The 143109-nt window shown below is 43.1% G+C and overlaps 6 protein-coding genes, 1 long non-coding RNA gene and 1 other non-coding gene across 12 annotated transcripts in view; 2 read left to right on the forward strand and 6 right to left on the reverse strand.

The window, feature by feature from the left end:
* Nucleotides 1-1817: 1817 nt before the first annotated feature.
* On the reverse strand, nt 1818-22656 carry LOC133053104 (craniofacial development protein 2). The gene is made up of 8 exons (XM_061137951.1): nt 22456-22656; nt 13778-13895; nt 12581-12800; nt 12174-12295; nt 9979-10953; nt 9344-9460; nt 5709-5828; nt 1818-2783 (listed from the first exon to the last, which is right to left on the reverse strand). Exons 1-8 carry the CDS (start codon nt 22514-22516, stop codon nt 2738-2740), a joined length of 1779 nt encoding a protein of 592 aa, XP_060993934.1. The 5' UTR covers nt 22517-22656; the 3' UTR covers nt 1818-2737.
* A 59-nt stretch (nt 22657-22715) lies between these two features.
* LOC133053110 (uncharacterized) lies at nt 22716-28858 on the forward strand. Its single transcript, XR_009692090.1, has 2 exons — nt 22716-22864; nt 26813-28858. It is a non-coding gene; the product is annotated as an uncharacterized LOC133053110 (long non-coding RNA).
* Nucleotides 28859-30233: 1375 nt separating this feature from the next.
* Nucleotides 30234-66474, reverse strand: LOC133053098 (craniofacial development protein 2-like). Of its 2 annotated transcripts, none has more exons than XM_061137936.1 (10): nt 66273-66474; nt 54173-54290; nt 52843-53062; nt 52408-52532; nt 45072-46040; nt 44441-44560; nt 41221-41340; nt 39325-39444; nt 32625-32702; nt 30234-30615 (listed from the first exon to the last, which is right to left on the reverse strand). In XM_061137936.1, the coding sequence occupies exons 1-9, from the start codon at nt 66334-66336 to the stop codon at nt 32657-32659; spliced, it is 1902 nt and encodes a 633-aa protein (XP_060993919.1). In that variant the 5' UTR covers nt 66337-66474; the 3' UTR covers nt 30234-30615; nt 32625-32656. The 2 variants fall into 2 exon arrangements, with proteins under 2 accessions (XP_060993919.1, XP_060993911.1); XM_061137928.1 differs by lacking the exon at nt 30234-30615 and adding an exon at nt 30724-31034.
* Nucleotides 66475-72370: 5896 nt separating this feature from the next.
* TMEM170A (transmembrane protein 170A) lies at nt 72371-86805 on the reverse strand. 2 transcript variants are annotated; one of them, XM_061137981.1, is made up of 3 exons: nt 86466-86805; nt 78040-78141; nt 72371-75538 (listed from the first exon to the last, which is right to left on the reverse strand). In XM_061137981.1, exons 1-3 carry the CDS (start codon nt 86596-86598, stop codon nt 75408-75410), a joined length of 366 nt encoding a protein of 121 aa, XP_060993964.1. In that variant the 5' UTR covers nt 86599-86805; the 3' UTR covers nt 72371-75407. The 2 variants fall into 2 exon arrangements, with proteins under 2 accessions (XP_060993964.1, XP_060993953.1); XM_061137970.1 differs by having other exon boundaries at nt 77971-78141.
* A 3828-nt stretch (nt 86806-90633) lies between these two features.
* Nucleotides 90634-109042, reverse strand: CHST6 (carbohydrate sulfotransferase 6). 2 transcript variants are annotated; one of them, XM_061137997.1, is made up of 5 exons: nt 108942-109042; nt 108548-108813; nt 99751-99940; nt 97644-97719; nt 90634-96846 (listed from the first exon to the last, which is right to left on the reverse strand). In XM_061137997.1, the coding sequence occupies exon 5, from the start codon at nt 96828-96830 to the stop codon at nt 95643-95645; it is 1188 nt and encodes a 395-aa protein (XP_060993980.1). In that variant the 5' UTR covers nt 96831-96846; nt 97644-97719; nt 99751-99940; nt 108548-108813; nt 108942-109042; the 3' UTR covers nt 90634-95642. The 2 variants fall into 2 exon arrangements, with proteins under 2 accessions (XP_060993980.1, XP_060993974.1); XM_061137991.1 differs by having other exon boundaries at nt 99751-100032.
* Nucleotides 107626-107698, reverse strand: TRNAT-UGU (transfer RNA threonine (anticodon UGU)). The gene has a single exon. It is a non-coding gene; the product is annotated as a tRNA-Thr (tRNA).
* A 1464-nt stretch (nt 109043-110506) lies between the features above and the next one.
* Nucleotides 110507-131253, reverse strand: TMEM231 (transmembrane protein 231). 2 transcript variants are annotated; one of them, XM_061138009.1, is made up of 8 exons: nt 131020-131253; nt 130746-130915; nt 124285-124362; nt 116789-116917; nt 116026-116169; nt 113899-113980; nt 112695-112800; nt 110507-112329 (listed from the first exon to the last, which is right to left on the reverse strand). In XM_061138009.1, the coding sequence occupies exons 1-8, from the start codon at nt 131156-131158 to the stop codon at nt 112149-112151; spliced, it is 1029 nt and encodes a 342-aa protein (XP_060993992.1). In that variant the 5' UTR covers nt 131159-131253; the 3' UTR covers nt 110507-112148. The 2 variants fall into 2 exon arrangements, with proteins under 2 accessions (XP_060993992.1, XP_060993998.1); XM_061138015.1 differs by lacking the exon at nt 124285-124362 and having other exon boundaries at nt 131020-131251.
* Nucleotides 131254-135492: 4239 nt separating this feature from the next.
* Nucleotides 135493-143109, forward strand: part of GABARAPL2 (GABA type A receptor associated protein like 2) — a 9563-nt gene continuing 1946 nt past the window's right edge. The window contains exons 1-3 of the mRNA XM_061138026.1: nt 135493-135648; nt 135974-136029; nt 137173-137345. Of these exons, the coding sequence (XP_060994009.1) occupies nt 135615-135648; nt 135974-136029; nt 137173-137345 (263 nt within the window). The 5' untranslated portion in view covers nt 135493-135614. The remainder of the gene's footprint in view (nt 135649-135973; nt 136030-137172; nt 137346-143109) is intronic.

The raw sequence follows: 143109 nt of genomic DNA on the forward strand, positions 1-143109 counted from the left end.
CTCAGTCTCGTTTTCCTTGGACAGCACAGATAAACCCAGCGATGACAAACTGGGATGTAGCCTTTTGCCCCATCCCTGGGATCTGAGTCTGGGGAAAAGGCTACCCCAGAGTTCTTCAGCAGTCTCTCTCCTCCATCACCCTGCTTCTCCCACCCTCCTCTTCACAGCTTAACAGCACCCCATACATTTGTTTAGATTCTGACCACTTTAAGGGTAACCAAGTCACTGTTTTCTCTCATGTTAAATTATTTAGTAAGGAGGTCTAAAGTTGGCTAGCAGGCCAAATCCAGCTTAAAGACATATACTTTTGGACTTGAAAAGCATTTTCCATGAATTAAAATAGGTCACCAGCTTTTATATTATGATTTTGAAGAAATATACATTTGGTCATTGAGATGACCAAAATTTCTCACATATACTTGGTCTTCATCCACAGTTCCTGGCTCGTATCTTTCAAAACCCTGGAATTTCAGAAATATTGAGTGATCAAGGTGTTTTGTGTTATATGAAGGTGACTTTTAGAAAAACCAAAGGATAGGTGCTGGTTGCCAGGAGAGCCAACCTTGTGATTACAAGATTGAACTTTCTAAGCCCCCTACAGCACTCCCCTGCCCCACCTCTGGGGAGGTGCAGTGTGTTGCAAGCTGAATCCCTCCCCAGTAGCCAATGATTTAATGAATCATGCATATGTAATGAAGTCTCCATAGAACCCAAAGGACAGGGTCGAGAGATTCCCAGTTGGTGACCATGTGAAAATTCAGGGAGAACTGTGCCCATGGAGAGATCATGGAAGCTCCACACTCCTTCCCAAGCATAGCCCTGTGCGTCTCTTCGATATGGCTGTTCCCTGAGTTACATCCTTATGATAAACCAGTGATCTAATAAGTAAAATGTCTGAGTTCTATGAGTCAGTCTAACAAATTAATAGAACTCAACTTACAGCCAATCAGTCAGAAGCATAGGTAACAACGGGGACTTGGAACTGTATTCTGGAGTGGGAGTTGGTCTCGTAGGACTAAGTCCTTAACAGGTAGAATCTGGTGCTATGTCTGGGTGGAGTCAGAATTGAGTTCAACTGCGGGGACACCATGCTGTTGTCCAAGAATTGCTTGTTGGTATGGGGAACACTCAATATACCAGCACTTAAAAACTGAGAGATTGCACATAATCTAGATTTCCAACTTCCTTTTAAAAAGTAGAGAATCTGCCAAGACTGGGCACATAATCCCACCAAGCAGAAATAGGCTGAAACTGAGGAATCCCTGTAGACAAAGGTCTCCAGTCTGCCACAATATAATCCCAATACCCTACAAGTTTCCTGGTTAATTATTACCGTGTTGTTTTGGCAATAATTTACGGGCTCCTTCCCGCTCTCATTCCCCAGAGTGTCTTCCTACTGTCCAATCTTGGGTTATCACATTTTGGAAACAGAAAAGATTCTCCTCTCTTGGGATACATCAGATATTGGAGGCTTCTAGCTGAGTTCTGCATCGCTCTGGGGTGCTAGAAACATTCTGTATCTTGATCTAACTGCTACCATTTCGTATAGTGTATAAATATACACAAGTCACACATTCAAGATTTGTGTACTACAGTGTATGTTATACCTAAACTAAAGCAAAGTATTAGAGAATGGATGGGTAGTTTCCTGCCAGACACTGAATGTCTGTCTGCAATGCCTAGAATTACAGCAGTTGTGTGTAACTGTGACCACGGGGTAAACTAACCAAACCGGACAATCTAATTTGCTAAAAACAGCAGAGTAGAAAATGATTTATGATGTCACAGAAAACCATGAAGTTCCTTTTCATGTGGACTCAGTGTTGAAATGATACATTTATTTCACAAACGGTATCAGCTTTCAGCAATCCCAGTGTATAATCATACAAAAGCTTCTGGATGCTAACATACAGCCTACAAAGCAGAATTAAATCACATCTTTGGACAAGAATTTTACCATAAACTAGTAAGTTGAACATAAAGGAAATACAGTTAAAGATATATGTTGAATTGTTGTTCGGCTGTTAAGTCATGTCAGACTCTGTGACCCCATGGACTGCAGCTCCCGAGGCTCCTTTGTGCTCCACTATGTCCTGGAGTTTGGTTAAATTTGTGTTCATTGAGTTGGTAATAGTAGCACACCATCTCGTCCTCTGCCGACCTCTTCTTTTGCCTTCAATCTTTCCCAATGTGAGTATTTTTCAATGAGTCAGCACTCTGCATCAGGTGGCCAAACTATTGGAGCTTAAGCAACAGTCCTACCATTGAATATTCAGAGTTGATTTCCTTTAGGACTAACTTTTTTGATCTCACTGCAGTCCAAGGGTCTCTCAAGAGTCTTTACTAAGTTTTAAAAAAAACAAAACAAGAGCTCAAGTTTTTCTATTAGTTAAAAAAAAAGTCCAGTTACTTTTTGTGATCCTTTGTACTTTTTTTCTGTGACCACCCCTGGAAAATTGGTTCTCCTGGCTAATTTTTAATCAGAAGCCAGAGTGCATATTGCTTTAAATCAAACAGCACTGCACATGAAGTCATGGGCAGTCAGCCTTACACTCACAATGAAAACTCTCCTTTAAAAATGTCAGATTTAATTGCCAAAATTACTTTCAAAACAGGTAACAGTAACAATTTTGTTTTGTTAACAAACAGAAAACAAAACAGAAAAAGATAACAAAAACAGGTTAACAACTATATTTTATACAAACCAGCTTAGGTGGTTAAGGAAAAAGTCAGATACTTAATTGTTGCAATCCTTTTTCTTTTCAAGGTCACATTTTTCAGGCCTTTAAATGAAAAAGAAAGTTAGGGATTAGAAGAAAAATTAAAAGAGCTAAAATTGGAATTTAAAAAGCTCTGATATTTAATTCTTTTTAAGGATATAAATTCTCTTGAAGGAAAATGTAAGGGGCACATTGGAAGCCATATCTGAAAACTAAATTTTCAAGAGCCTCAGTGGCCAATGGAGTCTCTAGCAAAAGGTGGGGTGGAGGGAGGAATAAGATATTTGGATATTTATTCCCCTGGCTTTTCCCTGGAAGGTATATCACTCTAAGTGAGGTTCAACTCCTAACATGAGGCCCTCTCTATCGCCACTGCCACAGACTGCTCCCTGCTGTGCCCCCTCAGGTCTAGGGGTGGTGATGGAGCCTCATTACTACTAGCTAGGGATACCGTCCTCTCCCTAGCCCTGTGATTTTTCATTACATTGTGAGTTATCAAACTCTCAAGATAGCATAATATGAAGATGCCACCTTTTTCTTGCTGGGTTTCCCTAAAACATAGCCGATTTCTTATTTCTGAGAAGCTATCAGCTCTAAGAAACAAAAGCATTAATATAGAATACAGTGAGATGATTTTCATGAGTGACTTAAACAAGGTGAGCTTGCCAAGCTATCACTTCTTCCTCTGCTTATCTTCAGAACTATGGTAATAGTCTTTTCTGAAACATGCTGTCTCCAAGTAGAATGTCTAAGCATCAACAGGGATTATTTTAAAAACACTCAAGGAAGCTAGAAGTAAAAATTATGCTAATTGAAACTATCTGTGCTAGAAACCTAAGGCAGAACAATCTCTGCAGAGATTCTTCTGCCTTTCAGTCCAATACTTAATCCAGAAGTAACTTTCATAGTAACACGTTCAATAAGTGCAACAGACACTGTTTAGTAATACCAGAAACAAGCCTTGGAAATCACAATTAAGCCCAAAGAATGCTAGTACTATATAGTCTAAAGCAGTATTTCTAAAATATAGGTTGTAACAGATTTTGCAATCAATTCAATGGGTCGTAACATTTTTTCAAATGACACATACTAAATAATTACACAGTAATGGACATAAGAGTTCATCATACAAACCTACATTTACGAGTACACGAAGTACTAATAACACATTCTTATTGTGAGTGGCAATCAATAAAGTTTGAAAGCCACTGGTCTGAAGAGAATCCTTTTCAAACAATGTAATGATTAGAAGGATAAAAGCATGTTATTTCAGCCAACAGTGTCCTCAGTCCTCACAAAACATACAGTTTATGCTGTTCCCCTGTACAAGCACATTAATAGTTGAAATAGGGAATTCCTTGGCAGCCCCATGGTTAGAACATGTTTCATTCTATTTCATTTCTCTTAAATGATGACTGCAAATGACAGCTTAAAAAGTACTGGCCTAGAGCATTAACAGTCAGTATGGAGAACTCTGCTCCTCTCACAGCCGCCTTCCTTGGGGTTTACCTCACTTCCACTGTGGTGGCAAGCACTCAAATCCTGCTCCTTCTTTTAGGTTCCTGTTTAACTACCGTATGACTTCCACCACCTGGTGCTCCAGTGGGAAAGAGATGTTTGGATGGAGAAGCAGATAAAAAGTATGGAGCAGGGACTTCCCTGGTGGTCCAGTGGTTAAAACTCAGGGCTCCCAATGCAGATCCCTGGTTGGGGAACTAGATCCTACGTGTCACAACTAAGACTCAGCACAGGGAAATAAGTAAATGTTGAAAAAAACAAAAAAGGTACGGAGCAGATGTGAACATACCTGCTCCTCACATCCCTGCACTCACCGCCATGACACCCTGAGAACAGCGTCACTGCAAACACCTCCAGCTCATGGCCTGAGTGCCATGGAAGCAGCTGAGTGAGTACAGAAGGGAGTTGGGAGGATCAGTATCCCAACCCTCTCACCCCTGCCAAGTGCCCCAACAGGACAGAGTAGCAGCCACCACCAGCAGAGGCTGGAAAACACACCTGGCACTGGCTACCTTCCCTCACTGTCTCACCTCCTGGCTCGGGCTTCCAAGAATCACCTCTCACACTAATGCCCTGCACTCAAACCTCCGTCTCAGGGTCTGCATTTGGATCAAAGCACACCAGTGTACACAGTGTTGTTTGGAGCCAGAACGGCAATGAAGAGGAAGGTCTGTCCCATAAAAACTGATAAACTGACAGGAAAGACAATGATTTTTTGTTTTTAATGTAAAAAACTCAAAACAACACTATACTGTTTTGGGGGTTAAGGGGGAGGATGAGGCAACAAACTAACTGAAGGGTCAGCGAAGCTGTTATAGGTGACTTGTTTTACCTCAAACACAAGAGCGCTCTACCCAGAGGTCAGAGGGTGATAAGGGCTGTGATGGGTGTGGTCCATATTCACTTCTCTGGTGGCTCCCTGACTCCCCATACTTAACTGTTTGCTTTACTTCTTAGATACAGGTTAAGAAGGAAAAAACTGTTTACTTCCTGCAAAGAAAAAATTCTACTATTCAGCTCAAAATAACTCATATACTATGGAAAATATGAAGGGAGAAAAACGATTATGTTCTTGATACTGTGTTAATTATTTGGAAGTTACCTTTAACCTTTTTCTGTTCCAATGAGATACTTAGGGGTCAAAGAAAGTACTCAACCCAAATTTTTATTACAGATTATGATGAATTTACTAATGTTTTCATTTAAAACTACATTTTAAACATTAAGTCTACTATATGTTGAGCTCTGCAGCCAACACTGTGAATCAGGACTTTTATCAGAATCAAAAAAGAAACCTATGGCTAATTGTTCTCTGCATCCTCCATTTTGACAAGTATTCCAAAGACAGAACAGCAGCAGAATTCCTTCTCTCAGGAAAGAAGTCATGAGAGCTACAGGTAAATGATGGCCTTGTACTGAAAACTTCTCCAACGTGGCAGGTACACCTGGACCTGAGCCTAGACTACTCACCCTGACCCAGCAGGAAGTGATGGCACCGCTGAAGGGACATTAGCTTGAGGTTTATCTTTCTCATCTTGCTTGAGCACAGATTTTGCTTCTTGAGATGTTTCACCAACTTCCTTAGTCACGCTGCACCAAGGAAGGAGACACCAAGTTTACAAGAGGTATAAAAAGAAATAAAATCTTTAAAAAGGGCCCAAATAACAAGGATAAACACCAGGCTTTCTGGAAATTCTGACTGCTGAATCTTATGATTAAAGTTTACTATAACACTTCTGGACAAACACATTTTTCCCTTATTAATTTAACAAATGAAACAACAGCAGATGGAAGTCTAAAGTCTTTATAAAATCCCCTCCATTGCTTCTGTCACTTGACAGTCACCACTGAATCACAGCCCTCATGTGTCACTGATGTGAGGACTGAAGGGCTCTCCCAGTGTACCTCACGTGCACATTAGTGCTCACGCGTAAGTCAAAGTGGGAACAGGGATGTGGAGTAATTGGAAGAAACACACTGGGATTATTTCAAGGAGAAAAACCCCAGCATAAACAATTGGGAGTACTCTCAAGGCTCCCATTCCATATCTAAAAAAAACCCAACGATGAAAACCAAATTCCTTAAAACTGGCTACACAGGCAGGGACTTAGAAGTGGAAGAAAGTTACACAATTTAGAATCTTGTCCAATTTCAAACAGGAAAGAAATGTTCTCAACAAAACTGACTCCTAAAACATCAAAAAAGATATGAATGGTGCCAGAAATTTCAGATAAAGAGGGGAATGCCTAATGTGTGGGTTTCCCAAGTCAATAAAAACATCTGAGAATTCCATTTAAATGTCAATCTGCATGTCGGAGGGTCCAAGATTATGATCACTGTGTTATCCTGAGTGATCAAAAAGGTCATTCAGAATTATGAGAAACAATCCTGTAAATTAGATTTCCAAGGAATAAAAGTTCTTATCTTTTCTCTTCTTCCCTCCAGGCATCTTGAGACAAGAACCAAATTTTCTTGTTGAGAAGTCTCTAACTCCTGCAGTCAGTACTGTCACCCACACAAGTGGCACAAAATAAGTAGTTCAAGTCTTACACTGAGAATCTTCACTGGCAGGGACTTCCCTGGTGGGAGAGTAGATGGGAATGTGCCTGCCAATGTAGGGAACATGAGCTGGATCCCTGGTTCAGAAGATTCCACAGGCCGCAGAGTAACGAAGCGCATGTGTCATAACTATTGAGCCCAAGAGCCACAACTACTGAAGCTCACACACCTAGAGCCTGTGCTCCAGGACAAGAGAAAAGTACCAGTCACTCACAAGAGAAGCTGCCACAATGAGAAACTCATGCACTACAATTACAGTCTAGCCGAAGTCCTCAACTAGAGAAAGCAGCAATAAAGACCCTGTGCACCAAAAATAAAATAAATAAATTGGAAAAAAAAACCACATGAATTTTCACTGTGAAAGGCTGCTTTAATCTTGAAATATGAGTTCAAGCAAAGAAACAATCTGCTACTCCTACTCAAGTTCTTCTGATGGCTCAGTGTTACTGAGAACATAATAAGTACAAACTTGGAAGAGTCTTCTCTAAGTTATATATACCAAAAAAACTTAAGTTGGAAAACTTTACTGGAAAATATTAACTGAGTAACTATTACATGACTTCCACCACCAAGCTGCTCCGGTGGGAGAGAGATGTTTGGAAGGAGAAGCAGATAAAAAGTACGGAGCAGATGTGAACATACCCGCTCCTCACATCCCTGCACTCACTGTCACGACACCCTGAGAACAGCGTCACTGCAAACACCTCCAGCTCATGGCCTGAGTGCCACTGAAGCAGCTGAGCGAGTACGCAAGGGAGTTGGAGGATCAGTATCCCAACCTTCTCACACCTGCCAAGTCTCCCAACCGGACAGAGTAGCAGCCACCAGCAGCAGAGGCTGGAAAACACACCTGGCACTGGCTACCTTCCCTCACCATCTCACCTCCCAGCTCGGGATTCCAGGAATCACCTCTCACACTAATGACCTGCACTCAAACCTCTCTCTCAGGGTTTCCATTTGGTACAATGAACACCAGTGTACAGTGTTGCTTGGAGTCAGGGGTGCAAAGATAAGGAGGGCCTGTGCTGAAAAAACTCATAACCTGACAGGAAAAGCCACTTATTTTTTTAAATGTAAAAACACAAAACTTCACTGCTTTGGGATGAAAGGATGAAGCAACAAACTGACTCTATCAGTGAAGCTCTATAGGTGCCTCGTTCCACCCCAACCACCACAAAGAGAGAGCTCTGCTCAGGAGTCAGAGGTGATCAGTGCAGTGATGGGAGTGGTCCATGTTCACCTCTCTCTAGGAGAGACCCCTGACTCCTCCTAATTAACTGTCAGCTTTGCTTCTTACATGTAGGTTAAGAAGAAAGTTAAGTTTTCCTTCCTCCAAAGAAAGAATTCTCATGTACTATGGAAAATACGAAGGGAGAAAAACTAATAAATTCTTGACTGTGTGTTAATAAAATTATTTCTAAGTCCGTTTGACCTTTTTCTGTTCCAATGAGATCCTTACAGGTGGAAGCAGGTACTAAAACCAAATCTTTATTATAATTAGGATAAACTGCTGACATTCTCATTCAAAACTTACTTTTTAAACGTGAAGTCTTCTGTATGTTCACTCTGTGTCAGCACTGTGAACCAGGAATTTTCTCAGAATCAAACAAGAAACCTATGCTTAATTTAATTCTGCACCTCCCTATTGGCAAGTATTTCAAGAAAGGCAGAACAGCAGCAGAACTCCTTCTCTCAGGGAAGGAGTCTCCTGGAGAAGGACATGGCAACCCACTCCAGTATTCTTCCTTGGAAACTCCATGGACAGAGGAGCCTAGCAGGCTACAATCCATGAGGTCACAAAGAGTTGGACACAACTTAGCAACTAAATATGAAATCTATTCATAGGTAAACCATATATTATGTCTTTCCAGTGCATTGTTTTCCCTATGGGGAAACGATTTTCTGGTGTTTTTATATTGGTTGTTGTTTTATATTGGTTGTCAAGTTGCTCGGATGTGTCCAACTCTGTGATTTCATGGTCTATTCATGGAATTCTCCAGGCAAGAATATTGGAGTGGGTAGCCATCCCTTCTCTAGGACATGTTCTCAAACCCAGGGATCGAACCTGGGTCTCCAGCACTGCAGGCAGATTCTTTACCGTCTGAGCCACCAGGCAAGTCACTCACCTCTATGTACTTAACAGTAATTCAAATCTAACCACTTCCTTCATTATATAAATCTCTTCAAAATTTTCAAGTACTTTGGTGTTTTGTTAAGAGTGGCTTCTTGCAGACTCCTGGATTCTTCTCTAACAATGTGGGTTCAGTGTTCCCTTGGCCTAGGTCTCCACTGCTGTAACCCTCAGGATGCCTTCAGGATTCCTGTCCAGTGTTGGATCTTCTGATTCCTAGACCCCATGTATGTATTTGTTTCAAAAAAGCACTTTTTTGGAAGAGGACATTCTCCAGTATTTTTCCAATAAAGAGCTTGGGAGATGGAAAAAAAAGAAAAAGAGTACTGACAGGTACAGGTAAAGGGCATCACTGTACTCAAGACATCTTCTCCAACATCTCAAGTATGCCTGGGCCTGAGAATAGAATACTCACCCTGACCCACCAGGAACTGAGGACACAGCTGAGGCGTTAGCCTCAGGTTTTTCTTTCTCATTCTGCTTTAAGACAGATTTTGCATCTTCATTTGTGGCATCCTCTTCATTAGTCACTCTGCACCAAGGAAGGAAACACCAAGTTTACAAGAGAATAAAAAAAATAAAATCTAAGAAAAGGGCATAGTAACAGGAAAAAACCACTGGGATTTCTGTAAATTCTAGCTGCTGAACTTCATGATTAAACTTCACTCGAACACTTCTAGAGAACAGTCCCTCTCTCTGCTAAGATCAAAGACAATGAATAGCAATGAAGACCCAGGGCAACCAAAAATAAAAATAATTTTTAAAAAGGATCTTCACTGGCTACCACTGCTTCAACCTCGAAGGATGATTTCAAACAAAGAAACAAAAAAACATTGTTACTCCCCTCCCCAAGTTCTTGAGATGGATCAGTATTACTCAGAGCGTAAAATACAAACTGTTGAACCTCATATTGAAGACCGCCCAAAATCTGGTTCTACTCTGTATCAGGCTTAATTTTTGTGCCCCTCTATCTACTCAAAAACTCTTAATCTCATGAATCTATATGTCACCTCCACTGTATAATCATAAGGTATTTGATTTAGGTCATACCTGAATGGCCGAGTGGTTTTTGGTATTATCTTCAACTTAAGCCTGAACTTTGCAATAAGGAGCTTATGATCTGAGCCACAGTCAGCGCCAGGTCTTGTTTTTGCTGACTGTACAGAGCTTCTCCATCTTTGGCGACAAATAATATAATCAATCTGATCTCGGTATCGACCATCTGGCGATGTCCATGTGTAGAGACGTCTACTAGGTTGTTGGAAAAGGGTGTTTGTTATGACCAGCCTGTTGTGGTGACAGAATTCTATTAGCCTTCGCCCTGCTTCATTTTGCATTCCAAGGCCAAACCTGCCTGTTATTCCAGGTATCTCTTGACTTCCCACTTTTGCATTCCAATCCCCTATGATGAAAAGGACATCTATTTTTGGTGTTATTTCCAGAAGGTGTTGCAGGTCTTCATAGAACCGGTAAACTTCACCTTCTTCAGCATAAGGAGTTGGGGCATAGACTTGGATTACTGTGAGGTTGAATGGCTTGCCTTGGAAACGAACTGAAATCATCCTGTCGTTTTTCAGATTGCACCCAATTATTGCATTTCGGACTCTTTTGTTGACTATAAGGGCTACTCCATTTCTTCTAAGGGATTGTTGCCCACAGTAATAGATATAATGGTCATCTGAATTCAATTCGCCCATTCCTGTCCATTTTAGTTCACTGATTCCTAAGATGTCGATGTTTATTCTTTCCATCTCCTGCTTCACCACATCCAATTTACCTGGATTCATAGATCTAACATTCCAGGTTCCTATGCAATATTCTTCTTTACAGCATCGGAGTTTACTTTCATCACCAGACACATCAACAGCTGAGTGTCCTTTCCACTTTGGCCCAGCCGCTTCATTCTTACTGGAGGTATTAGTATCGGCCCTCTGCTCTTCGCCAGTAGCATGTTGAACACCTTCGGACCTGCGGGGCTCATCTTCTGATGTCGTGCCAGACAGCCTTCCCTGTTGTGTAAGAAACCTGCATGTGGGTCAAGAAGAAATAGTTAGAATCGGATGGACATAGAACAACAGATGGGTTCAAAATTGGGAAAGGAGTTGCTGTTTAGTCACTAAATAGAGTCCAACTCTTGCAATCCCATCGGGCTTGCAGGAACTTCATCTGTTCTCTTCTAGCCCTATCTTACAGATTTATTTTCATATTATAATTTTAAATAAATGAAAAGGAGGAAACTCTAGGCATGTGGCTGTCATCCACAACAACCAAGAGTATTAAGCTTTACTGTTTTTCTAAACTAGTAAAAAAACCTATGAATCAACAAAAAAAACAACATTGAGATGAGAAAATAGTGTAAGAACCAAACTTTTCTCCTAGTACTTTTATTTGTGACCTGACTTCAAAGGTTTTATTGGGGCTTATACTTCTAAGTTAAAGGAAGTTATAAAGGGAGAAATAACCAAAGTCACAATGCACTGCAATAATTAAGTATTTAATGCTTAACTCTTACATTTTCTTGTTTCCATTTAGTCAACCACCTCATACTACCCCCAAACTATTACCATATGTGAAAGGATCATTCTCATGTACTCTGATAATTAAAGGAGCCACTATTTTCCTTGGGGCTTCCAAGGTGGAGCCAGCAGTAAAGAACCGGCCCTGCCAACGAGGGAAACATAAGTGACTTGAGCTCGATCCCTGGGTCAGCAAGATTCCCTGAAGGAGGACATGGCAGCCCACTCCAGTATTCTTGCCTGGAGAATCCCATGGACAGTGGAGCCTGGCGGGCTACAGTCCATAGGGTTGTAAAGACTGAAGCACTGTTTTCCTTAAGTTCAAGTGTAACTCTTCCAAAACATTAAGAGAGGCTGAAACAACAGGTATCTAACACCACTGAGAAAGATGTTTCTTTTTAGGTGGTCCAGTGGTTAAGAATCCTCTGTGCAATGCAGGTGATAGCGGTTTGAACCCTGGTCTAGGAAGATACCACATGCTGCAGAGCAGCTAAGCCCCTGCGCCACAACTACTAAGACTGCGCTCTAGAGCCAGAGCTCTGCCTCAGAGAAGCCACAACACCACACGAGAGAGAAGCCCCTGCTCACCCCAACAGAGAAAGCCCGAGTGCAGCAGGAAGACCCAGGGTAGCCAATGAATACATAAATTAATAATAAACAAAATATATACTAGAAACGAGAGATGCTTTTTAAGAGAACTAGTTTTGAAGCTTGTGACTGTCATGTTACCTGACTTCTTCACCAGCAAGAGGTGATTTGGTGAGTTTAACTTCTTCTGTTTTTTTAGATTTCTCTAGGTCTTCTGCTTTGACCAAATTACTTGAACTTGTCTCTTCAGTCTCCTCTCCTGTCTATGAAAAAGGAAGTGTAATAAGTTTCACATTAGGATGAAAACTGAACCCAAATATATTGTTCCCGGCTAGTCTTAACATGGGTTTCATCTTTAAGTACTCACTGAAAATTGATTTTCCCTCACAGGGAATGCTTTGCTTTTCACTTAGTAGAGTTACTATTAGAAGGCAGCTAGCTTGATTTTTGCTGAAGCCTCAAACCTCAGTTTGTAAATTGAGAAAATCTACCTGGGGAACTTTTGGCATTTCTGAGGAAGCATTCATCCCTTTCACCTATGAACTTACTTTAGTTTGTGTACTCGGAGGCACTTCTGATTTTGGTTCTACATCACTGACGGAGCTGGCCAATACTTCATCCTCCTTTTTCCTGGCATCCTCTGACTCAATGCCTTTTTCCTGCTCTGCAGCTGCATCTTCCTTCTCACTAATATTCCCTCCAGATTCCCTGTTGGCATCCTCCTCCTCCTCCTCTTGGTCTAGTGAGAGGCGACCTTGTTTTCTCTTCCTAATCACCAACAGTCACAAAGAAGAAAAGACAAACAGGCAAAATAATTTGTTATCCCTTCCTGAATTCCAAACATAATGCTGCAAACCTAAGATAACTCTTAAATTGGGGACTGGTGATTAACACGCATGATACAATGAGTGGGAGACAAAAGCTGCGATTTTGTCAAAGAAAAAAAAAGAACTGGATTCCTACTGTAAGCATTTTCCCAAAATACTTAGAATCAAATATACTGTTCTAAGTTAGGATCAGCTATTTTTAATAAGAAAACACCCAAAATCACCTCACAAAATCAACTGGTTCAAAAAGAGAGATCTAAGAACAAACAAATGTCAGCTATTTGTGACTTCTTAAAAGTCATTTCATTTGGAGAACAGAGACTGAAAAGAACCTTAGATTTATACACACTGCTTCTGCCTAGAGTTCTGAGGGAGTGAGGGATGGGGAAGACTTGTATCCTCTGTCTGTCTGAAGATAGGAAAAGATGGAACACCGAAAAACTCAAGGACAAAAGCACTGGGCTCAAGACTTAAAAAAGTAATTGCTTACTACTATTCTGGCTCCAAGGGATTCATGTAATATTCAAAATCTTTTTTTACAATCTACTTTTTGTTTCAATGCCCAGGAAGAGAGAAACATCAGTTAGAGAATAAAAGACAGACTTGATTTACAAGTGGACATGTGTACAAAGACACACACAAGCGGTGTAACCAAATAAAAAATTTTTTAATTGAAATTTCATTTTAAGTCAGGTGCTCTTATTAATTACACATCGAGTTTTTAAAAAATTAAAGCTCAAAAATTTTTAAAGCTTTCCAGAGAATAAGAATGTAATTCCAAAATACCACACAATGTTCCCCTCAATGAGAAAAAGGTTAGAAACACTGGCAGCAAGAAATATATCATCAGATCAACCCCATCAATCTCAATGGTTGTGACAACAGCCCCTGACTTCAGGGCCTTGAAGGCAGCATCACCTGGCCAGAACGCTCTCAGCCTTTCTTTTTGTCCCTTTGGTTTGCTGTGTCTCCTCTTCGCCATCCACTTCATCTCCCTTCACTAATTCATTTATATCATCTTCATGACACTCTCCACCTGAAATCACATAACAGTGTGGTCAGACAGACAGGAATAAAGGTTTTTCACGTTGAGATGACGTATTTTCTTTAAGGAAAAAAAAAAAAAGTCTAGTACTTTCCTTTGTTCTTCACCAGAGTAAAATATCATTTTCTGAGGGCTGTCCTCCTTGTTTCTAAAGACTAGGCTACACATTCCCCTATTCTAGGCCTCCAAGACAGTCCATATTTTTCTCCTTAACTCACTCCATTTATATTTAATGTTTGCAATTCCTGCTATGCTCCACACACTATGAGGACACAGTTGTACAAGTCTTTAGTAGTATATGCTGAATGAATAAACAGAAATTCCAAATCTACTACTGTACTTCTCAAAAAGAAACTGATGCTTCCACCTGGTCTTGGACATCTTTCAAACTAACCAAAAGGTATCTTTTCTATCAATAAAAGAGGTTTAGAAAAAGCCTTAAAGACTTCAAGTTAGACATAACAGAAAGAAACACATCTTCAGACACTGACATTCAAGGTTCACAACAAAAGTATTGCTTCTCCTGTCTTCAGACACTGACATTCAGGGTTCCCAACAAAAGTATTGCTTGGATGTCCAGTCTGACCACGTTCTGTGGGTAACAATCAACAGATCCTGGTATACACACAGATTCTACCAGACCACCAGATTTTGTTCTTACTTCACTTAAGCTTTTACAGAAAATACAATATACCAAAACTCACACAGTATAACGTAGAGAGCAATGAAATTATGCAAAGTGAACACACTTGTATAACTAGATCCAGTTGAAGAAACAGAACATGACCAGGACTGCAGAAGCCACTTGGGCCCTGCTGCAATCACTAGCCACCACCCACATCCCACAAGGAACCACTATTCTGAAGTCTAACATCAAGGATTAGTTTCATATGTTTTTGAGTCTTAAGCAAAAAGCCTACAATATGTACTCTTGCCTCCAGCTTCTTCCACTCAACATTCTAAGTCACCCTTCCTTACATGGAGCTGCAGCTCATTCACTGTCATCTCTAAATATACTATTTCATTGTATGACTATACCACAATTATCCATTCCTGCATTGATGGACATTTGGTTTGAGACCATTACAAAGAGTGATATTTTAAATATTTCTCCAGATCCATTTAGTTTTTAAATGTTTAACTCACGATGAACTAGGACCACCAAACACTCGAGAAAAGCCTTTAACATCAAAGGCAAGACTGAAAACAAACAGGAAGGAAATCAGAGGAAACAAATTCAGGGGGGGAAAAAAACACCCTATGTAATTAATCTCCTCAGAGGCATCCACAAAAAAAGGATGACTAAAAAAAATTAATAAAAAAAGAAAAATTAGAAAACTCTTAAAAACTACCAACATGACAGCAGTTTAGGGAAAAAAAAAAAAAAAAAAACAAAGATGATGAGAATGAGCCAGCCATAGGAAAATCTGTGAAATGAGCATTTGAGGTCAACAGAATAGTCAATACATGGATTCTAAAACTAAAGCAAGGTTGGTATCCTACACAGCAAATGGTTAAGTTAAAGCGTTTCATGTAGAGTCTGAATACACAAATTTAATTTTGCTTCCTCCTAAAACCTGAGCAAAATGATTACAGCAAAAAGACTTGTAAAAGACAAACCCACAGCAGTGGGTACCCAGCTGTTTTGCACATGGAACAACAGACTGGTTCTAAATAGGAAAAGGAGTACGTCAAGGCTGTATATTGTCACCCTGCTTCTTTAACTTCTATGCAGAGTACATCATGAGAAACGCTGGGCTGGATGAAGCACAAGCTGGAATCAAGACTGTTGGGAGAAATATCAATAACCTCAGATATGCAGATGACATCACCCTTATGGTAGAAAGGGAAGAAGAATTAAAGAGCCTCTTGATGAACGTGAAAAAGGAGAGTGAAAAAGTTGGCTTAAAGCTCAACATTCAGAAAACAAATATCATGGCATCCAGTCCCATCACTTCATGGTAAACAGATGGAGAAACAGTGGAAACAGTGGCAGGCTTTATTTTGGGGGGCTCCAAAATCACTGCAGATGGTAATTGCAGCCATGAAATTAAAAGACGCTTACTCCGTGGAAGAAAAGTTAGGACCAACCTAGGCAGCATATTAAAAAGCAGAGACATTACTTTGCCAGCAAAGGTCCGTCTAGTCAAGGCTATGGTTTTTCCAGTACTCATGTATGGGTATGGATGTGACAGTTGGACTATAAAGAAAACTGAGTGCAGAAGAATTGATGCTTTTGAACTGTGGAGGTGAAGAAGACTCTTGAGAGTCCCTTGGACTGCAAGGAGAGCCAACCAGTCCATCCTAAAGGAGATCAGTCCTGAATATTCACTGGAAGAACTGATGCTGAAGCTGAAACTCCAATACTTTGGCCACCTGATGCGAAGAACTGACTCATTTGAAAAGACCCTGATGCTGGGAAAGACTGAAGGCGAGAGGAGAAGGGGATGACAGAGGATGAGATGGTTGGATGGCATCACTGACTCAATAGACTTGAGTTTGAGAAAACTCCAGGAGTTGGTGATGGACAGGGAGGCCTGGCATGCTGCAGTCCATGGGGTCACAAAGAGTCAGACCGACTGAACTGAACGCAAATAGAGTATAAAAAGGCAAAACTACAAGGAAAAACAGAAAACTAAGGAAAATCACTATCGGTCAGGGTCAACAGAACACAGAACAGTGGGATAGGCAGGGACAGAAACAAGAGTTCTCTGTGTTTATCTCTGCAGATTTCAGAAAATCCCTTAAATTAAGCAAAGTTTAAATAAACAAACATAACCAAAATGATAACACAACACACTAAGAAAGGACTTTGGAGACTAACGTCTCCATGGACTTTACAGTATTTTGACTGCATACCCTTAGCAAAATGCATTCTAGAGACCAAAAAATGTTCTATTCCTATCAGTAACATCAGTGTTGGTATTTTGAAAGTATTTCTTTTACATTACAGGTAAAAGCAAGGAAGTTGTTCTGCTAATCATATTAGGAATATAGATCTTCAACATATGAGAAATGACACACAACTATAACGCTATGAAATCAAGTGAAAACAAAGGTAAAGCTGCCTCTGTAAGGTCAGCGTCTCCTAGCTCTGCTCACTGGAAGGGAAGAGACGTGGCATCGCTCTAGCTGTCCAGTCGCCAGGTCCTGTCCGACGCTCCGCAGCCCCACAGACTGCAGCGCCGCAGGCTTCTCTGTCTTTCATCATTTCTCGAGTGTGCCCAAGTTCATATCCACTGAATTGATGATGTCATCCAACCATCTCACCCTGTCGCCCTCTTCTCCTGCCTCAATCTTCCCAGCATCAGGGTCTTTTCCAATGAGTCAGCTGATTGCACCCGGTGGCCAAAGTATTGGGGGTTTAGCTTCAGCATCAGTACTTTCAATAAGTATTCAGGGTTGATTTCCTTTAGGATTGACTGGTTTGATCTCCTTGCAGTCCAAGGGACTCTCAAAAAGAGTCTTCCCCAGCACCACAGTTCGAAAGCACCAATTCTTTAGCACTCAGCCTTCTTTATTTCCCAACTCTCACAGAATTGAAACATTTATCTTTTTTCCCTCTACCTGGTTGATCCTACCAGTACCATAGGCTTGTCTCAAAGATTAGTCCATACATAAGCATGCATGGTCAGTACAATGAAACTACAAAGAGCTCACTGAATCAGTTACGGCTTCTTTGGTCATTTGATTACTGCAACTGGATTACAATTACACTAATCATTGTTTAAATTTGTTCTTTGTTTTCAAATGTGCTGTGTCTCCCTGCTGCACTGTGTCATTGTCAATGTTAACAGCTGTATTATTTATGTCCTATATAATTTATAAGAACACTGTCTCTTGTCATAATCAGTGTGTAATCAGGCCTCAAACAAAACTTCTATGGCTAAATATTTTGAGAAAATCACAGTTATAAACATAAAATAATTGTAATAGCATAATTCTAGGTATGGTAAGAAGCAACAGGGGAAAATGTCTCCTGGATTACAGACAGACAGAATCCAGAGAAATTTTAATTATTCATGGAGCCTGGTCCAAACTTAACACCTGGAGGGGCACATCAAGAATTTTTTCTAAACTGGGATGAGCCTCCCAGTGTTGTGGGACAAAAGCTGTTCACGGAAAGTCTCCCAAATATTGGTCAAATTCCTGATCAAGAGGGGAAGACCTGAGAAATGCAATCAGCAATTGCAGCCCTTCAATATGAGTAAATGAGCCCCGAGGAAGAGGAATACCTAAAACCTAGCAGGCATCAGACTGCCAAGACTCCTTTTGGTGAACCCTGAGGTAACTGGGAATACAGGATTACAGGCTCCCAGAGAGGTGATGGACCTACCAAGGAAATAATGAGCCCTGACTCTTGCATCTCCCCATACATAGAAAAGTGCTGAATTTCTTAACCCGAGATACTGTCTCTTGGATCTGAAGTTCAGTATCTCTAAGTGAACAAGTCTAAAGCAGACACTTTCCAAAGAGGAACAAAAAGAAGATAAATCTCAACATTTGGAACACTGGCGCCAAAGGTGGACACTCCCAGCAAGATCCATTGACAAGCAGAACGCTCGTCACCCTTTCTTTCCACAAGGCTGTGGAATGGACTCTGACAGTGGGGAACTGTTGCAGAGAAGAAGCCAATTTTAACTCCTTGATCTTGGAAACTGTTTCCTTGACTTCCTTTTTGTTATTTTTGTTATTACAATCATACCGTAACAGCCTACCTCAGAGGACTCCAGAATTGAACGTGACTGAGCGACTAACAATTGCACAGGACCCTGCCTGCCCCTCTGCCTAACTATTAAACTAAAAAGTTTTTGTTCGGCTCATAGAGACAATCTGACCCCACTCACCTGTGAATAGCTTGAAAAGAAGAGATGAATACACCCCTTCCAAAGGCTGGCCCTTCCCAAAGATGTTTTTCAAGACTGAAGACCCTTTTTACTTTACTTCCTCACTGCCTCTCCCTATTCTGTCCTTTGGGTTTAGTTCCTCATTGCTTCTCTCTGTCTCTCTGATTTTGTAAAACCTGGTATCCAGACCCCAACAAAACGGTTACTTTGACAAATTAAGAATACTGACTTTTAAAGTTGTATTCCTTGCCTCAACACCTCATCTCTTGGATTCATTGGCCTGTCCTTCGACAAGCAGAGCAAGCTTGTACTCATTTATCAGAGTCTTTACCACTGCACCACCTGGAAAGTCTTCTGGAATTCAAGTCCATCCCAGCTACTATTTAGGTGAATAACTTTAGGCGCCTCAGTTTCTTCATCTGTAAAATGGAGAGCATAAAGACATAGACCTGGTAATGTTATGTGATTAAGCTAGTAATGAAGTAGCAATGTAAAGTCCTTAAAACACACTAAAGGCATCTATGAAAAACCTACAGGAAACATACAATGAATGGTAAAACACTCGTGTTTTCTCCTTAAAATTGGGAACAAGGCAAGGATGTGAATGCTTACCACTCCTATTCAACACACACTGGAACTGTACCAAATAAAATAGGGCTCAAAAGAAATAAAAAGTATGCCTACTGGAAAAGAGGAAATAAAATGGTTTCTATACACACACAGTATGATCTATCTTCCGGGATAGTGAAGGGTAAGGGTGTTCTTGGAACTGTTAATTTTAGTGGTAGTCACATAAATGTAATAAGCATTTCTCAAAAACTCACAGAACACTGTAAGGGTAAATTTTACTGTACAAAAGTTAAAAGTAGAACTATTTAGAGCATCATTATTATTGACATTTATGAAGTGGATTTATTGAGAGAGATACACATTCCATAGACAGAATGCCAACCATCTCCAAAGGAGAAAGGGGCCCCAGGGAATGGGGCCATCTTCAAAAGCAAGAGTGGTCATGGGAGAAACCCTCAGAGTGTGGGCCATCTCAGAAGGCAAGAGGCCTGGAAGCATTATTAATATCTATAGGGCATTAAGACACTGCACTCATGAAACAAGAATATGATGCTATACACAAGTTTTCAAACAAAAAAATTTTCGAAATTAAAAATATCCAAGGGCCACATCTTGATGCCCACCCTGGTTATAAGGACAGCAAGAAGACAAAGCACATGCTCCCCAGTGGCTCCTGGAAGTTTCTGGTCTACAATGTGAAACAGCTGAAGGGTTGCTGACGTGCAACAAATCCTCTGTGCTGTGACTGCTCCCAACACCTCCTCTAAGAACCTCAAAGTCATTGTGGAAAAAGCAGCCCACCAAGCCATCCAAGTCACCAACTCCAATGCCAGGCTGCACAAAGAAGAAATTTATGGACAGCTTATGGAAGGAGGAAAAAAACTCAAAAGAAAGCAGAATGTTAAAATACTGAAATATTCTCATAAAGCAAAAAAAAAAAAGTTAGAAAACAGAGGATAAAAATAGAAAAAAACAAAGTACCAGTCCATAAGGTATAACATAAGAGTTAATATATAAATGATGATGATAACTGAAAAAAATGAAGACAACTGTCCCTCCCCACATTGAAAAAGTTACAGAAGGATGGATGTCACTGCGAAATATCAGAAACAAGGATAAGATTCTATCACCTTGCAGAAACAAACATGTTATATAAGTGAGTAAAAACTATCAACAAGAGACTTTTTTAATAAAAACACTGGAAACTTAGAAAATAATGGGACAAAAACCTTCAAAATTCACATTAAAAAATTATTATAGAACACAAAATTCCATACCAAACTATTAATCACGCATGAGGGTCACCTGGTTATTTTCAGATAGTGATGGTCTCCAAAAACAAAAAAAGATTCTATTATGCAATTTTGTTCAAGAAGCTATTTGATTATTTATTCTCATTTTGGTGGAACATGCCAATAAAGACGACGACACGGGACCCAAGAAACAGGGAATCCAAGAGAAAACGAAGATAAATGGAACATCCAGAGAGGTGGTCATGATGACAAATCTTAGGTTTAAAAATGATTTAAAAAAAAGCCAAATTGGAGGTCAGAAAAAAGAGGACTTCAAAAAAAAGGATGATTAATAAGTCTATATATGTTGGGAGGTAACTCAAACAATTTTGAGAGTTCAGAATCAAATCAGAAGTATACAGATGACTAAGCAACAACAAAATGAAAATTATTCACTACAGAGAAAACTAGTGCAGCAAAAACAGTAACTCTATATACCACTCAATGTTTACAAAGTCATTACAAAAAAAAAAAAGGAAATAATATTAATAGTCTAACCCAAACTGAGGTAGGTAGGAACATTGGCAGGGGAGGTGGGAAGGGTCTGAAGGTGAAAAAGTGTGTGTTGGCAGAGGGGAAAGACTCAAGGAGATGTTAAAAGAAGACCTAACATGAATAGGTTAAGTCAACAGACAATGGAAACACCAAATTTTACAAGAAGAAAACAGTTCCTTCTTGGGAGGACTGACAGGGATGAGAAGTGATGGAAGCGGTTCATTTTCAAAATAAGCCTTTCAGAAATATCTGACTATTTTTAAGCAGACTCATGGTTAACTTTGATTAAAATGAAAACTAGTTTTCAAATGATCACAATGGACGATATGGAAAAACCAATGTTGGTGCAGTGAATCTTAGTGATTATGGGCTCCCCCCAAGGCTCAGTGGGTAAAGAATCCACCTGCGACGTGGGAGAACACTGGAGACTCCGGTTGGATCCCTGGGTCAAGAAGATCCCTTGGAGGATGTAACAGCAACCCACCACCCTATTTCTGCCTGGGAAATACTACGGACAGAGAAGCATAGGCGGCCACAAACGATGAGGTCCCATTGAGTCGGACCCACTTAGCGACTAAGCACACACACACAAATAATAATGGTAGCTCGGTAAGAGCGGGACTGTTGAGGGAGTGATCAGAAATGAATCTTATTTGTAAGAATAATCTACAAATCTAACGACTGGCTGGAGCAAAAGAGTGAGAATAAGGACAACTCCCAAGGGTTTTTTTGTTTTGTTTTTATCCTGAGCAATTGGGCGGGCAGATATATCTAATGAGATGGGGAGCCTGGGGAAAGCGCAGGATGGCGAAGGGGTAGGAGTGGGTCAAATTTTGGCCGGGTTCTGTTTTAGAAGCATACACAAAAACAAAACAAAAAGGTCTGAAAGGAGAGCTATGAGTATAGAGGTTGCAAAGAAGTAAAGGACATCACTATGTGGACTTTTTAACCAGATCCCTTTTGAGGACAGAAAGTGAAGACATGTATCTGGGACGTGATGCTAGCTAGCAATTCCCTGGGGACGGAAGGTCTGGGGATAAGACTGCCTTTCAGAAGAGTTCAGGATTGCTAAGGGTACGCGATGCCAGACCACCGTCAGACTCCGAGGTAGGGTTCTCGCGCTCCGAATAGGGAGACGGCCGAAGCCAGGCCCCGAGAAGCAGCTGCGCAAAACGTCCCCGAGCACACAAGCCGGGCCCAGGGGGCCGCGCGGGGCGTGCAGGCGGAAGAGGACGCCGAGTCGCTCGAGAACCCGCCCGCCGGGCCAACGCACAATCGGTCAAGCGTGCCTCAAGCGAGGCGCTGGGCGGGGCAAGCCGCCGTTCGCCTCAGGTAAGAGTCTCTCACCCAACGGCACGCAGTCCTCGTCCTTCGAAGTGGAAATGTCTTTGGAGTCGAATTCCTCCATGTCGCTGTCGCGCGGAGCCCACAGGGACGCAGCAGGGGCGCCCAAAAGCAAAGCTCCAGGAGAAACCGTAGACTAGCAGCGTGGTCTATGGCGCCTGACTCCGCAACTTCCCCCCTCGCCCCGCAGGGTGTGCGCAGGCGCAGAGCGTGCCACGTGATCGAAAGGCAATGCTTCCGGGCCAAAGGCTCCGGCTTGACCCTGCTGGGGCGGTTGGAAGAACGCGGGCTCTGGCCTGAAGCGGTGCATGCTGGAACTTGTAGTCCTCAGAGCTCAGCTGTTTCGATCTGTGTACGCTAAAGGAAGATTTGTTTTGCCCTTGAGAATACAGATTACCTTCGCTATTCACAGGTTGGTATTTTTAAATTTGATTGTTATAACTTACTGTAACCCCTCCAAATCAATATTCGCGATGATTGCTAGGGTTATTCGAGGACATGCAGAGAGTGGAAATTTTGAGTGAAAATTTTAACCAGTAGTGGGTTGTACCGAGGATGGACCTCACAATCCGCTGTCTTGCTTCAGCTCTTCTAGTGTAAATAAATAGCTTCACAGCCTCTTCAGTACCGCGTTTTTTTCATTTTTCTACTTCCTGTCGGTGATTTCGCTGTTCAGAATGGCCGCCGAGCTTATTCTGTAACCGCAGGATGAGCACAGCCCTTAGCAAGCAGCCGTTGCTGTGCCTTCTTCCCTGGCACCTCGCTACTTAGGCAACAGGGCTTGGTCGGCCATGGTCAGCACCTCAGGGGGTGCCAAACACAAATGACCAACTGTCAATCAGGGATCTTTGGTTGTCCTGCCCTTTTATTGGTCAGCGCTGCAAGTTGGCCTCGCTCACAAGTAACTGTCAATGAGACCATTAGGAAAGCGATTCAGCCAAGCGTCACTGGTGTGGTCATCAGGTGGAGAGTGAGCTAAGTGGCGGGTTCAGGCCTTCTCCTGGCGGCTCTCTAGCTCCCCCCACCCGCCTTGGACCAAAGGGTGAGCCAGAGGGCCCGGGGAACAGACTGGGGAGTATGTCTAAAGTGCTCCAAAGCCCTCACTAAAGCCCTCTACTAGTCTTGGCCCAGCCCTTGAGGCAGCGTGAACTTCCTCCCCCAACCGACTTTGTTGTCTGCCTGGGTTGCAGTCTGAGACCTGGTCTCCCATTTGGATGGCCTTGAGAGACTTGAGGGCCAATTGGGTTGTGCGCAAGACCCTCAGGGATGACAGCTGCGCAGCGTGTGGGAACCTGGCCCTGAAGGTGATGCCTACTGAGACCTGCCTCCTTCTAGCCAGGACTGGGAACTAGCAGGGTGAAAGCTGTGCCTTGGGACCTTACCCTTTCTTGTTAAGGCAGAGAGTAACATTCGTTTGGTAGTCATTTATAGGGACATCCTTACCTGACCATGACCTGACCTAAAGACAAAGGATCTGACTCTAAGAAGTTTGCAGCAACTAACTTCACCCCTCCCTCACCTCGTTTTTAAACGATCTTGCTGACAGTTTTCCATAACTTTGGGCTTCTCAGGACATGAGCCGCCCATTTCCTTCTATGGACAATGTAAGAAACCTCTGTTCCAAGCTCTAATGTTGTAGCATCCATAGGCCTCCCTGCATCTGGCACATGGAATTGCAATTTGGTAACAGTGCTGTGATGCTGTCTTAATGTTCCTAAGAACAAGAAGGCTGTGGTGTGCTTTATGAAGAAAAATGTGTGTGTTAGATAAGCTTTGTTCAGGTATAAATTGTAGTGCTGTTGGCCCTGAGTTCAATGTTAATGAATCAAAAATTTGGTACATCAAGAAAATGGAAAGGGAAATTTGCCAATCCAGACGTGAGGCTGCTCCATAAAGTGCTAAAGTGACATCCAGAGTAAACGAGGAAGATATGGAAAAGCAGCTGTTTGTGGATTCACGAGATGACAACTGATTATAAAAGGTGTGGTGGAAAGCGTTGTGAGGCTGAAAGCAAAAGAAATTTACCGTCATGTTACCCAAGGTCAGAAAAATGTGAAGCCCTTCTCTGCTAGTGCTGGCTGACTTGCACATTTCAAAAGGTGACAAGATGTGAATAGTGTTAAGCTTGCAAGTGAGGCAAGTTCTGCAGATCAGGAGGCTGCAGAAGAATTTAAACAATACTTGCTAAGTGATATACAGGAAAAGGGTATGTGGAAGAGCAGGTTTTTAGTGCTGATCAAACTGGCTTATTTTACAAGGACATTTGCAAAAAGAACTTATGTAAGGCAAATGGGCTCCAAAGTCCCTGGCTTTATCATTCCAGAATTATGCAACCCTACTTTTGTGCACCAATGCCAAGAGCAACTTTTTTTTTTATTTTTTAAATTATGAAAGTATGAGAACACTTGGAAAATACAGAACAAACTTACATATATTTCCACTACTAATATATATTACAATTATTTTTAAGTAGATGAATTAAGAATTTAGTTGGAATTTCAATATCAAACTAAAAAATTAATAGAATGAATATATAGAGAAAGAGAAGGATATAGTAGACGTGAAAAGCACTATGAGCCTATTCAACATAATTAAGATTTATACAATTTTCACACAACATTAGGATACAAATTCTATTTAAGTTCCCATATACTATAAACTAGGAGACACTGGAACATATCCAAGGACATAAAACAAGGTGCAAAAATTTCATGGTCCAAAGGTACAGAAATCATACAGTCTATTCTCTTATCATTGTGGAATTATGTTAGAAATCAATATCAAAAGATATTTAAAACTAACCCACATATTTTCAAGTGCAATGTGGTATTTTTCAAGAGACATCTTTAACTTAAGTCATTGAAAGCTTCGCTAGAAGACTGAAGAAACACAGAGGGTGATTTTAGGGAAGCATTTAAATGAGAAATTAGTAGCAAAATTGGAAATTAGTATCAAGGATACTTTAAATATCCCATGTATTTTGAAATTAAATGTCCACTTTTAAATGATGGATGTATCTAAGATGGCATACAAGGAAAATTAGAAAATATTGATCATAGAATAAAAATGAAGAGAATACCAGAATTTGTTCCCTGCAGCTGAAGCTGCTCAATGCAATTAAATACAATGTGAAGTCTTTGTATGGAAATATGGTATGGAAAAAAATAATGGACAGTAGCATAAAATTTTGTGAAATTTGAAAACATGTACAAAATATCATAGCATGTTAATTTCCTGTTTAAAAAAAAAATACATACTGTTTCTTGTAAGTTTCAAGCCTCACTCAATTTTTTTTTAAATCACCAAGATAATAAACTTTCTAGACTGTCAGCAGTAATACTAGATGCCAAAATACATGGAACTATATCAAAGTTTTGACTGAATGTAAATTAGAAATCTAGCATTCTATTCATACTAAGAAAAACAAGTGGAATCAAAATGTGATAAACTTTTAGCTATGCAAAAATTCTTAAGTTTTCTAAAATATGTTGTACATACTATTTATATATGTATATAAAAGCTTTTCTACTATGCTTCATAAACTTTGAGAACAGCAACAAAAGAGATGGAGAAATTGGGAACCATAAACAAAATGAAATGGGTGCACCGAATATGAAATAGAAAATATGAAATAAACTAGATGAAAGTAAAATATCATATATAGTCCAGTTGTTTTTAAACATGTCTGCTCATTAGAAACACATCTGAAGCTTTGGAGACAAAAAGCAGTACCTGGGCATTTCTAGTTTTCAAAAAATTCCAATTCTGGATTTTAAAAAGTGATTTCACATTTCCCTGTCAAATGGTAGTTTCAGTGATAAAGAATTCTATTATTTTCTGTTGACCAATCACAATACAATGGTATGAAGCAAATTAGTTACATAATCACAATAGTAAAAGCTGTTTTTCAGTTTTCAAAATCAATAGCCATACAAAAAAGGATACTTAAGAATTGCAAGCCATAATGGAAACAACGCAACAATATAAAATAATTACATACAATTTGGGGGTTTTAGTAGAGTGATGTTAAGTGGAGGTTCACATGCACGTTTTCATACAACCATCCAGTCTCTATTTTTTGGTTAGTGTATTTAACCTATTTACATTTAAGATAACTACAATTTATATTTAAGGTTAAGTTCTGTAATCAAATCCAGGTCGCTTTCAAGTCAGATTCCCTGGGGATACCCAGTCCCTTGGCCAGATCCCCTCTCTGGGAAGCCTGCTGTGGGGCTCAGAACCTTCACAATAGTGGGAGAACATTTTTGGTATTACTGTTCTCCAGTTTCTGGGTCACTCACCTGGCGGGTGTGGAATCTGATTTTATCATGATTGCGTAACCCCTACTGTCTGGTTGCAGCTTCTTTGGACATGGAGTACAAGGGCAACTTCAAGTGCAAACCCCTACTGGTGTACAGAGCTTCAAGTTCACAAGCACTTAACCTTAACCAGAAAAGTGTGAACCATTTGCCAGTCCACTGGAGGTGGAACAAAGGTTGGAAGACACCTGATTGGTTTCCACAGCTGTTTCATACCAAAAGTTGAATACTATCTCTAGGGCAGAAACTTCGCCTTCAAGATTTTGTTAAATTTTGGATAATGCCCCAGTCCACTGCTGTGAAGAACTCAAAAATGCCGACCCCTATGTAGGAGTTCTTTTCACGCCCCCAAATACTAAGTCTCTCATCCAGCCCCTGGATCAGGGCATAATAAATGTCTTCAAGGCACAGTATACAAGGGAGCTTTAACAAGGCTTTCGAGGCTCTCAAAGTCAACAAGGAAACTACCACGATGGACGAATTATTGGAAGTCAGTCACTATACCCAATGTGTTTATGTTGGCACAGCCTGGGACATCAAGCAGAGCCTGTAACTGTTGGAAAAATGTTTGGCCAGGCTGTGTGGAAAATTTTGAAGGCTTTGAAGGTGCTGCAGAAATAAAGAACAGTGTCAAAAACATAATGCATGCTGCACAGCAAATAAGTGAAGGCTTTGGTGACATGAAGAAGGATGTGGAGGAAGTTTTGGCAGAGAAAGCAACAGACAGTGATGATAGTCAGCAGAAGAGTCCAGGAATTGTCCCTCTTACAGCAGCCAAAATAACAGAATGGAACTCTGCCTTGAAACAAATTTTCAGTGACATGGAAGGGTGTAACCCTATCCCTGATCGAAGCCTCAAATTTAAATCATTAACTTCTGGTGTGTCTGCCCCTTATGATGAGATGCTTAAAGATGTGAGGCAAACAGCCAGGCAGACAGGACCGGCCCAGTTTCCGGAGCTACTTCAGGAGGGGAAAGTGCCAACTACATCAACAAGTGGAGAGCCAAACCTCTGAGGTTGAACTAACAGATGTCAGCCTGTCAACCTCTTCCTCATCTGCAGAATCAGTTCCACCTACTGATGCAACATGCCAGGCTTCCCTGTCCTTGACTATCTCCTGGAGTTTGCTCACTCTCGTTCACTGTCAGTGATGCCATCCAACCATGTCTGTCGCCCCTGTCTCCTCCTGCTGTTAGCCTTTGCCCCGCTTCATTTGTACTCCAAGGCCAAACTTGCCTGTGTACTCCAGGTTCTCTCTCAACTTCCTACTTTTGCACTCCAATCCCCTATGATGAAAAGGATTTTTTGGTGTTAGTTCTAGAAGGTCTTGTAGGTCTTCATAGTCATTCAGCTTCTTCAGCATTAGTGGTTGGGGCGTAGACTTGGATTACTGTGAAGCTGATTGGTTTGCCTTGAAATAAACTGAGGTCATTCTGTTGTTTTTGAGATTTCACCCAAGTACTGCATTTCCGACTCTTGTTGATTATGAGGGCTACTCCATTTCCTCTAAGGGATATCTACCCATAGTAAACATAATGGTCATCTGAATTCTCCCATTTCTGTCCATTTTTGTTCACTAATTCCTAAAACTGTCAGTCTTTAACCTTGTCATAACCTGCTTGACCATGTCCAATTTACCTTGATTCAAGGATCTAACATTCAAGGTAAATATGCAATATTGTTCTTTATAGCATCACTTTACTTTTACCACCAGACACATCCACAACTGAGTGACGTTTCCGCTTTTGCCCACCTTCTTCTTTCTGGAGCTATTTCTCCACTCAATAAGTAGTGAGAACCAGACCTCTGAGGGTGAACTGATAGATGTAAACCTCCCACTCTCTCCATCATCTGCAGAATGAGTTCCACCAACCTCTCCCTTGGTTTTGGTGGAGTAAGCCAAGGTCGAAAGGTTTGCCCACACTGTGCGTTGTATCATCATGCAGCCTGCAGCTCCATCGACAGGAAAATGTTAGGTAATGCTTTGTGAAACGTTAAATGCTCAATCTTTCCCTTTCCAAGACTTTACCTGCATTGCTGTACAGACTATACTATGTCTCTATATAAATACTTATGTTTACAGTGAGTACTTTTATGTGTAGTGTATGTTTGTAGTTTGTGTGTGTAAAACTGAGGGAAAGAAAGTAGTAGTCTCAGTTGTACATTAACATTGCTGTCATTCAAACAACTGTTTCATTATACATATATAGCATGAGGCTTCCCAGGTGGCGCTAGTAGTGAAGAGGAGACACAAGAAACATGGGTTTGATTCCTGGGTTGGGAAGATCCTCATGGAGGAGGAAATGGCAACCCACTCCAGTATTCTTGCCTGGGAAATCCCATGGGCAGAAGATGCTGGCAGGCTACAGCCTACAGGGTCACAGAGTCGGACACAAATGAAGCGACTTAGAATGCATGCATATACTGCATATCATGATTTGTTACAAAGATCATTAAATACAATATCTTTGAACAGAAACACACATAAAACAAGATTATGTACTGATCAGTTGACAAATATATTAAGTCCAGAGTCCCACAGGTACCCAACCCTGTATTTCCACTAATTGAGTATGTGTGGCAGCCTTATAGACTGGAACTGGTTCCTACTGTTGTGTTGTGGGGAATACTTAATATATAAGCATTTAAAAGATGAGAGTTTTCCAATAATCTAGATTTCCAACTTCCTTTTAGAAATCAGAGACTCTGCCAACACAGGACACATAATCCCACCACGCAGAAATAGGCCCAAACTGAGGAATCCCTTTAGACAAATGTCTCCAGGTGGGAAAAATACAAATCCCAACCCCCTACAGGTTTCCTGGTTCACTATTACCCTGTTGTCTTGGCAACAATTTATGGAGCCCTTCCTACCAAACTCAACATCTTTACCATCTCATCCACCATACACCTGTCCAATCTTGGGTCATCACCTTTTTAGAAACAAAAAGATCCTGTTGGGAAACACGATATTGAGGCTTCTGGCTGAACTCTGCATCCTACTGGGGTGCTAGAGACATTCTGTATCTTGATCAAAGTGCTACCACTTCACATGAGTAAAATTTCATCAAGCTATACATTTAAGATTTGTGCACTTTACAGTACACCTAAAACAAGAAAAAAAAAAAAACAACAGAGAATCAAAGGGTAGTATCCTGCCAGACACTGTCTATCTGCATTGCCTGGAACTGAAAATGTTTCCTTGTAACCATGGGATAAGCAACCAAATTGAACCATCCAATTTGCTGAAAGTGGCAGAGCAGAAAAAGATTTATGATGTCACAGAATACTGAGCCAACCTTAGAGCCTCTCCTCATGTGGACCTACTACTGAAACAATACTTTTTCTTTCTTCACAAACTGTTACCAGTTTTCTGCTATCCCAGTGTGAAATACAAAAACTTTTGATGTTAACATATAGCCCTGAAAGCTGAATTAATAAGACTCAAGATGTAAGCAGTGTTTAATCAGATCTTTGGAAGAGAATTTTACTATAAACTAGTAAGTAGAACCTAAAGGAAATACAAAAACATTTTACAGCTTCTTGTGACCCCATGGACTGAAGCACACCAGGCTCCTCTGTCCTCCACTGTATCTCCTGATATTTGCTCAAATTCATGTGTACTGAGTTGATGATGCTATCTAACTATCTCATCCTCTGCCGGCACATTCTTCTATTGCCTTCAATTCTTCCCAGTATCTCAGTCTTTTCCAATGAGTCATCTTTTCAAAGTATTGGAGCTTCACTTCAGCAAAGGTCCTTCCAATGAATATTCACAGTTGATTTCCTTTTGGATTAACTGGTTTGATCTCCTTGCACTCCAAGCATTCTCAAGAGTCTTCTCTAAGTTATAGAAAAAATAAAATAAAAAGCTTAAAAAGTTAGAAGACCATATTACAAAAATTTAAATTCACTGGCCACTGAAAAAGAAAAAAACAGTTCTACTTCACAGAATTGAAAGTAATTCTTTATTGATAAACATTTATACCAGAATTAGAAACGTCAGTAGAAAAATAAAATTGAAATAATTTCCCATGGTACAAAGATTTTATCATTTTGACTATATCATTTAGTGAAATAAACTAACTGAAAAGTTAAGTGACAACCAGCCAAACAGACTACAGAAAAAAGAAACGCAGGTACACAGAACCTTCTGCATGTGGACAGCTAATGGCACCAGGACTTCACATCCCGGGAAATGGTCTCCTAGGAAAGGCTGGTATGCACTGCAGGTAATAAGAACTTCATTCAAACCAGAGGAGCTTTTGGAATCAAAAGAAACATACAATTTAAAAACTTAGGAAACATAAAGGCTTAAAGATAACTATTTACATGAAACTTTTCTCCCTACTTTATTTCCTAAGTAATGTTTTCCTGTTAAAAAACATTAATAATAGCATAATTAGACATTTTTATCTTGTAAGATTCATCACTCATTTGTATATGGATGAAGTTAACATGAAACACATTTACCCTAAAACTGCCATCTTAAAGAATCCAGAAATTAGCTTTTTATGGTTGGGGCTACTTCCTTCTAAGTCATAAAAAAAGGAAAAGTGGATATACAGCTGGGAAGAGGTGGCTGCATATCCTTCTAGAATAAAATCAGTGGTTGGCAAAACTCCCAGAAGCTATATGTGAAAAAATATTAAAAATAAATGCCAGTATTTTTTTCATCTGAGCAACCACCCCCATGTGGCCAATCAAAAAGCTCAGCAATAAAGGAATTTGCCTGTTATGCAGGAGAGTTGGGATCGATTCCGATAAATGGAAGATTCGCTAGAGGTGGAAATGGCAAACCACGCCAGTACTCTTGCCTGGAAAATCACATGGACGTAAGAGTCCATAGGGCCCCAAAGAGTCGGACACAACTGAGCATGCATGCAAAGCAGTAGCCTCAAATACCCTAAGAGGAAACAGACATTTCTTATCATTCAAATAATGGATCAAACATTCAATAATCTCATGATCCATTTTATATTTGAAGTTTTTGAAAACAGAAGATAATCAAACAAGAAACAGATTTAAAAAAAAAAGACAACTTTCCAAATGCACCACTTTTAGTATCTTGGCTTTAAAAGAAAAATAAACATTTAAGTCATGGATCAGTATGTTCAAAATTAGTATTTAGGAGTAGTGGTCCACTAAGTCAAGTTCAGTTTCTAACACTGTATCAAAAAAAAAAAATTTCAGGGGAGAATACTAAGAGACATCTTTCAACAGAGATGACTAAAATCATTTCACACAACAAATTTCTTAAACTGAAGGCTTAATTTTCAAATTCCAGCTCACCGAACTGAAAAATGGACTCTTAAACTAAAGACACAAAAATTTGTTCAAAAGAATGATTTGAGTATTTGAGTATTGGAGCGTAATCTTGTAGAATTTGTGAAGACATTTCCCTGTATCTATCACTATTATTTTGATAAGTAGTCTAATGGCCTAATAGTTCAAAGAAAATACCTACTTACTTTACAGTGATACTTTGTAGTTTTTCTCTGTGATTGGCAGTGGTGGTTTAGTTGCTAAGTCATGTCCAACTCTTAGGAACCCATGGACTGTAGCCTGTGAAGTTGCCCTGTCCATGGGATTCTCCATGCAAGAATACTGGAGTGGGTTGCCATTTCCTTACTTTGTAATTTTTCTCTGTGACTATCCCTGGTAAACTGATCCTCCTAGCTATTTTTAATCAGAAGCCAGAGTGCATATTGCTTTAAATCAAATACCACTGCACACGATCTCAAGGGCAGTTAGCTTTACACTCAAAACGAGAAGTTTCCTTTAAAGATGTCAGATTTAACGACCAGAAACTATTTTGAAAACATATAAAAACGACTGTATTTCATACAAACCAGTTCAGGTGGTTAAGGATAAAGTCAGATACTTAATTGCTGCAATCCTGGTTCTTTTGAAGGTCACAGTTTTCAGGCCTTAAAATGAAAAAGACAAGAATTAGAGGAAAAATTACAAGAGCTTAAATTGAGTTTGAAAAGACTGATTCTTTCTCACTAAGGATAAAAATTCTCTTGAAGTAAAACGTAAACGACCCAATGGAAGGCATATCTGAAAATTAAACTTTAGGCACTTTCTGGGAGTCATACCAAACACTGTAAAAGAAGGCTGAAGACCCATCACTAGGTAACCACATTAAGATTAGGAAACTAATAACTACTAACTCTAATTTACACTGCAAGACCTATGAGTAAACCAAAATCACTTAAAAAAATGCTAACAGAATGTTTAAAGTATCTTTTTGCATGTCTCAATGAAGCAACTAAAAACATGAAAATGAAAAAATATTTTACTGCATTAATTCTTTTCATAAATCAGATATTTCCTATAGATTCTCCCCCTGAAGACTTTCCATACCATTTGTGTGCAACCTGCACCTCATACAGATGTCTGCACTGATAAAATGTGTGCACTTACACACCTCAGATCAACTGAATTTCTCTTGACCCTGTTGTTTCCCAAGCAAAACTACAACTGTGTAGGTAAAACAAATGATTGGATTTATTGAGAAATTCAAAGTACATGTATCATAGTGCAATGTCTCCCCATTTTCATGTACAAACTGTGAAGACTTTTTGAATCAGGAAGACATTTCCTTGTCCTCTGTTAAGTTTCTCTGTAGTTTTCACAGAAGCTGATTTTCCTTGAATTTTACTTTACTCCTTCAAGGAGTGAGTTCATTAATCTACCAAAAGATACGTCACTGGCTGACCCACCCAGATTCCCTCTGTCAGTTTCCATGCTGCCCCAGATGCTGTCCTGTATAGACCACAGACTCTTCTTGATCCAACCTTAGTCAGGCTTCTTAACCAAGTCTCAGGCTTGGCCACCATCGCTGTTGGGCTTGTTTAGTTCAGTTTTAACAAGCATCCTGCTAAATCAGTTTAAACAGAATCGCCCACCCTTGATATGTGATCACTCTTGGTTTCTGAACAATTTCCTCATTTCTCACCTTTGATGTTAAATTGATACAGGCACTATGGAGGACACCTTCGAGATTCCGTAAAAAATGAAATATAGAACGACCACGTGACCCAGCTATCTCACTCCCGGAGACAGATCCAGAGAAAACCATAATTCAAAGGGACACATGTACCCCAACTGTTCACTGCAGCACTATTTACATAGTCAGGACATGTAAACAATATGTATGTCCATCAATAAAGGAATGGATAAACAAGATGGGGTATATCTATACAATGGAATATTACTCAGACATAAAAAATGAATGACAGAGTCACTTATAGAGATGTGAATTGAGTTAGAGAGTATCATACAGAGTGAAGTGAGACAGAGAAGGAAAAATTTGACATGTCCTATATGTTGAATCTGAAAAGAAATGATACAAACTTACAAGACAAACTTACAATCAGACTTCAAAAACAAGTTTATGTTGTGGGGGCTTGAGGGGGTGTGATGACTGAGGGGAAGGGATAGTTAGGGAGTTTGGCATGGACATATACACTGATATTCTAAAAATGGATAACCAACAAGGATCTGTCACAGCAAATGGAACAATGTTCAATGCTGGAGCAGCCTATATGGGAGGGGAATTTGGGGAACAACAGATACATGTATGTGTATGGCTGAACCCATTCTCTGTTCCTCTCATAACACTGTTATTTAATTCCTGTATCAACACAAAATAAAAAATATCAAAAGAAGAAAGGCTATTATTAGCTCTAAGAATGTCAGGCATGAAACACAGAATGCAGTAAGATTTTCATGAGCGACTCAGTGATTTAAACAAGGGGAACTTGCCAAAATGCCACTTCTCCTTCCTCTGGTTATCTTCAGAAGTATGCTAGCAGTATTTTCTAAAACACACTGTTTCCAAGTAGAATCTTTAAGCATCAAAACATTATTTTGCAAAACACTCAAAGAAGCAAAAAGTAAAAATTATGCTACATGAAACTATTTTCTTAGAGCAAAACACATACTGAATTCTTGATACAACAAAATGAAACTAATCTGAGGCTGAAGATTTTGGTGGAGGCCTGCTGCTATGCCATGAGTCACTCTCTAAGATGTAAAGGACACAATCGACCTACTGAATGAAGAACTTTCCCTGCTCTGGTTGTTCTTCAGATGCTCAGACGTATCCAGCTCTTTGCAAACCCATGACTGCAGCACACCAGGCTTCCCCGTCATTCATCATCTCCTAGAGTTTGCTCAAACTCACGTCCACTGAGTTGATGATACCATGCAACCATCTCATGCTCTACAGTCCCCTCCTCCAACCACCTTCGATCTTTCCCAGGATCAGTGTCTTTTCCAAGGAGACCTCTCTTCACATCACATGGCCAAAGTGCCAGAGCTTCAGCTTCAGTCCTACATGAATATTTAGGTTGATTTTCTTTAGGATTGAGTAGATTCATCTCCTTGCAGTTCAAGGGACTCTCCAGAGTCTGTCTTCTCCAGCACCATAGGTCAAAAGCATTAATTCCTTGGTATTCAGCGTTCTTTATGGTCCAGCTCTCACATCCGTACATGACTACTGGAAAAATCATAGCTTTGACTATGTGGACCTTTGTCAGCAAAGTGAGGTCTCTGCTTTTTAATATGATGTCTAAGTTTGTCATAGCTTTTCTTCCAAGTAGCATGCATTTTTTAATTTCATGGCTGCCGTCAAGTGATTTCACGTCTGCAGTGATTCTGGAGCCCAAGAAAATAAACTGTCCTGTTTCCATGTTTTCCCCATCTATTTGCCACAAACAGATGGGAACACCTGCCATAATCTTAAATTTTTTGAATGTTGAGCTTTAAGCCAGCTTTTCACTCCTCTTTCACCTTCATCAAAAGGTTCTTTACATCCTCTTTCCTTTCTGCAATTAGTGTGGTATCATATGCATATCTCAAGTTGTTAATATTTCTACCAGCAATCTTGATTCCAGCTTGTGAGTCAAACACCCCAGCATTTTGCATGATGCATTCTACATGAAACCAACTATACTAGAAACATAAGGCAGAAGATATTGCCTTTACTGCTATCTAGTACTTAATCCAGAGGTAACTTTCATAGTAACACTTTCAATAAATGCAAGACACACTGTTTAATAATACCACTTACAAGCCTGTTAACACAGATAAGCCTGCAGAAGGCTTATTTCTTAAGTGTCCTAGAGCACTATTTCTCACATACAGGTTGTAACAGATTGTGAAATCAATTCAATGAATCATAAAAGTTTTTCAAATGACACATACTACACATAATAATTACATAGTATGGACATAAAATAGAAGTCATACCTATATTAATGAGCAGACTAAATCCTAATGACATGTATTCCTTACTGTGAGTGGCAGTCAATAAAGTTTGAAAGCTACTCATCTGAAGAGAATCCCAGTCAAACAATATAATGATTAGAAGGCTAAAAATATGTTGCTTCACTCTATTTCATTTCTCTTAAATGATGACTGCAAACCACAGCTTAAAAAGTACCGGCATAATACTTAGGAGTATATCTACCTCAAGAAACAAAAGACCTATACATAGAAAACTATAAAACACTGATGAAAGAAATCAAAGAGGACACAAATAGATGGAGAAATATACCGTGTTCATGGATTGGAAGAATCAAAATTGTGAAAATGAGTATACTACCCAAAGCAATCTATAGATTCAATGCAATCCCTATCAAGCTACCAACGGTATTCTTCACAGAACGAGAACAAATAATTTCACAATTTGTATGGAAATACAAAAAACCTCAAATAGCCAAAGCAATCTTGAGAAAGACGAATGGAACTGGAGGAATCAACCTGCCTGACTTCAGTCTCTACTACAAAGCCACAGACATCAAGACAGTATGGTACTGGCACAAAGACAGAAATACAGATCAATGCAACAAAATAGAAAGCCCAGAGATAAATGCATGTACCTATGGACACCTTAACTTCGACAAAGGAGGCAAGAGTATACAATGGAAAAAAGACAACCTCTTTAACAAGTGGTGCTGGGAAAACTGGTCAACCACTTGTAAAAGAGTGAAACTAAAAAAAAAAAAAAAAAAAAAAGTGAAACTAGAACACTTTCTAACACCATACACAAAAATAAACTCAAAATGGATTAAAGATCTAAATGTAAGACCAGAAACTATAAAACTCCTAGAGGAGAACATAGGCAAAACACTCTCTGACATAAATCACAGCAAGATCCTCTAAGACCCACCTCCCAGAATATTGGAAATAAAAGCAAAAATAAACAAATGGGACCTAGTTAAAAGCTTTTGCACAACAAAGGCAACTATAAGCAAGGTGGAAAGACAGCCTTCAGAATGGGAGAAAATAATAGCAAATGAAGCAACAGACAAAGGATTAATCTCAAAAATATACAAGCAACTCCTGCAGTTCAATTCCAGAAAAATAAATGACCCAATCAAAGGATGGGCCAAAGATCTAAACAGACATTTCTCCAAAGAAGACATACAGATGGCTAACAACCACATGAAAAGATGCTCAACATCACTCATTATCAGAGAAATGCAAATCAAAACCACAATGAGGTACCATTACACGCCAGGCCAGACAGAATGGCTGCTATCCAAACGTCTACAAGCAATAAATGCTGGAGAGGGTGTGGAGAAAAGGGAACCCTCTTACACTGTTGGTGGGAATGCAAACTAGTACAGCCACTATGGAGAAAAGTGAGGAGATTCCTTAAAAAACTGGAAATAGAACTGCCATATGACCCAGCAATCCCACTCCTGGACATACACACCAAGGAAACCAGAACTGAAAGAGACACAGTGTACCCCAATGTTCATCACAGCACTGTTTATAATAGCCAGGACATGGAAGCAACCTAGATGCCCATCAGCAGACAAATGGATAAGAAAGCTATGGTACATATACACAATGGAGTATTACTCAGCCATTAAAAAGAATACATTAAAAAAAAAAAAAAGAATGCATTTGAATCAGTTCTAATGAGATGGATGAAACTGGAGCCCATTAGACAGAGTGAAGTAAGCCAGAAAGATAAAATACCAATACAGTATACTAATGCATATATATGGAATTTAGAAAGATGGTAACAATAACCCTATATGCAAGACAGAAAAAGAGACACAAATGTATAGAACAGACTTTTGGACTCTATGGGAGAAGGCGAGGGTGGGATGTGAGAGAATAGCATTGAAACATATGTATTATCAAGTGTGAAACAGATTGCCAGTCCAGGTTGGATGCATGAGACAAGTGCTCAGGGCTGGTGCACTGGGATGACCCAGAGGGATGGGATGGGGAGGGAGGTGGGAGGGGGGTTCAGGATGGGGAACACATGTAAATCCATGGCTGATTCATGTCAATGTATAGCAAAAATCACTACAATATTGTAAAGTAATTAGCCTCCAACTAATAAAAATAAATGAAAAAAGAAAAGTACTGGCCTAGAGCATTAACAGTCAGTCTTGAGAACTCTGCTCACATTACTCTGTTCCTCTGACAGCCGCCTTCCTTGATGTTTACCCCATTTCCAGTGCAGTAGCAAGCACTCAAATCCTTTTCCTTCTTAGATTCCTGTGTAACTTCTACATGACTTCCACCACCTAGTTGCTTCAGTGGGAGACAAATGTTTGGATGAAGAAGCAGATAACAAGTATGGAGCAGATATGAACATACCCCTTCCTCATGTCCCTGCAGTCACCACCATGACACCCTGAGAAGAACGTCCCTGCAAACACCTCTGGCTCATGGCCTGAGTGCCATGGAAGCAGCTGAGTGAGCATGGCAGGGAATTGGAGGATAACACTCCCCCAACCTCCTCACCCCTGCTAAGACCACCACCAAGACTGAGTAGCAGCCACCAGAAGCTGCAAAACACATCCTGCACTTGCTACCTTTCCCACACCGTTTCTCCTCCTGGCTCAGTTTCCAGGAATCACCTCTCACACTAATGACCCACACTCAAACCTCTGTCGCAGGGGTCAATGCACACCAGTGCACACAATGTCGTTTTAAGCCAGGGCTGCAAAGATCAGAAAAGCCTGTCCTCTAAAAACTGTTAACCTGACAGGAAAACCAACTTTCTTTTTTAACTAAAAACATAAGAAAAAGCTTCACAGATTTGCCGGGGAAGGATAAAGCAACAAACTGAATGAAAGGTTAGTGAAGCCACTATAGGTGACTTATTGTACCCCAAACACCTCAAGAAGAGACAGCTCTGATCAGGAGCCAGAGGTGATAAGTGCTGTGATGGGAATGAGTGGTCCATGTTCACCTCTCTCAAGGCGAGTGCCCTGACTCCTCCTACTTAACTGTCACCTTTACTTCTTACATGCAGTTTTAAGAAGAATGAAAATTTTCCTTCCTCCAAATAAAGAATTCTAGTTTTCATCTCTAGATAACTCATGTACTATGGAAAATATGAAGGGAGGAAAAACTATTAAGTTCTTGACAATGTGTTATTAAAATTAACTATAAGTCACCTTTGACCTTCTTTCTCCCCATGAGATCCTCAGGGGTGGAAAACAGTCACTGTCCCGAAAACATATTTTCCAATGTGGCAAGTACACCTGGACCTGCGACTAAATAACTCACCCTGACCCAGCAGGAAGTGATGGCACCGCTGCAGGGACACTGGACTGAGGTTCTTCTTTCTCATTTTGCTTGAAGACGGATTTCTCTTCTTGAGGTGTTTCACCCACTTCCTTAGACACCCTGCACCAATCAAGGAGACAACAAGTTTACAAGAGGAATAAAAAGAAACAAAATCTAAGAAAAAGCAAAAAATAACAGAAAACAGCTGGGCTTTCTGTAAATTCTTGCTGCTGAGTATTATGATCAAAGTCTCCTGTAACACTTCTAGACAAAGACATTTTCCCCTTGTTAATTTTATAAAGGAAACAACAGCAGATGGAAGTCTGACGTCTCTCAAACCCCCTCCATTACTTCTGTCACATGACCGTCACCCTGAATCACAGCCCACGTCAGATCACCAAAGTGAAGACTGAAATGGCTCTCCCACAGCACTTCATGTGCACATTAGTGCTCATGCTTAAGTCAAAGTGGGAATAGGGACGTCGAGTAATTGGGAGAAACACACTGGCATTATTTCAAGCAGAAAAGCAACAGTAATAACAATTTAGAATACCCTAAAGAAGACTCCTGTTCTACACCTAAAACAACCCAACGATCACACAAAATTCCTTATGGCACAAAGATTTGATCATTTTCAATGAAGCATTTAGTGAAAGAACCTAATACAAAGGTTAATCTGATTTCAGCCACAAGCAGCCTAACAGAGTCCACAAAACAGAAATGCAGGTACACAGAAGTTTCTGCATGTGGTGCCTAATGGCACCAGGATTTCACATCCCAAAAAATGGTCTCCTAAGGAAGGCTGGTATGCACTGAAGTTATAATAAGAATTTTATTAAAACCAGAGCAACTTTAACAATCAAGAGCTAACCACAATTTAAAAACTTGGAAAACATAAGGGCTTAATGATAACTATTTACATGATCTGCCTACCTTAGCTAGTAATGTTTCACTTAAAAAAACCACCGAGTAATAGCAAAACCAGACATCCTTATCTTGGAATATTTGTTGCTGATTTGTATATGGATTTATTTTTACATGAAATGCTTTTCCCTAAAAATCCCATCTCAAAGAATCCAGAAATTACTTTTTATGGTTGGGGCTCCTTCCTTCCTGCTCATTAAAAAAAAAAAGGAAAAGTCGACATGCAGCTTGGGAGGTGGGGCAGTGTGGACACATCTCTAGTCAAGTCATTTGCTGGCAAAACATCTGAGAAGCTGAGTGTGAAAAAATACAATGTTCAGGGACTTCCCTGGTTGTCCAGTGGCTAAGACTCCTCACTCCAATGCAGGAGGCCCAGGTTCCACCCCTGGTCAGGGAACTTGATCCCACATGCTGCAACTGAGAGTTCACATGCCCCAACTAAAGATTCTGTGTGCTGCAACTAAGACCCAACGCAGCCAAAAAAAAAAAAATACAATGTTCAACACAAATGCCAATATTTTTCCATGTAGGCAACCACTCACAAATAAAAACCTGAGATGAAATATTAAAAAAAAAGAATTATTTTCAAACAATATAATGATTAGAAACCTCAAAACATGGTGTTTCAGCCAAGAGCCTATTTTTTGTCTCAGCACTCACAAAAAATATAGTTATTCTATAACCCTGAACAAACCCAACAAGTGAAATGGGAAATTCCCTGGTGTCTACTACATGTTCTGCTCCGTGGCCAACAATGTAAACCAGGACTTTGTCAGAATTAAACAAAAAGCCGATGGCTAACTGCTCTCTGTATCCTCCATTTTGGCAAATATTTCAGCAAAGATATAACAGCAGCAGAATTCCTTTTCTTAGGAAAGGAGTCATGAGAGCTAGAGGGAAATGGTATCCTTGCAATGAAAATATCTTCTCCAACATAGCAGGTACACCTGGGCCTAAGACTAGACTACTCACCCTGACCCAGCAGGAAGTGATAGCACCGCTGAAGGGACACTGGACTGAGGTTCTTCTTTCTCATTTTGCTTGAAGACAGCTTTCCCTTCCTGAGATGTTTCACCCACTTCCTTAGACACCCTGCACCAAGGAAGGAGACAAGTATACAGGAGGAATACAAAGAAAGAAAATCTAAGAAAAAGGCATAAATAACATGGAAAAAAAAAAAATCAGTGTGCTTTCTTGCAGCTCTCCAACTAATAAAAAATTAAAAAATTAAAATAAAATGGATAAAAAAAAAAAATTCTGGAGGTGGGAGGGGGGATCGGGATTGGGAATACATGTAAATCCATGGCTGATTCATATCAATGTATGACAAAACCCACTGGGAAAAAAAAAATAATAATAATAAAAATTAAAAAAGAAAAAAAAAAAAAAAAATTCTTGCTGCTGAGCGTTATGATTAAAGTTTCCTATAACACTTCTAGATAAAGACATTAGCCCTTATTAATTTAACAATGAAACAACAGCAGATGGAAGTCTGATATCTCTCAAACCCCCTCCATTACTTCTGTCACAAGACCGTCACCCTGAATCACAGCCCAAGTGAGATCACCAAAGTGAAGACTGGAAGGGCTCTCCCACAGCACCTCACGTGCACATTAGTGCTCACGCTTAAGTCAAAGTGGGAACAGGGAGGTGGAGTAGTTGGGAGAAACACACTGATATTATTTCAAGCAGAAAAGCAACAGTATAAACAATTCCTATAAACAATATAAAAACAGTATATGCAATTCTCTAAAGAAGGGTCCTGTTCTATACCTTAAACAACCGGAAGATAAACAAGCAGTGATTTGGGAGTGGAAGAAAGCTACATGACTGAGAATCCTGTCTAATTTCAAACTGAAAAAAAATTCCCTCAAGGAAACTGAGTCCTAAAGGATCAAATAAAAGATATGAATGATGCCAGAAATTTCAGATGAAGAACGGAAATGTCTAATGCCTGCCTGAGTTACCAAGTCAATAAAAATATCTGAAAAATTTTGTTCAAACACCAATCTGTCGGAGGGTCCAAGATTACGGTCACTGTGTTACCTGGAGTGTTCAAACAGGTCATTCAGAATAATGACAGACAAATCCTATAAATCCCAGATTTGCAAGGAATAGAAGTCTCTCTCTTTTCTTTTGTTCCTTCTAGGGTTCTTGGGATGACAACTAAATTTTCTCATTAAGAACCATCACACTACCGCTTGCCCACACAATTGGCACAAAATAAAGAGTTTGAGAGTTTTACACTAACATTCTTCAGTGGCAGGGACTTCCTTGGTGGTACGGTAGATGGGAATTGGCCTGCCAATGCAGGGGACATGGGTTCGATCCTGGTCCAGGATGATTCTACATGCTGGAGCAACTAAGCCCAGGCACTGCAACTACTGAGCGCAGAACCCCAACGACTGAAGCCTATGCACCTATAGCTGGTGCTCCCCATGGCAGCGAGAACGCCATGGAGCACAACTACAGAGTAGCCTCCTGTCTCCACAACTACAGAGAGCCCGTGGGCAGCAATGGAGACCCAGCACAACCAAAAATAAAATTTAAAAAAAAAAAAAAAGAATCGTCACTGGAAACACTGAAGGATGAGTTCAAGCAAACATCCTGTTACTCTCCTACTCAATTCTTGGGATGGCTCAGTATTACTCAGAGAATCAAATAAAAACTCTCTAGAGCCTTCTTTACGTCATATATATAAAAATATGAAGTTTGAAAACTTTATTAGAAACAACTATACTCACTGGCCATTGAAAAAGAAAACCAGATCTAGCTCACAGAACTGGTAGTGATTTTTTCCTTAACATACATTTTGCTGAAGAATAGCTGACTCGCAATGTTTCAGGTGCACAGCAAGGTGATTCAGTTGTACATGTACACATATATTATTTTTGAAATAATTTTCCATTATAGTTTATTACAAGATATTGACTACAGTTCCTTGTGCTATACAACAAACCTTTCTTGCTTGTTGCGTATCTATTTTTTAAATTAGAAATCTAACATTATAATCATACTATGCGGATGACACCTTTAAAGCAGCTCTGAATGCAGAACTCCAAGGCACACCTATGGTCTCTCCTCATAATGCACTATGTGTGTGCTCAGTACTCTCTGACATTTTTAATCCCATGAACTAAAGTCCACCAGGCTTCTCTGTCCATGGGATTTCCCAGGCAAGAATACTGGAGTGGGTTGCCATTTTCTTCTCCAGAGGAAGTAATTCTTTATTGATAAACATTTATACCAGATTTAGGAATGTCAACAGAAAAATTAAATTTAAATAATTTTCTATGGTTCCAAGATTTGATCATTATGACTGCAGCATTTAGTGAAAGAATCTAATACAAAAGTTAAACTGATTTTAGCCACAAGCAGCCTAACAGAGCCCACACAACAGAAATAAAGGTGCCAGGAACCTTCTGCTTGTGGACTACCGATGGTACCAGGACCTCACATCCTCCAGAACTGCCTCCTATGGAAGGCTGCTATGCTCTGCAATTGTAAAAAGCAGCGGCAAACTGACTGAAATGTCAGTGAATTAACAATGGGTCACATGTAGCCCAAACACCTCAGAAGGCAGAGTTGATCAGGGCTGTGATGGGCGTGGTCCGTGTTCCCCTCTCTCGGTGAGGTGAGTGCCCTGACTACTCCTACCTGTCAGCTTTACTTCTTGCATGTAGGTTAAAAAGAAATTATTCCTTCCTCCAAAGAAAGAATTCTTGTCTTCTCAGGATAAATGATGTACTATGCAAAATATGAAGGGAGAAAAACTACTGAGTTCTTTTGATAATGTGCTAATAAAACCCTAAGTCAGCTTTGACCTTTTTCTATTCCTATGAGATCCTTATGGGTGGAAGCAAGTACTCCACTCAAAACTTACTAAAAGTTCTGATGAACTGCTGATACTTTCATACAAAAATTATTTTTTAAAATTAGGGCTACTACCTGTTCAACTCTGTGTCTAACAATGTAAATCAGGACTTTTTTCAGAATCAACCAAAAAAATTGTGGCTAATTTATCTCTACACCCTTCATTTTGGCAAGTACTTCAGCAAAGGCAGAACAGCAGCAGAAAGAATCCTTCTCTCAAGAAAGAGAGGCATGAAAACTATAGGCAAATAGCATCCCTGTACTGAAAACATCTTCTCCAATGTGACAGATACACCTAGTCCTGAGACATGGTACTCACCCTGACCCACCGGGAACAGATGACTCATTTGAAGGGACATTAGCCTGAGGTTTGTCCTTTTCAGTTTGCTTGAATGCAGATTTCGCTTCTTGAGAGGTCTCACCCACTTCATTAGTCCCCCTGCATCAAAGAAGAAGCCATCAAGTATATAAGAGGGTAAAAAAAAAAAAAAGAAACAAACAAACTCCATGAAAAGGGCAAAAATAACAAGGAAAAAAACACTGGGCTTTCTATAAATTCTAGCTGCTGAGCTTCATGTTTAAAGTGCACTATAATAGTTATAGAGTAGTTCCATTCTCAGCAAAGATCAAAGTCAATGAGCAGCATTGAAAACCCAGAGCAACCAAAACAAAAATAAAATAATCTTAAAAAAGTATCTTCACTGGCTATGACTGCTTTAACCTCGAAGGATGACTTCAAACAAAGAAACAAAAAAACATACTGTTACTCCCCTACCTAAGTTCTTGTGATGGATCAGTATTACTCAGAGTATAAAATACAAACTGCTGAACCCCACATTCAAGACCACCCAAAATCTGGTTTAATTTTTGTGCCCCTCTATTCTCTTAATCTCATGAATCTATATGTCACCTCCACTGTATAATCATAAGGTATTTGATTTAGGTCATACCTGAATGGCCGAGTGGTTTTTGGTATTATCTTCAACTTAAGCCTGAACTTTGCAATAAGGAGCTTATGATCTGAGCCACAGTCAGCGCCAGGTCTTGTTTTTGCTGACTGTACAGAGCTTCTCCATCTTTGGCGACAAATAATATAATCAATCTGATCTCGGTATCGACCATCTGGCGATGTCCATGTGTAGAGTCGTCTCTTGTGTTGTTGGAAAAGGGTGTTTGCTATGACCAGCCTGTTCTGGTAACAAAACTCTATTAGCCTTCGCCCTGCTTCATTCTGTACCCCGAGGCCAAATTTTCCTGTTATTCTGGGTATCTCCTGACTTCCCACTTTTGCATTCCAATCCCCTATGATGAAAAGGACATCTATTTTTGGTGTTATTTCCAGAAGGTGTTGTAGGTCTTCATAGAACCGGTAAACTTCAGGTTCTGGAGCATAGGGAGTTGGGGCATAGACTTGGATTACTGTGAGGTTGAATGGCTTGCCTTGGAAACGAACTGAAATCATCCTGTCATTTTTCAGATTGCACCCAATTACTGCATTTCGGACTCTTTTGTTAACTATGATAGCTACTCCATTTCTTCTAAGAGACTGTTGCCCACAGTAATAGATATAATGGTCATCTGAATTCAATTCGCCCATTCCCGTCCATTTTAGTTCACTAATTCCTAAGATGTCGATGTTTATTCTTTCCATCTCCTGCTTCACCACATCCAATTTACCTGGATTCATAGATCTAACATTCCAGGTTCCTATGCAATATTCTTCTTTACAGCATCGGAGTTTACTTTCTTCACCAGTCACGACCACATTTGAACGTCGTTTCCACTTTCGCTTAGTCGATTCATTCTTAGAAGTATTAGTAACTGACCTCTGCTCTTCCCCAGTGGCATGCTGGCCACCTTCTGATCTGGGGGGCTCATGTTCCGGGGACATACCAGGCCTTCCCTGTCTCCTGAGAAACCTGTATGAAGGTCAAGAAGAAACAGAACCTCACATGGAACAACTGACAGGTTAAAATTGGTAAAAGGAGTACAACAAGGCTGTATATTGTCATCCTGCTAATACAACTCATATGCATATCATGTGAAATGCTGGACTGGATAAATCACAAGCTGCAATCAAGACTGCCAGGAGAAATATCAACAACCTCAGATATGCATATACCAGTCTAATGGCAGAAAGTGAACAGGAACTAAAGAATCTCTTGATGAGGGTGAAAGAGGACATGAAATGGCTGACTTGAAACTCAACATTAAAACAACTAAATTATGGCATCCAGTCCTACCACTTCATGGCAAATAGAAGAAAAAAAAGTGAAAGCTATGATAGATTTTATTTTGTTTCAAAATCAATGTGGATGGTGACTGCAGCCATGAAATTTAAAGATACTTGCTTTCTGGAAGGGAAACCATAAGCCTAGAGAGCATATTAAAAAGCAGAAACATCCCTTTGCCAACAAAGGCCCATGTAGTCAAGCTATGGTATTTCCAGTAATCATGTAGAGATACTCGAGTTGGACCATAAGGAAGGCTGAGTGTCAAAGAATTGATGCTTTCGAATTGCAGTGCTGGAAAAGACTCTTAAGAGTACCTTGGACAGCAAGGTACAGCAAGGAGATCAAAGCTGTCAATCCTAAAGGAAATCAGTCCTGAATATTCATTGGAAGGATGATGCTGACGCTCTAAATTCTTTGGCTACCTGTTTCGAAGAGCTGACTCATTTGAAAAGACCCTGATGTTAGGAAAATGAAAGACACAAAAAAGGAGAAGGCAGGGGCGTCCAGCAGAAGAAGAGATGTTTAGATAGCATCACAGACTCTATGGACATGAATTTCAGCCAAGTCTGCAGAACAGTGGAGGACAGAGGAGCCTGGCATGGGACAGTACACTGGGCTGCAATGAGTCGAACAAGAACATGACTTGGCTACTGAACAACAAAACTATTCTAAGTAAACTTCTCAGTAAAGAGAGAAGAATTTGGGACCTTCCCTGGTGGCCCAGTGGGTTAGACTCTTGAGTTCCCAATGTAGGGGACCCAAGTTCGATCCCCACTCAGGGAACTAGATCCCACAAGGCACAAATAAGAGTTCTCACCCCACGACTAAGACCCAGCACAGCCAAATAAAAAAAGTTTAAAAAAAAAAAAGAGAGAGAGAGAAGAATTTTTTAAAAAAGGAGAATTTTTATGATTATAGAATACCATTCCCCAAATATTCACTTCTTTCTTTGTGTCCAAGAAGGTACTTCCCCACCCCACTGATGCTGAGCTTGGATATATGACTTACTTCAGTGGTCAATGACATTAACTGATGTGACAGGAAAAGAAGCTTTAAATGCATTTGCGCTGTTCCACCTGCCCTTGAATACCTCTCTCAGGGAGCTGCAGGTCCCAGATGGCTGACAGACACATGCTGCATGTCTCAACCCAACCAGCAGTTAGGAGACAAGCCTAGATTAGCTGAACCCTCAATACCCAGAAACAGGTGTAACAAATAAAATGCTTGATGGTATACCATACTGGTATACCAGTATGGTTTGGGATGGTCTGTAGCATTCCTATAGCAACAGCTAACACATTTACAACCCATGCATGAAAACACTAATTTCTAAGGGGCTAGGTTACTTTTTCTCATCTAGAGATGAAGTAGCACTGCTAGAGAGAATCCTTTAGTAAATTCTATTTCCCAAAGATAGTTGCCATAAATTTCCCAACTCCTATGCTCTTCCAGAACCTGACATTATTATCCCTATGAAATGAAGAGTACATGTCACCACAGAAGTCCTAGATTCAAAGTGCAGGGCTGATGACACAAGTTTCATTCTCAAAACAGACAAATTAAATGAAAATGTATCTACTCACTCTTCCTGCCACAGGAAGTCTAAAGTCTGTGCGTCTCCTATGTGTCTACATGGCTGAGTAGTAAGATAGAGTGTTACCCAACCTGTACCGGACTCCTCCGCACGAGTAAGAAATTAACATGTATTATGCTACTGACTTTCAGAGAACTTTCACCTGGCACAGTATATAACTCTGCAACGTGTGTGTTGAAAGTAATGAGAATATATTACTTTTGAATATAAAATATGTGAGTGTGTATATTTATGGAAAAAAAAGGATTTTTCCTCATTCATATTTGTTTCTTTGATAGACATGGGGCTGCCCTCTTCGGACAATGACAGAAACAGCAGGCTTTCCGGATACTCATGTGGTATGTAAAATCACCATGCATTTGCTTTTAAAAAATGAAATAGGGGGGAAAATTTTTTTAAAGAAAAAATAAAAAATTTGTGTCAACTATATTTATAAATATTAATAAATCCATTAAATCTCACTCGATCAGAAAATTTAATAATTTCTCATAACAATAGTTATTCACCAGCCTTTATTACTGTCAAGTCAATGGTAAAGTTATAATAAATCTTCCTTAGATATCCAATGAGATACAAGAGAAATAATACAAACCAAGAAAGATTTCCAGTATTTAAACTGTATTCCTAGTGGCATAGTAAATTCTTTCTGTGTATTTTTTTAGGACATTGAAAGCATTACAGGTTCACCATCAGTGTTCTACTACCCTCTGTTGGACAACTCAATAGTTCCCAGTGTGATTCCTGGCAGCAAAATACATTATTAATTCACATCAGTAAGATTTAATGGGTACCAAAAACGATTATACAGGAAAAGACTGTCTTTGTAATGCAGAATCCCGACAGATATCACCTAAGTGGTCTAACTCATCAGCACCAATGTCAGGTGGTGATGATGTGATGCGCTGAGGAGGACAAATCATCACCAACGTAGTATTGATGGTCCAAGTGATTAACATGAAGCTAACCATGAGGAACAACTCAACAACCGAAACTGAGACATTCTGCCACACAGATGGGCTCTTAACACCACATGCAAAGGGTAATCTCGGATTGGACGTTGGATTGGACATTGGGATTGGACAAGGCACACAGCTCTGAAGAACATTTTGGAATAATTGTGGAAAGATTTGAGTAGAACTGTATATAAAGCTAACAAAAACGTGAGCATGGAAAACTATCTGCTATTGTTCCAAGATAAGATGTATAAAAATTTTGAGTTAAAGAGTTAAAAACGTGCATAACAATTTGACAATGTCATAATATTCAGGACATGAATAATGAACTCATTGCATTAAACACAGCATAGACCAAATTCAGGTACTATCAAACCTGCAAGGTGCTTTAATGTGGTATTAGTGTATCATTCATGTGCAAGAAGACCACATTACAGTGTACATGAAAATTTAGGGTTGTTTTATCAATTTAAGCACAGAAATTTGATAAAATGTAAGCATTTCTCTGTATAAATTGTTATTTTTAACAATCATTTTATCTTTATATTTTTACTTTGTAACAATCAAGTGGAACTTTAAAAATTGACAATTCAGTAAGTAAACTAAGAACATAAAACTGGTGTTATTTTTAGTCCTAGTGGCAAAACAACCAAACCATACATTTCTGAAAAAAAAAAGAAAAAACCCTCATCTTTTCTGATGCAGCAGCAGTAGTAAACCATATGATGCTAATCAAAGTGACTCATTTCATTAATGAAGGACTGTTGAAGTCAAACTTGGTTTTAGTCTATGAGCCTTCATTCAGTGGGCTTGGTTTTTGATCATGCGGCACTAAACCCAGTGAGTTCTTTTCCAGTGACACCATGGCTTAAAAGTATTCAGGATCTGGGTTATGATAAAGAAACTATGACAAAGTTAGCGAAGTATTTCTTCAAAACAATTTGAAGAATGACAGTTTATTGTTGACAGGCAAGTTATTTTAGCATATGTGATTTAAACATGAGTATGATATAAATGAGTCTCTTATCCATTTCTTGCTGACAAACATGAACTGACAGTTATCTGTCAGTTAAAGTAAAAGTAGGATCACATAACATCAGATAAGATTTGAAGTCTAAGTGTTAGCAAGAATAAGTTCCAATGACACAGCTGCAGGACAGGGAAACAGTTTAGATTAAGGAGTTTGTGTTAGAACACAAATCAACACACTGCTTCCTTCACTGAAAAACATCTTACTACAAAAAAACAAAAACAAAAAACCCCATTATTCTTATCAAGGTAGTAAAACCTATGAATTATGTAAAGCTAATGCATTAAATTTAAAAGGCTATATTTGATAAACTGAAAGCTGATCATAAAAGTGGATGTTATATATGTTGAGGTACAATGGTTATGAAGAAAGTGCCGTAAGAATGATGAGATCCAGAATAAACATTTCTTCCAAAAGAGAAATGATAACCATATGGTGCCCAATTAAAGATCTCAATTACACAGTAAAACATGCTCATCTATATGCTTGGTTTGGAGCGGTTTTTGGGGTATTTTTCTTTTTTTGGCCAAGTTACCCAGCTTGCAGGGTTTCAGTTCCTGCAACCAGGAACTGAACACCCAGGTCCTCAGCAGTGAAAGCACGGAGTCCTAACATCTGGGCAACAAGCGCATTCCCAGTTTGGTATTCCTGATCATCTTAGTATTTTCACACATGGAACCGAGTCAACATATTTTTCAAAAGCAAACAAATTATAAGAGTAGGAGTGAAAGCTGAAAGCCTGAGGAACAGTTCCTGTAAGTTAACACGTTTCATACAATATTCTGAGTTGTAATTTCCATAAAAAAAAAAAAATCACATATAGGAAATTCCTTTTTCCCACTGAAATACAATGTAAATTTAATTATAACTTGATGGGATAAATGACTGGAACTGACTACCGATAAAGCATGGAAGATGACTTCTGAAAATACAGTTGTTACTAATCATTTCACGACAGACCTAAGTCAAATCACTATGCCAGCAGGAACTTCATCTGTTATCTAGCTGTATCTCACAGATCTGCTGTTTTCATATTATAATTTTAAATAAATGGGGAAGAAGAAATTCTAGGCATGTGGCTCTCTTCCAGAACAGCCAGAGTATTAAGACTATACTGCTTTTCTAAACTAGTAACAAAGCTATGAATCGCTTGAAAAAATATTGAGATAACAGAATCAAACTTCTCTAGAAATGTGGCACAGTGAGCTTTCATGAGCTGGGTAATTTCATCCGCTAACAAGTGGGAGGATTATTCCAACTATTCTGGGGAAGGGGTGGAGATGTCCAGGAGCTGGGCCGCCGCCCACTTTCTGGTCTTCTGATGGTGCCCTCGAACTGTCATGGCGCCTCTGGGTGTGTCACTCAGCTTGCTACCTGAGGATCAAGGTCCAGTAGAAGTTGACTTGTCTGCCATCTTGAACCCATCTGATTCTAATTGGCTTATGTGGTATCCTTAGTCTATGTCTCTTAGTACTTTTAATTGTCACCTGATTCAAAGGTTTGGGGGAGGATTATATATGAAAAAGTTGGGGACTTCCCTGATAGCTGAGTGGGTAAAGAATCCGCCTGCAATGCAGAAGACCCTGGTTCTATTCCTGGGTTGGGAAGATCTACTGGAGAAGGGATAGGCTACCTACTCTGGTATTCTTGGGCTTCCCTTGTGACTCAACTGATAAAGAATCCGCTGCAATGTGGGAGACCAGGGTTCTATCCCTGGGTTGGGAAGATCCCCTGGAGAAGGTAAAGGCTACCCACTCCAGTATTTTGGCCTGGAGAATTCAATGGGCTGTACAGTCCATGAGGTGGCAGAGAGTTGGACACAACTGAGCAACTTTCACTTTTCACATACACCAATTTTAAGGAAAGTAATAAAGGGAGAAACAGCCAAAGTCACAATGCATGGCAACAAGTAGGTGGAACCAATATATGATGCTCAACTCTTACATTTTCTTGTTTCTATTTAGTCATCCACTTCATACTTCATACCCCCAAACTACATTACCACATCTTAAAGGACCATTCTCATGTTCCCTTATAATTAATGAAGCCACTGTTGAGTTCTAATAGTAAAGAACCTTGAGTTCTAATAGAATTCTTCCAAACTATTTAGATGGGTTGGTACAAGGACAGATGTCTAACCCCATTTAGAGAGATGTTCCATTTAGGTGGTTAAGAATCTGCCTTGCAAAAAAAATAAAAAAGAACCCACCTTGCAATGCAGGGTTTGACTCCTGGTCTAGGGAGATCCCACATCCCACAGAGCAACTAAGCCTTATCTCCCAAACAAGAGAAGCCACCCCAATGAGGAGCCCATGCACCTCAACTAGAAAGGAGCTCCCGCTTGCCTCAACTAAAAGAAAGCTCAGGTGCAGCAATGAAGACCTAGTGCAGCCAATAAACAAGTAATAAATATTATTAAAAGAAAGATGTTTCTTTTTAAAAGAACCAGGTTGAAGTTTGTAAATGTCATCCTACCTGACTTTTTCACCAGCAATATCAAACACCTTGGTGACTTTAACTTCTTCTGGTTCTTTAGGTTTCTCTTGTTCTTCTGCTTTGACCACTTTACTTGAACTCATCTCTTTATTCTCCTCTCCTGTCTATGAAAAAGAAGTGTATTAAGTTTTAAACAAAATGAAAACTAAAAGTTCCACTCAAATGTGTTGTTCCTGGCAACTCTTAACATTTGTTTCATCTCTAAACACTTAAATTCTCACTGAAAACTGATTTGATTAGAAAATCTTGTGTTTCCTCCCATAGGGAATACTTTGCTTTTCACTTGGTAGGGTTAATACTAAAAGGCCGCTAGTCTGAGTTCTGTTGTTAAGCCCCAAATCTGAGTTTGCAAATTTAAAAAGTCTATCTGGGGAATTTCTGAAAAACATTCATCCCGTTCAACTATTAACTTACTTTAACTTGTGTACTCGGAGGCACTTCTGATTTTGGTTCTACATCACTGACGGAGCTGGCCAACATTTCCTCCTCCTCCTTTTCCCTGGCATCCTCTGACTCAACGCCTTTTTCCTGCTCTGCAGCTGCATCTTCCTTCTCACTACTACTTCCTCCAGATTCCCTGTTGGCATCCTCCTCGTCCTCGTGTTGTAGTGACAGGCCACTGTGTTTTCTCTTCCTAATCACCAACAATCGCAAGGAAAAGACAAAATAAATGGGCAAAATAATTTCAGGTATCCCTTCCTGAATTCCAAACATAATGTTGTAAACCTCAGAAAACTTTAAATCAGGGACTACTCATTAACACACAGGATACAGTGGGTGTGAGAGGTAAACTGAGATTCTGTGCAAGAAAAAAAGAACCCAGCTCCTACAGTTAGCATTTTCCCAAAACACTCAGAATCAAAATATATGCTGTTCTATTCTCACCAAGAAAACACCCAAGATCACTTTACAGAATCAGTTATATTCAAAAAGGGAGCTCTTAAGAACATACATACACCAGATATTTTTGACTTTTGAGACTGACTGATGAGAGAGACTGTCAGATTTATCCACACTGTCTCTTCCTAGGGCTCTCAGTGGGTGAGGGGTGGGAAGCCTTGTTTCTTGAATATTTTCTGAAGATAGCAAAAATGGAATACAGAAAAACTCAAGGATAAAAGCACTGAACCCAAGACTAAATTGCTTAATGCTATTCTGACTTCAAATGAATCACCTAATTATCAAATTTCTTTTTCTACAATCTACTTTTTAATGTCCAGGAAGACTTCTACTGAAAGATTCCCTTATCTGAGTTAAATAACTTGAGAAATTTCATAATTTCACAAAGCAACAAAGGCTAGGGATGGGGTACATATTTTTCTAGTAATTGAGTTTTTCTTTTCTTTTCCTATTTGGCACATCACACAGCGTCTAGGCTCTTAGTTCCCTAACCAGGGATTGAACCCAGGCCATGGCATTGGAAGCACAGAGTCCTAATCACTAGACAGCCAGAGAACTTCTAAGTTTTTCATTTTATTTTTTCCTTTTTTTTTTTTTTTAAGTTTTTCGTTTTAAATGAAGCATACTTATTACACACGAGTTTTTTTTTTTTTTAATTAAAGCTCAAAAATTTTTAAAGCTTTCCAGAGAATAAGAATTAAATCCTAAAATGTCACCAAATATTTCCCTCAATGAGAAAAGGTTAGAAATTCTAGCAGCAAGAAATCTGTCATCAGACCAATGCCTGCGATCTGGATGGTTGTGTCAACAGCCCCAGACTGCAGGGCCTTGAGGGCAGCATCACCTGGCCAGAATGCTCTCAGCCTTTCTTTTTGTCCCTTTGGTTTTCTGTGTTTCCTCTTCAGCACCTATTTCACCTTCTTTCACTAATTCATTTACAGCATCTTCATGACACTCTCCACCTGAAATCACATAAGAGGATGGTCAGACAGACAGGAATAAAAGTTTTTGACATCAAGATGACACATTTTCATTCAGAAAAAAGTCTAGTGCTTTCCTCTGTTCTTCACCAGAGTAAAGGATAATTTTCTGAGGGTTGTCCTCCCTGTTTCTGAAGACATGATAAATTCCCCTATTCCAGGCCTCCAGGACAGTCCCTAATTCCGTCCTTAACTTATCCCATTTATATTTAATGTTTGCAATTTCTGCTATGCTCCACATACCATGAGATCACAAATCTGCATATCTTTAGAAGTATATGCTGAATGAATGAACAGAAATTTCAAAACTACTGTAATTTTCAAAGAAGAAATTGATGTTTCTACCTCATCTTGGACATCTTTCAAACTAAACAAAACATACCTTGTCTTATCAATAAAAGAGGCTTAAAAAAGGCTTAAAGACTTCAAGCTAGACATAGCAGAAAAAGCAAATATATTGATTTCCCACCTTCGGACAGTGACATTCAGGGTCCCCAACAAAAGTGCTCCTTGGATGCCCAGTCTGACCACATTGTGTGGGTAGCTGTCAACAGATCCTGTACACACAGATTCAACCAGATTTATTCCTTTTTACTTCACATAAGCTTTAATTGCACGTATAACATACCAAAAAACACACAAGCTAAAGTACAGGTCAATGAAATTAAGCAAACTGAACACTCCTGTGTAACTAGACCCATCCAAAAAGCAGAATACGGGCAGCTTTGCTGAAGCCCCTGGTGCCCTATTGCAATCACTAGCACCAGCCACATCCCCCTGAGAACCGCTATCCTCAAGTCTAACATGACAGATTAGTTTTACTTGTTTTTAAGCTTTAGGAAGAAACTTATAATATGTACTGTTGCATACATCATCTTTCACTCAACACTCCATTTGTAAGTCACCCAGTTCCTTGCATAGAATTGTAGCATATTTATTCTCATCCCTAAATATTGTTTCACTGTAGACTATACCACAATTTATGTATTCATTTCTCTGTTGACAGCTATCTGGTTTGGGACCATTATAAACAGTGCTATTTTTAATAATCCTGGACTTCCAATTAGCTTTTAAATATTCACTCACAATGAACTAAGACCACTAAACACTTGAGGAAAGCCTCTACTATCAAAGGCAAGACTGAAAACAAAGGAATTTAGAGGAAACAAAACTAGGAAAAAGAAAAAAAAAAAAACCTTTATAATTAATCTCCTCAGAGAGGCATTCACAAAATAAAGATGACTAAAAATTTTTCAGAAAATGAAAAAAATAATGAGAAAATTCCTGGACTTCTCTGGTGGCACAGTGGATAAGAATCCACCTCCAATGCAGGAGACTTGAGTTCGATCCCTGATCTGAGGAGACTCCACATGTTATGGATTAATTAAGCCCTTGTATAACAACTACTGAACCTGAGCCCGAGAGCTGCAACTACTGAAGCTGGTGCACCCCAAGTAGACAGTAGCCTCTGCCTGCCAAAATTAGAGGAAGCCTGCACAAAAGCAGAGAAGACCCATTACAACCAAAAATAAACAAATTCACTACTGAAAAAAAAAGAAAGCAAAACTTTGATGAGAGTGAGCCAGCCATAAGAAAACCTGGCAAATAAGCATTTGAGGCCGACAGAATAGTCAACACAAGGGTTTTAAAACTGAAGAAAGTCATGTTTTAGACACCAAGTGTCAAGTGAAAGTCTCTTGAGGTATCTGAACACACAAATGTAATTTTGCTTCCTCCTAAAACCTGAGTAAAATGACTTAAAACAAACTGACAGTGGTGGGTACCTCACTGTACTGTGTTACCTTATACTCAATTCAGCTCAGTTCAGTCGCTCAGTTGCGTCCAACTCTTTGCGACCCCATGAATCACAGCACACCAGGCCTCCCTGTCCATCACCAATGTCCGGAGTTTACTCAAACTCATGTCCATCAAGTCGGTGATGCCATCCAGCCATCTCATCCTCTGTCATCCCCTTCTCCTCCTGCCCCCAATCCCTCCCAGCATCAGGGTCTTTTCCAATGAGTCAACTCTTCGCATGAGGTGGCCAAAGTATTGGCACTTCAGCTTCACCATCAGTCCTTCCAATGAACACCCAGGACTGATCTCCTTTAGGATGGACTGGTTGGATCTCCTTGCAGTCCAAGGGACTCTCAAGAGTCTTCTCCAACACCACAGCTCAAAAGCATCAATTCTTCAGTGCTCAGCTTTCTTCACAGTCCAACTCTCACATCCATACATGACCACTGGAAAAACCACAGCCTTGACTAGACGGACCTTTGTTGGCAAAGTAATGTATCTGCTTTTTAACATGCTATCTAGGTTGGTCATAACTTTCCTTCCAAGGAGTAAGTGTCTTTTAATTTCATGGCTGCAATCACCATCTGCAGTGATTTTGGAGCCAAAAAAAATAGTCTGCCACTGTTTCCACTGTTTCCCCATCTATTTGCCATCAAGTGATGGGACCAGATGCCATGATCTTAGTTTTCTGAATGTTGAGCTTTAAGCCAACTTTTTCACTCTCCTCTTTCACTTTCATCAGGAGGTTTTTTAGTTCCTCTTCACTCTCTGCCATAAGGGTGGTATCATCTGCATATCTGAGGTTATTGATATTTCTCCTGGCAATCTTGATTCCAGCTGGTGCTTCATCCAGCCCATTGTTTCTCATGATGCAGTCTGCATATAAGTTAATTAAACAGGGTGACAATATACAGCCTTGACGTACTCCTTTTCCTATTTGGAACCAGTCTGTTGTTCCATGTCCAGTTCTAACTGTTGCTTCCTGACCTGCATATAGGTTTCTCAAGAGGCAGGTCAGGTGGTCTGGTATTCCCAGCTCTTTCAGAATTTTCCACAGTTTATTGTGATCCACACAGTCAAAGGCTTTGGTATTGTCAATAAACCAGAAATAGATGTTTTTCTGGAACTCTCTTGCTTTTTCGATGATCCAGCGGATGTTGGCAATTTGATCTCTGGTTCCTCTGCCTTTTCTAAAACCAGCTTGAACATCTGGAAGTTCACGGGTACTTTATACTAATGGAGTCTAAAAAGGCAAAACTATAAGGAAATACAGAAGACTAAGGAAAATTGCCATCTCTAAGGGCCAGGGCAGAACACAGTGGGGTAGGCAGTGGCAGAAGCAAGAGTTCTCTGTGTTTATCTCTCTGCAGGATTCTGAAAATCTCTTAAATTACACAAAGTTTAAATAAATATATAAACATAACCAAAATGATAACACAACCCACTAAGAAAGGATTTATTCCAAGGACTTCAGAAACAGTATTTTGACTGTTTATCCTTAGCAAAAGTTTAAAGACCAGAAAAGTTCTATTATGAGAAGTAACATCAGTGCTATTATTTTGAAACTACTTCTTTTATAATATAGATAAAAGGAAGGAAGTTGTTATGCTAATAATGTTAAGAACCCAGATCTTCAGAGTAAGAGAAATGGCACCATTGTAAAATCAAGTAGATTAAGTGAAAACAAATGTTAAAGCTGAATTTAAAATTCAGAACTCTTAGACTCAACAGACTTAAAAAATGAAACTGATGGTTGCAGGGGTCCGGGGAGGGATAGTTAAGGACTTCGGGAAGGTTATGTATATACTGCTGTATTTAAAATGGATAACCAACAAAAACCTATTGTACAGTACACAGAACTCTGTTCAATGTTATGTGCCAGCCTGGATGGCAGGGTTATGTGCCAGCAGGGTTTCCAGGAGAATGAATACATGTATATGTATGGCTGAGTCCCTTCACTGTTCACCTGAAACTATGACAACATTGTTAACAGGCTATACCCCAACACAAAATGTTTTTGGTGTTAAAAAAATTAAACTAAAATTTAAAAAAAAAATTTAAAGCCCTGATTACATGGAAAAAAATTCAGAACTCTTAACATTTTTTTAAGGTAAATATTTTCTAGCTCTGAACAGTGAACACTGAAACAGCATAGAAGCAATGTCACTCTACTAGCAATGAGCATTTCTTTCAAGCTCAGATTGTATTCATGTGACTCTACACAAAAAGGGTTCCCCAAAAAGTGCAGCTAATTTCGGGTTTGAGGGAAGGAAAGCACAAGGTGAAATGGGGAAATTTTGCTGTGACATAAAACAAGGAAGTTAAGTATAATGGGTCACATTAAAAGGATATAAGATCTAGTTTGAAAGAACTTTTAGTGGCCAAAAGTGATGACAAGACCATTAAAAGGAATAACTGTTACTGAAACACACTGAATTGATTAAAAAAAAAAAAAAAACCCCAAAATACCGTTACCCCTTTATGATAATTACAAATTAACAGAAGACAGGAAAAAATACTTTGCACCATTTTAGGTTACCATTAAGATTATTCCCAATTTTGAAAATTGGTAATTAAGAGAAATGAATTAAATATTTATCCTACCCCAACTATGAGGAAAAGCTGCACTTTCCCAACATCATCAACCAATAAATGCAAAAGAACCACAAAACTAGAAAAAGACTCTCTCTCACCACAATGATGGTAATAATTCAACCAAAGATTATCATGTAAGGTTAAAGACAATTTAAGTTTTAACAATTAAGTATATTATTAGGTTGGTGCAAAAGTAATCTGAAATTTGCCATTTGATTTTAGAATACATTAAATGAATGTGGTCATGTTATACGTCATTTTAATGCACATTTCTCATTTTTTTTGGGCTAATGACTTATTACTTGCTGTTCATTGTATACTTGTTTTAGACTATGGAAATGTTACACAAAAAGAAAATTAGAGCGATTTCCTTGAGTTCAAAATATTGTAAAGCAGGTGGTAAATGTTTACAACCCGCAACATCAACAACACATCTGGACCAGGAACTGCTAACAAACATACAATGCAGTGGTGGTTCAAGAAGTTTTGCAAAGGAGACCTTGAAGATGAGATGTCAGTCAGCCATCGGAAGTTGGCAACGACCAACTGAGAGCTATGACTGAAGCTGATCCTCTTAAAACTACACAAGAAGTTCCCTAAGAACCCAAGGTCAACCACCTATGGTCGTTTGGCATTTAAAGCGAATTGAAAAGTTGAAAAAGCTCAATAAGTGGGTGCCATAAGCTGTCTGCAAATTTAAAAAAATTGTCCTTTTGAAATGTCATCTTCTCTTATTCTACGCAACAATGAGCCATTTTTCTATTGGATTGTGACCTGCAATGAACAGTGGATCGTATTCAACTGTAATGACAGTTGAATGACCAGCTCAGTAATTGGACCAAAAAGCTCCAAAGCACTTCCCAAACTTGCACCAAAAAAACGTCATGGTCACTGTTTGGTGCTCTGCGGCCAGTATGATGCACTACGGCTTTCTGAATCCTGGCTAAAGTATTACATCTGATTACTATTATCAGCAAATAGATATAAGGCACCGAAAACTGCAATGCCTCCAACAAGCATTGGTCAACAGAAAGGGCCCAATTCTTCTCCAGGACAATACCCAACTGTACATCGCACAACCAATGCTTCAAAAGTTGAACGAAGTGGTCTACGAAGTTTTGTTTCCTCAGTCATAACCTGACCTCTTTTCAGCTGACTACCACTTCAAGCATCTTGACAACTTTTAGCAGGGAAAATGCTTCCACAACCAGCAGGATTCAGAAAATGCTTTTCAAGAATTCGTTGAATCCCAAAGCACAGATTTTTATGCTATAGGAATAAACAAACTTATTTGTTGTTGGCAAAACTGTGTTGATTGTAACAGTTCCTATTTCGATTAATAAAGATATCTGAGCCTAGTTATGATTTAAAATTCAGTCTGAAGCCGCAATTATGTTTGCACCAACCTAATATAACACAAAACACTTTCCAGTTCCAAGGGAAAAAATAATTACACAATTAAGGGATCAAACTCTCTTCATTCTGATCCACAAGTCACAACTATGGGAATTAATCAGGTATTTTGTTTTCTGATACTATGCCTTATGAAACACACGTATCAGCTATGAACCTTTTTTTTTTAGCTACAATTATTTTATTTGAACCCACCAGGCATTTAGATCTAACTTCTAATTTAACACGGGCTTCCGTGATAGCTCAGTTGGTAAAGAATCTGCCTGCAATGCAGGAGACCCCGGTTCGATTCCTGGGTCAGGAAGATCCCCTGGAGAAGGGATAGGCTACCCACTCCAGTATTCTTGGGCTTCCTTTGTGGCTCAGCTGGTAAAGAATCTGCCCGCAATGCGGGAGACATGGGTTCAATCCCTGGCTTGGGAAGATCCCCTGGAGAAGGGAAAGGCTACCCACTCCAATATTCTGGCCTGGAGAATTCCAGGGGCTGAGCAGTCCATGGGGTCGCAAAGAGTCAGACACAACTGAGCAACTTTCACTCACTCACTCGAATTTAACGGAAATTTAAGGGACGAAGGAATCACCTAATACCATGAGGGAGTAACCAGACAAAATTCCACAGGACATACAGCCTGGTCTCCTATGCCAACCTATGTCACAGAAACATGTGTGCTAGATTAAAACAGATGTAAAGGATGCAACAAGTAGTTGCATACAAGTATCCATACAAGTATGGATGATACAAGTAGTCCTGAAATCAACCATGATTTAAACAAAAATGCTATTGCCATTTTTGAGTCAACCGGGAAAACTTGAATATGGTTTGTATATCAGATGAGCTCAAAGTTTACTGAAATGGACAGGGAAAGAATGTTCACTGAAAAGAGCAGGTTGCAAAGAAACATGAAAAAAGTATGATTTCAGGTTGGGGAAAAATACAAATATTAATAACAACACTTGGGAACAGGAAAAAGGTAAGAGTGGGTTTCACTAAGAAATCAATACTGATAATCTCTAGGTGGTGGGAATGTAGTAATTCTGATTTTTTTAATGTTTAATTGCCTGTGTTTTCTAATTTTCAACAAAGTTCAAGCACTTTTGTGTTTTTTTCATGCACATGTTTTTTTGTTATAAACTTTTCTTCATAAAACTGGGTGAATGTTGCAGACAGTTCAGACAAAGAGATGCACGTGGCTCTGGGTCTTAAACATGAAAAAAGACTCAATCGCACTGATAAGAGAAAAGCAAATTTCAAACTATACAATAACAGAAACTACGATTAAATTCCACGTGGTTACTGTAAGAATAAGAAACAGAATAACATCCCTACAGACAAAAAAGCACAAAATGAACATATCTTTCTAAAACTGAAGTACAGCTGATTGATTAATAATATTAGTTTCAAGGGTACAGCGTAGTGACTCAGCATTTTTTTCTTTTAATTTATTTATTTTTGGTTGTGCTGGGTATTTGCTACTGCACGGGCTTTCTCAAATTGTGGGGAGCAGGAGCTACCCTAGCTGTGGTGTTCGAGCTTCTCTCGGCAGTGACCTCTCCGCTGCAGGGCACGGGCTCTAGGGCGCCAGGGCTTCAGGAGCTGTGGCTCCCAGGCTCTAGAGCAGAGGCTGGCGCTTGGGCCCAGTTGCTCCAGGGCATGTGGGATTTTCCCACATCAGGGATTGAACTCAGGTCTCCTGCACTGGCAGGAAGATTCTTTACCACTGAGCTACCAGGGAAGCCCTCAGCACTTTTTATAGCAAATGAACAAATCTTGTCCAAAGACTCAAAGCTTGCATCACCTTTTCAGTCCTCCATGCTTAAACATGAATCAAACAACTAAGAATTACTGAAAAAAATCAGAGAATGTGTCTAACATGATAATGCCCAAAACAAACACCTAGGGTGAATAAAAAACAACTTAGAGGAAACAGATTGTTTCCTCATTTTATCAGGCTAGCATTATTTGATACCAAAATCAGACAAGGAAATTACCAGAAAACTACGGACCAACATCACTTATAAACAAACACAAAACTTCTCAACAAAATTTTAGCAAACCAAATCCAGTCACGTGGAAGAATAACACATCCAGTAAGTTTCATGGGGGTGGGGTGGGATGAATTTAAACATCAACCACATTAACAGATAAAGAAATACCACACAAGCAATAGATGGAGAAAAAGCATTTGACAAAATTCACCTCTCAGCAAATAAAGAATAGAGGCCTGAGGGGCAGTATACACAGACTGCCAGGATTCAAATCCCAGCCCATCCACTATCTAGCTGAGTAACTTTGGGTGCCTCAGTCTCTTCATTTGTAAAATATTAATAATAAAAAAAAAATCTGCATAATTACACAGCCCTGGTAATGTGACTAATGAGTTCAGTTCAGTTGCTCAGTCGTGTCCGACTCTGCGACCCCATGAACCGCAGCAGGCAACCATGTAAAGTGCTTAAGGCATCTATGAAGAACCTGTAGCTAACATTACACTGAATGGTAAAACACTCATGCTTTCTCCTTACAACTGGGAACAAGGCAAGAATGTCCACACTCACCACTCCTATTCAATACACACTGGAACTGTACCAAGTACAATAGGCTAGCAAGAGAAATAAAAGCTATGCTTACTGAAGAGGAAATAAAACTATCTATACACAGATAATACTATTTTCAGGGGTAGAGAAAGGTAAGAATGGCCTTGGAACTGTTAAATTCACTCGTGGTTACATAACTATAAACATTTGTCAAAAAAAAATCACAGAACACTCTAAGAGTGAATTTTCCTGTACATAAGTTAAAAGTAGAAACATTTAGAACATTATTATCATTATTATTTGATAAATAAGTAGATGTATTTAGAGATACACATTCCATACACAGAATGTCGGCTGTCTCCAAAGGCCAAAGTGGCCCCAGGGGATGGAGGCACCTTGGCAAGTGAGGGAGAGACACCCACAAACGCGGGCCGTCTCAGGTGAGACGCCTAAAGCGTAATCACTGTCCACAAAGCATGAGATCCTTCACTCATGAAACAGAACATGATGCTATTTAAAAGTTTTCAAAAAAATTTTTTTTCAAAATTAAAAATATGTTGATGCCCAACCCCGGTTATGAGGACAGCAAGAAAACAAAGCATACACTCCCCAGTGGTTTCTGGAAGTTTCTGGTCTACAGTGTCAAACAGCTGAAGGGTTGCTGACGTGCGACCTATCACAGTGTGCTCTGACTGCTCCCAACACCTCCTCTAAAAACCTCAAAGTCACTGTGGAAAGAGCAGTCCACCTGGCCATCCCCAGTCAACAATCCCAATGCCAGGCTGCACAGAGAAGAAACCGAGGGACAGTTTATGGAAAGAGAAAAAACTCAACAGAAGCACCTGTCCATAAGGTGTAGCAAGAGTCAATACATAAATGATGATGATTCCAAAAAAATAAAATGAAGAAAATTGTCCCCCTTAAATTTTTTTTTGTTTTTTTTTCCCCCTAAATTTTAAAAGTTACAGGAGAATAGGAAACCAATGGGAAGTATCAGGAACAGAGACAAGATTCTATCCGTGTCTAGAGACAAATTTTATGTAAATGAATAAAAACTAGTAACAAGATTTTTTTAATAAAAGCACTGGAAACTTAGAAAATAATGGAGGAATACCTTCAAAATTCAGATAAAAAATTATAGATATATGTAAAGTAATTAGCCTCCAACTAATAAAAATAGATGGAAAAAAAAATTATAGAATACAGAATTCCATACCAAACTATTAATCAAGCTTGAGGGTCACCTGGTTATTTTTAGATAGTCATGGCCTCAAAAAAAAAAAAAAAAGTTTCTAACGTGCATCTTTCTTCAAGAAGTTATTTGAGGATTCATTCTTATTTTGGTGGAACACACCAAGAAAGAAGACATCACGGGACCCAAGAAAACGGAATCTAAGAGAAAAGGGACATAAACGAAACATCCAAAGTAGTGGTCACAATGGAAGATTTTAGGTTTCAAAATGATAAAACCAAGACAAATTGGATGGAGCAGGTGAGAAGACAAAGACGGACTTCCAAATAGCAAATGATTATCTAATAAATCTAAATATGTTGGGAGGTGATTTAAACAATTGTGAGTGTTTAGGATCAAATCAGTAGTGAGCACATAGATGACTAAACAACAACAAAATGGCAATTATTAACTCTAGAGAAAACTAGTGCAGGAAAAGCAGTAACTGCATATACCAGATGGTTCAGTCACATGAGGCTCACAAAGTCATTACAAAAAAAAAAAAAAAAGAAACACTTAATAATAGTCTAACCCAAACTGACATAGGAACACTAGCAGGCCGGGGAAGTGGGAACAGTCTGAAGGAGAAAAAGTGTGTGTTGGCAGAGAGGTGAAAGACTCAAGGAGATGTTAAAAGAAGACCTGACATGAATGGGTTAAGTCAACAGACGATGGAAATATCAAATTTTAAAAGAAGAAAGCAGTTTCTTCAGGGGAGGATGGACAGGGAGGAGAAGTGATGTAAATGGTTCAGTTTCAAAATAATTCTTTTAGAAATATTTGACTATTTTTAGCAGGCTCATGGTTAACTTTGATTAAAATGAAAACTAATTTTCAAATAATCATGCAGATATTTAAAGAGCTTCCCAGATGGTGCTAATGGTAAGGAAACTGCATGCCAATGCAAGAGACTCAGGAGACTGGGGTTCCATCCCTGGGTTGGGAAGATCCCCTGGAGGAGAGTATGGCAACCTTCTCAAGTATTCTGGCCTGGAGAATCCCATGGACAGAGGAGCCTGACGGGCCCCCAGTCCATAGGGTCACAAAGAGTGGGACGTAGCACACACAATGCTGGCGGACAAGAATCTAACGCAGGACAAAGGAAAAAAAAAAAAAAAGAATCTAACGCAGGAAAGGAGTGGGGAAACTATGGCAAGTCTTAGTTGATAATGGTAGCTCAGTAAGAGCCATACTGGTGACGGAGTGATCAGAAATTCATCTTCGCTGTAGCCTCAAACTGAATGTAATGACTGGCTCGACCAAAAGAATGTGAATGAACAAGGACAACTCTCCAGGCTTTTTTTTTTTTTTCTTTTTATCTTGTTTGACCCAGTGCAACTGTGCCAGCAGATACTTCTAACGAGATGCGGGAGTCTGGGGAACGGGCAGGATGGCAGAACGGGTAGGTATGGGTAACATTTTGGTCTGGATCTGTTTTAGAAGCCTATACACGTTGCCGAGCAGGCCCGTTAGGGACTCCTGGGCACAGAGGCCTTTTTGTCCCCTATTTCTTACAGACAAGACTCCAGTCTCCATGACCTTTTCTCATTTCCAAACAGCAGAACACTTGCTATTCAAAGCAGGAATAGCAAAGAAACCACTTGAGGCAAGATTAAAGGACCAGAGAAGCTCACCACCACTGACAAACTGGACCACACCCTAATCTCGCCAGCAACCTTTTTGAAACTTTGCAGAAGAATACTAGACGATTACTGCCTTGATCCTTTCTCACCAACTCCTGCCTGACTACACGACCTTTCCGTACTCACCAGGGAGAGGGGCACAGTTCTTGACTCGCTGGTCTACCGTGTTGCCCTAACCCTCTGCCTGGCAAAAGTAACAAAGTCACTCTTTCCTTTTCCTCCAAAACTCGTCTGCCTATTTCTGTTCGCAAGGTGTACAGAGCGCCAAGATTTGGGCAACACAGAAAAACAATAAAACAAAGGTCTATGAAGGGCTGAGTATAGAGACTGCAAAGAAGCAAAAGAGCATCATTATGTGAACTTTTAACCACCATATCTCTTTGGAGGACGGAAAATGATGTATCGGGGTCGTGATGCTAGCAATTCCCTGGGGACGGAAGGTCTGCGTAAGATGGCCTTTCAGAAGCGTTCAGGGTTGCTGAGGGTACGCGATACCCAACCGCCGCTAGCGGTCGAGCTCACTAGCGGGTTCCCGCCCTCTGAGAGGGGGGCGTTGGCCCAACACGGCCCAGAGAAGCAGCAGCGGGAAAGGTCCCGGTACTCTAACTGGGGCCACCCCGCCGCGCGGTGCGGGCTCAGGGCCGCTTGAGAACCACGCCACCCTCCCACCGGGCCCACAGACGCCTGGCAAAGCGAGCCTCAAGCGAGGCGGGGGCGGGGCACGTCGCCTCTCGCCTCAAGAGAAGTGCTCACCCGACAGCGCGTAATCCTCGTCCTCCTTCGAGACGGGGAAATCCTCGGACTTAAACTCCTCCATATCGCTGCCGCGCGGGGCCTACGGTGCCGCAGCAACCGCCTCCAACGGCAAAGCTCTAGGGAGACGGCGAAAACGCGGAGTGCGCGGACGCGACGGGGATGGCGGCGGCTCCAGCGGCGCGTGCGCACACGGAGAAACGGCGCTAGGTCGAGAAGCACCACTTCCGGGCCAAAGCCGCGGACCTGACGCTTATATGGAGGTCGGCGGAACGCGGGCTTCGTCTTGAAGCGGTGCATGCTAGGACTTGTAGTCTTCAGAGCTCAGCGGCTTTGATTTAGTGTATCTGCTTAAGGAAAATTTGTTTTGCCTATGGGAACACAGCTGCCCTTCGTTAGTCACTGGTTGGTATTATTGAATTCGCTTACTTGTGAAAATAGCCACCCCCCCCCCCCAAATCAATACTCACGGTGCTTTCTGGGGTTATTTCCCCAGACATGCTCAGAGAGTGAAAATTTTAAGTTAACCAGTGGTGGGTTGTACTGAGGCTGCAGGCAATTTGTTATCTTGCTTCAGCCCTCTTAGTGTAAATAAGTATCGTCTTCCCAGTCTGTTTAGTGCCGCGTTTTCTTTTGTTTTTTCATCTTTGTGCTGTCTGTCAGTGATTTCGCTGTTTAAAATGACCCCTGGGTGTGTTGCAGGGAGGAAGCCAATTCTGACTCCATATTGGAAACTGTTTCTTTGACTTTAATGTCCATCACTCCAAATCTTTGTTGTGACGAGACAAAAACTGAAGAGTATACACTCGCCTGACAATACTCAGTGGCTTGCCTGGAGGACCCTGCCTCTCACTTGACTGCAAACTAACATGTCTTTGTTCGACTCTAGGAGGCGTAGTTTGTCCCTGCCCACCTGTGAATAGAAGAGATTAACACACCCCTTCTGAAGGCTGTACGTCCCCTTGGAGATGTTTTACAAGACGGAAGACCCTTCACTTTACTTCCCCACTGCATCTCCCTCTCTATTCTGCCTTGTGACTTTAGTTGCTCATTGCTTCTTTCTCTCTGATATATAAAAGAACCTGGCATCCAGATCCCAGCAAGATGGTTATTTTGATGCACTAGCTTGCCATCTTATCCGTCTGCTGGCCTTGCCTCAACACTTCGTCTCCTTGACTCATTAACCTATCCTGCGGCGAGGAGAGCAAGCTTGTACTGGGCAACAAGAGAATTGCTGGGGTGCTTCCTAATGTTTGTAAGTGCGAGAAGGTTGTGATGTGCCTTATGAAGAAAATACTTGGGTTAGATAAAGCTTCATTCAGGTATGTTTTATAGTGCTATTAGCTGTGAGTTCAGTGTTAATGAATAAACTATCCAGTACATCAAGGAAAAGGAAAGTCACCAATCTGTATCTGATGCTGCTCTGTAAAGGGCTAAAATGACATTCATAGTGTGCGAAGCAGCTATGGAAAAGATGGAAAAGTGGCTCAATTTGTGGATTCAACCAATAAAACCAATGAAAAAAAGTCTGGTAGGCAGCATTGTTGAGGCTGAAAGCCAAAAAAGTTTACCATCATGTTACCCGGGGTCAGAAAAATGTGAAGAAGCCCTTCTCTGCTAGTGCTGGCTGGGTTGCACGTTTCAAAAGGCCATATGATGTCAATAATGTTAAGCTTGCAGCTGAGGCAAGTTCTGCAGATTAGGAGGCTGCGGAAGAATTCAAACGATGCTTGCTAAATGTTATACAGGAAAAGGGGTATGTGAAAGAGCCGGTTTTCAACGCTGGTGAAACTGGCTTATTTTATAAGAATGTTGGCAAAAGAACCTATGTAACGTGAATGGTCTCCAATGCCCCTGGCTTTAAATCATTCCAGGACTATGCAACCCTACGTACGTGCACCAATGCCAAGGGTGACTCTAAGTGCAGACTCTTACTGGTGTACAGACCTTCAAGTGCACAAGCACTTAACGGGAAAAACGTGAATCATATCTGGTGCATTGGAAGTGGAACCGAAAAGGGTGGAAGGCATCTGATTGGTTCCACAGCTGAATCATATTAGCAGTTGAATACTATCCCCAGGGTAGAAACCTTGCCTTGAAGATTTTGTTAATTTTGGATGCCCCAGTCCATTGCTGTGAAAAACTCAAAAATGCCCACCCCAACATGGAAACTCTTTTCATTCCCCCAAATACTACCTCTCATCCAGCCCCTGGATCAGGGCATAATGAAAGCCTTCAAGTCACAATATACAACTGAGCTTTTTTTTTTTTTTTACAAGTGAGCTTTATAACAAGACTTTGGAGGCTCTCAAAGCCAACAAGGAAACTACCATGATGGACTATTAGAAATCAGTCACTGTACGTGAGGTGATTGATTATGTTGGCAACATCAAGCAGGTGACCATCAATTACTGTTGGAAAAATGTTTGACTGGACTGTGTGGAGAATTTTGAAGGCTTTGAAGGTGCTGCAGAGAGTATAAAAAACAGTGTCAAAAACATAATGCATACCACATGCAAATAGGTGGAGAAGGCTTTGGTGACATGAGGAAGATGTGGAGGAAATTTTGGCAGAGAAAGCAATAGAACCCACCAATGAAGACTTGGACGAGATGCCAAAGCAAGGCAGTGTTGATGAAAACGGTGATGAAGGTCAGCCGAAGAGTCCAGAAATTGTCCCTCTTTACAGCAGTCAAAATAACAGAATGGAACTCCACTTTGGAAAAAAATTTCAGTGACATGGAAGAGTGTGACCCTATGCTTGATCGAAACCTCAAATTTAAGCAGTTTTTTTTTTCTTGTGCATTTGCCCCCTATGTTGAGACACTTAAGGCAAAAAGCTAAGCAGACAGGGCCAATGTAATTTCTGGAGTCACTGTGGGAGAAAAAATTGCCCACTCCATCAACAAGTGCTGAGAGCCAAACCTCTGAGGTTGAACTGACAGATAGATGTCAACCTGCCACCCTCTTCCTCATCTGCAGAATGAGTGCCACCCACCTCTCCCTTGTTTTTGTGGGGTAAGCCAAGGTGGAGAGGCTTGACCACACTTGCTCTGTGCCATTGTTCAGCCTGCAGCTCCATCAACCAGGAAGATGTTAGGTAACATTTTTACAAAATGTTAAACATTTAATCTTTATTTGCATTAATGTGCACTATATAGTATGTGTTTACCGGATGAGTACTGTATGTGTAGTCTGTGTTTCTGTGTGTGTGACTGAAGGGAAGAGTTAAAATAGTACAGCCTCAGTGTTGTAGAGGACTCAATAATGCTGTCATTGAAGTAATTGTTTCATTATTAATACTACGTATCATTATTTGTAAGATATATCAAACACAGTGTCTTTGAACAGAAACATACATAAAACAAACCTATGTACTGATCAGTTGACAAAAATGGTACGACCAGAGACCCACAAGAACCCAATCCTGTATTTCTGCTAATTGAGTGTGCGTGGTAACATTATAGATGTAATTACAAGGAATGGCTGTATTCTAGAATTCAAACATCATCCACAAGGAATCCTTCATTCAAATTAATCCATGTGAAAGTACAACCATATAGAATGCTTGTCATTTTGTGACAAACTGGGATGTACCTTTTGACCCTGTCCTTGGAGTCTCAGTCTGGGCAAAACACTACCCTAGCGTTCTTCAGTAGACTCTCCTCCAGCACCCCACTTCTCCCACTCTCCTCTTTGGAGCTTACAAGCATCCCATACATTTGTTCAGGTTCACAGTTTCTGACCACTTTAAGGGTAATGATGGAACTGTCTTCTCTTTGTCAAATTGTTTAGTAAAGAGGTCTAAAATTGGTTAGCAGCCCTCATCAAGCTTAAAAACATACATTTTTGGATTTGAAAAGCATTTTCCATGAATTTAAATGTCACCAGCTGCGATATTATGATTTTGAAGAAATATACATTATCCCCAATGGCCAGTGATTTAATGAATCATGCCTATGTAATGAGGTCTCCACACAGCTGCAAAGGACATGGTTGAGACCTTCCCAGTTCAACATGTGGAAATTCAAGGAGAGCTTTGTCCCTTTGAAGGGACACTAAAGTGCCACACACACCCCATGCCTTGCCCTGTGCATCTCTTCCATCTGGCTGTTCCTGATTTAAATCCTTATGATAAACCAGTGATCTAGTAGGTAGTCTGAGTTCTGTGAGTCGCTCTAACAAAATTAATTGAACCCAACTTATAGTCAAATCAGTCAGAAGCACAGATGTCTGGAGTTGGGGGTTGAGGATGGGGGGTTGGGGGTGGGTGGGGTGCTACTTCTGGGTAGAGTCAGAATTGAGTTGAATTGTTGAACACCCTTTCTGGTGTCCAGTATGTTTGTTAGTGTGGGGAACATCCAATATACCACTTAAAAATTTAGAGATTTCAGCACATAATCCCACCAAGAATAGGCTGAAACTGAGCAATCTCCTTTAGACAAATATTGGCCCCAATACAAACCCCAACCCCCTACAAGTTTCCTGGTTCACTCTTACGATGTTGTTACTGAGTCCAGGCTCGCTCGCTCTGCTCACCACAGGACAGGCCAGTGAATCCGAGAGACGAAGTGTTGAGGCAAGGAAAATGACTTCATTTGGAAAGCTGGCCAAGATGGCAGACTAGTGCCTCAGAGTAACCACCTTGTGGGGCTCTGAATGCAAAGTTCTGTCGAGTCAGAGAGAAATAAGCAATGAGGAACTAAAGTCAAGAGGCAGAATAAAGGAGAGGCAGTGGGGAATTAAAGTGAAAAGGTCCTCAGTCTTGCAAAACACCTCCGAGAGAAGGGCCAGCCTAGGGAAGGGGTGTGTTGATGTCTTCTGTTCACAGGTGGGCAGGGTCAGGTTATCTCTCTATTAGCAGAACAAAAGCACTTGAGCTTATAGTCAGGCCGGGGGGCAGGGTCCTCAGAGGCGGATATTAAGTATGATTATAATAACAAAAGAAAGCTATAAAGAAATGTAGAAGACTCTTGAGAGTCCCTTGGACTGCAAGATCCAACCAGTCCATCCTAAAGGAAATCAGTCCTGAATATTCACTGGAAGGACTGATGCTGAAGTTGAAACTCCAATACTTTGGCCACCTGATGTGAAGAACTGACTCATTGGAAAAGATCCTGATGCTGGGAAAGATTGAAGGCGGGAGAAGGGGACGACAGAGGATGAGATGGATGGATGGCATCACTGACTCAATGGAACTGAGTTTGAGTAAACTCTGGGAGTTAGTGATGGACAGGGAGGCCTGGCATGCTGCAATCCACGGGGTCACAGAGTCGGACACGACTGAGCGACTGAACCGAATGACAAAAGCAACAAAGAGCGAGTTAAGCAGTTTCCAACCCAGAGTCAGAACTGGCTTCTTCTTTGCAAGGTTGTCTTGGCAATAATTTATGGGGTCCTTCCCTTCCTGCCAAATTCAGCATCCCCATAGTCTCTTCCCACTGTCCAATCGTGGGTTATCATCTTTTTGATAACAGAAGAGACACATAAGATATTGCAGGTTTCTTGCAGAGTTCTGCATCCTTCTGGGGTGTTACTCTATATCTTGACTGAAGTACTACCATTTCACGTTAAGTGTATAAATACATAAAAAATCATTAAGCTATACATTTAAGACTTATGCACTTTACTGTATGTTATACCTAAATTTAAAAAAAAAAATAGAGAATGGATGGCTAGTCTCCTGCTACACTGTATGTCCATCTGCAATGCCTGGAACTCCAGTAGTTCCCTTGGGACCATGGGCTAAGCTACCCAAATGGGACAATCCAATGTGCTGAAAATGGCCGGGCAGAAAACGTCTTATGTCACAGAATACTGAACCAACCTTGGAGACCCTCTTCATGTGGACCATTGAAATGATACATTTTTATCACAAAGGGTTATCAGCTTTTAGCCATCGCAGTGTGAAACTGTACAAAAGCTTTTGATGCTAACACAGCACAGAAAGTGAAGTTAATAAGGCTCAAGTCCACATGTAAGTAGTGTTTAATCAGATCTTTGGACAGGAATTTTACCATAAACTAGTAAGTTGAACAGAAAGGAAATACAGTTAAATAGATATGTTAAGTACTAAGCTTAAAAAGAAAAACAGCACACTTAAGGTGGAAATCTTTATTACAAAAGCTTAAATTCATTGGCCACTGAAAAAGAAAAAACAGTTCAAGTTCACAGAGTTGAGGGTAATCTTTCTTGATAAACATTTATACCAGAATTAGAAATTTCAGTAGAAAAATAAAATTTAAATAACTTTCTGTGGTACAAAGATTTAATCAGTTTGACTGCAGCATTTAGTGAAATAATCTAATACAAAAAGTTAAGCTGACTTTACCACAAGCAGGGTAACAACGCACAAAACAGAAACGCAAGTACATAGAACCTTCTGCGTGTGGACAGCACCAGGACTTCAACTTCAGGAAATGATCTCCTAGGGAAGGTTGCTGTGCACTGCAGTTGTATTAAGAACTTCATTCAAACCAGAGCAGCTTTTGGAATCAAAAGCTAACATACAATTTAAAGACTTGGGAAACATAAGGGCTTGAAGATAACTATTTGCATAAACTTCATCTCCCTAGTTTATACATTTCCTAGGTAATGTTCTGAATTAGTAAATAGTACAATGAGACACCTTTGTCTTGGAATAGTCATTACTCTTTTGTATTGGATTTAAGTTTACATGAAATGTTTTTCTCCTAAAACCTTTATCTCAAAGAATTCAGAAATCAGCTTTTCATGGTTGGGGGTTTCTCCTTCCCACTAAAAGAAAAGTGGATGCATAGCTGGAGCAGGGATGGTTTCACATGTCTCCAGACAAGTCAGGAGTTGGCAAAACGTCCCAGAAGCTTTATGTGAAAAAACAAAATGTTCAACACAAATGCCAGTAATTTTTCATCTGAGCAACCACCCCCAAATAACTGTGCATTTGAAATGAGAAATTAAAAAGAAAAAGAAACCCTTAGGGGCAATGAACATTCCTTATAATTCAAATAGTTTCTTCCTAAAAACATTTCAAGCCACAAAGCTCAAGTTATATAAAGTCTATATTCATTTATTCACAGAATTGTTCACATACTGGGATGAATGAAACATTCAATAATCTGAAGATCCATTTTATATTTTTAAGTTCTTAAAAACAGCGGATAATCAAACAAGAAACAGATGAAAACAAAGACAACTTTCAAAATGCATTAGTTCTTTTGTTTTGGCTCTAGAAGTGAAGTAACCAAACGTTTAAGTCATGGATCAATATGTTGAAAGATTAGTATTTGGGGAGAGAGGCCTGCAGACCACTAGCCCACACTCAATTTGTGAAACTCCATCCAAAGGAATGTTTTTGGTGAGAATGCTGAGACATCTTTCAGTAGAGACGAAGGAAAATTTCTTAAACTGAAGGGCTACTTTTCAAAATCCAACTATTGAACTGAAAAATGGAGTCTTGAGCTAAAGACATAAAAATTTGCTTGAAATAAAGATTTGCGCATTGGAGAGTAATCTTGTTGGGGAATTTGTAAGGATATTTGCCTGTATACAACTCCTACAGTTTTTCCCCTAGTTAGAGTGTATCTATCACTGTAATTTTGACAAGTAGTCTAATGGTCTGTTATTTAAAAGAAAATGTTCACTTACTTTTTGGGATCCTTTGTAATTTTTCTCTGTGACTATCCCTGGTAAATTGATTCTCCTGGCTATTTTTAATCGGAAGCCAAAGTGAGTGCATATTGCTTTAAATCAAACAGCACTGCACCTGACCTCATGGGCAGGTAGCTTCACACTCATAATGAAAACTCCCCTTTTAAAATGTCAGATTTAATTACCAGAAACTATTTTGAAAACAGATAACAACAACTGTATTTCATACAAACCAGTTTATGTGGTTAAGGATAAAGTCAGATACTTAATTTTTGCAATCCTTTTTCTTTTGAAGGTCACAGTTTTTAGGCCTTTAGATGAAAAAAAAAAAAAGCTAGGCATTAGAAGAAAAATTAAAAGAACTAAAATTGGGTTAAAAAAAAAACTCTGATATAAGGATATAAATTCTCTTGAAAGGAAATATAAAGGGCACAGTGGAAGGTATATCTGAAAATTAAACTTTAGGCACTTTCTGGGAGTCATACCCAACACTGTAAAATGGGCTGAAGACCCACCACTAGGTAACCACATTAAGACTAGGAAATCAATAACCCCTACCTAATTCCAGTTAAAGCTGCACTTTTACAATTTTTTAAGAGCCACAAGTAAACCAAAGTCACTAAAAATGGTAACAATGTTTAAAGTATCTTTCTGTGTGTGTGTCTCAATGTCCAATGAGTATCCTGATCAATATGGCTGAGAATTTTCCATTGGAACTATCTAGTAGGGCGTGTTTCCAATTAAACTAAATAAAATCAATAGAATACAGTGATAGGAAAAGGTGGTACAGGAGTTCTGTGGAAAAAATTCTCAATTACCTAGATTATTTTGAGAAAATGTACAAAACAGGAAATTCACACATCTTAAAATATATAAAATAATCAGAAGTGAAAATAGTTCTCCATAAAATGTCACATCATTCAGGAGTTAGCTTTTATTTCTTTAAATAGTGGAACTGAAGCCACTACTTGAGTTATAGGTTTTTGGTGTGTTTTATTTCTCCAAATTTGTTCTCAACGTTATGCTCAACCAAAACCTATTTGGCACTTACTGTCATGAAGATGTGGCAAGAGGTTGCCAAATTTTAATCAAGATTAGATCAAATAAGATTTCAGTACAGTATACTGTGCTCAGAAGTAAACCAATATGTTCTACAGTTTCTCTGAAACAGGCAAGGCTGCATTTTTCTCACAGGACATTGTAAATTTCAATGTGAAGGATGCCAACAGAAGCACTGCTGACTGGGCTTGGGTAAAGATGCACCTGTAAAACTGCATGAATTGAATATGTAAAAAGCAGAAAGAAAAGAAACTTGATTTTTTTTTTTTTTTTGGTTGAGAACAATGAGTCCAAAAAGATCTTTAATTCCTGGAACTTCAAACTGAAGAAAGGACTGAAGTGTTGTTCTTCATACCGTTTGAAGCACTAAGAAAACGCTACATCCCATAATGTATTCTTTCCGAGGGTTCTGTAAGACCGATTCACCATCACAGCACAAGGGCGTGCGCTATAGAGTTGCTAAAATCCGTAAAAAGGAGACCACCACGACACAAAACGTCTGTCCAGCGCCCAAGGTAAGCGCTTCAAACGGAATCATTTCCTTTCCTGCTGCTCGGTACACTCCCGCAATTGCTGCACCTGTTCAAAAATTCAAGTGTGTTAAAAAATGAGAGGGGGGGTTAATATAACCAGAAAAATATAGCACTTAAAACTATAAGTAGACAAAACATAAAAAGACATTAAAAAATAAAACTAAGTAGAATGATCTATATTTTTTACATTAAAATTTAAACATTACAGAAATGTTTTTGTTTTCCCTATTCTTTTCGCTGACTACTCTTGGTTTTAAGTATTCCTTATATGGTTTGCAAGTCACCAACAAATGCTTTCAGAAAAGGAACTCTTTCAAACTAAGTCTCCTAGATTTATTGAATAAAATCACCTGGAAGTCATAACCAAAATCACAAAGACTGCAATATTCACATAACCCAATTATAAACTCAAAACATCTCTTATTCCCCAGGCATGTAACAGATACCTAACAAATTCTTGGCAATAAATGATAGAAAATCCTCTGCGTGAGGCTGAGCAAGAAATATTTCAGGAGCAGTCACAGGGAAACCCCACTCCCTTCTTATACTATACTCAGAGTTCCCTTCAAGAAATGGATGGAGCGAACGCCCTGAATGCCCAGATGGTCCACTGCTGTGGCCCGGGGTTCAATCCCTGGTTTGGGAACTAAGATACCACAAGCTGTGTGGCACAGCAGAAAAACAAAAGGGGGGAGGAGGAAGGAGAGCGGGACCCTAAGCCCATCAAGTTGCTATTCATTCAAAGGGCTTGAGGTGAGGGATACGCCGGGGTTCCTTTCTATTTCCCATTTCATTCTGTTGGCCACTATAACTTCCTACAAATTGAATAAACAGAATAGACATCTGTTTCTACTCCGGTACCCTGAATTGCTCACAGGGTCTCAGCATTGTACTAAGAAAAGTCAAGAATTCATTCATTTGAAAAGAACAGATAGATCCAAAGTTCCCAGATAATCTCCTGACCAAACAAAATTCTCCTTGGTCAGAGAATACAGCTGGGGACATAAGACAGAAAGCATAAGCACGAAACAGATTCTGAATAATGTACGACGACATATACTGTTTCGATCAAGTGTCAACACCTTGTACCAATGGGATGTGATGGTATATTAACCTATTTGAAGAAGAAAGAACAGTGCGAGTGGCAATACCTACGCACTGTGCTATTAACACTACCATTTGAGAGGCACGTGTTCCATTGGGCCTCTTTGTGATTTATCTCCAGAAAAAAGTGGGTTGGGTCAGAAGAAGCTTAAAGAACTTGGACTGGGCCCCAAAGTGGGATTTGGATGATGAAGGGAAGATAGTTCAAAGCAAACCAGAAGCAGCAACAAAATGGGAAGGGAATAGGCTGTCTGCACTAGAGCCAAAGGACACAATTACTACGTGTTAGACATTCTGTTGTGTGTTTTATATACACACGTTATTTCATTTAGTCGTCACACAGCATTGCTATTTTACCAATGAGAAATCTAAAACAGGTCCTGGGGGCCAATAATCCAGTAAGAAAACTGGAACAGAGGCTCTCTAAAGATAGCAGTAGGTGATATAGTTAAAAATATTGTTTAAGGCCAGTTATGGAAACTCCTTAATGCAGACAGGAGAAAATTAGCCTCCCCACTGCCTTGTCACAAAAGTTCCACCATCTACAGAACTCAGAGAAACTAGGCCACCTTGTCCCCAAAAAAACCCCTAAAGTCAAAGAGACAGGGGAATTTCTGCTTGAAGTTCAAAGTTTAAAATCACAGTGAAAAAAATAATTACAAATATCAAGAAAAAAGTCTGAAAGCATATAACGAAATGCAAACTGTGGTTACCACGTAGGAATACAGTAATGGAGGATTTTTATTTTTGCTTTCTTCTAATTTTTAATTTATATAAAATATACATGCTATTTTTATTTTGTTATGAGCTTCAAAATATTCTCCTCCCTGTGACATGAACAAAAGCTGCACCCCCACCCAAAAGACACCACACAGATAAAAATAATGTATAATTATGAATGTTGCTCAAACTCTTATTCAGAAAGTCCTGAGAGAGAAAAAAAAAAAAACAGGCACTTTTCGAAACAAAATTTCCTCCCTCCTTAAAATACCTACACCTGGATGAAGGGAAGTAATCATCAACCAGATTGCAATGCCACAAATCAGTGAAGTGACAGCTGAAGAGAAAGGAGAGTATTCTCCTTTCAAGTCAAATATTCTCTTGGTAGTGGTCAAGATCACAAGACATATCTCACAAATCTTAACGTGGCTTCCCTGAAGCCATGAGACAAACTCCGACTCAGGAAGTCAAAGATGTTGGCCAAGTAAGAAGGGACTGAGGTGAGAAGAGAACAATATATAAAAAACCAGGACCTGCGGACAAAGAGCGCTCTCTACTTCTTTATCCCACTCAGACATGTTTCTAAAACGGCTCCTAAAATTAACTGTCTATTCATATGAAACGTTTCGACTGTATTTTAAACGTCTAACATACTTGTCAAGATTCCAGCAGTAATTGGTCCCACGATGCCCATCAACAGGATGCTTACAGACATGAACCTACCATATTTGTGATGTCTGAGGGTGAAGAGGGCCAGTAATCCGGCGGGGACGTGAAAGAAGAGAGAGGTCACCAGTGCCCACAGGAACACACCATACCACATCTCTGCAAGGGAAAGCAAAGGAAGGGTGGACGTCACCAGCTTCCCCAGGGCACTCACTACAAAGGCGCGGTCATTATACTCGGTTATTTCAATTTTAAAAGGACTCCGTTGCAGTGGCGGTTCATCAGTCGAATCTCCAAACACCGCTGGTTTTGGAGGGATCACTGAACTATGGCCCCCCTGTTTTGTGCGGAAGGTCTCAGGGGAACACAGCCACGCCCCTTCACTTAAGTCTTGTCTGTGGCTGCTTTCAAGCTGCAAGAGCAGGGCTGAAACAGTGACAGAGACCACAGGGCCTGCAAAGCCTAAAATATTTATAACCTGGCCCTTTACAGAAAAGGTTGGCCATTCCTGACAAGCTACCCCTACTCCCAAACATGGAAGAAAAAGTCCACCCAGATTTGGAAATTCACTTACTTGACTTCCCTTTCACAAGGACAAGTGTGAGCAGCACTGACGGCGCCGTGCGTCAAGGCCCGACCTCTGTCCTCGGCGGCTGCCGCAGAGGCTGGTGTGCACCCCGCTGCCCAGAGGTGCCACCCTCCCCAGGTGCCTGTCAGGCCCGGGCCCCGCTGCACGCTGGCCGCTCCCACTGGGACCTCCATGGACACCATCCACGGCCAGCTCATCCCCAACCCAGGAAACGGCACCAGGCAGCTCCCCCACCTTTAATCCCCGAGTCCTCAGCAGCTCCTCCCCAAGTCACCTAAGGGACTCGGGCTGCCCTTACAGCCCCCCCCTGTGCACCAAGCTCTGTGAGGACGCGGAATGGCAGTGCCCGGGGGTGGAGGACACAAACCCGCCCCCAGGAGCTCAGAGGAGCCGCCGCCCAGCTGACAGCCGCTCCCGCCAGAGCTCCCCAGGTTTGAGAGAGAGCAGTGCTCGCCACAGCAACTCGAGGGCCCGCTAGGGCGCGGCTCCTCACTGGCTGTGGTGAACCACGCAGGTGGCGAACTGGGGGGAAGCCTTCATCTGCGGAGACACAGGAAGTTGGTAACTTCAGTAAAAGTGGGTCTGGACACTCGGGTGTGCTACCCAGCTGCCATGGATGAATCCATGTGCGGAAGCCCTAATCTGACAGGACCGTGGACTTACAAGAGGAAGGCAGATTTCTCCCTGTGTGCCTCTCCTATTTCTCTCCCTGTCGAGTGAGGACATATCACGAAGGCGGCCCAAGGAGGCCCTCTGCCTGACCGTGCCGGCACCCTCATCTTGCACTGTCTCCACCTCTGTAGGTCAAGTCACTCGGTCCATGGTGCTTGGTTCCAGCAGCCCTAGCAGACACCAACACTCCCCTGTTCCCACTTCCCTGGAGCAAGGAGGCTTGCTGGGCTAGCAACTCACATCTCCACTTTTCTAAAAGCTGAAAGGCATGTGTGCAAACAGGATCTGGTGCAGCAGGTCGGCTCCCCCCTGAGTCTCTGAGGGGAAGAAGCAGCGTGCACCTTCCTACAGCCCTAAGTCGCATCCGTTCGCTCCCGCACTGCCTCCATATTTTATATAGCGTCACTTAAGTCACTCTAAGTAGGAAAGAAAGGCTTTATCATATTAGATGAACAGTACAATTTATAAAACGCTTTCAGTTTTATAAATGGTGTGGAAGTAAATGGATGGAAGTAATACAGAACACTAATAGCTAAGGCAAACCTCAATCAATAAAACACTTTTAAAAAGCTAAGTGATACCCCTTTAATACTGCACCTTAATATGCCATCTATTTAACAGGTATTTATTGACCATCATATAGTACTTTTCACTTCCCTGGCTCTATACACTGTCAAACATCTATCTATTTTACAGTATTTCCTTGTTCACTGTTTCACATAAAGTGCATTAGCTTCAGCTTTGTCTCCTCTGGCAGCTGAAGTCACATCATTTCCCCATGGTGAAGAACAAGTCAGGTTATTAACCTGAAATAAATGTTATAAGGGGAAACCAGACTAAGCACTGGCGGCAGAAGATGCCCACATCCTCAACTCCAGAGCCTATGGAAATGCGACCTGGCGTAACAAAAGGGAGTGTGCAGGTGTGATGAGATTAGGCATCTTGCAATGGCGGGGGGGGGGGGGGGGGGGGGGGGCGCGGGCGGCTAGTATCTTGGATTTTATAGGTGGGCCTACTGTAATCAAGGATCCCTGGAAGAGGGTCAGAGTCAAAGAGATCTGAAGACGCTATGCTGCTGGATTTAAAGATGGAGGAAGGTGCCATAAACCAAAGGATGTGGTGACCTCTAGCAGTTGGAAAAGACATGAAAACAAATTCTCCTTAGAGCCTTCAAAAGGAAGATGGCTCTGCTGACCCATTTGGGCTTCTGACCTCCAGGACTAATAGATCTGTGTTGTTTTAAGCCACTAAATTTGTAGAGTTGTTTCAGTAGCCACAGCAAGCTAATACCAGTAGTGAGAGTTCATTCATTCAGCAAAGACTTACAGAGCCCATTCCATATGTCAGGCACGTCAGTGAACAAGAACAGAAATTTTAAAAAGACAAAGATCCCTGCCCAGAGAGTGTCTGTATCTTTAAGCATATTCTGCAGACTGGCGTTTGAGTTAAAACAGAAGGGTCACACAGCAGACCTGTCTGGGGGAACTCTGTGCTCCCTGGCCCTCTAGCCTCCATAGTCGAGTCCCCTCACTTCCGAGCAAGGGCTCAAGGCCAAACTGGCCCCAATCAGCAGAAACAGGAGCACAGAACAAGTGGGCAGAGTGAGGCCTGGCGCCCAGTCCTTTCAGCTTGCCCCGCTCTGCCTTGTTACAGGTCAAACAACTGTGAGAACACAGCCGGTGCCTGCGTAGCCGGGGTTCCAAGTTGACAACCCCAGTCCTGCAACTCCACGCTGGCCTGCCTAGATGCTAAGTGCCCATCGGCCTGTGTCTGTCCACACTGCCCACTGTGAGACCCCTCTCTTACCCACTCCCACCTACCTGCCAAGGGATCCATCTGTTTCCTTGTGAAATACTAATACAAATCTATCTGGCCTCTACTCCTGATGCCTAAAACCCTTGAAGATAATGGTGCTAGGAAAATCTTTTTTTCTAAGACTCAATCTGTGACTCTGGTTCCTGAGGAAGAGCTCCTAAATTCCTTGGAATTCCCATGAGTGTCTTTTGTTCTCATAAGGCAACTCCTGGTGGGCTCCTTGATGGGCACTGGTCACCAGAAAGGCCAGGCCATGATTGTAAGCTTGGAACCTTCAGCCCCACTCTCCACTCTCAGGAGAGAGGAGGGGGCTAGAAGCAAGTTAATAATCAGTCATGCCTAAGTGATGAAGCCTCCATAGACAATTCAAAAGTATGGAGTTCAAAGAGCTTCTGGGCTGGTGAAGACATCTATGTGCTGGGAGGGTGACCAACCCCAGCTCCACAGGAACAGAAGCTCCGTGTGCTTGGGGACCCTTCCAGACTTCACCCTGCCTGTCTCTTTATGTGTTCATTTCCATCCTTTAACATCTTCGAGAACATATCAGTAACACAGTAAGTAAACTGTTTTCCTGAATTCTGTAAGCTGCTCTAGCATTTTTTTTTTTTTTTTTAAACAAGCATCAGGACAGAAAACAAGTTTAATTCTATTTTTCTTCAAAAAGCACAAGCCTAAAAAAAAAAAAAAAGCACAAGCCTGTAGCAGTCACTCAAAACTCTGATTCTCTGTGCTTCCTGGATCCCAGGGCATCATTCAAATGTCCTGAGCCCACATGGGCCAGCTCAACACTACCCTGAAGTTCTATGGTAGCTGTGACATCACAGCAAGCTTTATGCTGTGGGGTCAGGGTGGACTTGGAGTCAGCTGGCACAATTTCAGGAGCCCTTCTATAAATGTACAGGTACTATAACACCACCTTACAGTTAATATTAACACATTACACTGCTGCTGCTGCTGCTGCTGCTAAGTCGCTTCAGTCGTGTCGGACTCTGTGTGACCCCATAGACAGCAGCCCACCAGGCTCCCCCGTCCTTGGGATTCTCCAGGCAAGAACACTGGAGTGGGTTGCCATTTCCTTCTCCATAGCATTTTTAATTGAACAAGAAGGAAGACACGGAAACCTTAGCTGGTCAGAAACACATGCGAGAACCTGAACTTTGACTGGCATCTGAAGTGGGGGGTTGGGGCAGTCTTGTGCAACTGGGCCTTTACCCCGTGGGACTGGAGGCCAGCTCCAGGCAGACAGTGTCAGATCTGAACTGAGTTGTAGGACACCAATTGGTGTCCAGAACTGCTTGGTGCGTAGAAAAACGACATCTGGCGCCAGAAGTGTTGTGAGTGCAGTGGCAGTGCGAGAGTAAAGGGAAACCGAGTTTTTTCGAGATATCCTTCCTCTCCTAACAAGGAGGACTGGCCCGCCAGGACTCTCAACTGTAGCCTGCCACCTCTCTCCCGAGGCCACTGCCTAACTGCCCACTTATCCCTGGTTTCTGAGTGGGCCCTTCTGGCCTGCCTCAACCTTAATGGTCTCTTGGACCAAGCCCCGGCTACCTCTTATCTGCCCTGATCTGGCCTTTCATCTGTTCTCCATACAAAACCAGAAAGTCAGTGCTAATGGGGACAAGGTTTCTTGTTGGAGTGATGACAACATTCTCAAGTTGCTTTTATAATGACTGCAAACTCTGCAAAAAATCATTAAATTGCATACATGAAAAAGAAAAAAAAAGTGAATCAGATCATCCTTCCTCTGCTCAAAACCCCTGGAATATGGCTTCAGGGGATCTGACCTCACTCCCCTCCCGCCATGCCCACACTGCCCCTCCCACTGCACTGGCCTCCTTCATGTTCCTGCAGCAAGCTCCCGTCCCAGGGCCTCTGCACCTGCTGCCCCTCGCCCAGAATGCCCGTCTCCAGACAGCTGCGTGGTAGTTCCTCATTCCCTTTCAGATTTCATCTCCAATGGCATCATCTTAGAGGGCTCCCTCATGACCTTAAGTAAAACAAGCATTCCACTTGACACTCAAGACGTACCCCTTACTATCCCTCTGCCCAATCTTACACTCACACTGTCTGTTCTGTTTCATATTTTTATTTATTTTGCCATTTTGCAAGGCATGTGTGAACTCAGTTCCCTGACCAGGGACTGAACCTGAGCCCCCTGCACTGGAAGTGCTGGACTGCCTCCTTTCCATACTTTTAAATTTTGTTTTCCCTTTCCCCTTTAGAATGAAAGTTCTTTTGTTCACTAACACACCTTTACTTGGTACCTAGAAAACAACAGACACAAGATAGACACTGAGTAAATCTGCAGACTGGATGAGGAAATGACTGAGCCAAGTGTGACCTATTCTTGATTCCAGCAACGGCACCACCAAAACATTAGTGGGTTTTAGTTTATCAGAAGGTACACTCTGGGGAATTCCTTGGTGGTCCAGCAGTTAGGACTCTTGTACTCTCACTACTGAGGGCCCAGTTTTGATTCCTGAGTCCAAGAACTAAATTCCCACAAGCTGTGCGGCATGGCCAAAAAAAAAAAAAAAGAGAGAGAGAGAAGATATACTTTGATATTGAAAGTATTAATATAATGAAATTCATACCTTTAGAAAGTGAATTTTACTCCTGATTCAAGGGGGGGAGGGGAGAATAATTTGCCTTTCTCAGCATTCAGATTTGTTAAAAATGACCACCAAAGTTAAAAAAAAAAAACAAAAAAAATGACCACAAAAGAAATTTGAACTACTTGGAATAAGAAGGGTTAGGCAGAAACCTAAAGGTCTAAACTGCAAATGCAGATTTAAAAAAATGAATTCAAAGCTTCCTGACAGCAATAAACCACAGACTATTTCAGAGCGATGACTTTGCCATACTGAGTTGGCATAAAATGCAAGTAACCTCTTCTGTGGGGCCCAAATAGAAACAATTCCAGAATCAGGACAATAAATGAAATTCATGGTCAGCAGGTTTTGGTGCCTCAGAAAGGATTACACTTTATGTACCTATTGAATCCATCATTCCAGCTAAAGAAGAGACACAACAGGGAGGTTACATGTTTACCCGTGTGTTTACACATCACATTCCAATCAACTTGTGTCCATGGGCTGTGCATGTTTGTAACTCCAGCCCAGAGTCTGCACTTGATCAGTAAATATGTCCTGCATGAATGAGCCATGGTGATCACTACACCCAAGTTATATATCCACTGAAGTACCCATATACTCAAGTACAGACTGCAGTTTAATATTTCAGAACAATTCCTGAAAGGAAAACAATATGCTTAGCTACAGATTCTCTACTATAACATAGTAAAACTATTGTCCCAAATCCACTTACCTCAATCTTTTTTTAAAAGAGGCAGCTGAAAGCCAGAGAGACTGAACAAAATGTTCAGTTTCAAAATATCACCTCACATATGACTTATTGATTAGGTAACCTTACAGTGGAGAGATCTGATAAAACACCATCTTCACCAAATGATTAAATTTTGTGTTATCAATAAAGGGACAAACTGACATTAAATGTCTCCTAACGTGGTGCTCTGGGAAGTGGACATCACCTATGTAGGTAGCATCCTGAACAAAAATGTTTCATCTGAATCTAATCATGAAAAAATAATCAGATAACTTAGACTATAGGACAGTCTATGAAACAGTTAGCCTGCTCTTTAAAAAATGTCAACTCTCGAGAAACTGAAACAAAGATGGAGGAACTATTCTGGATTCAATAACACTAAAAAGACAACTATATGCAATGTGTAATCCTTGATTAGATCCTGGAATTTAAAAAAAAAGGTATAAATGGCATTATTCAAACTGAGTATCTTTCAATAAGGCCTATACATTAGATAATATACTACCGATGTTAAATGCGTTAACACCTTCCAGTGCAGTGTGTTTTTCTAGGCTGTGGCAGAAAATGTCCTCATTTTAAATGATACATGCTATAAAGCATTAGCTGTCAAGCACCACTATTTGTGTAACTTCCTTTCAAAAGGCTCTGCAGAAAGTAAACATATTATGTACACGCATATATATATAGACAGAAAGCAAAAGAAAAGAAATATTAATAATGAACCTAAGTAAAGGGTATATAGGTATCTGTTACACTATCATTTCGATTTTTCCGTAGGTTTGAAAATTTTCCAAATAAAGAGTTGTGAGAAAAGTAACAGGCCAATCCGGTCCAGATGCATGAACGTTTCATTTTCTGAACATGGTCTCCAGAATGCCATATATTTCTATTGTCATTGTCAAATGTGATCTTAGTATCTTGTGATACCTTTCGCCAGATGATCATTATAGGCATGATTTCAAGCTAACACCCGCATCTGCCTCAACGTGGTTTTTAATCTAATTAACTACTTCACAGACCTGTCGAGGAAAATACTAGAAAGGTAATACATAGCAAGTCCCTGGTGTCCGCTGAATGGCGCCTGGCAGTCGCTGCCCAGCGGATGAGAAATCACAGGTGCCTTGTTTACCAGTTTTAACTGTAGTCAGTAATCCAACCCTCCTTCCTTTGCAGGTCTCAGGCCGGTTCTTGCACAGTTTACTGAGTGAAAGTATCCGTCAGCTTTGCGGGAGGGCCCTACCTCACCCTTCAAACACCCTTGATCTACAGTCTTCTTGCCTTTAAAAGGGCCAACACACAACCCTACTCTCCACTCCAAAGCTTTATTTTCAGCCTTGCCAAGTAATTTTTCCTCCTCTTGTTTTCTGAGCCCGATAGCTTTCTATCTCGATTACTAAATTTGAAAGCCTCTGCTCTCAAGCCCAGCCGAGATAAGTGGGATAAGAATCAGAAAGGGGCCGTGTCGACGTTCTCGAACACAGGAGTCGGAGACTCGGCAACAGGTTTCCAGAAAGGGATTCCTAGAAAGAGAGGCTGGCGGAGAGGGTGGATCTGGACGTGGGTGGCAGCGATCGGCAGACAGCCTCCTGGTGCAGAGGCTGGGCTACTTACCCTAGGCACAGCGGGTGCCTGAGTTCTGACCGACGGCCCTCAGACCGGCCGGGACACGCACCGTCCGAGGCAAGAAAGCCCAGAGGCTGGGGCGGACGAAAGGGGCTGAGGTCGCCCAGCGCCCCCCCGCCCCCCACAAGCCAAAAGGAGGCGATGACCGCCTCCCGTGCCCCAGACGAGGAGGGGCGGCCGCCACCAGGGCGCTGCCGAGTTCCCGCCTGAAGCCGGGGCGTTTGGGAACTCCAGAGAGCAGGACGAGTTCGGGGGGAGGCCGAGTTCCCCTCACCGACGGGGCCCACCACGGGATCGGGATGGCCCGCCCGAGGGGCCCGAGGCGAAGCGGCGGGGGGAGGCGGAAGAGCTGCCGCCCTCAGCTCTCGGCCGACTGAGAGCCGACCCCCTCCCACAAGGAAATCAGCCCCGGAGCGCGGCCGCAGAGCGGCCGTACCTGGGAAAGAGCAGAGCGAGGTGGAGTTGGGGCACAGCGTCCCGTTGCCCACCCGCGGCACCAGCTTCAGGCTGAGGATCTGCTGCAGGAGCCCTGCCGACGCCCCGCTGCCGCCGCTCCCCTCGCGTTCCATCCCGCCGCCATTCACCGCAGAGGGCTGAGGGAGAGCGCCCGAGCGGCCGCTGAGGGAGAGGGCCCGAGGGGCCGCTGACAGAGAGCGTCCGAGATGCCGCCGCGGCGCCTGCTCGCGTACCGCTCGCTCCGCTCCCCACACCTCCGCGGCCTCCGCGTCACCTTCGACCGCGGCCCTCTTCCTCCTACCCCAACGGCCCTGCCAAGTGACGGCTCCCTCCTCCAATCACAGGGCGCTGCCGATGGCAGGGGCGGGGCGAGCGTCGTTCCCGCCCCTGACGTTGCGTACGGCTCTCGGAGACCTGGCCCCCTACGGGCTACGCCCCCTACTGGAGAAGTCGCTCCTGCTCCGGTGGGGCACGGTCGGCTCTGTCCTTTTCTGCAGCGCCACCTAGAAGAAAGGAGTGGAACTACATATAGAGAGGGAAAGGGGCTTTCCAGGCGGCGCTAGCGGTCAAGAATCGGCCTGCAATGATGGAGACACAGGTTCGATCCCTGAGTCGGGAAGATCCCCTGGAGGAGGGCATGGCAGCTCACTCCAGTATTCTTGCCGGGAGAATCCGTTGGACAGAGGAGCCTGGCGGGGTGGCGGGCTATACAGTCCATGGGGTAGCAAAGCGACTGAAGCGACCAATCATACTACAGCACAGAGGAAGGGAGGGAGGTAGATAGACGGATGATAGATTATGGTTAGATAGACAGGTAGACACACATAGAGGTAGGTAGGTGGGTAGAAAGATAAATACCTACATACATATGCATCTGGCAATGAGAATCAGATGGTTCAGCAACCGGGTGAAAAAAGCTGGAAGACGATGCAGCAATACCTTCAATATTTGGAAGGAAAAAGATTTTGAGAGAAAACTTCACTTCAAATTAAAAAATATTGTGTACTACGTAAGGAATACGTCAATAATGTTGTAATGACTTACTACAGTGGCCATTTCACGATGTGTACAAATGTCATATCACTGTGAGTGTGTGCGTTAGTCCCTCAGTCGTGCCTGACTCTTTGTGACCCCATGGACTGTAGCCCACCAGGCTTCTCTGTCCATGGGATTCTCCAGGCAAGAATACTGGAGTAGATTACTATTCCCTTCGCCAGATGAACTTCCCAACCCAGGGATCGAACCCTTGTCTCCTGCATTGCAGGAAGGTTCTTTACTGTTTGAGCTACAGGGAAGTCCCGGTGTAATACACCTGAAACTCACACAATAGTGTTGGTCAACTATATTTCAATAAAAGGACTGAAAATACAAACTCCAGGAAAAACACAAACCTACAGAAATTATGAAGCAAATATAAAGCAAACAAAAACTTTGTGTGTGTGCATGTGTTTTTTAGACACCCACCACCTCCTTGTTTCACTTATAGTGAGATGAAGAACTATAAAACTTTCAGAAGACAGTGTTGAATATCTTTGTCTCATGATAGTGAAGGGGTTCTTAGACATAAAAAGCAAAGGCCATAAAGGAAAGGATGTGCAAATTTAATTAACATCTTGTGTTATTCAAAAGTTCATTAAAAAGCATTGAATACAAAATACATTATGTTTTCCTTTTAATTCAAGGACATTAACAACATTGTTAATTAGAGTTCCCTCTTGAAAACCTAGGTTTTTGAAGCTTTCTGATACCAATTCTCTAACACTACAACTGGGATTTTGCCTCAAAAAAGAAACTTTTCTAAAACAAAAACAGTAAGCATTTTTTAAAGTCATAAAATATTTAACAATGCTGTCTTTTGGTACATTTCCCAGACTAGCAGAGTGTAAAAGAAGTGGAAGAAACCAATTATTTTAAGATTATATAACAATCAATGATGCATCATATCAGGAAACATTATTTTGAATTTAGAATTCTATTCTCAGTCAGATTGTGAATTTAGAAATTTTTAAAAAGCCATTTAGACTTACAGAACTCAGAAAATGTATCTTTTTTTTTCTTTAGAAAATGTATCTTTTACATGACCTTTCTAAGGGAAGCTGAGTATGTACCCCAAGGAAGTTAAAGAGTGATGACTAATCAAGACAGTATGGTACTGGCACAAAGACAGAAATATAGATCAATGGAACAGAATTGAAAGCCCAGAGATAAATCCACGAACCTATGGACACCTTATCTTCGACAAAGGAGGCAAGGATATACAATGGAAAAAAGACAACCTCTTTGACAAGTGGTGCTGGGAAAACTGGTCAACCACTTGTAAAAGAATGAAACTAGAACACTTTCTAACACCATACACAAAAATAAACTCAAAATGGATTAAAGATCTAAATGTAAGACCAGAAACTATAAAACTCCTAGAGGAGAACATAGGCAAAACACTCTCCGACATGAATCACAGCAGGATCCTCTATGACCCACCTCCCAGAATATTGGAAATAAAAGCAAAAATAAACAAATGGGACCTAATGAAACTTAAAAGCTTTTGCACAACAAAGGAAACTATAAGCAAGGTGAAAAGGCAGCCCTCAGATTGGGAGAAAATAATAGCAAATGAAGCAACAGACAAAGGATTAATCTCAAAGATAAACAAGCAACTCCTGAAGCTCAATTCCAGAAAAACAAATGACCCAATCAAAAAATGGGCCAAAGAACTAAACAGACATTTCTCCAAAGAAGACATACAGATGGCTAACAAACACATGAAAAGGTGCTCAACATCACTCATTATCAGAGAAATGCAAATCAAAACCACAATGAGGTACCATTACACGCCAGTCTGGATGGCTGCTATCCAAACGTCTACAAGCAATAAATGCTGGAGAGGGTGTGGAGAAAAGGGAACCCTCTTACACTGTTGGTGGGAATGCAAACTAGTACAGCCACTATGGAGAACAGTGTGGAGATTCCTTAAAAAACTGGAAATAGAACTGCCATATGACCCAGCAATCCCACTCCTGGGCATACACACTGAGGAAACCAGATCTGAAAGAGACACGTGCACCCCAATGTTCATCGCAGCACTGTTTATAATAGCCAGGACATGGAAGCAACCTAGATGCCCATCAACAGACGAATGGATAAGGAAGCTGTGGTACATATACACAATGGAATATTACCCAGCCATTAAAAAGAATTCATTTGAATCAGTTCTAATAAGATGGATGAAACTGGAGCCCATTATACAGAGTGAAGTAAGCCAGAAAGATAAAGAACATTACAGCATACTAACACATATATATGGAATTTAGAAAGATGGTAATGATAACCCTATATGCAAAACAGAAAAAGAGACACAGATGTACAGAACAGACTTTTGGACTCTGTGGGAGAAGGTGAGGGTGGGATGTTTCGAGAGAACAGCATGTATATTATCTAGGGTGAAACAGATCACCAGCCCAGGTGGGATGCATGAGACAAGTGCTCGGGCCTGGTGCACTGGGAAGACCCAGAGGAATCGGGTGGAGAGGGAGGTGGGAGGGAGGTCAGAATGGGGAATACATGTAACCCCATGGCTGATTCATGTCAATGTATGACAAAACCCACTGCAATGTTGTCAAGTAATTAGCCTCCAACTAATAAAAATAAATGAGAAAAAAAAAAAAAAGAGTGATGACTAAGAGAAAGATGGGCCAAAAAAAAAAAAAAAAAAATAGTGGATTTAACCAGGAGTCTTAGATGGACTTCTGTGCAACAGTACTAGTAGCCACCTAACCAGATAGGAACAGAAGAAGGAATATCCTCAGGAAAAATAATGAAATAGATTTCAGCAACAGACAAACTGGTTAAGAATCTCACAATTTTAAGAACAGGGTGAAGAAGGTACCATTTTTTCTCTCAGTGGGGGAAAAAAAAAAACCTGAAAGACAGCACAACTTCAGGAAAAACACAAACTTACAAGAAAATTATGAAGCACATATAAAGCAAACAAAAACTTGGTGTGTGTGTGTGTTTATTTTTTAGCCACCCACCACCTCCGTTTCGCTTACAGTGTGATGAAGAACTATAAAACTTTCAGAAGACAATGTCGAATATCTTTATGTCCATGATGGTAAAGGAGTTCTTAAACTAGATACAAAAAGCAAAGACCATAAAGGAAAGAATGGGTAAATTTAATTACTTAAGATCTTGTGTTATACAAAGGTTATCACAAAGAAAATGTAAAGACAAGTCACAAACTGGGAGACAATATCTGAAATACAAATCACTGACATAGGACTGGCATTCAGAACATATCAAGTACTTCTAAAAATCAATACGAAAATGACAAACAAAAGACCTGGATAGAGAAATACAAGTGGCCAACAAAAATATTAATAGGAAAAGATGCTTAACCTCATTAATCAGTGAAACACAAAATGAATCACAATGAGATGTCACTTGTCAACCACCCAACAGCCAAAAATTTTGAAGTCTGAGAATGCTGATTGTTATTGAGGTTGTAGGGCAGCTGGAACTATGGAGGCATAAACAGATATACGCATGCTCAGTTGTGTCGACTCTTTGGGACCTCATGGACTGTAGCCCACCAGACTCCTCTGTCCATGGGATTGTCCAAGCAAGAGTACTGGAGTGGATTGCAATCTCCTCCTCCAGGAGGAAACTCCAGGGTCAGGATCTTCCTGACCCAGGGACCAAACCCGTGTCTGCTGCATTGCAGGCAAATTCTTTACCACTGAGCTACCTGGGAAGCCCATAAGTAGATAACAACCATCTGGAATAATGTTGAATGAAGATACTCATGATCTACCTTTTTAGCTCCTAGGCAAATATCCTACAGCACTGGTACCAGGAGATACAGACAAGATTGTTCCTAGTAGCACTGTAACAGTGAATGTGTATTGCTTTAGTTGTGTCCGACTCTTTGTGACCCATGCACTATAGCCCACCAGGCTCCTCTGTCCACGGAATTCTCCAGGCAAGAATACTGGAGTGAGTTGCCATTTCCTTCTCCAGGGGATCTTAACAACTCAGGGACTGAACCTGGGTCTCCTGCATTGCAGGCAGATTCTTTACCATCTGAGCCACCAGGAAAGCCCAAATATTCCATTAGGTAGGTAAAAATGAAAATTATTTACCTCTTTATAGATGATGGGGGGCGCTCAGTAGAAAAGGGTGACAAGGGCATTCCTGACACCATTCCAGAGAGTATAAGTTGGTACTTCATTTTTGGAGTAATTTGGCATTTTCACATTTAAAAGATGGATGCTGTTTGATCCAGCAGTTCTATTTCTAGGAATCTTTACTATAGATACACAAACTCAGTCATCTCCTGGGGTCCTCTCCCACCACGAGCTTGGATTCCCAGGAGTGAGTCTTTTATTTTGTCTATTTTATTTGGAAACTTGATTCCAAGGGGACCAATCCCTCAGTCACTCTCTGCCTCTTCATCCTGTGCTCAATGAACTCCTATCCATCCTTTATTTGAACTAAAAATTTCTATTCAAAAATGTTTTCCTGACTCTCCACAGTAAAGTAGGCCACCCTTTACCCATTCTCATTATTTATTCTTAGAGCACAATCAACAGTTGCACATTTATTTATAGGACTTTTTACTTAGCATCTGCACTCCCCACCAGAGCAAAGGCTTTGACTATTCTGTTCCAGGGCCTGACCCAGGGCTAACTCATGAAAACACTGGACTGGGCACTTTGTCCTGAAACCTTATCTGGGTTCACCTAGGGGCTTGCTGGAAACCCGCTGTGCCCTGCAGCTCTTGCAGAGACTTGTCCAGAAGGCCCCATATGCAGGCAGCAACATCTGAGAGCCAGTCACTGGCATCCTGGAACCTCAGGAGACAGGTGAGAAGGAGTGGGTCACACAGCAAAAGCCATTCGCTGTGCTGTCGCCGAGACAACTTGTGACCCTGGCAGGGACAAAGGAAACTTGTGGATGCCAGGATCAGGCTGGGCTCCGAGCCCCAACCCAAATGCCTTCCTGGATCCCACTAGGGATCGGTGACTGCATGTCAGCCTCTGGCACCATGAACCTCTGGCTGGACCTTCTTTGCCCAAACATAGCACATTGCAGATTTCCTGGCTGACTCCTCCACTTAACCATGTACTCCTTCCAGGTGGGGCCAGGAGTCTGCTTTTATCCCCAGAGGCTATCCTGGGGTTGGGGGGGCCACATATGGCGAGGAAAGGGGCCGGTGGCAGGGGCCCCATTACCCCAGCCCACTGCCCACCTTGAGATGTTTGCAGCTCAATGCCAGGACAGAGGCAATCATTTTGTAACATTTAAAAATATCGAACCACTATGTTGTGCACCTGGAACTTATGTAGCACTATAGGTCAATTATGTAACTAAAAGTACAATAAAATTTTGGAGAGAAGGTGAGAAGAGGTGGAGGCATTAAATCTCCATCTCTTAGAACATTTTTATTTTATTTTTGGCCACGCCATGTGGCTTGCAGGATCCTATTTCCCCCATCAGGGACTGAACCCGGGCCCTTGGCAGTGACAGCGCAGAGTCCCAACCACTAGACAGCCAGAGAATTCCCTCATAACATTTATAAATTTTAAAATTGTGTTTTTCTCCTCTTTTTATTGTATCTATCTGAGGTGGCTGATGTTAATTAAACCTAGTACCGTAATCATTTCCCAGTATAGGTAAATCAAACCATCACGCTGTACACCTTAAACTTATAGAATGATGCATGTCAATTCTTCCTCAATAAAACTGAAAACAAACAAAAAAACCCCCAAAATGTCAGGACAGCTCCTTGACACTTGAGAGACCCACATCTCTGGGTAATGATATGGCTTTTGAAGCCTGTGATGGAGTCTTCTGCTGCATCCCCAGCTCAGTTTACTTGCTAGAACCATAAGCATCAAAGTCAAAGATGTAAGTTATTAAGCCATGTGACCCTAGCCTAAGTCATCAATAAATTCTGCATTTTAAATACCTTCTTCTACTGTGAGAAGGGGCAGATGGAAGCTTTATAGGGCCCGAAGTTTCTACAGCTAGACAGGTCCTTAACTGAGGCATCCTGAAGTTTCGGCTTCAAGGTCAGTATCCATCTGCTCCCTGCGAGGAAAGAAATGGAAAGTGCCAGATTGCCCTTGACCTGCCTGCTTTGCAGTGAGGACGTGGGTCTACAATCCAGGTCCCACCAGGCTGAGAAGGGGAAGCCAGCAACCTCCAGAATCCCTCCTGGTGACTGACGGCCTCAGCGAGAGCAGCTCCCTCCCTCCCAGCGGGAATAGGCTTAGGTGTTCTGGTGGCAACTGTCAGTCCGCAGACCAGCTCTGTATTCCGGTGTAACGGGTATTCTATTTGTGTGGACTCCAATCTGCTCCCCTGTCCTTCCCAGAGGTTCTGTGACCCTTCTCCCTCATTTTCAACATTTTTTGAGCACTTGTTGGCTTTTATTTCCTGAATTCAAGACTAGCTCTTACATATCCTCCCCTTTCGCCTACCCCCCACCTCCATTTTTAAAATCCAGCCTCTGTTTCATAAGACCCTCTGCTGGTGGAGCCAGGGTGCTGTAGCTTGCAGCTAGGAACTGTATTTTGTTCTCCTCCAGGGCCTGGCACAGAAGGACCACAGGAGGACAGCCACCCTAGAGCCTTTTTCCTTCCAAGCTCCTGGCAAGCTTTATCTAGGTACACCCACCCCGTGACTTGCCCCCCAGGCACTGATCTTGCTGCCAGCCTCTTGCTCTGCCACACGCTCTGTCTGGCCTGCTGCCCGAGCCTGCCAGCCTTCCTTCCCTCCACTTTGTCTGCTCACTGCCTCCCTCCAGGCTTATCCAGGAAGCTCCCTAGATTCTGCACTTTGAACCCTGAGCTTACCACTTCCCACATCTCACCTCGCAGCTGCGGTCCTAGCTACGGCCGACTGCTGAGCCCTTGGGCAGACAGGATGGGAAAATCTGACCCTTCTTGGTCAAGGAGACAGGTCTCTGCAGGCCTGATGCACCCTCTCCACCCCACTATGGTCCCAGAGCAAACCTCCCTCTCTCTCTTCATCTTCCTTTCATCCTGTAGCTTTGGACAAGTCTCTTCACTTTTGCATTTTGCTTCTCCAACTTTACAGGCCATAAACTCTAATTTGTATCACAGGTTAAATATGTTTATTTCCGTAACTAGGAACTTTCCCATCAGGACAAATCAAAGGTTCACCTTACTTAGGCAGGTGATGGGGTCGTGTGGGCTCCTGGGAGATTGGGTCAGAGAGAGACTAAGGGGAGACCCCAAGATAGAGACTTGGCTGATTTCTTGCTGAAGATACAGATGAATATAAAAGCATTGGCTTTGGTGGCACGTGGTGCCAGAGGATTTGGGGGAACAGAGTCTGGGGGGGGGGTGCCATGGAGGGGGAGATGTACTGACTTCAGGGGCCAGCTGGCCACAGTACCCCTCCAGTCCCAGGTAGGGCTGGGCCAGCCTTCTCAGCTGCAGGATGAGGCATCCTGAAGGGGACTGAGAAGGAAAGAAAGTGCTGCAGAAGGAGCCAAGTCGTCACAGAGTCTGGGGCGTGTGCCGTGGAGGGGGAGATGTACTGACTTCCGGGGCCAGCTGGCCACATTATCCCTCCAGTCCCAGGTAGGGCTGGACCAACCTTCTCAGCTGCAGGATGACGCATTCTGAGGGAGACTGAGAAGGAAAGAAAGTGCTGGAGAAGGAGCCAAGTCATCTGAACTTATTCCCTGTGCCCAGAAGTGGGGGAACCAGTCTGCTTTCTATGAAGAGTGTTCCTGTGGGTAATTCAGCTCCTACGTGCTGTTGATTAGTCACTTCAGTCATGTCTGATTCCTTGCCCCCATGGACTGCAGCCCACCAGGCTCCTCTGTCCATAGGATTCTCCAGGCAAGAATGGTGGAGTGGGTTGCCATGCCCTCCTCCAGGGGATCTTCCTGGGTCTCCTGCACTGCAGGCAGATTCTTTACTGCTGAGCCACCGGGGGAAACCATTCAGCTCCTAAAGAGGACTCGAAAGAAAGAGAAGTGGGCAGAAAGAAACTAGTTTGGGAACTTGGTCCTGGCCTGCTACAGGTGGGACCTCCCAAACTCTGCGCCACCGCATACCCAGCCCCTTTGGCACCACGCGTGGGTCTCCTGGCCCTGGTGACTGCCAGCCCCAGCTGGGGGCCTCTGCTACGGCCCGGGGTGCTCGGCAGTGGACGAGGCCCAGCTGAAGCTGCTCGGGCCGCGCGGCAGCACCAGGTCCAGGCTGAGGTCGCGCTGCTCGTCCTCGGAGAACACTGGCCGGTAGCCCAGCAGCTGCAACGCGCCAGCACACAGCTCCTGCACACGGCGGATCTTGGCGAAGGGCAGGGCGTGGCGCCAAGCCTGCGAGACGTTCAGCGCGTCCCTCGACGTGGTCTTGAAGGCCTCGCGGCGCGCGCCGGGCCCGACGCCGTGCGTGATGTTGTGGATCCAGGCCTCGAGCTGCGGCGTGAGGCTCAGGCCCGCGAAGGCGTACAGCTCTCGGATCTCCGGCAGCGGCGCCCGCGCCAGGTCCTCGAAGCGCACGAGGCGGTAGCGGCCGCGCAGGGCCGGCGGCGGCTTGCGCGTGGCCGCCTCGGCGATGCGCACGTGGCTGCGGCACACCTCCCGCACCACGCGCAGCTCCGGGTCGGCCTCCACCCACTTGCCGTTGGTGCCCAGCACGATGCCGTTGTCGCGCGCCAGCGCCTTGGCCGTCTGCTCGCGCGAGCGCAGCACGGCGCGCGGGTCGCGCACCAGGTGCACGATGCGCAGGCGGAGCGCGGGGTCGCTGAGCAGCGGGTAGAGCACCTCCAGGTTGAAGAAGCGCACCTCCTTGAGCACCACGTGGCTGTAGGAGCGGCAGGCCTCCTGCGCCAGGCCGAAGGGCCGCCGCGCGCACAACGGCTTGCACACCGCCTCGCTGCTGATGGCGCCGCGCGGGAAGGCGCTGCAGGCGGGCGGCGAGCACAGCGCCCGGCTCTCCGCCCACTGGAAGAGGTCTGACAGGTTGCGCCTCCATGGCAGGTAGGCGTCGAACACGTCCATGTCGCAGAGGAAGACGGAACGCACCAGGTCGCGTACCGCCATGTGGAGCGCCAGGGCGCTGCCCTGCGACAGGGCGGCCCACACGTGCCACGCGGGCTCCATGAGGTAGAAGACGTCGGGGTGCTGACTGAAGAGCTGGCCCACGAAGGACGAGCCTGAGCGCCACGAGGACAGCACCAGCACGTGCACGCGCTCCTCGCCGCTCGCCGGGGGCGGCAGTCTGGGCCGGGAGACCAAGAAGAGCAGGAGGCCGGTCTGCGCTAGCAGGAGCGCGGTCACCGCCGTGCTGGAGACGCGCCGCAGCCACATGCCGCCGGCCGCAGACCTGCAGACGGAGCGGGCAGTAGCCGTCGGGGACCAGGGGCCGCTCGCCCATCCCACATCCCGTCTGGGGATGCGGGGGAGCAGCCCTGGAACTTGCCCACCGCCCCCAGAGAGACCATCCCACTGGGGACCTCCCAAGTCAGGAGCGCGACTTGAAGGCATGAGCAGTCTTCGCAGAGCCAAAGGCCAGTTGCACAAGACTATGGGCAATGATTTTCCATTTGTCTCTCTTTCTGTCCTGCAGCCCTTTTCTTTCTCCAGGGGCAACATATATGTAAAACGGAAGTCCTGCTTTTTGCTTAAAATTCTTATAGGGGAGCAATTTTAGGTTGTTTACCTAAATAGCTTGCTGGGTGATTTAGCAGAGCCTTCCCAACTCAGCCACTTCCTAGCCTGTGATCTCGGAGCAAACACTTCGTTGCTCTGTGACTCAGTTCACCCATCTGTAAAAGGGGATTCATTGTGGTCCTGGAGTACCGGGATGAGCCCCGGGGGCTGGGGCATGTAGTAACTCTCATCACCAAAAACTTGCACTTTCTGCGTAGTGTGCTTCTGCATTGTTTGACTTTTTAAATAAGCAGATATCACTTTTGCTATTAAAAATAAATAGACAAAGAACAGCAAGTGTTGCTCTCACCCACGGAGAGTGAAGTCCTACAGGAAGCACGGATTCCCAAGGGAAGATATCCTTCTGGATTGGTGGGAGTTGGCAGAAGGAACCAGCTAAGGGAGCGGAAGGACGGAGCCAGAGAAGGGGAGAGATGAGGGCAGGCCCCTTTCCATGCCGAGGTTACTTACTGCTGTCCCGGGCTGCTGGGAGGGCTGCCCACCTCGATCACAGATCCATGGGAGAGGCCTGGAGGTTTTTCAGGGCCTGGAAGGCAGGAGAGGGGCTGGGTCAGATGGCCCTGGACGCTGGGAGGGCTCTGTCTTCCCAGACTGACAGAAGTTCCCCTCGGAGTCTAGTTGCCCTTCCCCTGGCTGGAGCTGGGCAGGGACAAGCAGCTGGCTGGATACATTTTCCCAGATGGACGTGAAATGAAAGTCTCTCCTGCTGGGTTTGAGTCTCTCTGATGCCACTCAGGAGCTGGGAGACCTGGGACAAACGACTTAAGTTCTCCAAGACTCAAGTTTCCTCCTTTGTAAAATGGGGATGATAACATTTTCATCTTAAGGTTGTCGAGAGGAATGCTGCTGCAAACACATATGAGGAAAGGGTTTGGTAAAGTGCCACACATGCTCCTTGTTACTGATGTAGTGGTCAGCTGTGTCTGAGAGGAGGCACCATGGGGAGTCTCCGCCCAGAGAAGACCCCTGAGGTCACCTATGCTTGGAATCCCAGCATCTCCCAGGCCCCCTGCAGCCCCCGAACACGCCGGAGTCCTTTAGTGGATTTTTTTTCTTTTTTTTTTTTTAGTTCTACCAGTTTATTGCTACCAACCCATCTCCCTCCACCCTCGTCCACACATGCTCAGTCATGTAATCCCATGGACTTTAGCCCGCCAGACTCCTCTGTCCATGGATTTTTCCAGGCAAGAATACTGGAGTGGGTTGCCATTTCCTTCTCCACCTTTAGTGGATCTTAAGAATGTCCCGGGGTGCAGAGGGAAGGATAAAGTGGGGGACTGAGACTGACATATACACATACTATATATAAAAGAGATGACTAATAAGGACCTGTTATAGCACAGTACTCTGTGGTGACCCAATAGGAACAGAATCTGAAAAAGAGTGGGTATGGACGGAATCACTGATTCATTTTGCCATACAGCGGAAACTAACACAACATTGTAAACTAACTGTACTCCAATACCAACTAATTAAGAAAGACTGCCCCACAGAGGGTCCTCCAGAATGAAAGGGACCCCGAGCCCAGTCCCCACACCCCCAGGTCCCAGAGTTTCCTGCTCTTTGCACTGTTCTTCCTGCAGCCATCTGAAGGATGAGCCGCTCGGGAGGGGAAGGACCTGGAGGTTTCCTCTTTCCTTTCCCGGCATTTGCTCCCCACCAGGACGCCTTCACTGGCCGTGTCCCCACTGAGGGCAGCTGGCGTCTAGACTGTGAGCACAGAGCCCCCATCAACACCCCCCTTGTCAGGGGCCTGCAGGATGCCCAACAGCTCTTGTTTCCTGCTCAGTACCTCCCTGGGTCCCTGGAAGACCTGGGCAGCAGCCACCCACCTGCTCTGCACACGTTACCCCCTCTCCTCGAGGGTGTGCTTCCCAAGAACGGGGTACAAGAGAGGGAGGAAACTCTGACTCCTCTTTACTGACATAAATTACCTCAAGGGCTAGGTGATTTGGGGCTACCTTGGCGGCTTAGTGGTAAAGAACCCACCTGCTAATGCAAGAGACGCAGGTTCAATCCCTGGATTGGGAAGATCCCCTGGAGAAGGGAATGGCAGCCCACTCCAGTATTCTTGCCTGGGAAATCCCATGGACAGAGGAGCCTAGTGGGCTACAGTCCATGGGGTCACGGATACAACTTAGCAACTAAGCAAGCATATAGCTAGGCGATTTAACACAACAGCCCCTGAGGTGGGCATTATGATCTCAGTTTTTTTAGTTTAATTTATTTATTTTGGCTGCATCACTCAGCTTGTGGGCTCCCAACTTCTTGACCAGGGATCAAACCCAGACCCTCGGCAGTGAAAGCTTGGTGTCCCAACCACTGGACCGCCAGGGAATTCCCTATGATCTCAGTTTTTTAGACGAAGGACCCAAGGTTTGGAGAGACAGCAAGGGACCGCAAACCAGGACTTATTTCGAGGTTTCTGGCACTTTCTGATCACAGGCTGCTGGCCTCTCACACGACCCCAATACTTGGGCCCAAACACAGCTGCCGGGGCCCGCCTCACCCTCCCCTGGCAAGGAGGATCTTACCCCCAGGCCGAGATGCTTGTTACCTGCGCTCCAGGGATGCCAGAGGTCTTCTTAAGTGGCTCACACTATACAGGAACTGGTATCTGATCCTCCAGTTGGAACTCCAGGACTAGGAAGCAGATGGGAACATCCTGCCCACGCAGGGTGTCCAGAGAATCCAGGCCCCAGCTGGGAGTTTTCTGAGAAGCCACCTTACATTCAGCATACCACCAACTGGCCCAGGGTTCAAGTGAGGAAGAACATGTCAGGCAGGCACTGGGATGTGTATTTGATCTTCTTGATTGAATTTTATTCTCCCCAAGTCCCTGGAAGGTAAAAATCATCCTGTGTGTTTTAGTTGATGCAATGGGGCTTAGAGACATGAATACACAGCTGGTGAGGGGTAGGGCGGGGTTTGAATCCAAGTGCCAGGCCCCCAGTGTCGGGCTCTGGGTGGCCCCACTCCTAAACCTTTGCCCAATGAAGCTCCCCACTCTGGAAGGCTCATCTGCCTCTCCTATGAATCCTTTGTAATAGTTTGTGGGCACATATTTATTATTTGTCTAATTTTTGAAAAGGTGATACAAGGAAGTGGTACAAAATTCTGTGTGTGTGGAGCTTTCTCCTTTTGGGAATCTTCCTACAATGTTGATGGAAATCGTATTACTAAGCTGGTGCAACCACTATGGAGAAGAGTATGGAGATTTCCCAAAAAACTAAAAATACAGCTACCATATGATCCAGCAATCCCATTCTTGGGCATATACCTGAAATGACAACTCTAATTAAAAAGATACATGCACCCCAATATTCATTTGTTGTTGTCGTTAAGCAACCTGAAGGTCCATAAACAGATGAATGGATAAAGAAGATAAGGTACATATATCCAATAGAATATTTCCAAGCCTTAAAAAGAATAAAATAATGCTATCTGCAGCAACACAGATGGGCCTAGAGATTATCATACTAAGTCAGACAGAGAAACACAAATACTTTATGATATCACTTATATGCAGAATCTAAAAAAAAAAAAGATACAAATGAACTTATTTACAAAACAGAAATAGACTTACAGACATAGAAAACAAACTTGTGGTTACCAAAGGGAGGAGGGGGATAAACTGGAAATTTGGGATTAACAGATATACACTACTATATATAAAATAAATAATAAGGACCTACTGTATAGCACAGGGAACTGTATTCAATATTTTGTAATAACCTATACTGGAGAAGAATCATATGTGTGTATATATATGTGTATGTATGTATTTGCTATACACCTGAAACAGTGTTAATAAACTATACTTAAATAAAAATAAATAATAAAAGTTTTAAAGTGTATAAGACCTAAAAGAAAAAAGCATATACATACTAGAAATTCTGTAAATATCCTAAAATTTTATATGAAATTCTTTATTGTATGTTCATGCACTATATCATTCATTCTGTAAACATTTATTATGTGGCTACTATGTGCAAAGCATGAAAGTAAGTATTGACATGTGGCCACTGCCTTCAGCTTAATTTCTAGCTGAGAAGGTCACCACGAAGCAAGTGATCATTTAACCACAAGCATGGGCAGTGTCCACGGGGTCACAAAGAGCTGGACGCGACTGAGCGACTGAACTGAACTGATAAGAAATATAATGAAGGGCAAGGACAGTGCTGTGGGAGCCTGCAGCTGAGGGCAAGAAGGAAAGTCTTTCCTTAGCCAAGTGCTTTTTGAATTGGGATCTGATGGCTGAGCAAGGAATAACCGTGGGAAGGGCTGTGTGAGGGAGCAGGCAGAGAGAAGAGGTCAGTATGTAGGATGAAGCAGCATCTCTGAAGGCTCCGAGAAGGAGCATTTCATGCTCAAGGGTCAGAGGAAGGCCAGAGAGGCTGTAGGCACAGTATCTCACGGAAAAAAAAAAAAAAAAAGAAACCATCCCACTGACCCCAGCCCCATTCGTGGCAGATTTTCTGTTAAAGAAAGCAAAACCTGGTGACTGGTGCTTTCCTGGACGTCTCACAACCAGACACTGCTGACGGCGTCACAGCCCAGGACTTTCAACTGGTTCTTGCCCTGTTCCATGCAGTCTACCCAGAACTGCGCCTTGAATTTCCCCAAACCTCTTCCATTCCCTCCTCCTCACTATATACAGAACATCATTAGTGTACAGTTATGATTAGAGAAATAGTTCCTGCCTCCAGGCCTCTGAAACAAACTTAGTTCAGTAAGAAGTACGTGAAGAGGAAAGTGTCAGGACTTCCCTGGTGGTCCAGTGGTCAGGACTCGGGGCTTTCCACACCAAGGGCCAGGGTTCACTCCCTGGTCAGGGAACTTAAGATCCCGCAAGCCACTAGGCACGGCCAGAAAAAAGGAACGTGTTCTGTAAATACAGTAATTTGGAGGGAAGAAAAGGGACTAAGAAAGAAAAGGGCTCTGTCCTGCTTTCTATGGGCTTCCCTGGTGGCTCAGACGGTAAAGAATCCGCCTGCAATGCAGGAGACCTGGGTTCCATCCCTGGGTGGGGAAGATCCCCTGGAGGAAGGCATGATAACCCACTCCAGTATTCTGGCCTGGAGAGTCTCCATGGACAGAGGAGCCTGGTGGGCTACAGTCCATGGGGTCGCAAAGCTCAGACATGACTGAGCTTTCTATAATAATAGCTAATATGATAGATAGCCCATAGAAAAATGCCAATCAATTTTATCAAAAAGCCTGGAGGGACTTTGTTTTGTATCCCAGGTTAGCAAGATTAGCTTTTCAATAGTAGAGAGCTTAGATCCTGTGTATTCAGGCCACTAAGACACATTGCCCATCACACACTGGAGAACATGGAACTGGTCCTGCATTGACAGGTACAGTTTTTTAATGTCTGTCCTTTCAGAAACAGTAGCTGTATACTCACAAATTCAGTGCCTACAAACTATAAGGCAAGGGGTATGTGGGCTCAGTCGCTCATTAAAAAAAAAAAAAAAAAGTACGCTTGATGTCACATTTCAGGAGGTAGAGATTGCAAAAATCTTATTTTTTTCAAATAAAAAATAACCTAATATTAAGATCATTGAATTGCTTTAAAAAAAAAGTGAAGAATCCTGTCAGAGTAAGACAGTAAGTGTCATGTCAGGGATTGCCCCAAAGCCTGAGTGAGATGATATTAATAAATATTTGCTGAATTGATATCAGGCACTCTGTGATCCAAATCAGAAGGGAGTGATTCCCCACTTGTCCTGTATTTCTTTCTGCCGAGCACCTTAACGTTAACGACAGTTTCTAGTCATCCCTGACTAGCTCTTGGTCTGAGACAGAAGGAGTCCCGTTTTATCCGACGTGCCCGTGGGAACACTGAGCCGCAGGGCAGAGGAGGCTTGGCAGGGCAGGTGCGGGCCGACAGGCATCTGCCCTCTGGGCCGGACTCACCCGCAGGCCCGCTCTGGCTTCAGCTCTGGCTTCAGCTCCTCCGTCTCCAGCGTCTCCCAGCCCTGCGGTCTAAGGCAGTGAAAGGTAATCCTAGGTACCACCCCCTGGCTCAGATTTCTTTGTTTGGCATCAGCTGCAGGCCATTCTGTTCAGGAATCCCAAAAGCTAAAGAAAAGAGATTTTGGATGAGGCATGTGTGGACCTGAGGCATCAAGGGCCACCCCTGGAGACGAACCAGCTCTGATGGAGCCCAGGGGATCTGTTGGAGAGAAGGCTGACACGGAGGGCAAGAAAGAGGAGGAAAGATGGGAAGGGAGAGAGAAAAGAAGAACAAGAGATGGGAAAAGCACCGAGGGAGGAAAGGGGAGAGAGAGGAGAAAGATGGATGCCTGTGGTGGTGTGGGAATCATGGAATACCACCTGTGAGGGCTTCCTACGTACCAAGTCTTTCCCACCCGTCTTCCTCTGAAGATCAGATCAGGATTATCTCACAACAATCCTATCAGGTGCGTCTGATGTGCTACCCTATTTTACAGAAGAGGAAACTGAGGCTTAGAAAGGTTCAGGAACTTGCCCACACACAACAGTCAGAATTTGAACTCCAGCTGTCTAACTTTAGAGCACTTCACTACATAATGCTAAGTGAAAAAAAAGACAGCAACACAGCAAAACTTTCAGTGTGTTAAAAATACATGCATATCAAAGGACACCATCAAGAAACTGAAAGGATATCCACAGATGGGAGAAAATATTTGCAAATCATATAAATAGCAAGGGACTTGTACCCATATATAAAGAGCTCTTACAATGGAACAATAATAAAAAAAAAAAAAAACCCTGATTTTAAAATAAGCAACAGATTTGAGTGGATATTTCTCTAGAGAAGATGGACACATGGTCTATAAGTGCATGAAAAGATCCTTGATAGCTTCAGTCATTAGGAAAATGCAAATCAAAACTACATTGGGATACCACTTCCCATCCTCTAGGTTGGCTGTAATAAAAAGACAGATAATAGCAAGTGTTAGTGAGAATATGGTGAAACTGGAACCCTCATAGACTGCTGGTGGGAATGTAAAACGGGATTGCTGTGGAAAGCAGGTCATCCCTCAAGTAAACATAGAATTACCATGTGATCCAGCAATTCTACTCTAAAATACACAAATCCAAGAGAATCAAAAATATGTCTACACAAAAACGTGCTCATGAACTTTCACAGCAGCATTAATCATAATAGCCCCAAAGTGGAAACATCCTAAATGCCTATCAGTTGATGAATGGATAAGCAAAATGTGGTGTACTCATATAACTGAATATCCTCTGGCAATAAGAAGGAATGAAGGACTGATACGTGCTGCAACACGGATGAACCTTCCCGTGATTAATGCACAAGACTGAATATACTGTAAACCAGTGAAATGTACACTTAACACAACTTCAAAGAATGTGAGTTATATCTCAATAAAGCTGTTACTTAAACAAACAAAACCACAAATTATTTAGTATAGGAAGAAATCCAGAAAGATGCATGCTGAATATTGGTGGTTATTATTCTGTGGCCAGATTACAGGTCATTTTTTTCTTGTTTTATTACTTCATCATTCATTAACAATCAGTTCTGTTTAATCAGTTCAAAGAGGCATGGGTGGAGTTTGCTGACTCAGCTTTTATTGCAGGGAGAGACGCACCCCCAAACCATCTTCCAGCTGACCCGAGTACCTAGGTGGCTAGAGGGGAGGGGCAGAGGATGGAAAACCACCTGCCCTTTGTCAAGGGCTCCAACCCCACACTCAGTCTCAGGGCTCTGGGCTGGGGCCGGCGGTGGTGAAGACGTGCTTGGCCCTAAGCCCTGGCCACATCTGCCATTCCCCTGATGGCCCTGGGGAGCAGCCGTGTGGTATCAGCCGGAGGTAGGGCGGCTACAGTCACAGAGTCCAGATGCTGCTGGAGTAACCAGACCTGCCTGCAGGAACCTACTGGGAAGTGAAATCAAGTTAGTCTGGGAAAGGAGCTTCGAGTCTCCTTGGCTCAGAGCCATGCGGCGGGCATTCCAGAGCAGATGAGCAGATACCAACACAGAAGCCCTTTCCCAAGGCTCTGAACTTTGGGGATCCCCAAAGCACATCTTACACAGCACCTAACGTGGCCTAAATCAGTGCACCTGACAGCTGGAGGCCCCCAAGTCTGGGACTCCCCCTCTTCTCCGAAGTAACACTGGCGGGGAGCGGAGGGGATACGTTTCACCCACTCCTCTCTGGCACCTGCTCCCTGGTGTGGACTGAGCCCTCTCATGCAGGGACAGTCTGGAATATTCTCTGGTTTATTTTTCTTATCTCTTACTTTGATTCATTTATTTTTAAAAAGTAAATCATTTTTTAAAAGACTAAATCATTTTTATCAGTCAATGGCATGGAAAGAAAAAATGAAGGGACTATTTTAGAAGAAAACAACTTGGCCCAGTCACTGAGCTGCCGCCAAGGACTCAGCAGACTCCCTTTCCAGCCCCCTCACTTCCCAAGGCTCTGTATCCCTTGCCCACTGTCTCCTGCGGCCGCCTTCAATAGTATTTATGTCCGCTATCCAGAACCTCCATTCTTTGAACCCCTTTGCTGATGCAAGGAAGAGTACTGATCTGCCTCCTGCTGGCACTGAGGATTATATCCATTTAAGGATTCGATGAAGAAACGGCAGGAAGACCATTACTGCCGTCCAGGGGATTGCTGATGATTACGATAAAAAGAATCTAGTGAAGGCATTTAGGAAGAAATTTGCCTGCAATGGTACTGCATTGAGCATCTAGATGGAGAAGGAATTCAGCTACAGGGTGACCAGCACAAGAACATACGCCAGTTCCTGGTTGAGACTGGACTGGCTAAGGACAGTTCCTGATAGAGACTGGACTTGCTAAGGATGACCAGCTGAAGGTTCATGGGTTCAAGAGCTTTTGGCTCACTGAGGCTTAAGTGAGGATTTCCTTGCAATGAGTAGAAATTCCCTTCTGTCCCTGTCACAAGTTTAAGCACCTCGCAGCTTGTATAATGTAACCATCTGGGGTCTGCTTTTAACTTGGACTAGTGGAACTCCTTCATGCAACAAACTGAACAGAGCCATGCTGTCTAGTCTTGGGGTCCCTCGTTTAAACCGAGGTTAAGCAGAGGCACCTGGCAGTGTCCAGCCTGAACCAAAGGAGTAACAGTAATGCTTCAGCCAAGTCCAGAGCTCCAGGATCACAGGAGGCTGTGTCTGGCTGGAAGTCCCTCAGCAGTCCCTCTGCAGAGTTCCCTATCCTGAGAGAACATCACGACCTGGACAGCCCTCGATGAAGCGGAGAATGGAGGATGGGTGAGGTGGCTATATTGCCAGAGGGAGACTTTGGTGGTCGGGGAAAGATCCCTTGCTGTCTCCAATGTGACCTGGTGAGCAGAGCTTAGAGCAACCACCTTCTAGTGAGGGGCCAGGACATCTGGCTTGCCACCAAGGTCTTTTTGACCAGATATATCCTAAATAATCGATTCCCAAACTAGAAGGTGAGGCCAACCTTCTAATAGTTCAACTTCTGACAAGGGAACAAATTTCAAACCGATGTATCAGTCATAGCTGTAGAGCCTGCAACTCACTAGCAACAGCGGCCCAATGCCATGTGAAGTCACAAACTGATTTTGGGGTTTTTTTTTCCCCGTCCTCTTCAGTTCTAATGTTATGTAATGTATTTAAACCCTTATTTAAATAAAACTTATTTTCAGAAACAACAACAACAAAAAGAAAACAACACAAAACAACCAAAGACAACATGTAGATCTTGTTTGGATTCTGATTCAGACAAACCCAGTGTCAGAAGATATCTTTGAGGTAATCAGAGAAATTTTAATATGGACTGAGTATTAGGTGATATTGGGAAATCTTTGTTAATGCTACTATCACTACAAAGAATACTCCTGTTCATGCATTTCTGTACCTAAATCTCCTGACTAGCCTAGAAGCCAGACTCTATCTCTCTCATACCAGGTAGTAGGGTTAGCACAAGGGCTAAGAGTATGAACTCTATTTGATGACTCACTGGGTGATCTCGAGCAAGTTGAGCAAGTTACTTAATCTCTCTGTGCTTGCTTTTTTTTTTTTTTAAATTTATAAATAGGGGAAATAATATAACTCAACTCATGGGCTTGAAGATTAAATGAATTACTCAGATAACATCTGGTACATAGTTAACTGAAAAGTATTAGTACATAGTTCAAGGATCTTTGAAAAATCCTGCGTCACAACTGTGTTCTATGAATCCAAGAGAAAGCTTGTGCATAAGGAAAATTCAAAGAAAATAGCCCAACCAAGTTCAAGTGACCCTAACAATAGGAAGAATCAAGCCTAGGCAGCAGTGGTGGTGGTGGTTTACTCACTAAGTCGTGTCCAACCCTTGCAACCCCATGGACTGTAGCCCGCCAGGCTCCTCTGTCCATGGGATTCTCCAGGCAAGAGTACTGGAGTGGGTTGCCATTCCCTTCTCCAGGGTATCTTCCCAGCCCAGGAATCGAACCTGGGTCTCCTGCATTACAAGGCAGATTCTTTACCAACTGAGCTACCAGGGAAGCCATACATCCCAAACAGAAGATAGTCAATCATGGCTGAAACCCTGGCTTCTGAAGCCAGATTGGGTTAAAATTGTGCTCTACAACCAGTGGGGTGTGTGACTTTGAGCCAGTCACTCATAACCTCTGGGCTTCAGCTGACTCTGAGAAGGAGGCTCTAGCAGCGTCTACCAGGCAGTCTGGAGAGGATTAAATGGAACAGTCTAACCCTTGGCATGGCCAGGCTCACCGAGCAGCCTGCTATTCTTATTAGCTCTGGCACTTGGCTCACTCACTCATGGCTTCACCTCAGCCAAGGCTTTTCCACTCTTGGGGCCTCACTTTTCCCATCCTCAAGCCTCCAGTACAAGAGGGAAGAGAAAAGAGAGTGAACATCTACTGGGCATCTATGCTGAGGCCCAGGGAGGCGGTCTCTATTACTGCCCATGGTCCAGCAGCTGGGAGCAGGGGCCCCCAGACTCAAATTCAGCTGGATCTGGTTCCGAATTCACTTGCCCGAGCTGCTTTTTCTTCAGGGTTCCGTGGAAAAAGTCCTTGGAGAGTTTTTTGTTTCTGTTTTTTTTTTTTTTTTTTTTTTAAATGAAAGCCATACCCTTTGAAACTCAAGTTGTAAGAGACAAGGGATCCTCAAGAAGTGACCTGTGAAGCTGAAGCCCCAGGAAGACCCTTTCCAACCAGCGATGCCCTTTTCACGTTCTCATAAAAACTACCCTCAGCTCCAACTGGCACAGCCCACGGGGCGCTGCAAGGTCACCGCCTCCCCAGCTGGGCCCCCGGCCGAGGGCCCGGCCGCCCAGGGTGTGGGCATCCCGCACCCTCATCCCGCGGAGAGAGGACGAACCAACGTACCCCAGGCGAGGTGTCCCGGCCCGGGGCAGACGCCTCTGGCCCCAGGCTCTGCCGAGACTCCTGGACGCCGCCTTCACCCAGCTCCGTCCGCAGCCGCTGTCTCCTCGCCGGGACAGTCCGCAGGGTCGTACGGCTCTGAAGGGGCACCCGTGACCCCGGGGCGGAGGGCGCTCCGAAAGGCGTGGACTTGGCAAGCGGGGGCCGTCAATATTGGAGGCACCTGGAGAGCCAAGGCGGCGGGACGCTGGAAACCGGGCAGGAGTCCCCTAAAAAAAAAAAGAGAGGTGTCGTAAGAATGGGATGTTGGGGGAGCCGTCCCGGGGTGGGGGTCGGGGGGCAGGACAAGAAGCAGCCTCGGAGCCCTCTGGGCGCCCGGCCCCGCGCCGCGCGCTACCTGTGCGGCCGCTCAGCGCGGCGGGCCGGAGCCGAGCGCGCACAATGAGGCGCTTTCAGACGTGGCTGCGGTCCCGGAGCGGGCGGGCGGGCGCCGGGGCGGGAGGGGAGGAAGGAAAGAGCCGGTTGGCCCCCGGGCTCGGACTAGCCTGCCCACCGCGGGCCGAGGGGCCACGCCTCGGGGGAGGGGCGGCCGCCCCGGGCGGGCGCGGGCGAGCCCCGGAGAGGAGGGCGCAGGTGGGCCCAGGGGGCAGCCAGGGGCGCGCGGCTGGGCGCGGGGTGTCAGAGGGAGCCCGCCGCGTCGCTTCTCATCCCACTCGTTGAGCAAAGAAGTGTTTCCCCCTCCGATCAATCCCCAGAGAAGGGAGGCTCCTGGGAACACAAAAGGCCCTTGTGAAAGAAACCGAATCTTTATTTCGCCCCTGCTCGCTCTCGGTGGCATCCTCGCAGCCAGAGGAATCCAAACTGCTTCCCAAGCCCCCGGCCTCGGCCCCAGCCAAGCCTGGGTCACCTGTATGTCGGGGCCCCGCGCACTAGCCGGGCTGAGAGGGGCCGGGACACCAGGTGGCCCTCAGGAGCTGGAGACTCAGGCTTGATAGCAGGTCCGGGTAAATACCGGGTATCTTTCAGTAAATAAAGATGTTATTTCCCTCTACAGATAACAGAGTCCCAGTATCTGAACAAGATGGAGAATTCTGATCTCTTGTAGTCCCTGGTGCGACCTAAAAAGATTTCTGTGCCTGGAACTATAAATTAGCACATTCTTTCCAGGATTCGGTTTGGCGAGATGAATTAAAATCCTTAAGAAACTTTTTGAAATCATAATTTCTTTCTAGGCTCTGTCTTAAGGAAATAAAACTAACAAAAAGGATTTATATGCACAGTTGATGGAAATGTCATTTATGACAGCAAAAAAAAAAAAAAAAGCAAAAAATTAAAAGGATGTGTGTCAGAATGCCAAGAGCAATTTACAGACAACTCATTTTTTTAGGTTTCTGTAATGACACGTTTCCCCCCATAGGCTTACATGGTCACAAAGAAATAAAACTTCTTTTACAAAGCATGAACATGAAGAGAAAGAAAGAAGGCTTTATTATCCTTAGATGATGGGACCTCACCTGATTCAAATAGAAACTGGATAATCATTTGACAAGATAAGAGATTCCACCCTGCCAAATATTGTCTTAGACCCTGACACAGCTATGGGTTACAGCCCAGTTGATAAACTTCTGTATATTTCCCACCTTTTCCCTGCAACTATACAGTGTGGTTCATCTTCAGAAGCCACCAACATCTGATCTGTAAACAATCTGGTATCCACCAGAAGCAGTTGTAATTTTCCAGCCTGTGATTTTCACATGCCATGTGGATTCCACCAAAAACTCACATTTACTTGGGGTGGGGCCAGAAGGCTTTTGCCAAAGAGTTAACAAAAGCTCCAAAGTCTTTGGGCAGAGCCCTAGCAAAACAAGGCTGTTGGTGAGTAAGGAGAAGTGTGCACAACTTCTGCCCTCCCCATCCTCCCTTTTCCAAATACCCTGCCCCTCCGAAGAGCCACATGGAACCTTCCAGTTTGAACATTTTAATTATAAAGTTACAAAACATCATGGTTCTTTATACATGTTTGGCATGAAAAATAATTTAATAAAATACGAAGCCGTGTTGAGATACATCTTCAGCTCTCTTTCCACATTTCATTACCTTTTTGGTGATTCAAACCAGAAACTCTTTTTTATTTAAATCTCAGGGAAGAAAAAAACAACAACAACTCTAGGCATATAAACAGCTCAAAATATTAAAAGGCAGAGGGACCAGTGTTAGGGTCTTTTTGTGCTTAAATACTTCAAAACAGCTTTGTTTCCAAAGTCCTTAATTTGGTCAGCCTGGAAGAAAAGGTGCCTTGGAAATATGAACTCAAGAGGTGTGTGTGGATGGGTGTTAAGTGTGGATCTCAGAGGGTGTGTCCTTCCACCGCCAGTGAAAGCAGGGGGTCATAAAGCAGCTCCAGCCGTCCTTAGAGTGTGAATGGAAAATCCCTGGTCCACTCAAGACAGAGGCCCGTTCCGTGTCTCTGCGGCAGGCGCTCAGAGTCACGAGGGTGATCCAGCTGAACTGCGTCTTATTCCGCTGACGGCCAGGCCCGGAATGGGCTGCGTGGCTGGCATCCTCTGCGCCCTCCCGGCTCCTGTGTGTCCTCCCCAAAGCGGCCCTCTGTGATGGGCACCCCGTTCCTGAGGCAGAGGAAACTCAAGTCGCGGGCTTCCCGCTAGCCCTCCAAGTAACCTCTGTGGTTGTCAGGCGGCAGGAGCCAATAGCAACAACAGCTCCTCTGTCGCCCGGCGTCCTTTTCAAGCGGGGGAGGGCTGTCGAGGAGGAAGCGTGGCAAGTGGGCAGCCTGCTGGGCGAGGGCCAGGGAGAAAGGACCTGTTGTTGCACGGCTCACTCCCCCGCTGTCGCTGAGGGCCTGTGCCCGCAGCAGCCCTGCTGACCGCGGCCTGCTATTCCAGGGGCTCAGCCGGAGGCCAAGAGCCGCCCCGGCGGGCGGGATCAAGGGCTGCTCGGCAGGGCTGCCACAGACCCCCGTCTGTTCGACGCGGCAGGTGGACGCCGGGCCGCGTGTCCTCACGGCGCCCGCCCGCGCGCACATGTGCCCCGAGCGCTCCCCTCTCCCCCTCCGAATCGCCGGTTAAAGGCCTCTCAGTTCTAGAAACCAGTGCTGAGCGGAAATTTAGACGCCCAGGAGTGGAAACTGCTGATGATTGCGTATCTATCCCCAGAGAGCCCTGCAAAGAGGAAAACCTGGTTTACAACAGGGGGAAGAAACGCACGGCATGCTTCTCAGTTCAAGAGAGGAAAAGTCTTTGCTTCACCAGAGATGGGACTCTTTCCAAGCTGTCTGAACTGACTGTAGTTTCCTCTGGAGATCCAAGTCTGAGGCGAAAAACACAAACAAAAGCAAATTATAGCCTTGGGGAACCCTCAGAAACATTTCTACAAACTAGTCCCTGATTATCTCTGCAGATGCTTAGGAGATATAGAATTTGTGTAGAGGAAAATTAGAAAGGATTGTTCTTTGTCTCTGATGGGAAAAGCACACATGGGGGCAAGTGTCCATGGACTCTTTTCAGAAATTTCGTAAGATGGCAGTTCTCAGAAGACAACAGTGAGGTGGCCACGGTCTTGCTTAGAGTTTTCAGAAAGGGTCTTCTTACGATAAATGCTCCTTATACAGTTCTCCCTGGGGCATAGCTGTTACAGGGATTGTGGTCACCACCTGATTTTGGAACACAAATCTTTTGATTCTTTCAAACACCCACAGGAAGATAAGCAGGATACTGACATACTGGATCCAGGCGAACTTTATCATTTCCCAGAATCCTGGTAGATAAGTACCAACAGTTAAGGAGTCACAGATGACATTTTTCTATATACATGTTACACCAAAGGGTTAGTTTATACAGAAAATCACAAAAAATGTTTCAAATACCCTTAAGATAAAAGAGACAATCAAAGATTATTAAGATATAAATATGTATGATTCTGACCTAGAAGAATTGCTCAAAAGGACATATGAACAGGAAATGAATATTTTTTTCCCGTATGAACTGCAGACAGACAGAGTCATTTGTGGGGGACTACCACTGCAGCAATTTCCAGTCTGAGGCTTCCCACATCTGTTCCTTCTTGAGACATCTGAGGAATCCTTCTCTTTTTTGAAACCCAGCTACTGTTGGCCCTTTAACAGAAAGGATATGAAATGACTTCCACGGGGTATCGGATGACTGCATTAACCACAAATGGAGCTTCTGCAGCCCTTCCCACCAGCCAGATGGGGCTGGGGTCAGTCAGGATGGTGGTTACTGCAACACAATGAGGAGTTAATCCATGAATGCTCTCTTTGGCCGTAAAATATTGAGGGCTATAAAATACTCTGACCTCCCAGGCCAACTCTGCACTTCAGAACACATTCCAGAGAAATAATTCAAAAGGAAAGAGAAATTGAATGTTCAAAGCTGCTCACATAGTATTTGTTAAAACCCTTGTCAAAGGACCTTAAAAACAGTCTGTGTTCTACAACTGTCTAAGCAAAGGAATACTACGTTACCTCTAAAGAGAAAACCAATGAAAACTTTGTTGCCGTGTGGGGGACATATTTATATTACAAAGTACAGAAACAAAAACTGTCTCTAAACTGTGACAGGAGCTGTATAAAAACTCTGCATATGGACAACAACTGGAAGGAATTAAGGGAGAAAAGTTGATTTGCAGATAAATGTTTTTAAGTCGTGTTCTAAAATTCCTTTACTTTTGGAATAAAGCTGCTCATGTATTACATAAAACCAGAAAGAAATACTGGAATTGCGGTCCCGACTTGTTAAATGTCTGTGTATTGTATCTATGATGTCTCGTTGCCAAGTAATGCTTTAGGTTCCTTTAGAGGAAACCTCAGACCACCAAGCAGCCAGAAATGCTGAGCCAGGCAAGCACTCAGGTCTTGCCTCTTGGAGGCCCTGGGCACCCTCTGCCTTTCAGCCAGAATCTTGGGTGCTTTCTCCTTCTTCAGCTGCTGACATGCGGTGAGTCACTCGCGTTCCCTGTTTCCATCTGAACACTGTGGAGAGCAACCTGTCTTTGGCTTTTCTCACAGGTGTGCTGTGGGAAGCAACTTATGTATCTATACGCATAAACCCACGAAACCAGCGGTGGGACGAATATGGCAGTGAATTGGCACTAACCTGCCGGACCAGAGGAGCAGTGGAGGGGATGGTTAGGTTGTAGGTCTCTGGATCAGGAGAAGACGAACAAATTCTGAGCCACCTGTTCACCTTCCGTAGCTGAGCATTCACTGGTTTTGACATTTTGATATGACAAGGGCTCTAATTCTGTTTCTTTCCAATACCCTCATTAACCTGCAAAGTCCTTGAGAAGCAGCTGGAAGAGCTGTCCACAGGACTCACCGTTCCTTTCCTGATAGGCAGCAACAATGCGGGTGAGGTCGTAGTCACTGGCAAAGGGACTGGTCCCGTTGATGACGGACACCTGGGACGCGGCGGGAGGGCGTGGTGTGAGCAGGTGGTGTGAGCATGCAAGTGACTTGCACTGCTGGTTTTTCTAACCCCCGCTCCCACCCAGGCTGATCTCAGAGACCACTCTCTTGCGCTTGGGGGCCTATTCCAGCATGGATAATCTGTTCTTAAAAGATGAATGAACTCTTTTGAAACAATTTAAGTCATTTACTTTCAGTCTTTCTTTCTAGAGGGAAGGAAACAAGGGGTCAATATCCATCTTTCACGGGTTTTAAAGCTACTTATATTAATTCCCCTCTCTATTCCAACGGGAGAAATGATTCTTCTAATTTTTTCTAAGAGACTACATTTTCAACCCCTTTGTCTCTTTTCTTGATTTTGTCTGGATGCTCCCGAATAGATCTCTTCGAAATGCAGAAATGGAAAGCGGATAAAGTGCACACATAGTAATAAGTACATAATCCTTTGAAGACGTGAGAGAGCAGTTCTCTAGTATCACATTCCTGCTGACATAACACGGGCTTCCCTGGTGGCTCAGATGGTAAAGAATCCACCTGCAATGTGTGCAGACCTGGGTTTGATCCCTGGGTCGAGAAGATCCCCTGGAGGAGGGAATGGCAACCCACTCCAGTATTCTTGCCTGGAGAATCCCCATGGACTGAGGAGCCTGGTGGGGTCAGAAAGAGTTGGACAAGACTGAGCGACCAAGCACAGCACATTAAATTTATATTTTATAGTCCCTCCTGTTAAAAAAAAAATAGTATGTTGATAATGGTTATGGTTATGGTGACCATGAATTTTATCTGGGACAGTCCTGGTTATAGTAACTGATAACATTTCCTATTAAGTTTCAAAAGTAGCCCAACTTATATGGGTCTCCTTGTGATAACATGAAGGTTCGCGATGAGTGATCGCATGTATGAGTCCTGGTCTCAGACAGACCGTTCATGGCTCTGCGGGCTTTGGGGAAATTAATCAATCCCTATAGGCTCCAGTTTCCTCATGTGTGAAATGAGAGTTCGTTCTCTCATCAATTCTGAGTGCATACCTGGGCAGTCACTGTGTTAAGTGCTGGGGCGAGAGAACACAGAAGACAACAGAGCTTTCATCGCTCAAAGTGAAAGTCGTGTCCGACTCTTTGTGACCCCACGGACTATACGGTCCATGGGATTCTCCAGGCCAGAGTACTGGAGGGATAGCCTTTCCCTTCTCCAGGGGATCTTCCCAACCCAGGGATCGAACCCAGGTCTCGCGCATTGCAGGCGGATTCTTTACAGCTGAGCCACAGGGGAAGCCCCTTTACCACTAAGGGAGATAGCAAATGAACAAACTGGAAACCTCCCTTTAATATTTCAGGTGAAGGTTAAGAAGAGTAAACCTGGGTGAGGGATGATGGAGGGACAGGTGGATGTTCTTTAGAAGGCGTGTCAAGGAAGGACTGTGCTCAGGAGCTTTGAACAGGGACCAGACGGAGCAGCAGGGTAAGCGATGTGGATACTTGCTAGATGAAGAGTTAAGTGCAAAACCCCTGAGGCAGGAGCTGCTTCGTAGGTTTGAGGGACAGCAAAATGGGCCCCAGGGCTAGAAAGGAGCAAGGGGGACGGTGCCAGGACACGCAGCTGGAGAGCAGGGACGGCAACTGAAGGCGTCTCATGAGGCTGCTGTGATGACTGAATGAGACGATGTATTCACACCTGTTAACTCAGGCTGGCCCATCTTACAAGCTTAGCAAACAGTGATTAGTAGGCTTTTTCAAATCTTTAACGTGAACTGAGAAAGATCACCTGAAATACACTGTGTGTGCTTGCATACCCCAAAACTATAAACAATTCAATTCTTAGATAAAGACAAAGATTCTTCTCCCTCTTTTTTTAAGATGTAAACAGGGATATCTGTCTCCATATTTCAAAAGGGTTCACGGAAAGAATTCCTCAGAGATCCTTTTCTCTGCCACTCACAGAGAAGTGCTATTTCCAATGTTACTTGCTCCCTCTTCAAAGCACTTGATAAACAATACAATATAGAAGCAAAAGAGACGGCAGGAGGAAGTGTCCCTACATTGTACCGGACGTCCAGGCCACCACAGCTGAGGGGCTGCTTCTGCTGCAGCCTCAGGTCTCCGTTCACATATAACTGGGACCCCGGAACAGCGAAGGAGGACTGGAGAAATGCCATGCTCTGCATCACGAATGTCGACATCCTCTGAAATCATTAGAAAGAGAGACCATATCAATTTCAGTCAGATCCGAATGGCTGCGGGTTCTGAGCATCACCCATCTGCGGTTGAAGCCTAAGCCGTCCCCGCAGTGCCGAGCTTAGCCATGCAGGAAGCGCTCTGCCCAGAACCCCTGGAGCTACTAATAGCTCGTGGAAATTAATGTGACCTCCACAAAAAACATTCAAATTTAGCTTTGGCGGCTAAATCCTAAATGACACTTCTGCAAAGAGTCTTCTGCAGTGCGAGTTTTCCCAGAAATCAGAAAGGGGGGCCCTGTTCTATTGAAAGACAAAAGGGAGGACTTCCTTGGTGGTGCAGTAGGTAAGACTCTGCTTGCCAATACAGGGGACATGGGTTCGATCCCTGGTCCAGGAAGATTCCACATGCTGCAGAGCAACTAAAGCAAGAGCCCGTGCTCCAAACCAAGAGAAGCCCCCGCAATGGGAAGCCCTCGCACCGCAAGGAAGAGTAGCCCCCGCTCATCACAACTAGAGAAACCCCACGCACAGCAATGAAGACCCAGCACAGCCTAAAAATAAATAAATAGTAAAAAAAGAAAAATAAAACTATGAAAAAAAGAAAGACAGAAGGGAGATAACTCACATGCAGCTGGTAGGAGAAAGTCAGGATGAGCTGCACACCTAGAACCTGCTCCGTGGGCTGCAGGGGGAGCTCCAGCTCAAAGCGCAGCACATCCATTTTCCCGTCCTGGTTCCTGTCTTCTTCTCTAGCCTAAAGTCCAAAAAAGGCTGATGACCCTGGTCCTTAATAAGTCCAGGAGGACTCCACATAGCCTAGGAAGTCCAAAAAAGGCTGATGACCCTGGTCCTTAATAAGTCCAGGAGGACTCCACAGTGTGGAGTATGCTGGACATACACAGGCATTGTATCTCTCACCGAAAGGAAAAAGAGAACATTAAATAGTTATAGGTGGATCAATACTGGGGAAAGAGACACGGCCCTGAACTGCACACTTGTACTTCTCAAATATTCTAGGGCCAAACTGGTTGGGACCTGGAAGCGGCAATAAAAGCAATGTAACATCTGGATGCATTATTCTTTTTCAGTTGTCTCATTTGATCTTTTTTGTTTTGTTGCTGGTGTTTTCTTTCCTTTTAAGAAATATGCCTGAGTTTGTAGGGAAGGTTTAAATAGCACCTAAGAACAGATTTTGAAAAATTTCCAATCATTTTGCATTTCCCAAACAGACTCAGCAGAAAAACAGCAGGCTCTGTTTGTATGTTCTTTAACCACAATATCTTTGCTTCAGATTCTCAACGTTGGATTGATGTCAGGGCTTTAAAACCTAGTGCATCTTTTAGTACCAATCAGTACAATGAAAAAGAAAGCTAAGTAAAATCAGTAAGGCAGTAAGACTCCATAGGTACTTTATAAATTAGGGACATGAAAGCAGTAAGAACAGAGATCCAAGGAGGGAGAAAGACAAATCATTGCTCATAAAAAACTGCCAGAATCCAGTCTCGCCTCACAGTGACCCTAAGAGGACGAGCAGGAGAGATGGTCACTGAGATGTAATCACTGGGGACATGATTCCATGGCGCAACTCTGGACCTCGTTACAACCGAGCCTGTTCGCAGGTTCCCAGAGGATTCCGTGATGGTGTATCAGCATACTCCCCCCTGAATTCCCCATCTACTGAGTCATGTGGTTTTCCTCCATACCTTTATGTGGGGGAAGAGACTCTTTGTTCTTTTTCAGGCTAATAAGGTCGCTTGAGATGGAGTTATCTCAGTTTTCAGAACCTTTCAATCATTTCTTTCCTTCTAGACAATAATGTCCTTATCCTGGGCCTTGTTATAGAGAAGTCTACCCTCTCTCTTCTGCTGGATACTATTTTCTCTGTCTCGTTCCGTCGGCTTTGCAGGTGCAACACAGGGATATCTGTTTCCAGGGCTGATGGTCAGGTTACCGAGGCAATTATGTATCAGCAATTATGAGTAGGACGGAAAAGAGGCTGCCTTGTCTTCCTGAGCATTTTTTTTTCCAGCTGATATCTGGGAAGACTTGGAAGACAAAGTCGGGTTACCTCTCTGTGGTGGATCCATAGCTTTTCTGGATCTTGAGGGTTATACAGGAAGACAAGATCAACAACTTTCGAGAGAGAAGGACAGTGGCCAGAAGGGAAATGCCAGAAGAATCTGGACTCTCATACAGTCTCAGAGGGAGAGAAACACATTTCATTTGACCTTTACAATCAGTCAAAGGTAAGCAGAGCAACTACTATTCCCATTGCATATATGAGAAAATCAAGTCTCAGGGAGATTAAAGGATTTATGGAGTACAGCTAGTATTGGTAAAGACAGGATATGAAACCACATATCTGACTTCAAATCTGGTCCTGTTTCCAGGACTAAAATGTCCAGACTTAAACTCAAGGAGCAGATGTTGGTTATGAAAGATCTTTTTGCAAAAAAACCAGCATGCTTTTACTCCAGGTTCACAGAGGACAGAGATCTGGTACAGTACCTGTTAAATCCACTCATTAGCCTGTCAAATATTTTCTGGGGGCCTACTATGTGCCAGAGGTGCCAGGCATTGCTTCAGGTTCTGGGAATATAGTGGCAAACAAAATGGACAAAGTCCCCGCCATAATGGAGCTTCCATTCCCAGCCAGGGAGGCAGAGTGTAAGTCAGTAAACATGTGCTGACATCAGGTAGTGCTAAGCGCCACAAAGAAAAGTGAAGCAAGCTAAAATCAGAGAAGATCAGGGTAGAATTTAACAGAAATTTATATAGAAAGTATTCAGGAATACCTGACTGTCCGAGAAGTCAGATGAAGTGAGGTGATGAGGTACAGAAACATCTTGAGAAAGACTAGTCCAGGCCAACAAAACGCACGTGCTCTGGGTGAAAGTGGGTCAGTGTTTACGAGGCTGAGATGAGGCCAGTGGAGCTGAGCAGAGTTCATGAGCTGGAGACAGTGAAAGACGAGGCTGATACAGGGCCGTGGCGATGAGTGATCGTGCAAATGATGCCTCTCCCACAGAGGTGCCTGCGTGCCAAGGTACTTCAGTCGTGTCCAGCTCTGCGACCCCATGGACTGTAGTCCGCCAGGCTCCTTTGTCCATGGGATTCTCCAGACAAGAATACTGGAGTGGGTTGCCATGCCCTCTTCACAGAGGACCTGTCACCAAGTAAGACTCACTCCCCTGAGGCTGGTAAGGTGGGTTACATCGCTGTGCTATCACCTGGACCATGGATGGGATCAGTCATTTAATTTCACCTGCTTTTTATAAAGGCTGTATTTACTGATCTGGCTGTGCTGGGCCTGCGAGGCTTTGCGAGCTTTTCTCCAGCTTCGGGGAGTGGGGGCTGCTCTCCAGTAGCAGAGTGACGGCTTCCCACGGCGCTGGCTTCTCTTGCTGCGCAGCACAGGCTCGAGTGCACTCAGGCTTCAGCGGCTGTGGCTCCTGGGCTCGAGAGCACAGGCTGATATTTGCGGAGCCCGGGCTGACCTGCCCTGCAGCATCTGGGGTCTTCCCAGACCAGGGATCGAAAACCTGTGTCTCCTGCATCGGCAGGTGGATTCTTTACCACTGAGCCATGAGGGAAACCCTAATTCCATTACTTTAAATGAAGCTTAATACAAAATGCAGCGGCTACAAAGGTAGGTACTTCTTTACAAAGCTACAAAGCTAGTACTTCTTTAACACAGGTTCAAGGTTGGTAAATAAAATCTAGTGGATGTGTCTGGCTAAGAGAAGTCATAAATCACACCATCCCCCTATTTCTTTAAGGTGTATGTCAACTTGTGGCAATCTCTATATCCATGGATTGTCCTGTCTCATTCCTCTGCATATCCTAGAAGTTTATTACTAATAATAACTAGCAATAATTAGAGAGGTAGGTACTATCATACTCTTTATATAACTACACTGAGGTCAAAACAGGGTATGGAACCCAATGACAGAACTGGGGTTGAGACTTAAGTTTGCTGACTCTTGATTCTATAACAGCCAATAAGAATGCTAATTTCAAAGACTTCTGGGGTTAAAACAGGTTAATCCTCTACAGATAACTGTGAAACCAATACTAACATATAGATAGGATAAATACAGGCAGGCACTGCTGGGTCTAGTCAATGCCCATCAGTCCAACTGTATCGATCAGGGTCCAGTCAGAAAGAAAGAAACAAAATCAAGCTATTTTAACAGGGGAATTTAGTATAGGGGATAATTGATAATATAGGCATTAGTAGGAGAAAAAAGGCAAAAAAGGGGACACTTTTTGCAGGATGACTACCTAGGGCTGGAGAAGAAAAGGAAGAAGCTGGGATGTCTCAAGGAGCTTCGACTCAGACCTCAAAAAAGGAGGGCTGATACCTTTGGAGCTTGGAGGGAGAACCCATGGAGCCAGGCAATAAGGCTGGAGGAAGGACTTGCTCCTGCTGTTTGCATCACGCCTGTGATGGTTCTTCACCCTGGCTGCAATTTCCGGTTTTCTGCCACTCCCAGAACAAGGCTTACCATGCCTCCTACTGGCAGAACCTAACAGGGAGCCATTTGTCAGAGGAGAATGTGGGTTTCAGCATCTCAACGTGAGCACCACAAAGCAGAGGGGTGGGTTCGGAGCTGAGACAAGACCTCACAGCCAGCAAAGCATCTGACTGTAAGCGTAGCTGTGAATTTAACTAGTGCCATTGTTTTCAGAGTGCCCTGACTTGGAACATTTTTTCCTTATCAGGGATTCTACACTATTTGATAGCTTGTTGGAATTTTATTTGGCTCCTGCTTGTTTTCATACCTTTTGTACTTTTTTAAAAAAAAATTATTTACTTACTTTTAGGTTGCTCTGGGTCTTGCTAGGCACAAGCTTTCTCTAATTGCAGCGCATGAGCTTCTCACTGCAGTGGTTCCTCTTGTTGCAGAGCAAGGGCTCCAGTCGTAGTGCAAGGGCTTAGCTGCCCCGCAGCACGTGGGATCCTCCCAGGCCAGGGATCGAATCCATGTCTCCTGCATTGGCAGGCGGACTTCCAGCCACTGGACCACCAGGGAAGTCCCATACCTTTTATTCTTTGGAGTCACATTCTTTTATTTAAGGTTAACTTCCTGGCTGACACCTGTGTCCACTTGACCGTGCACTGGTCATCACTGGGGTGTCCCCCTTTTTCTTTCTATGCTGAAAATGCTCTCTGACACCAGTCTTTGGCTCTCCAACAAGGTAGGAACCACGACTTTATGTCTCCTAGACTTATAAAATCCTTGCTACTTACACTTCAATGAATCTAAGGGTATGGAGAAGGGCATGTCAACTCACTCCAGCATTCTTGCCTGGAGAATCCCAGGGACAGAGGAGTCTGGGAGGCTTCAGTCCACAGGGTCGCAAAGAGTCAGACACGACTGAAACAACTTCGCTCCAGAAAAGCAAAAATACTTCTAGTTAAACTGTTGTGCGACACAGTGCTTTCTAATCACACAGGGAATTTATTTTATACTCATTGGAAGAGCTTTTAGACCTAGGCATATTAATATATCATATTTATGTACATAGAAAAATATATGCAAAATAAATTGATCCAGGGATTCTTAAAACTTCTCTACGTTTTGATTCTTTTGAATCATTTTTTGACTCAGTATTATCCATACGTTTCTCTGCAGCTTTGTCCTTTGTACCACGCAGCCCACTGGTGTTAGAGCATTTATTTTTTTTAATTTATTTATTTTTTTAGTACTACCCCTTTATTGCTACCAACCCATCTCCCTCCACCCTCGTGCACACATGCTCAGTCATATAACCCCATGGACTGCAGCCCGCCAGGCTCCTCTGTCCATGGACTTTTCCAGGCAAGAATACTGGAGTGGGTTGCCATTTCCTTCTCCGGTGTTAGAGAATTTAAAAAAACATTCACAAAGGGAAATAAAATCCATTGGTCTGAGTTCTAAAGCATGCTTTCCAATTATGTGCTACTTTTAAGGGCCTCTTGAACTTTCCCTTACTTGCCTCTCATTTGGTTCTTAGGGTTAAATGTTTTAGCACTGTCTCTTTTTTAGAACACTTCTTCTATTTATTTTTGGGGGCTCCATGTCTCAGTCGTGGCATGCGGGGTCTTCAGTTGCAGCGCGAGGGCTCAGTAGTTGTGGCTCGGGGGCTTAGTTGCTGTCCCCTGCGTGTGAGATCTTAGTTCCCCGACCAGAACTCGAACTCTCGTCCCCTGCATTGAGAGCTGGATTCTTAACCCCTGGACTGCCAGGGAAGTCCCTCCGGGGTTTTCTTTCAAGTTGCTCATGTCCCTTCTGCCAGTTTTGGCGCTGGCACGTCTGACGTTTGCACATGCGTAGGCAAAGATGACCAGACAAGCCTGTCTTCCGGTCAACAGCTATTGTACGACGCCGCCACCGACAGGCAGACACTCCGATTTCAGAGATGCGCAAGAACACGTCTGCCACCCAGTCCGCTCCGCTCATCTCCATGCACCCTCCTACAGCCTTCAGTCCCAAATTCTGCAGGTCACAGATGCTTAAAGAATCAAGTCAGGCTCGTTGAGGGAAAAAGGTCATTCTGTGTTGTTTTTCTTCCCTCAAGCGTGAAAAGCATCGAGATGCTGTCCAAGGTGAACTATTTGTGACTTCCAAGGCATTTCCCCAAGTTATCAACTGCAAAGCCACCTCCAAGCCTTTCGTCAAAACTTTGATCTAAAACCACTGCTGTTACACTTTCCGGCACTTTCCTGGACAGGCTGTAGTCAGTCTCCCTTTATCCAGAGTCAAAAGCATTTTGCTACACTAAGGATGAAGAGTACAAGATAGGGAACAAGACACGGAATATGAGCTGTATCCTGACTGCTCACTTGAGAGCCAGAAATTATGTCAATTCTCTGAGTCTCATTCTTCTCATCTGTAAAACGGGGGTATAACCTCTACCTCAAAAGGTTACTGTGAACCTTAGAGATAATGTAATATGTAAAAAAAAATTAACAGCTAACACTTTACTAAGTACTTGTTAAAGGCCAAGTACTATGTAGACAAATTTAAATGTGTTACCTAATGATAAAATGCTTAGCTTATGCCAGAGGCACAGTAAATCTATATCAATTTTTATTACTATGGTTTGTAAGCACATTACCAGGGTTTTGCCTACCTGCTTTAAAAAATACTGAGAGATAATTCACGTATCGTAAAATTCACCGTTTTTCTATCAATACAATTCAGTAGATTTTGGAGTATTCACAAAGTTGTGTGACTTGTCTGTCACCAGTAACTCCAATTTCAAAACATTCTATCAGCCTAAAAAGTAATCACATACGCATTAGCAGTCACTTGCTCTGTCTCTCCTCCATGCCAATTAATTCCCCATGTCCCTGGAATCCTTAAGCTACATTCTGTCTCTACAGATTTGTCTATTCTGGACATTTCATCTAAATGGAATCCTACAACATGTACTGTCTTGTGGCTGGATTCTTTGACTGAGTAAAAATAGTTCACCCATGTGGTATCCAGTATCATGACTCCATTCCATTCTGTGGTTGAGAGATCTTCTATTGTACGGCTATAACACATTTTATTGTCCACTCACTCACTGATGGACGTGTGAGTTGTTTCCACTTTTTTAGAATTGTTCTTGTTACTATCAGTGAGGCTGCTATGAATATTTGTGCACAAGTTTCTGTGTAGACTTCTGTGTCCTCACTTCTGAGGTACACAACTTCCTAGGGGTAAGGATGCTGGGAAACATGGTAACTATGTTTAACTTTTTGAGGAACTGCAAACTATTTTCCTAAGTAATTGCCATTTTATATACTTATCTGCTTTTAAATGCTTTTTTACTGCTTTTTGATTTGCTTTTGTTTAACAAGGCGCTTTCTAAATTTTTCCTTTAAAAATTGTCACTGTATCAGTAACTTAAAAATCTCCAATATATATTACATTCCCATGGAACAAAAGGCTATTTAGTGAAAAGATTTCTCTCCCACTGAATCTAAGTTCCTCCCCCAGAGCAATCAATGTTGTCAGTTTCTTTTGAATTCTTCCAGAGATAGCAGAAGCATGCATGTATGAATATGTAAATATACACATTCATATATATATATTTCTATTTTTATACAAATGGAAGCATATTATATACAATTTTTTTTATACTTACAAATTTCTCTTGGAGTAATTCTGTATCAGTGTGTATAAATTCGGGCTTCCCTGGTAGCTCAGCTAGTGAAGAATCTGCCTGCAATGCAGGAGACCCTGGTTCGATTCCTGGGTCAGGAAGGTCCCCTGGAGAAGGGATCAGCTACCCACTCCAGCATTCTTGGGCTTCCCTGGTGGCTTGGATGGTATAGAATCTGCCTGCAATTTGGGAGACCTGGGTTCAGTCCCTGGGTTGGGAAGATCCCCTGGAGTTGGGCATGGCAACCCACTCTAGTATTCTTGCCTGGAGAATCTCCATGGACAGAGGAGTTTGGCGGGCTACAGTCCATGGGGTAGCAAAGAGTCAGACATGACTGAGCAACTAAGCACTGCATATATATAAATCTAACTTCATCCAAAAAGAAAGTGATCTGTTCCACTAGGTAGATGTAACACAATTTTTAAAATGAGTCTTCTAGGGAGGGAGGTGGGAGGGGCGTTCAGGATGGGGAACACATGTTCACCCGTGGCGGATTCATATCAGTGTATGGCAAAACCACTTTAATATTGTGAAGTAATTAGCCTCCAATTAAAATAAATTTATATTAAAAAAAGAAAAAATAAAATGAGTCTTCTCTTACTATATTAAGTTGCTTGCCATCTTTTGATATTACCGACAATGCTGCAACGCACAGCTTTTTTCAGATGTCATTTCACATGTGTGCACAAACCTTAAGATACCTTACTAGAAGTAGAAACAGGTACATGAATCTGTAATTTTGACAAATATGGACAAACAGTTCCTCAAAGATGCTCTACAATCTAAACTCCCACCACTGATATACAGGAGTGCTTGCATGCATCTTGCCCACAGTGCTAGGAAACCTCAATTTTTGCCTATTTGATAGATATTTTTTAAAAAAAGATATCTTAATTATCTTTAATTTGCATCTCCCTAATTATGAATGTGATTTCATATGTTTAAGAGTTATGAGTGGAGAAATAGAATATTGCTTGCTATACCAGTAAGCAAAGGATATCACAGTCATCAGCTATTACAGCCACCATGGAAGGTGAGCCCTGAGGAAACTCAGGATGTGAGCCTGAATTCTTGCATTTTCCCATACATAGCAAGGCCTTAAATTCTTAACTTGAGATCTAGTTCTCTTTTATTCAAGATCTTCCCTGGTGGCTCAGAAGGTAAAGCATCTGCCTGAAATGCAGGTTCGATCCCTGAGTCGGGAAGGTCCCCCGGAGAGGGCAATGGCAACCCACTCTAGTACTCTTGCCTGGAAAATTTCATGGACTGAGGAGCCTAGTAGGCTACAGTCCATGGGGTGGAAAAGAGTCAGACATGACTGAGCAACTTCACTTTCTTTCTTTCTCTTTGTTCCTACTACTTGCCCTTTGTTGCAAATTATCCAAAATATCCTAGCTCCTCCCTCACCTCCTCTGAGCAGTTTCCTCAGGGTTACTTGAGATGCAGCCTCCAGGGCTTGAAAGTCCTCAGTATATCTGCCGTAAATTATAACTCAACTTTTAGGTTGTGCATATGATTTTTTTATTCAGTGGCATGTTTCATCTTCTATGAACTGTCCATATTCTTTACCCATTTTTAAAACTAGGTAGTTGGTCAGAGTTAAAAAGCTGGCTTAAAACTCAACATTCAAAAAACAAAGGTCATGGCATCTGGTCCCATCACTTCATGGCAAATAGATGGGGAAACAATGGAAACAGTGACAGACTTTATTTTCTTGGGCTCCAAAATCATTTCAGATGGAGACTGCAGCCATGAAATTAAAAGATGCTTGCCCCTTGGAAGAAAATCTATGACCAACCTAGATAGCATATTAAAAAGCAGAGACATTACTTTGCCAACAAGGTCTGTCTAGTCAAAGCTATGGTTCTTCCAGTAGTCATGTATGGATGCGACAGTTGGACTGTAAAGAAAGCTGAGTGCTTAAGAATTGATGTTTTTGAACTGTGATGTTGGAGAAGATTCTTGAGAGTCTCTTAGACTGCAGAGAGATCCAACCAGTCCATCCTAAAGGAGATCAGTCCTGAATATTCATTGGAAGGACTGATGCTGAAGCTGAAACTCCAATACTTTGGCCACCTGATGTGAAGAACTGACTCCTTGGAAAAGACCCCGATGCTGGGAAAGATTGAAGGCAGGAAGAGAAGGAGATGACAGAGGATGAGATGGTTGGATGGCATCACCAACTTAATGGACATGAGTCTGAGCAAGCTCTGAGAGCTGGTGATGGACAGGGAAGCCTGGCGTGCTGCAGTCCATAGAGTCGAAAAGGATCAGACATGACCGAGTGAAGTGAACTGAGGCACTTTCTGTTAGGAAAATTAGCCCTTTATAAGTGAAACAAATAGTAAAACGTTTTTCCTTAGTTGTCATTTTGTGTTTTGACTTTGCTTTTGGTTTTCACCAGGCCAAAAGTTCTTAAAATTATTTTTTATATACTTGCATTTATCAAAAAAGTTTCTTTTATGCCTTCTAGATTTTATGTCATACTGAGAAATCTAAAAGTTTTCACTCATTTGTTTCAGTAGTTTTGTGATTTCATATTTTAAATTTAATTTTGGCCTGGACTTTAATTCTGCTATACAATCTCTGAGTACTAGCTTCATCTTTACTCACTGATTTAAAATGCCACCTTAGGGGACCTCCCTGGTGGTCCAGTGGCTAAGACTCCAGGCTTCCAATGCAGAGGAGCCTGGGTTCAATCCCTGGTCATGGAACTAGATCCCACATGCTACAACTAAGGCCTGGCACTACCAAATAAATAAATATATATATATATATTTTAAAATGCCACCTTAGTCATATTCGGGTTCATTTCCAGATTTTATACAATTCTACAAACCACACTACTTTATTTATTGGAGCTTTAAGGTGTAGTTTAATATCTGGTAGACTTCTTGTGTTATTCTTTTTCTCCTTGAATTTTTACTTACTTTTTTTTCTTGTACTTCCCTTATATCTTCTAATTCATTTATTTGTATCTCATGATTTCAAACTATTTTCAAACCAAGAGGTCAATCAGGAAGTAAGCAAATAATTTACTGTGAAAGATTGCAAATTACAAGGTCATAATTTACTTACAGACACAGGCTTGGAATGGAGAGGGAAAAAAACTAAGAAAAAGGAACTTTGGCTTTATGTCTTACGGTGCAAAATTACCCAGTATTAAAGAGTATTGATAGCTCTGGGTTCCATAAAAATAAGAAGCAGTCTCGGCTTCATAAAATCTCAAAACACACACGCCAGAAGTAGGGGCCTGGTGGGCAGTGCTCTCAAGGGAGTGGCTTCTGGTCACAGAGATAAGAGGCTAGCTAGTAATGCAACTGGGGAGCCAAACCAGTTTATGGTGGACGAACAAGTGAAAAGAACACAAAAATGAAACCTAATGCTGTATCCTTGTTTTCATGACTACTTTAAGTTTTCATGATTATTTCTTAAAGACTCAAGTACCCAGGAGAATATGATAGATAAGAATACACAAATGTAAAGAAAAAAATTTCTACCCAAAGTTTAAAAGACAGGGAAAGCTAACCTAGAGTAAAACTAACAAGTTAATTTTTTGTGTATTTGTAATACAAACAACAACCACCTTTGTTTCTACTGTTGGAAAGGAAATACGGGTGGAACCGTGGGTTTACAGAGAAAAGGAAGCATACCTTGATGCTGGTCTCAAATCAACAGTCACCTTCCCCAGAGGCATTAAAACCTCAAATAAGAATAAAAATGAGCAATGTGTGAAGATTAGGGAGGAGCTGCTGAAAGAAATTTGTCTGTACTCCAGTTCTATTTTTTAAATAAATTTAAAGGACCTGATCAGTTAAAGGATCAAAATGTTCAATGATGTTTGTTAAAAAATCCAGCAGGCTTCCACCCACACGGCAAATAAATTCACCTCATTTACTTTATTATTTAGAATTGTACCTTCATGTCTTTAAATAACATTTGCATTGGCACTTTTCAATTTCTATTTCAGGCATCCTCTATTGTCTTCCCACAGAGAGGGATGATTTAATTTTCTTTGCCTCTTCCTACCCCACACCCCCAGAAGAGTTAAACTCTTCTTTTGGTTAGTCAACATTTAGTGTTCACCTAATTATGTTTATGTAAATCCTATTCATATTAAAAACCAGAGACATTACTTTGCCATCAAAGGTCCATCTAGTCAAGGCTATGGTTTTTCCAGTGGTCATGTATGAATGTGAGAGTTGGACTGTGAAGAAGCTGAGCGCCGAAGAATTGATGCTTTTGAACTGTGGTGTTGGAGAAGACTCTTGAGAGTCCCTTGGACTGCAAGGAGATCCAACCAGTCCATCCTAGAGGAGATCAGTCCTGGGTGTTCATTGGAAGGACTGATGCTAAAGCTGAAACTCCAATACTTTGGCCACCTGATTTGAAGAGCTGACTCATTTGCAAAGACCCTGATGCTGGGAAAGATTGAGGGCAGGAGGAGAAGGGGATGACAGAGGATAAGATGGTTGGATGGCATCACTGACTCAATGGACATGAGTTTAGGTAGACTCCGGGAGTTGGTGATGGACAGGAAGGCCTGGCGTGCTGAAGTTCATGGGGTCGCAAAGAGTCGGACATGACTGAGCGACTGAACTGAACTGAAATCCTATTCATAACTCTGATTATTTTTCCTTTTTATTTTTCTGGAGTTAATAATTATTTTATTTGCTTGCTTAGTTTTCTGTGTATTTTTGCAATTTCAACAAACAGCTTCTACTCCAATTCCTCACAATTTGATGTTTAAAGGTGTATGATTTATTCAAAATGTTGTTCACTGCAATATTCTAATAGTGAAAAAGTGAAAACAAAAAAATCCACCAACAGGAAACTGGTAAATCCATTACAACTTTCCACATCATGAAATATTCGGTTGTTTAGTCACTAAGTTGTGTCTAGTTCTTCTGTAACCGCATAGACTGTATATCCCACCAGGCTTCTCTGTCCATGGGATTTCCCAGAGAACACTGGAGTGGGTTGCTATTTCCTTCTCCAGGGGATCTTCCTGACCCACGGATCAAACCCCAGTCTCCTGCATTGGCAGGCGGACTCTTTACCACTGATCCATCAGGGAAGCCCCTAGCAGATCTTAAAATGAAGGTTAATCAGCAAGTCTAGATACATGTACCAAACTGAGCTTTTAATTTCATGTCATTATATGTACCTGTAACTCTACTATTTTCAACGAGCAGGCATTTTTATAATTATAAAAAAAATTAATCATAAAAAGTAATCAGAACCATATTTTGTTTGTGGTTATTCATTTACGGCAAATCACATTTAAATTTTTTTTTGGCCACTTTGTTCAGTTACTGGGGAAAAAGTCTGAAAAAAATTTTTTTTCAGCTACAGAAATCTGAATGTACGCCCATCATCTCAGATATCTAAAGAGATTCAACTCTGGAAGAAGGAAATCCAGAATTTTCCTACTTCCAAAGGAAAATGCTTTCAGAAAGTGAGTTTAAAGGGGTGACTGTAAAGGAAGCACTCACTTAACTTGAACCAGAAACTACATGACAGACAGTAAAATGCTTCATTTCAGTCCCAGGCAGCAGCAGGACTGAGCGGCACCTAAGGAGGTGAGCCCAGGGAGGCGGGCCTGGCCAGCAGGACGTTCTGGAGGTCGGTTAACCAAACAGCCTGCGGGCTTCCACGTGTCAGTCCGCCTGAAACTGCCTGCCCTTTCCTCGCGGACAGTGGGCGCACGCACAACTCAGCGGCACAACGGGGTGATTAACCAGAACAGAGGATGAGATGCATGGCGTCACTGACTCAACGCACATGAGTTTGAGCAAACTCACAGAGATGGTGAAGGACAGGGAAACCTGGCGTGCTGCACGCAGTTTACGGGCTCACAGAGTCGGGCTTCCCTCATAGCTTAGTTGGTAAAGAATCTGCCTGTAATGCAGGAGACCTGGGTTTGATTCCTGGGTCGGGAAGATCCCCTGGCGGAGGGCATGGCCACTCCAGTATTCTTGCCTGGAGAATCCCGTGGACAGAGAACCCTGGTGGGCCACAGCCCATGGGGTCGCAAGGATCAGACACGATTTAGCTACTAAACCACCACCACCACCAAAGAGTCGGGCACGACTTAGGTAATGAACAACAACGCGACTCACACAACTAATTCCGCGACCACCATTCCCTCAGGAAGGTCCAGGCCCACGGAAATGCCAGGGGCTGGAGACTCTGCAGAGAACAGAGACGCTGACATCAGCAGCCAGCTTCATCGGGGTGGGGGACGGCTTGAAGAAGCCGAATGTACCAACAAACAGGCCCCCAGGAAAGGAAACAGAAGTTCGTGTCTTGGGTTCGTGACTCCTTAAGCCGCACCCCGGGCCCCCCGGGACGGGGATCGGGGCCTCCCGCCCGCCCGCGACCTCCGCCCATCCCTTCCGCAGCCCAGTCTGCGCGGCCGGGCCCAGGCGGGAAGCACTCACTGAGACGAGCGGGACGCGCAGATGACCCTCCTGCAGCCGGTTGAAGGCGGGGAACGTGCTCCAGGCGAGGAACCCGCCCGGCTCGGATCCTAGCAAGGCCACGAGCAGCACCTGGTGCTGGAAGCGCACGGTTGGCTGCTCCTCGTAACTGCTCCGTTTCAGCCAAAACCCTGAGATAACAAGAGTGCGGGGCGCAGAGATCCGGGTCAGGGAGGCGGCGGGAGCCACGGAGGGCCGCGGGGCGCGCACCGGCCGGGGCGGGGGGCAGACTCACCGTGGCTCCGGAAGGCCACCAGCAGCGGCGGGATGTACGTGAGCGCGGCGGCCAGCAGCAGGAAGAGCGCCGCCTTGGAGCAGAGCCCCGCACGGTAGCCCCGCTCCACCGGGTGCGCGAAGAGCTCATAGAGCGCCATGAGCTGCGCGCGGGGTCGCGGCCCCTACGCGGTTTCGGAGCGTCGACCCAGTATGGCTTCTCCTGGTTGGCATAGCCGTGGTCTCCACGGCAACCGACGGGCCCAGGGAGAGCGACCAATAGCGAGCAGGCGGGCTTCAGTGGGGGCGGGGCCAACGGGGCGGGGCCCGCAAGTGCACTGTGGTCGCGCTGTACTCGCGTCTTCCCAAAGCGCGTTTCTGTGCGCCAAAATCGTGGCCGTTGTTAACATTTTTGTAAAATAAGGTTTTTCATAAATGTTGACTATTTATTAATAGTCACATCTATTAATCCCCCATGTGGTTCATTGCATATTTAAGTCCAACCAATCACAGCACACCCTACCTTGGAGGCAAACAGAAAACACAAATGTGGCCGTGGTCCTAGACACTTGGTCCTGGGTTAAGACCAAACCAGGTCCCTTTGTTTCCAAATTTTCTATCGCTTTCACTAGACTCCATAGCAGAGCAGACACGGAAACAGACCTATCTCCCTGCTCTTCGAGGGGAAAAAAAAGATAATTACTGTATAGCTCTGCTATACTTTGCTATCTTGATTGGGCACAAGCTTTAGGCTACTTATTTTAGGAGAAGCCGTGGTCCTCCTCAAAGATAAAATTACACAGGGAAGCCTGGCATGCTGCAGTCCATGGGGTCGCAAAGAGTTGGACACGACTGAGCGACTGAATTGAACTGATTACTTAATTGAATGCTTTCCCTCCCATCCCATCTGCTTTCTAGTATTTCAAACATGGCAGAAGGAATTTTTTATTTTTTAAGTAATGAACAGCCAAGTTCTCCATCAAAAGGCCCTAAAGGATCATATTGCAGTGCTGAGTTTTTGAAGTTTGTGCTCAGAATGAAGTCCACTGGTAGATACCCCTATTTTGAAGGCAACCTAGAAGTGGGTTTTTCTCCTAGTTTTATTGAGGTATAATTGACATATGGCACTGTATAAGTTTAAGGTGTACAACATAATGATTTAAGTTACATGCATCATGAAATGATTACCACAATAAATTTATTGAACATCTCTCATCTCATATAGATTAAAAATTAAGGAAATAGAAAAAAAATTTTCCCCTGTGATGAGAACTCTTAGCATTTACTCTTTCATATACAACATAAAGCAGTGTTAATTGTATTTATCATGTTGTACATTACCTCCCTAGTACTCATTTATCTTCTAACTGGAAGTTTGTATCTTCTGACTGACTTCATCCATCTTTCCTCTCCCTCCACCTTGCCTCGGGTAATCACAAACCTGATCTCTTTTTAATAAGTTCATTTTTGAAGTATAATTGACCACAACATTAGTTTAGTTCCTGTTATACAATATAGTGATTCAGTATTTCTATACATTTCAAAATGATTACCATGATAAATTTAGTTACTATAACCTAGAATTGGGTTTTAGCTGAAGAGAACAGCTGAGATCCTAGCAAAGAAGAGAGGTCAAGACATGCCATATGGGAAAACTATACAGTGCCCTTACCACAGTCTAAGGTGACAATATCATCAGCCAGAGAAACCAATTAGAATGGTGAACTGGAAAAAGACATCAGGAAGGTAGGTAAAAGGAAGTCCCTGGTGGTTCAGGGGTTAGGACTCTGTGCTTCTAGTGCACTGGGCATGTGTTGGATCCCTGGGGGTGGGGTGGGGGACTAAGATACCTGCATGCCGCGCGATGTGGCAAAAAAAAAAAAAAAAAGGTAGGTAAAGATAGAAGACAGACATTGCACGTCGAGACCATCAGGTGACAACATGCTTGTAAGTTGATGAGCTTCGAATCTCTCCACTAAGAAGCATACTAAGTTCTTCCAGGTGTAAGATGGTGTACACATACTTCAAATTAGGACACAATGACCAGCTCTGTAACGGGAAGCAGGGGTCTTTGGTCCAATTTCTAACTCCTTCACTGATTCACTATCAGAGGGTTAACAACCATCTTCATTCCTCAGTGCTTAATTCTATTTGCAAAACAGGTTATTTTCATTTTTATGCTCACTCTCTTCATTTCAGTCAGTTCAGTTCAGTTGCTCAGTCATGTCTGACTCTTTGTGACTCCATGGACTGCAGCACGCCAGGCCTCCCTGTCCATCACCAACTCCCGAAGTCTACCCAAACTCATGTCCATTGAGTCGGTGATGCCATCCAACCATCTCATCTTCTGTCATCCCCTTCTCTTCCTGCCTTCTATCTTTCCCAGCATCAGGGTCTTTTCAAATGAGTCAGCTCTTCACCTCAGGTGGCCAAAGTATTGGAGTTTCAGTTACAACATCAGTCCTTCCAATGAACATTCAGGACTGATTTCCTTTAGGATGACTGGTTGAATCTCCTTGCAGTCCAAGAGACTCTCAAAAGTCTTCTCCAACACCACAGTTCAAAAGCATCAATTCTTCAGTACTCAGCTTTCTTTATAGTCCAACTCTCACATCCATACATGACTACTGGAAAAACCAGAGCCTTGACTAGACAGATCTTTGTTGGAAAAGTAATGTCTCTGCTTTTTAATATGCTGTCTCACTTTCTAGTAGATCTCATCTTATTTGATAGCTTTAAATACTTCTATCCTGAATCTGAGATTCATAGATCCATCTACCTACTCTCTATGTGTCTTTTGGGCATCTAATACTTAATATATTCAAAACCAAACTCTTGATTTGCACACCCCACCCCTCAGGTTCCACACTATTCCAGTAAATGACAACTTAATTCTTCCAAAACCCTGACTTATACTTGTTCCTCATGAATCATATTCAATTGCTCAGCAAATTTTGTTGGATCTACCTTCAAAATTATCTAGAACACAGCTGCTTCCCATTACCCCCACAGATGCTATCTTGGTTTAAACCAACATAATCTTATACCTGGATTATCACAATAGCCTCTTAACTGTTCCCTTACTTCCATCCTCAACCCCCTATAATCTACTGGCTACACAGAAGCTAGGAAAGTCATATCATGTCACACTTCTGCTTATAACCCTCCACTGCCTTCTCATCTCATTCTAAATAAAATCCGAAGTTCTTCAAATGGAATTCAAAGTTCAACACACTTTTCTAGATCTCTTTGGTCTCACTTCCTAGTGCACACTTTCTTATGTATTCAGCTCCAGTCACACGGGACTCCTTCCCGTTCCCAGAAATATGCCAACCACTTTATCCAATTAACATCCGATCCCACCATCATGTGACTCACTAGTCACCAAGTATGCTTTATTTTTCCAAACAATACCTATCATTATCTAAGATATATTTTTTTCATTTTGTCCCACTAGAATGCAAGCTCTGTAAGAGTGGAAGTGCTGTCTGTTCTGTTTACTGCTTTTCACCAACACTTAGAACAGTGCTCTTACATGCAACAACAAAAGTTTCTAGGCATGAAATTCAAAGGATTTTTCATAAAAAACAAGGAAGCAATCTTAAAATAACAAGAAATACTTCTAGAATGAAGCTATATTCCACAGCATCCATCAGGAATTTCAACTTAGGAAATGCTAAATGACAATGTCCAAACATGCAAGCCTTTCAGATGCATCAGAATCACAAGCACGTGGCAAGGATCACGTGCCCAATTAAGTGAATATCTTCTTACATATTCACCAGCTCATAAAAAGATGGATGAACTAGAGCACACTGCCCTGGTGTCTTGGAGGAAGAAAGCAATGACATCACTGGAGAACCTGAAGGCATATGGTCAGGCAGGACACACACACACACCCCCCCTTAGGTTGTGAAGGCTGAACTTCATGCTGAATGCCAAAGAAACCCACCTCATGACTAGGTATCAGGGGAATTCTCTGCGTCTGACAGTCAGTCACCTCTAACTCCTCCGGTACCCCTCCCCACACAGCCCCCTCAAACCAGTCACATCCCTCAGATTGAGCCCTGAACCTGCAGTCATTCCAAAGACTCCTCCCCAAAGTGTCAAAGCCCTAAGTAGACCCCTTGCTATCACTGGCCATCAGAGCACCCTCTTCTGTCATTCAAACCTACAAAATTGCCCTCTCGTCACCAACGCCCCAGTCAGACTTGCTTTTTGAACAGTCTCCTGTAAGGGCTCTATCCTGTCAGCCGGACCCCTGCTCACCTCTTCCCTTCACTAACGTCCACCGAGACCCCACGCCTGCTATCAGCTCTCAAGTACCCGCTCCGCAGTCATCAGTATCCCTCACAGACCTCCCGATCGCCCGCTCTATCCTCCCCTCTGCGGAGTACCCCTCTGAGCCCCTCTCCTGCCCCGCCCCTTGACACGCCCTTTGAGGCGGTGTCCCGCGAGCGGCGCCGGAAGCCCCGCCCCTCCCGGTTGCTAGGCTCCGGCAGCCGGAAGTCCCGCCTGCCGTGTAGTCGCCGCCGCCGCCGCCGTCGTTGTTGTTGTGGTTGGTGCGCTGAGCTCCGCGGCTCCGAGAGCCGGCTGCGTCCCTTCTTCGCCGCCGCCATGAAGTGGATGTTCAAGGAGGACCACTCGCTGGGTGAGCGCTCGGCCGCTGGCCCGGCCGTGGGGGCGGGGGCGGCGGTGGCCCCCTCCCCCACTCAGGCCTCCCCAGGCTGGGCCGGGCGGGGCGGGTGCTTCTCTCGGGGCTCGGGCGGCTGAGGTCCTGGCCCCCCGGGCGGTTGCCCACCCGCCCCAGGCCGCTCTCTGCGGGCCCTGCCGGAGCCGGGGCCCCGAGGACCGGGCCCGCCGGAACGCCCTAGAGGGCCGGGGGTGTGCGCAGGTCCCGGAGGGAGGAGGGCCGGGGCTCTGGGAGGCGGCCGGTGGGCAGGCGCGGCAGTCAGTCCCGTGTGTTTCTCCCTCAGAACACAGATGCGTGGAATCTGCGAAGATCCGAGCGAAATACCCCGACCGGGTTCCGGTGAGTGCGTTCCCCGCCCCCTCGCCTCGCTGCCACCCCTGCCGTCTAGGACCGGTGGTGGGGCCCCAGGCTGCTCAACAGTTGACAAGTTTAGACTCCAGTCACGGTTGTGGGGGCAGATGGGCCACACTGGGTAAGGGGCCGTCGAGGGCCGCGGTCTGAGGGGCTGTACTGGATGCTGTTCAGGATGCTTTGGTGCTGAACCTCGCGATCTAGGCCAGCTAGCTGTCTGCGGCCTCTGGGCTCCCTAGCCAATTATGTAAGAAACGATGTTCTAGGACAGGGCGACAGGTCACAGTCACTTTAGGGAATGGTGGTGGAGGGAAACGTTCACTTTGGTCTTGGAAGTGGTACTTCAGTCTCAGGACATTCATCTTTAACTTTGTGCCTTCCTCGTTACCTGACTTCTGGTTCCCTTTTCTCACCCTGACCCTGTCATCCTTTCCTGACCAAAAAAAAAAAAAAGAAAGAAAGAAAAATCTGAGCCGCCACTGATCAATAATACTTATCCTGTATTTATCCCATGATGGTGGAGATAGTTTCTGTAACCCTTATTGATTTTTGAGGACATCCAGGCCTGTTATTGTAGCTTATTGCTTATGAACAGTTCCTTTGGGGAGAGGCAGGAGGGATAGATTTGAAACTTAGTTCAGAGAAGCAACAGGCCAAGTGAAGAGCTTGGTCCTTGGCTGCCTGGGGTTGCCAGTCATCCCCATTGATCTGTCCCTTCTCATTTCCTATGTTCTTTGAGATCCTAATTCCCCTGTATTGTGAAGGCAGATCCATTCTGGGGCCCTGGAGTAAGAGGCTGTAGAGGAACCCCTCACCAGATACTCTCAGGTCTGCCCAGACAAAATATTGAAAAGCTTTGTAGCGAGGGCTGTGTTTCTCTTATGCATGCTGAGATCAGGGATGGGAGCTGTGTTAATAATTGACCACAGAAAAGCACTTACTGTTTCTCTGTAACACATTTATATCAATTCTTAACCTCCAGAGAGTGTGGTTTATTAAGCCAGGGGCATATTTGCTCATGTTATGCCTTTGCCCACCCACCTCCTTGCCCACACACTGTTAATCAGCACTCCAGCAGTGCATGCCCAGAGCCTCACGTTAGCAATCCAGTCATGACCTTTGCTTTCGCAGGTGATTGTGGAAAAGGTCTCAGGCTCTCAGATTGTTGACATTGACAAACGGAAGTATCTGGTTCCATCTGACATCACTGTGGCTCAGTTCATGTGGATCATCAGGAAAAGGATCCAGCTTCCTTCTGAAAAGGCGATCTTCCTGTTTGTGGATAAGACAGTCCCACAGTCCAGGTGAGGGGTATTTACTGGTATTGGACATCTGCTTGGTTGCTTACAGAACTCAAAACTTTGGGAGTCTGAAAACTCTTAGAGATCCTGATTAGAAATCTGAATTTTGTGCTTCCTGACATCAGGAGCTCAAGGAAAAGAAGAAAGGGCTGCAATGGATGTGTGTGCACTTTGGGTAAGAAAACAGAGCAAGGCCTGGACTTTAAAAAAAAAGATGAAATTCAGCCTCAGATACCCAAGAATCGCTTTAAGTAGTTCAGGACTTAATTAGGCTTAAGCCATCAGTAGAACTGAAGCCTGAAATGAGGTTTTTCTCCAAATGATCCGTGAAATAAGTCCTGTCGTTCTTCCCCAGGAGCCTGTGGGCCCTGCTGAGGCTTAGCTTCAGTTAAGCACCCTGCCTGCTCGCTCGCTCTCCAGGCTCAGTCCTGGACTCTGAGAGTACGCTGCCTGAGCCTCAGGTACCCGGAGATGGCTCTTTATAGACTTCCACCCCCTTTGCTCTGTCAGAGTAGCTGCCCTTTTGTTCTTGCTGTTGTGATGCCTGGAAGCAGTCTTTGGGATATTTGGGGCCTGAATTGAGGCAGGGACATTACAATTCACTTTGAGGTAGGCGACAGCCTAGCTTTAGTCTCCTGTGGAGAGAGGAGAATTTTCTGGCTCAATCTGTATCCCTGGTCAGTTCTTTTCTGTCACTGATTTGAGTAACAGAGCCAAATGCTGGCCCTCTTCCTCCTGAGTTTCATTTTGTTATCCCCCCAAAAGTACTACTTCTGAAGCTAAGGCTTTAAGAAGCCCTGGGAACTAGCCCCGTGTAGCCAAAATATGCTTCTTTTGAAAATCCTTGAAAGCTCCAGGAGAGGCCTAAGCCACATTCTAGTCCCATTTCCTACGAATAGAATAATTTTGGCTATTTTCAAGGTCTGGTCTTCTTTTTCCCAGTCTCTGCCACTTCTGCTTCCTGATGTTTGGCAGAGGATAGGGGAGAATGGAAGGTCTGCCTTCCATGAGACCAAGGCTCTGCCTGAGGAGAAAGGCCAGGCCCTGCCTAATGGGCGCCATTGGTCTGCTTACAGCTTGAGCTTAGGAAGCTGTGGTGTTGCCAGGGGTCATCTTGTCACCCCACTGGGCTCTCAGCCTTCCTTCCAAGCCTCTGGGCACTGTGGTGCTGGGTGCATTCTTCTCCAGGGGAGGCTAGGGAAGCCCTGGGCATTCCTGGTCACTTTCTGCTTCCCTTAAGGTGGTGGGGAGGTAGAGGTAAATAAATCTTCATGCCACCTGCAGCTTGTGCAGCTCCTTGACGGCCCTGTGTGTTGTCCTTCCCAGAGTTGGCTTCTTGGTGGGAAGAAGTTTGTGAGTAGGACCTGTAGCCTTGAGTTTTGTTTTGCTTGATTCTGATCTTCTGATACTTCTTGAAGAAATGAAGCAGGCTTCTGGAGACATTAAGATTATGTTAATGTAACAATTACAGTGGCTGCAGGTTTTAACTAATGCCCTCTCCCCAAGTAGAACTGGAAATGAAAAGTGATTCTCAGGGCAGCAGAAGCTGCCTTCTTTCCTGTTTTATTTGCCTTTCCAACCTGGTAAGAATCCTCCCTAAAACAGGTTGCAGTGGTGACCGAAGGCACACCAACCAGCCCCTCCACCCAGATCCTTCAGCGCCTTTGGCTCCACTTAATGACTTCCTGGCCCACATTTAAGGCAGCAGTTCTTTGTTTGGGGGTTTTAGTCTTCAAAACAAGTTTGCTTATAAACAAAAGAGGCATGTGACATCCTCGGGCTTTATGCAACTGCTGATCACCTGATGCCTGCCCAAACAAAATTGTCGGTCTCCTTCCTAAAGCTACAGTTTGACTCAGCTTCACCACTTCCTCCCCAAGGCAGCAGCAGCCTCTTCCTTAGCACTTTCCAGCCTCCTTAGGGAAGCGTGGAGCCTCCTTTAACTGTTAGCCAGGGTTTGCAGCCTTTGGAGAGTGGCTGGGGAAATCAGAATTGAGAAAGGATGAGCCCTCCCCCATCCCATAAGGATTGCTTATGTCTGAGGCTGAGCAAAAGTAACTTCATTATTCCTGCCTTAGAGCGGACTTTGTGAGTGTTCCGGGATACAGGCGACCATCATGTAAAATAATGTGATTATGGTTTGAGTAGTCAGTGTTAATATTGACTCTAGAAATAGAGACAGAAGCAAGTCCCTGAGAGTTGTACATTTTAAATCCTTTCTGAGTTTTTTTTTTTTTTTTGAAAGGGGAGATCTCAACTACCTTTTCCCATTTAGCATTGGAAAGTTGAATTCTCTGCCTAGGTGTCTGCATCTAGAATCAGGCAGGAAATGAAAGGAAAACCGTGTCTTGGTGCAGACAGGACTTGAGAAAGACTATCATTATTGTATAAGTTTTCCAGTTAAGGCTGTAGTGGGGAACCCAGACCTGGTATTGGTGCCCACCTTTTGGTCTTTGTTTAGAGCACAGATAAAGAGTCTTATTAATCCCTTGTGTAAAATAGAAACTGGAGTATATTATTAAATTAAATATATCTAAAATGTTGTAATTTGGGAATGTTATGTCAGGAAATCTGTGCTGTTTAGGATTATGGTATTTAATTGTTCCTGGCTCTTTTTTTGTTAGTTTTTTTGTTCCTGGCTCTTAAAACGGTACTGTGTAAAAGAAGTTATGATGTCTTACAGTTCATTTAAACTTTATTTAGAAATATGCTTCAATTCAACACTTTTGAGCATTTCTGGGTAAATACTTCTTCAAAGCAGGGTTTATTTTTAGCAGTGGAATAGAGTATATCAGAGAAAAACCTGATAAAAAGAATAAGCAGTGGTTAATTTTTGTATTTTAGAATTTTAGGGAGCCTCTAGGGCCATATTAACTTTAACTTTGAGGCCCATGTCTTTCCGGGGTCCACAGCAGTAGCCACTGTCCTCTCCCCTCACCCCCCACCCCGCTTCCCCTGCTGGAAAAGAGACAAATCCAGGTCCAGTGGAAGCACGTGGGCTTCAAAGCAGATGGATGGCCAGGTGGCCCATTGGTCCAGCCAATTCATGAGTCAGGCTGGATCCCACAGCCTCCATAAGCTGACCTTGGTTGGGGCCAAGGAAAGCTGGTGCAGGGATGGGGCATCCGCAGTTCTAGGTCAGCCGCCCCCAATTCATAAGCTGTCGAGTAGCTTAAAACTCGTTTGTCCTCAGCAGCATGGCTCTTCCTAGATGTGGGTCTTTCTGAAAAGTGCCTTAATTACTTGTTAGTTTATCTAGACCTGTTTGATCTTGAATGGAGGGGTGGGGGACAAGGTTTTAGGGAGCAGTTTAGGTTCATGTCACTCAGGGTCCCACCACACCTTAGATTGCCTGAAATCTGCTGTTGGATTTTCCCGTTTTTCCCTGTCAGACCGAGAGCTTGAAGGCGGCGTCCTTGGATGGCTGTAACACGCGATGCCGCAGCAGGGAGCCTCAGTGCCGGGCTGGGGGCCGTCCCTGGGCGTCTCCTGTAGCCGCTAACTTGGGCGGGAACCCTTGGCGTTGCGGTGCTGCCTGTGAGTTGTCAGCCTGACAGATGCGTCAGAGCAGCCTGTCTGCCTGCGGATGCTCTGGCGCTCCAGCGGCCACCCGCCTAGTGCTGAGTGGCCTGGGCCTCTGAATTCTGAGAGGGGAGCCCAACTTCTCAGAGGTGTGTGGAACTTGTCCTAAAGGAACACACCAGCCTTCTGCTGTAGTGTTGAAGAGAGGCATGTTTTACATCCCTGCCCTTCCACTTGGCTATCCTTTTTTTTTTTTTTTTTTTTGGCTATCCTTTTAATGGGACTTCTTTTAAAAATTATTTTTAAACTATATCTGTAGCCCAGCTCTTCTTTGGCTCTAGACTGAGTTACTCTGATTCTGTGTGTCTGGCCTGATCCCACAAGTGCTGTTTTTAGATCATACTGTACAGATGCTTTCTCGGCACCTAGGGAAGCCTTGGAATCAGGTGTCCAGTCATGGGCTGCAGACTGGAGTGTCTAGATCCCAGTTGTGAGCAGTCAGTTTTCAATTCCTGCCCAAGGGATACCCTGAGTATAAGAACATAGTGCTATTGCCAGCTAAGTAGACTCCGCGTGATGCTGCGTGGCAGAGAAACAGAATAGCAAGAGGGCTCTAAAGTCATTAGGGAAAGCCATCTAGTTATCAAAACACAGGATCTGAAGGAGGGGCCCTAAGACCTGCTCAGCGTGTGATACAGAGGCTTCAGCAGTGGCTTCCCTGGGAACTTGTTTGAAATGTAGAACCTCAGGCTTGACCTTGACCTTCAGAATCTAAATGGCATTTTAGCAAGATATCCAGGTGATTCCGTGTGCGTGTATGTATGTGAGGAGCGCTGTTCTAAGGGCGATCTTTGCAGAAGGTACAAGAATGCTGACACTCGGTTGTTAGATCCAGTTGTGTATTCACATGATGGCAGCACCACTTGGTGGCAAGAATGTCTCCTAGCTTTGTGGTCTGGGGTGAATTATTTAACCTCTGTGCCTCACTTTTATTATCTGTGAACTATGGGTTATGACTGTACCTGCCTCCTAAGACTGTTCTGAGGGTAAAGAGTTATGTATGAAATACACTTAGAACAAGTGCTTGGCACATAAGTGTTTGCTATTATAGTTAGAATTTTTATGATTGGCCTCTGTAGCTGCTAGGGCACTATTAAACAGATTTAGAAACCCAAGTTTTTACCAAAAGACAATGGAATCTAAAGACAGAAAGCCACATGATTATAGACCTCCCTCCCCCAACTCCCTCAGAGTCTCAGAGCTTGCCTTAGCAGTCGGTCCACGGTCATTGTTCACTGCAGACAGCATTCAGAGTCGGGGGTTTATAAAGCTCCTTGGGTGTTTCTAACTCAGCAGCAGGATTTCGAGTCACTGTCCTTGAGTTTGTAACTTGCTAGAAGAGCAGAACTTAGTCTGGCAGATGGAACCACACTTGACGTAGACATCCAGGGGTTGCTGCCTTTGAATTGCACACAGTGTCTGTTGCTTCCAGGCCCTTTGGTAATGGTACTGGGGAAATTGTAGTTCAGGTCTTATCAAGAGCACCCTGGACACATGTACCAAGTGGTGCAGAGTGGTGGCGATAGCAGTAGCTGTTTTCCCCTTGGCCTCGTTTTGAGGATTCTCAGGGAAAAGCTGGGTTCCTCAGGGTGCCAGCCACCGGGGCGAAAAGTCTTCTCGAGAGTCGTGGCTACTCATTCCAACCTTTTGCTAGTTGCTGGCTCCTCACTCCACTTCCTGGGTTGTCACTCTTCTTCCTAGTAACATGCTCTTAAAGATAGGCATCTCCCCCTCTGGCAAAAGGATTGTTTCTCAACTTGGCTGCACAAGGAATCATCTTGGACATCTTAAAACTTACTGATTCCTGGGTCCTACCTCCAGAGATTCTGATTTAGTTGGTCTGGGGGAGGGCTTGGGCATGTTTTTCAAGCTGCCCATTGTTTCTGCAGCTGAGGTGGAGGCCCGCCACTCGGAACAGGCGTCCTCCTTCTGCCAGCTGCCCCCAGGTCCTCACGTGTCCCAGGGCAGTGCGGTCCATAAAGTGGCATGCAAGCCACCTGTGTGATTCTACATATTCTAGCAGCCACATTCAACAAGAAAAAGAACAGTATATTTTACCTGTCTGATATACCCAAAATGTCATCATTTCCACATGTAATCTAAATTGAGATAATTTTACATCTTTTTTTTTGTACTTTGACACTTTGAAATTTTGTGTATGTTTTACACTTAACAGCACATCACA

Source organism: Dama dama, chromosome 4, assembly GCF_033118175.1.
Source record: "Dama dama isolate Ldn47 chromosome 4, ASM3311817v1, whole genome shotgun sequence".
In the NCBI taxonomy this organism is placed as follows: Eukaryota; Metazoa; Chordata; class Mammalia; order Artiodactyla; family Cervidae; genus Dama; species Dama dama.

Bases quoted from the DNA above. Each gene is read 5' to 3' on its own strand.
- LOC133053098 (XM_061137936.1), bottom strand. From the start codon at position 66,336: ATGGAGGAGTTTAAGTCCGAGGATTTCCCCGTCTCGAAGGAGGACGAG. The intron at 52,533-52,842 runs GTAAGTTAATAG...TCTTTTTCATAG, and splicing joins CTCCGAGTACACAAGTTAAA to ACAGGAGAGGAGAATAAAGA. The intron at 46,041-52,407 runs GTAGGATGACAT...ACCTTCATACAG, and splicing joins ATTGCTGGTGAAAAAGTCAG to GTTTCTCAGGAGACAGGGAA.
- LOC133053104 (XM_061137951.1), bottom strand. From the start codon at position 22,516: ATGGAGGAATTCGACTCCAAAGACATTTCCACTTCGAAGGACGAGGAC. The intron at 12,801-13,777 runs GTGATGCTGCCT...GTTGGTGATTAG, and splicing joins GCTGAGAGCGTTCTGGCCAG to GAAGAGAAAACAAGGTCGCC. The intron at 5,829-9,343 runs GTGAGTATTCTA...TCCTTGGTGCAG, and splicing joins TCAGTTCCTGGTGGGTCAGG to CGTGACTAAGGAAGTTGGTG.
- TMEM170A (XM_061137970.1), bottom strand. From the start codon at position 86,598: ATGGAACGCGAGGGGAGCGGCGGCAGCGGGGCGTCGGCAGGGCTCCTG. The intron at 78,142-86,465 runs GTACGGCCGCTC...TTTCCCTTGCAG, and splicing joins CTCGCTCTGCTCTTTCCCAG to AGATGTGGTATGGTGTGTTC. The intron at 75,539-77,970 runs GTATGTTAGACG...ATTTTTGAACAG, and splicing joins TACTGCTGGAATCTTGACAA to GTGCAGCAATTGCGGGAGTG.
- CHST6 (XM_061137997.1), bottom strand. From the start codon at position 96,830: ATGTGGCTGCGGCGCGTCTCCAGCACGGCGGTGACCGCGCTCCTGCTA.
- TMEM231 (XM_061138009.1), bottom strand. From the start codon at position 131,158: ATGGCGCTCTATGAGCTCTTCGCGCACCCGGTGGAGCGGGGCTACCGT. The intron at 130,916-131,019 runs GTGAGTCTGCCC...TTGTTATCTCAG, and splicing joins GGTGGCCTTCCGGAGCCACG to GGTTTTGGCTGAAACGGAGC. The intron at 116,170-116,788 runs GTGAGTTATCTC...TAATGATTTCAG, and splicing joins CTTTCTCCTACCAGCTGCAT to AGGATGTCGACATTCGTGAT.